At 42.3% G+C, this 132,118-nt stretch overlaps 3 protein-coding genes across 10 annotated transcripts; all 3 read left to right on the forward strand.

The window, feature by feature from the left end:
• Positions 1–29,183: 29,183 nt before the first annotated feature.
• On the forward strand, positions 29,184–86,710 carry septin6 (septin 6). 4 transcript variants are annotated; one of them, XR_009655226.1, is made up of 11 exons: positions 29,184–29,258; positions 36,235–36,349; positions 47,641–47,836; positions 53,282–53,468; positions 60,115–60,276; positions 62,184–62,280; positions 70,528–70,696; positions 70,810–70,942; positions 72,281–72,471; positions 76,989–77,045; positions 82,026–82,930. XR_009655226.1 is itself a non-coding variant. In XM_060927722.1 (11 exons), the coding sequence occupies exons 1-10, from the start codon at positions 29,229–29,231 to the stop codon at positions 77,335–77,337; spliced, it is 1,284 nt and encodes a 427-aa protein (XP_060783705.1). In that variant the 5' UTR covers positions 29,184–29,228; the 3' UTR covers positions 77,338–77,381; positions 82,026–82,930. The 4 variants fall into 4 exon arrangements, 3 of the variants coding, with proteins under 3 accessions (XP_060783705.1, XP_060783703.1, XP_060783704.1); XM_060927722.1 differs by lacking the exon at positions 76,989–77,045 and adding an exon at positions 77,334–77,381; XM_060927720.1 differs by lacking the exons at positions 76,989–77,045; positions 82,026–82,930 and adding an exon at positions 84,898–86,710.
• Positions 86,711–98,346: 11,636 nt separating this feature from the next.
• Positions 98,347–116,108, forward strand: rab41 (RAB41, member RAS oncogene family). Of its 5 annotated transcripts, none has more exons than XM_060927728.1 (8): positions 98,347–98,542; positions 99,570–99,628; positions 106,344–106,397; positions 107,571–107,676; positions 108,025–108,136; positions 108,963–109,056; positions 113,792–113,858; positions 114,164–116,108. In XM_060927728.1, the coding sequence occupies exons 1-8, from the start codon at positions 98,464–98,466 to the stop codon at positions 114,226–114,228; spliced, it is 636 nt and encodes a 211-aa protein (XP_060783711.1). In that variant the 5' UTR covers positions 98,347–98,463; the 3' UTR covers positions 114,229–116,108. The 5 variants fall into 5 exon arrangements, 4 of the variants coding, with proteins under 4 accessions (XP_060783711.1, XP_060783710.1, XP_060783709.1 ...); XM_060927727.1 differs by lacking the exon at positions 107,571–107,676 and adding an exon at positions 106,845–106,950 and having other exon boundaries at positions 98,354–98,542; XR_009655227.1 differs by lacking the exons at positions 107,571–107,676; positions 114,164–116,108 and adding exons at positions 106,845–106,950; positions 108,520–108,613 and having other exon boundaries at positions 98,356–98,542.
• Positions 116,109–118,971: 2,863 nt separating this feature from the next.
• Positions 118,972–125,658, forward strand: stard14 (START domain containing 14). Its single transcript, XM_060927729.1, has 6 exons — positions 118,972–119,501; positions 121,600–121,747; positions 122,400–122,503; positions 122,685–122,802; positions 123,227–123,279; positions 124,331–125,658. Exons 1-6 carry the CDS (start codon positions 119,319–119,321, stop codon positions 124,535–124,537), a joined length of 813 nt encoding a protein of 270 aa, XP_060783712.1. The 5' UTR covers positions 118,972–119,318; the 3' UTR covers positions 124,538–125,658.
• The last annotated feature ends 6,460 nt before the right edge of the window (positions 125,659–132,118 follow it).

A 132,118-nucleotide genomic window follows, 5' to 3' on the forward strand; every position in this document is an offset into this window, starting at 1 on the left:
CAAATTGGAAATAAAAACGGAATGCAATAATTTACAAATCTCAAAAACTGATATTGTATTCACAATAGAACATAGACAACATATCAAATGTCGAAAGTGAGACATTTTGAAATTTCATGCCAAATATTGGCTCATTTGAAATTTCATGACAGCAACACATCTCAAAAAAGTTGGGACAGGGGCAATAAGAGGCTGGAAAAGTTAAAGGGACAAAAAAGGAACAGCTGGAGGACCAAATTGCAACTCATTAGGTCAATTGGCAATAGGTCATTAACATGACTGGGTATAAAAAGAGCATCTTGGAGTGGCAGCGGCTCTCAGAAGTAAAGATGGGAAGAGGATCACTAATCCCCCTAATTCTGCCCCGACAAATAGTGGAGCAATATCAGAAAGGAGTTCGACAGTGTAAAATTGCAAAGAGTTTGAACATATCATCATCATCTACAGTGCATAATATCATCAAAAGATTCAGAGAATCTGGAAGAATCTCTGTGCGTAAGGGTCAAGGCTGGAAAACCATACTGGGTGCCCATGATCTTCGGGCCCTTAGACGGCACTGCACCACATACAGGCATGCTTCTGTATTGGAAATCACAAAATGGGCTCAGGAATATTTCCAGAGAACATTATCTGTGAACACAATTCACCGTGCCATCTGCTGTTGCCAGCTAAAACTCGATAGTTCAAAGAAGAAGCCGTATCTAAACATGATCCAGAAGCGCAGCCGTCTTCTCTGGGCCAAGGCTCATTTAAAATGGACTGTGGCAAAGTGGAAAACTGTTCTGTGGTCAGACGAATCAAAATTTGAAGTTCTTTATGGAAATCAGGGACGCCGTGTCATTCGGACTAAAGAGGAGAAGGACGACCCAAGTTATCAGCGCTCAGTTCAGAAGCCTGCATCTCTGATGGTATGGGGTTGCATTAGTGCGTGTGGCACGGGCAGCTTACACATCTGGAAAGACACCATCAATGCTGAAAGGTATATCCAGGTTCTAGAGCAACATATGCTCCCATCCAGACGACCTCTCTTTCAGGGAAGACCTTGCATTTTCCAACATGACAATGCCAAACCACATACTACATCAATTACAGCATCATGGCTGCGTAGAAGAAGGGTCCGGGTACTGAACTGGCCAGCCTGCAGTCCAGCTCTTTCACCCATAGAAAACATTTGGCACATCATAAAATGGAAGATACGACAAAAAAGACCTAAGACAGTTGAACAACTAGAATCCTACATTAGACAAGAATGGGTTAACATTCCTATCCCTAAACTTGAGCAACTTGTCTCCTCAGTCCCCAGACGTTTACAGACTGTTGTAAAGAGAAAAGGGGATGTCTCACAGTGGTAAACATGGCCTTGTCCCAACTTTTTTGAGATGTGTTGTTGTCATGAAATTTAAAATCACCTAATTTTTCTCTTGAAATGATACATTTTCTCAGTTTAAACATTTGATATGCTATCTATGTTCTATTCTGAATAAAATATGGAATTTTGAAACTTCCACATCATTGCATTCCGTTTTTATTTACAATTTGTACTTTGTCCCAACTTTTTTGGAATCGGGGTTGTATATGCATAATCAATTACCATTTCAAGTTAGCTGAATAAAAATGCACGTTAACAAATTTTGGTAGAGGTTAAACCATGGATATGTTTGCTGTTATCCTGTGTGGTGTGGTATCAGGTAACTTAGCTAGCATTAGTTAATATTCGCATTAGTCAGACATGTAATTACACATGAAGTTAATGTGTAATTAATTTAATTACACAGCAATTATTGCTGTTAATAGAAAATATCACCTGCGGAAAAGCAGCTGTGAGTAATGAAACCATAGCTAACAAATGTAAATAAGCATTTCAGTTGGTTAACTTACTGAAAGATTCAAAATTCAGCTTCAGCTCTTTTGTGTGGAAGCATGCACACACACACACACACACACACACACACACACACACACACACACACACACACACACACACACACATTAAGAATGGTTATCATGAAAAACTAAATTGACTGTAAGTGTTCAAGACATTAGAGTGTTTGTGGTAACAGAAGCGCAACATTAAAAAAAAAATGCAAACCAAATTACCAGGCATTGCTCCTCTGCACATGCACAGTGCAGAGGTCTGTCAGTTTACTTGGGTCTAAATTGTGTGGTTTACTCAGATGTGTTAAGTATTGGATCTCTTTAATGTAAAACAAGTACATTACTAAAATGATATGAGTGTCAGTAAATCCGCTGAAGACACACAAACTACAAACATGGACACTCATAACTACAAGCCCCATGAACCACAGAGCCCTCTGTCACCTGAGTATTAATTACAGCTGTCACGCATTCCCCTAATCAGCACCCCACCTACTTAAGCTACTCTCACACTACACTCCAGTGCAAAGTATCGTCCTGTTTGCCCAGTACATACCGAGCCTTGCATTCTCCTATTTGTCTCTCTGTTTTCTGACCTTTGCTTACTTATTTCTACTACAACTTGTCTCACCTATTCCATGTTGTTTGCCGATCACCCGACCCTCGCTTGTTCCCTGACCTCGCTTCAGTTTACCGTTTTGGCTTTCTCGACTGTCTACTTCCCTGCTCTCCTCTGTGCATACATCCATAAGTGCCTGCACTCTGACAGGCTACTTTGCCACTATGGATGTAGCAGAGAATGCTAAGCAGATGGCTTTGAATGCTCAGGGACGCCTATTGGGAGAACATCACCAGATGCTAGCGGATCTCAACACCCATATGTCGCAGCTAGCAACCGTGATGTCGCAGGCCCTCCTACCACGCCCCAAGTCCCTTCCCAGCTCCATGCTACAACTTCCGCCTCCGGAGAGGCTCGCCGGAGACGCTGCCGATTGCAAAGGTTTCTTGCTTCAGTGCTCCATGTATTTCGCTACCACACCTACCCTTTCTGACAAACACAAGATTGCTAAGTTTATTTCTTTTCTCACGGGCAAAGCGTTGCACTGGGCTGGCACGATTTGGAAAAGGAACAGGAACAGATAACTTCCTATGAGCAGTTCCTCTCCATGTTTAAAAGGGTTTTCAACCACGAACCAGAAGGAATTGAAATTGGAAAGAGTCTGCTAACCATTTGATAAGGTTCCCGCAGTGTGGCGGAATATGCGCTTGACTTCAGAACAATAGCGGCGGCTAGTGGATGGAATGAATCTGCCTTGAAGGCTGTTTTTCGCCAAGGTCTACGCCCCACAATTCTGAGTGAATTTGCCTGCCGTGATGAACAGCTCACTTTGGACTCACTTATCAATCTAGCTATTCGACTGGATCATCTATTGGCTCACAGACCCTCCATTCAGGAAAGCGCGAAACCTGACTCTACTTCCAATGACAGCGCGCCTATGGAAGTTTCACATACCAGTACCAGGCTCTCTCGTTCTGAGTGCGAGAGGAAGAGAAGGGAGATATTATGTATCTACTGTGGAAATTCGGAACATCAACTGAATAACTGTCCCGTTCGTCCTCCCCGTAAGGCTTCAGCAGAAGAGTCTACACACACAGCGAGTCCGGTGAGAAAACTGAATTCTAAATCCTTTCAGGTTCCTGTATTATTAAAGCTCACAGACGCCACACACGTCCTCTGTGCTTTCATTGATTCAGGAGCAGAAGGAAACTTTATCAGCCGCGTGGTTGTACAGAAATTCAACCTGCCCACAACCCTTCTGTAAAGTGCGCTTAACATCAGGATCATCGATGGAGGACCCATAGGAGATGGCCTCATCACCACATGGACTGCACCTATTCATATTCAGGTGGGAATTTGGCACTCAGAGCACATCTCCCTTTATGTCACCACCACGGATAATCACGATCTCATTCTTGGCTATCCGTGGCTTCAGCTTCACGATCCACTGATATCATGGCAGAACAAAGAAATCCTCCAATGGCCTCCTGCCTGCTTTCAAAATTGTATTTCACGCCTGCAAGTCAACCTCGCCTCCACTTCTATAGAAAGCCCTCAACCAGACTCCTTGGACAAGGTTCCAGAGTATTACATGGACCTTCAGAAGGTCTTCAGCAAGGGTAAGGCATGCGGATCACCACCACATTGACCCTATGACTGTGCTATAGATCTACCGCCGGGCATGTCACCACCTCGGGCATGCATATATCCCTTGTCCCAGAAAGAGCATGCCTCCATGGAGGAATACATTCAGGAGGCGCTTAAGCAGGGTTACATCCAACCATCCAAGTCTCCAGCTTCTGCGGGCTTCTTCTTCATCGAGAAGAGAGGAGGCTGACTTTGGCCCTGCATAGATTATCGTGGTCTGAACCAAGTTTCTGTTAAGTACCCATACCCTCTTCCTCTTGTTCCTGCGGCCCTTGAACAGTTGAGATCTGCCAAAATCTTCTCTAAACTTGATTTGCGAAGTGCTTACAACCTGATCAGGATCAAAGAAGGCGATGAGTGGAAAACCTCGTTTAGCATTACCGCCGGTCATTTTGAATACTGGGTAATGCCATATGGTCTTTCTTCAGTGCCCAGTGTGTTCCAATGTCTCATCAATGACATTTTATAGGACATGCTGGGTAGGTACACCATCACATACATAGATGACATCTTGATCTACTCCCCTGATGAGGAGAGCCACCAAAAGCACGTCAGAGCAGTTCTCTAATGTCTTCTTGAAAATCACCTCTACGTTAAGACCAAGAAATGCAAGTTCCATCAGAATCGCATCTCCTTCCTGGGTTACATCATTAGCGCCAAAGGACTCAGCATGGACTCCTCTAAGGTATCCACAGTAACCTCCTGGCCCACTCCTACTTCGATTAGGGAACTTCAGCGCTTCCTCAGTTTTGCCAATTTCTACCATCGGTTCATTATGGCCTTCAGTACCATCGCAACCCCCCCAACCATATTACTTAAGAAAGAACCCAGACACCTCCAGTGGAATCCCCAAGCCAAGGAGGCATTCCAGTGTCTCAAGAAGTCCTTCACCACTGCTCTAGTCCTACAGCATCCAGACCCTACAAAATCCTTCACTGTAGAAGTGGATGCATCTGACACTGGAGTAGGGGCGATCCTATCACAACGCTTTGGTGAGAAACAAAAGCTCCACCCCATAGCCTTCTTCTCCAAGAAGCTCTCCTCTGCTGAGAAGAATTATGACATTGGCAACAGAGAACTGCTTGCCATAAAACTAGCCCTAGAAGAATGGAGACACTGGCTAGAGGGAGCTACTCACCCTTTCATTATCCTCACCGATCACAAAAATCTCAAATACCTTAAGTCAGCCAAGAGGCTGAACCCTCGCCAGGCCAGGTGGGCACTATTTTTCACCAGATTTAACCTCACCATTTCATTTCACCCTAGTTCCGAGAACACAAAGGCTGATGCACTCTCTCGAAGTTTTGGTTCCACACACCAAGAGCCCGTCAGTCATCCCATTCTTCCATCCCAATGCTTTGTACAATCCATCACATGGGACCTAGACAGAGGGATAAGACATTCCCAACCATTTACTCTGCCTGACAATCTACCACCTGATCTACAGTGGTGCTTGAAAGTTTGTGAACCCTTTAGAATTTTCTATATTTCTGCATAAATATGACCTAAAACATCATCAGATTTTCCACACAAGTCCTAAAAGTAGATAAAGAGAACCCAGTTAAACAAACGAGACAAAAATATTATACTTGGTCATTTATTTATCGAGGAAAATGATCCAATATTACATATCTGTGAGTGGCAAAAGTATGTGAATCTCTAGGATTAGCAGTTAATTTGAAGGTGAAATTAGAGTCAGGTGTTTTCAATCAATGGCATGACAATCAGGTGTGAGTGGGCACCCTGTTTTATTTAAAGAACAGGGATCTATCAAAGTCTGATCTTCACAACACACGTTTGTGGAAGTGTATCATGGCATGAACAAAGGAGATTTCTGAGGACCTCAGAAAAAACATTGATGATGCTCATCAGGCTGGAAAAGGTTACAAAACCATCTCTAAAGAGTTTGGACTCCAGCAATCCACAGTCAGATAGATTGTGTACAAATGAAGGAAATTCAGGACCATTCTTACACTCCCCAGGAGTGGTCAACCAACAAAGATCACTCCAAGAGCAAGGCGTGTAATAGTCAGCAAGGTCACAAAGGACCCCAGGGTAACTTCTAAGCAACTGAAGGCCTCTCTCAAATTGGTTAAGGTTAATGTTCATGAGTCTACCATCAGGAGAACACTGAACAAAAATGGTGTGCATGGCAGGGTTGCAAGGATAAAGCCACTGCTCTCCAAAAAGAACATTGCTGCTCATCTGCAGTTTGCTAAAGATCACGTGGACAAGCCAGAAGGCTATTGGAAAAATCTTTTGTGGATGGATGAGACCAAAATAGAACTTTTTGGTTTAAATGAGAAGCGTTATGTTTGGAGAAAGGAAACCACTGCATTCCAGCATAAGAACCTTATCCCATCTGTGAAACATGGTGGTGGTAGTATCATGGTTTGGGTCTGTTTTGCTGCATCTGGGCCAGGACAGTTTGCCATCATTGATGGAACAATGAATTCTGAATTATACCAGCAAATTCTAAAGGAAAATGTCAGGACATCTGTCCGTGAACTGAATCTCAAGAGAAGGTGGGTCATGCAGCAAGACAACGACCCTAAGCACACAAGTCGTTTTACCAGAGAATGGTTAAAGAAGAATAAAGTTAATGTTTTGGAATGGCCAAGTCAAAGTCCTGACCTTAATTCAATTGAAATGCTGTGCAAGGACCTGAAGCGAGCAGTTCATGTGAGGAAACCCACCAACATCCCAGAGTTGAAGCTGTTCTGTATGGAGGAATGGGCTAAAATTCCTCCAAGCCAGTGTGCAGGACTGATCAACAGTTACCGGAAATGTTTAGTTGCAGTTATTGCTGCACAAGGGGGTCACACCAGATACTGAAAGCAAAGGTTCACATACTTTTGCCACTCACAGATATGTAATATTGGATCACTTTCCTCAATAAATAAATAACCAAGTATAATATTTTTGTCTGAGTTATTTAACTGGGTTCTCTTTATCTACTTTTAGGACTTGTGTGAAAATCTGATGATGTTTTAGGTTATATTTATGCAGAAATGTAGAAAATTCTAAAGGGTTCACAAACTTTCAAGCACCACTGTACTCTATGTGCCAAAGCCATTGCAAGGTCGTCTCATCACATGGGTTCACTCAGCTCCCACCACAGGTCATCCCAGCAGCCAATGTACACACCAAATGCTGAGAAACAAGCACTGGTGGAAGAATATGCTGACCAAGATTAACCAATACATTGCCTCTTGTTCCACATGTGTGCAGGCCAAAGTTCCTAGAACTCCTCCTGTTGGGAAGTTATGTCCTCTTCCTACACCTCAAAGACCATGGTCCCATATCGCCATTGACTTCATCACAGACCTCCCCTTATCTGAGGGAAATACAACCATCATGGTAACCATTGACCGTTTCTTGAAAGGCCACAAGCTCATCCCTCTACCAGGCATCCCCACTGCATCACAAACAGCTGAGCTCCTTTTCCAGCACGTGTTTAGATATTATGGTATCCCAGAAGACATTGTCAGTGACCGGGGCTCTCAATTAATGAATTTCTGGACAAGTTTCATGGATAGGCTGGGGGTATCAGTGAGCCTTACCTCCAGTTACCACCTCCAGTCCAATGGGCAAGTTGAGAGAGCCAACCAAGAAATCGTCTGCTTTCCCAGAATTTTTTGCATGCACAACCAGAGGGATTGGGCACGTTATCTCCCATGGGCCAAGTATGTACAAAACTCCCTGAAACACTCTACTACACAGCTAATGCCGTTTCAGTGCATTCTCAGCTACCAGTCACCCTTATTCCCCTGGGATGACACTCCTAGCCAGGTCCAGTCAGTGGAGGATTGGTTCACATGCAGCCAAGATATATAATTATTACTCTCTGAGTGGCAGTCAGACAAGTAAACAGACATATATATTTTGCATGCAAAGAAGCGTGTATTCATCTGACAAGTGAGGATGGAAAGGAAGTGCAACACGTCCAAGAACAAGATCTGTGTTCTTCACATGAAGAAGCTGATACAAGAATAATTCTGCACTGTGTACATGTTGCCAAGTCAAATGAAGACAAAGTGATCCTTGTACGTTCTCCAGGCATGTATGTGTTTATTCTGTTGCTGATGTTTTGCCAAGATCTTCAGAACCCTGTATTTTTTGACACTGGTGTGGGAAACAAGAGGAGACTGACTGACGTGAAAGCTGTTGTTGCAAAACAAGGGCCAGATTTCTGTAATATCATGCCATCTCTTCACTCATTCATGGGTTGTGATACCACAAGTGCTTTTGTGCGCCATGATAAGTTGACACCACACAAGACACTTCAGTCATTCCCTCATTTCAAGTCTACACTGGCAGGGGCGCCGCCAGAAATTTTGGGCCCCATGAAAGATTAGAATTTTGGGCCCCCCAACTTTGCCCACCCTCGTCACAATTGCACTATTGTCATTATTTGACTTTTGATAGCCCATGGACCTTGAGTTTGTGACTTTGTTATTACATTTTATGTATTAACCTACCAGGGACTAGATGAAAACTGGTCAGTGACTAATTCTGGTGCATTTACAATCACAAATGAAAATTCAAGATTTTGCCACATGCCTTCTTGTGCTAGGACAATTGGTAGTGAAATGTGTGATGTGACTGCTAAGCAACACTTTAATCTAGCAAACTATTAGCAACACTTTAATCTAGCAAACTGTATATGGCGCTCGCTCATTAAAAACTTCAATCCTAAAGCATTTATGGGTTGTATTGCTGCTTACCTCCTTCTCCAAAGGGGGGTTCAGTGGTTTGGTAGGGCAGAGGTCCCCCTGAGGCTGAATCTGTGCATATTTAGGGCACCCCATTAGTTATGAAACTGGTTATTAGCACTAGTTATTAGCACCAGCATAACGTAATATTTCATCTTGTTTATCACACAAGTCAGTTCAGTTATTAAAATGGAAAAAATGTCACTGTACAAACTGTAAAAGTGTTCTCTTGATAGGCTAATCCAACCACGTTCATACTGTTCATTTACCATTCGCTAATATTTTGAACACACATGTGAGCGATAGCTACCTTTCTTTGGGAAAAACTGAGTGACCAGTTGCCTGCCTCTCCGGTCCCTCTCAGCTTTCAGCTGCCTTTCTTTACGTTTTTGACAGCCACTCTTCATATTTAGCGATCATAGACTGTACGCACTCCACTGCTGCTGGCTGGCTGCTGCACCGCGACACAGCAGCAAGTAGCGTTGCACTGATCAGCACACAGATTTAACGCATCACGCTTCTACCAGAACTGGACCGTACCATTTTGCAAAAGGGGGAGGGTTAAATGACAATATGTTGAAGAACTCAAGAAATAGACAACTTTGTTCAATTAGCTCATTTTACCAGATGGAATATTGCATTGTTGTTATTTCAAAAGTCTTATTAAAATCATTAAAAGCATATTATCAGCTCCTTAAAGGGCCCCATGGCAGTGCTGGGCCCCTAGAATTGTTCTAACCTTTCCCCCCCTGGCGGCGCCCATGGTCACTGGCAAGCACTACTGATATTTCTGAAGCAACACTTGATGAGCTTGAACACTTTGTCTGCTGCATGTATGGGAAAAGTGATTACACTGATGTTAACAAGCTTCGGTATGACATGTTTAAATAAAGGTTTAAAACCAGAAAAAGCCAGCCACTCTCAGATACAGATGGTGTTGATCTTAGTCTGTTACCACCATGCAAATCACCCTTTCACATATCCTCAGATGCAACTACCAAGCTTATATCTGGAATGTGTCAAATGTTGCCTTTCCTGATATCCCAAGTCCTGTGGGCAAAGGATGGAAAATTGATGAGCATGGCAAACTGCAGATTGACTGGGTGAAAGGTAACATCCTGCCACAAGAACTTATTGACATCATGCCAGACGAACAGGTTGACAATGATGATGATTTAGATGACACAGAATTTGGCAGTATCATAGACATTATATATGACGATGATTCATAAATGAACCAAGAATGGAAATGGCACTCTTTACCCAATATAAGTATTGTGACCAGAATGACCTGTTTCTATTTGTGGATAGAATGTTTTTGAATTGTTAAATCATTGAAAGTATCCATATATCTGTTGAACTCAGTTCAGTGATTGTAATGTTCTAGTTTATATTTGCTCTGTTAAGAATAATGTTAGAAATTTGTGTTAGCTGTTAGTTGTCTAAGATTCAGATATCTTTTGCATTAAAACATGAATAAGCACTGCAAGAATGTATTTAATACAAATAGTGTTCACATAGTTATAAATATGTTAAAAATATGCAAGTCGGCAAGGATAATAATGAAACGAAGCACACTCAGAAAGGGTAAAAACAGACTCCCACGTGTTAGATACAAATTTTTCTGAACAAAACAACATTTCATAATGTGGATAATGTATTTCTGATTCATTTGGTACAAAAATGATGTCATTCTGATGAAAACTAAGGAAGTTATAAGACATTATGTGATGGAAAGTCAATAACGCCAAAAATGTCGAAAAATAAGCATGCTGTTTGTAGAAAAAGTGATTTTTCAGGGTTTTCGCTGCACTTAGATTTGCGGAAACAACCTGAAATGGGTTGAAGACATCTCAAGGAAGAAAACTAGCAGTGGTGTGCACAGACATTTTGGGGGGCAAGTGCTCTGGGGGGAAAAAGGGCACTTTTTTGCGCATGTGGAACACCTTATTATAAAAGTCTGAGATTTAACCCTCCTCTTGTGTTCGGGTCGCCACTGACCCGTTTTAGTTTTTAAAGGTGTAAAACAACTACTTAATGTTAATTTATTACATCAAGGCTTTTTGACTTTGCCAGGAATCTCTAGTTGAACAAAATAGAAAAAGAAATTTTTGTTTTCCTAAATCTGAAAATGGTCTAGCAAAAAATATAATACTTATGTGCAGTTGTTTCTGTATGCGACGGGCTACTTCACGACAAAATAATTACAGCTTGGGCTTAGAGGGCAAACAATACATTTTCACTCGATTCATGTGTTACCTGGCTGGTGGGGCAGGGGAAGAGCTGACTGACTGCCCGATGCGTTGTCTGCACTACGACAAGGCCGTGGCTTCCAGGACGCTATGTTGCTGCAACCTCACATTGAATGCACTGCACGCTTGTTCACGTGACAGAGCAAGAGAGACAGAGGTCCGGTGTGTGTGCGGAGGGGGCACACATCGGGACATTATTTTCACACACGCTTTTAATGCCGCGGCTTTTCTAAAAGATCATGTCGACATTGGCCTCAGTAAACTGTTAAAAAAAAAATTCAAAAGGGCACTTTTTTGGACAGAGGGCAGAGGAGCAGGTGCTTGAGCACCACCTCGTGTCTATCTGTGCATGCCACTGAAAACTAGGGGGGTCTTGAAAATTTGCTGGGGGGGGGGGGGTTCGCTTTCGGGCCCATGGACTATAAGGTACTCTCACACTACACTTCAGTGCGAAGTATCGTCCTGTTTGCCCAGTACATACCGAGCCTTGCATTCTCCTATTTGTCTCTCTGTTTTCTGACCTTTGCTTGCTTATTTCTACTATGACTTCTGTCTCGCCTATTCCACGTTGCTTGCCGATCGCCCGACCCTCGCTTGTTTCCTGACCTTGCTTCAGTCTACCATTTTGGCTTTGTCTACCATCTACTTCCCTGCTCTCCTCTGTACATACATCCGTAAGTGCCTGCACTCTGACAATGAGTTAAAACACTAGGTCAGAATGAAATAAGTAAAGTTTACTAATGTGATTTAAGAAAATAATGGTGTTACCTTTTACAGTGTTGAAATTTGATTTTTTTTTTTTTTAAATCATGGACACTGCATCCTCTGAGCTAAAGAGGGAAAGGACCATCCAGCTTGTTATCAGAGTACAGTTCAAAAGCCAGCATCTGTGATGTTATGGGGGTGCATTAGTGCACATGGCATGAGTAGCTTGCACATCTAGGTAGGGATCAATAATGCTAAATAATATATACAGGTTTTGTAGCAACATACTGCCATCCAAATGACATCTTTTTCAGGGAAGCGGAGTGGGTGGATAGCGATTTCCTCTAAGAGTGTTATGCTTCCCCTAACACTGCATAAGCAGCAGTTCAAAAAGATGCAGTTGGCTGATGTCCTCCCTGGTTGGTAGTAGTCTGATAGGGGAGAACTATCTGGGGGGTGGCAATTGGCTACATCTAAATTAGGGGAAAAAAGGTTTGGACACACTATTACTGATGAATGACTGGTACTGTACACATTTACTTTGGACTGGTACTGTACACGGACATGAATATTATGACAACCAGTGGAGATCCTAGAGTGATTTACTCCCCGGGCGAAACCCCCTGCTGGCACCCCCCCCCCCCCCCCCCGGCCCAACCCGACAACCACCTCCCACCCACCACCTAAGAAAACACTAACTTCGTCCAGAACACACACGACCCCATACACAAACTCACAACAGCTATTTTCAAGAACAAATTTCCAGTTTTAATGACTAGTGCAATACAAAATACAAAGATAAACAATAAAAGATAAACAATAAACAAAAAGACTCAATGACTTCGCATTACAGCTATCCACAGCTATTTAAGAAAGCACAACTGCACTACAGCACCACCCGATGGTCAAAATATTGCACAAGTCAGTCAGTTTTACCAACAGAGTGCACAATGAATTATCGTAGAGTACCATTCACCATTATTATTAACAAGAAGACTTAAACCTCCATTAAAGTCGCACCATATAAATAACAAAAGAAGCTAAACAGTTAAACAATCACAATTACAGAATAACATGAAGTGACAAAAGATCTAAAAATACTATACATTAAAGTGGCAAAAATGGTAAAACGCAATCATGTAGCATAAATAAATGAACTAACGACAGAGAAGAGGTAAATCCTATACATATTACTGTACACATAAGAAGAAATAACAAACACTATTGTGTATCATAAATAACAAGAAGTAACAAATGAAGAAGTTAACACTCTTTAAAGTGGCAAAAATGGCAAACCACTATAATTTGTCATAAATAACAAGACATGCAGAAGAAGTAAGAGGAAAACAGTCTATATACATTTAAATGGCAATTATATTCAGTATGCAAAAGTGAAAGCACAACCTAAAAGTTGGCTTTTCTGGCCTTCCTGGATGCAAATTCTTCCACAATGTCTTCATATGAGATTTGTTCCCCTAAGGCGTGGTTTATGCTGATCACAGCAAGGCCACTGAACCATTCCTGTGACATTGTTGACCTTAGGTAAGTCTTGATCAGTTTTAGCTTCGAGAAGCTCCTCTCTGCCTGAGCCACAGTGACAGGCAGAGTGGCAGCAATTCTGAGTCCAGTCCAGAAATTGGGGTAGATCTCTGATAGCTCCTTCTCGTGCATGAATGTGATCAGCTCAAGGGGGGGTCACAGTTGCTGACGGCAAGTCAGGAAAGCTCCTGATCTCCTGCACGAGCTATTTTTTTTTTTTTGGGGACCGTTTTTTTTTCGCGCCCGTGACCGTGACCGTGACCCCCCCCCCGCGATGCCGCCCCGGGCGGCTGCCCGGTCGGACCGCCCCCAGGACCACCCCTGATGACAACATTGAACTTTCAGTGTTTTCTTTGATCTGTTCTTTTTCTGTAGCAGAATGATAATACAACATACATCTTTAATAGAGGCGGCACGGTGGTGTAGTGGTTAGCGCTGTCGCCTCACAGCAAGAAGGTCCTGGGTTCGAGCCCCGGGGCCGGCGAGGGCCTTTCTGTGTGGAGTTTGCATGTTCTCCCCGTGTCCGCGTGGGTTTCCTCCAGGTGCTCCGGTTTCCCCCACAGTCCAAAGACATGCAGGTTAGGTTAACTGGTGACTCTAAATTGACCGTAGGTGTGAATGTGAGTGTGAATGGTTGTCTGTGTCTATGTGTCAGCCCTGTGATGACCTGGCGACTTGTCCAGGGTGTACCCCGCCTTTCGCCCATAGTCAGCTGGGATAGGCTCCAGCTTGCCTGCGACCCTGTAGAAGGATAAAGTGGCTAGAGCTAATGAGATGAGATGAGATGAGATCTTTAATAGAAAAAAGTGATGAAAAGTGATGAGTATGTGGCACAGGGGCATTGTCATGTGAGAACAGGTTTGGGCCCCATAGTTCCATCCATCCATCCATTATCTGTAACCACTTATCCTGTGCAGGGTCGTGGGCAAACTGGAGCCTATCCCAGCTGACTATGGACAAGAGGCGGGGTACACCCTGGACAAGTCACTAGGTGATCGCAGGGCTAACACATAGAGACAAACAACCATACTCACATGTACAGTCAATTTAGAGCCACAAATTAGCTTAACCTTCATGTCTTTGGACTGTGGGGGAAACCAGAGCACCTGGAGGAAACCCACACAGACATGGGGAGAACATGAAAACTCCACACAGAAAGATATGTGTAAAAAACATAAATTTTATAAATTTTAATTTTCAAAAAAACATAAATTTTAATTCTACAGCATACAAAGACATTCAAGATAATTGTATGCTTCCAACTTTGGGCCAACAGTTTTGAGAAGACCCTTATATGGGGGTTGCTAATAAGGCCTAACCCCTACACCCTGGCCTGACCCAGGAGCACCCTGGTGTTTATTTGGGCCTTTGGTGCATGATTTTAATATGTGTATGGCTCTGATGAGGCCTGTGTTTCATGTTTATGGCTCTGAGGTTGTAGTGCTGATATTTGCTTTGGTAACCTATTGGTGCTGTGTAGCTGGTTTAAGGTTAAAAAACCATCTCTAAAGAGTTTGGACTCCACCAATCCACAGTCAGACAGACTGTGTGCAAATGGAGGAAATTCAAGACCATTGTTATCCTCCCCAGGAGTGGTCGACCAACAAAGATCACTCCAAGAGCAAGGCGTGTAATAGTCAGCGAGGTCACAAAGGACCCCAGGGTAACTTCTAAGCAACTGAAGGCCTCTCTCACATTGGCTAATGTTAATGTTCATGAGTCCACCATCAGGAGAACACTGAACAACAATGGTGTGCATGGCAGGGTGGCAAGGAGAAAGCCACTGCTCTCCATAAAGAACATTGCTGCTCATCTGCAGCCTGCTAAAGATCACATGGACAAGCCAGAAGGCTATTGGAAAAATATTTTGTGGATGGATGAGACCAAAATAGAATTGTTGGTTTAAATGAGAAGCGTTATGTTTGGAGAAAGGAAAACACTGCATTCCAGCATAAGAACCTTATCCCATCTGTGAAACATGGTGGTGGTAGTATCATGGCTTGGGCCTGTTTTGCTGCATCTGGGCCAGGACGGCTTGCCATTATTGATGGAACAATGAATTCTGAATTATACCAGCAAATTCTAAAGGAAAATGTCAGGACATCTGTCCATGAACTGAATCTCAAGAGAAGGTGGGTCATACAGCAAGTCATTCTACCAAAGAATGGTTAAAGAAGAATAAAGTTAATGTTTTGGAATGGCCAAGTCAAAGTCCTGACCTTAATCCAATCGAAATGTTGTGGAAGGACCTGAAGCGAGCAGTTTATGTGAGGAAACCCACCAACATCCCAGAGTTGAAGCTGTTCTGTACGGAGGAATGGGCTAAAATTCCTCCAAGCCGGTGTTCAGGACTGATCAACAGTTACCAGAAACATTTAGTTGCAGTTATTGCTGCACAAGGGGGTCACACCAGATACTGAAAGCAAAGGTTCACATACTTTTGCCACTCACAGATATTTAATATTGGATCATTTTCCTCAATAAATAAATGACCAAGTATAATATTTTTGTCTAATTTGTTTAACTGGGTTCTCTTTATCTACTTTTAGGACGTGTGAAAATCTGATGATGTTTTTGGTCATATTTATGCAGAAATATAGAAAATTCTAAAGGGTTCATAAACTTTCAAGCACCACTGTATGCATTGACGTATTTCAAATTTGGTGATGATAAGTAAGCAGAACAGCACATTCAGTGTTAGAGGTTAAGCTACAAATGGTCCCATTTGAGTCTTCTGCCATTTTAAGAGTGGATGTCACAGATGATCCAGAACTTATCAGTTATGTCTGTGTCTTGCCTAGAGTCTTTTCCTTACCCATCCCTGGTAATGTTCGACAGCAGAGTCGAGCATGTTGGCTGGTGGTGAGCCTGAAAGCAGCCTGATTAATTTGATACTGAGGCAGCAGTCACCCAACTGGTAGTCCTCAGACTTCAAAAGATTCTGGCGCTGCCTATATGAGTGTAAGTCCATGACAGTTCAGACTGAATGCAGTACAGTCCACTGGAATCAGTAGCTGTAGGTTCATGAGTTGAGGGTGGCCGGCAAGCAGTTTCTGGTGCACCAAGGTTTCAGTGGGATGAGATGAATGTGGGGGGAAACAAATATTCTGTCTCTGTCAGTGTCAACAGCACATTTGTGCAGCAGGCTCCAGTATGCTAGCAGTTGTGCTACAGCAGCTGCTATGAGTGTGCGGGATTCCAGATAGCTATAATCCTGCAAGCTGAGGGCAAGTGGTTTCTGGATCGGTGCACTGAATATTTGGCTGCTGTGAGAGTGAAGGGAGGGACAGACATGCTCTCAGAGCATTTTTTAAGGATTTTCCACTAGGAGACCAACTGGTCTGGGCAATACAATCACAGGCCCCAGAGTCCATGCGGCTGCACCGCTGCGGCATATTCTGTGATGCAAATTGTCGCATTACGCATCCTCGTTTCAGCCAGCATAATATCAACATAGTTAACGCAGTGCCAAGTTACCATAACTTCATCATAAGTATGGTTAAGTTATTGTTTTATCAACTTTCATAATATTATGCATTTTAAGAAACAGTGAAAAATAAGAAATAAGAAAATCTTCAATTTTATTGCTCATTGTGAAACATAGTATCAAATAACTGTATATTTAGTCTATAATTTGGAAATTGGAACAGTCTTGACAACCCAACTTCAATATTTCTTAAACATTCCAATCCAAAGAAAACAGTCTTATGAATTTGGACCAGCAATTCAAGCATCTCCCATAATCCCATTTCAGTTTTACCTTTCAGCATCAATCTAACATAACTTGGTTTAAAATTTGGTATCCCAGTGAAGCTGGTTTGGCATTGACTAGGAGACCAAATCTGGCCACTGGGAGACCATGTTAAAAAATGCTCTGCATGCTCTGCAAACCAGTGAAGGTTTGTGATAAACAGTGGGTGCTGAGTTACAGCTTGGTGCTGATGGTGGCGCAATGGCAATGGAGAGAGCTAATAGCCCCAGTAAGTGGGATGGAAACAAAGGGATATACATCCTCCTTTCCCATAACCAGAGAGAATGAGTGAACAGGTATGTGGTTGGCAGCAGAAGGTTGATAGAGGGACACACTCCTTCCCTGTTAATACCCATAACTCTAGGGATGAGAGAGTAACAGAGAAACACACCTGCTCATTTTCCATGTGTACAGAGGTGAGGAGATAAAAAGTAAATAAGTGACAAGGCATTAGGTTATTCATTGCAACTCCTCCGTCACTGTCACTTTGTGACTTTGTTGAAGGTCTCGATGAGAGGATATCCAGGTGTTAGACACTGGCCCTGGCAGTTTGAAGAATGAAACAGAACCCAATACAATAAAGTAACTATATTCAAGCAAGATTAAGAGTATAGGGATTAAATAAAATGCATACATATTTGTATTTGCATTAGTTTTGTGAGGGGAATCTTTGACTGCAGAGAATTGTGTGAGATGGGATTTTTAAACCTAATATATGACTGTTTCAGATTACCTGAGCCAGTGTTGTAGTCGAGTCACTAACCCTCGAGTCCAAGTCCAGTCTGAGTCAAGTCCAAGTCATTAAAAAAAAAATTCAAGTTGAGTCCAGTTGAGTCCATTACTGATCCGAGTTGAGTCCGAGAACAAGACTCCAACCGCACCATTTGACAGTGGCTGTTTTAGCCCCATTAACATTAGTTTGTTCCTGAACATGACATATGATCAGGTGAATGTGCATTCTCTTAGTCAGGGAGTGCGAAGTATTCTGTCAGAGATGATTGGGAGACGGATGTAAGTGCAGAAGGTGTGTGTTTAATACAAGTGAAGACAGGTGAACAATCCAGAACGGCAGGCAAAATCTTAAAACAGTGAAACAGGCAATCGGTCGAGCGAGGCACAAACAGGCTATCGTAGACTCAGCAGAATCAAAGACAAGAAACAGGAAATCAGGGATCAGGAAACCAAACAAGGAAATTAGGCTTGGTAATGTGTCAGCAGCGCAACTTAATACTTTGCAAAGTAAGTGTGTTTTCACATTTTTTATATAGGCGCGTTGATTGCGCCTTAGACCTGTGCAAGTGTGAATCATTTACGGCGCACACGTGAGAGTCCGCTTGGTGCACGCGCTGTCCGGAGCACACCCGAGAGTCTATCTGATGCAAGCACCAAGGCGCGCAGGTGTTACACTCTTGCACGAAATTAGTACAAAAATTAATGTAGATAAAAAAATCTTATGCCAAATTATTATGGCATGTTACAAAAAATAAAGAAAAAATCAGAGTCTTCAACTCCAATTTACGAGTCCTAATGCAGTTAATGCATGAGTCCAAGTCTGAGTCATCAGTGCTCAAGTCCAAGTCAAGTCACGAGTCCTTAAAATTAGGGCATGAGTCGGACTCGAGTCCGAGTCCTGGACTCGAGTACTACAAGCCTGACCTGAGCTTGTTTTAATATTATATTTATTATGGCTACATTAAAGGGGTGGCATGGTGGTGTCATGGTTAGCACTGTCGTCTCACAGCAAGAAATTCCTGGGTTTGGGCCCAGCGGCTGGCGAGGGCCTTTCTGTGTGTAGTTTGCATGTTCTCCCCGCGTCTGCGTGGGTTTGCTCCGGTTTCCCACCACAGTCCAAAGGCATGCAGGTTAGGCTAATTGGTGCCTCTAAATTGACCGTAGGTGTAAATGTGAGTGTAAATGGTTGTTTGTCTCCCTTTTCAGCCCTGCAATAACCTGGCGACTTGTCCAGGGTGTACCCCGCCTCTCACCCATAGTCAGCTGGGATAGGCTCCAGTTTGCCTGCGACCCTGTAGAACAGGATAAGCGGCTACAGATAATGGATGGATGGATAGATGGAGGGCTACATTAAAGGGGTGGCACAGTGTTGTAGTGGTTAGCACTGTCGCCTAACAGCAAGAAGGTCCTGGGTTCGAGCCCAGCGGCTGGCAAGGGCCTTTCTGTGTGGAGTTTGCATGTTCTCCCCGTGTCTGCGTGGGTTTCCTCCAGGTGCTCCGGTTTCCCTGACAGTCCAAAGACATGCAGGTGAGGTGGCTCTAAATTGACCTTGAGCGTGAATGGTTGTTTGTCCCTGCGATAACCTGGCGACTTGTCCAGGGTGTACCCCACCTCTCGCCCATAGCCAGCTGGGATAGGCTTGAGCTTGCCTGCGACCCTGTAGAACAGGATAAGCGGCTACAGATAATGGATGGATGGATGGCTACATTAAAGGGGTGGCACAGTGTTGTAGTGGTTAGCACTGTTGCCTAACAGCAAGAAGGTCCTGGGTTCGAGCCCAGTGGCTGGCAAGGGCCTTTCTGTGTGGAGTTTGCATGTTCTCCCCGTGTCTGTGTGGGTTTCCCCTGGGTGCTCTGGTTTCCCCGACAGTCCAAAGACATGCAGGTTAGGTGGCTCTAAATTGACCTTGAGCGTGAATGGTTGTTTGTCCCTGCGATAACCTGGTGACTTGTCCAGGGTGTACCCCGCCTCTCACCCATAGCCAGCTGGGATAGGCTCCAGTTTGCCTGCAACACTGTAGAACAGGATAAGTGGCTACAGATAATGGATGGATGGATGGATGGATGGATGGCTACATTAAAGGGGTGTTAGGGTTTTGCTGGGATTCGAACCTGGTTTGTTGGTGTGATGATCCAGCAAACCCCCACTAGGCCCCCAGGGGAATGACTCAAATGCAGAGGCGTGAGGCGGAAGTAGAAAAAGTAACAAAAGGTTTATTTATACTATGTACACTATATACAATCCAGGGCAAAACAAAAAACAAAAACAAAGAGTATAATTCAAAAAGAAAAAGGCAAAAATGCAAAAGCTCAGAAGATCCACAAAACACAATACAAAGGAAACTGGAGATAAACATAACAGCACAAAGACTCCGTGACAAGAGGACTGAACTCAGGGGTATAAATACACAAACTAATTAAGGACACAGGTGAAGATAATTAGGACTAACAGGCAATTAACAAAAACACAAAACACAGGAACAGTGGCGGCCTCTAGAGGCCAAAATAAACAAGACACGAAAAGGAAATAACAGCGGCCTCTAGAGGCCAAAACAGTCCAAGTCCTAACAGGACCCCCCCCTCTAGGAGCGTCTCCTGACGTTCCCAGGGCGATCCGGATGGGCCGAATGGAAGTCCCGACACAGTTCTTTATCTAGGACATCCCGAGCAGGAACCCAGCAGCGCTCCTCAGGAATATAGCCCTCCCAGTCCACCAGATATTGCAACCCGCCGCGGACCCGGCGGGAGTCAAGCAGGCGATGCACAGTGAACACAGTCTGCCCCTGGAAGATGCGGGGGGGGGTGGGGGGTTCCTAGGGGCAGGGGCATACGTAGACGTCAGTACAGGCCGCAACAGGGAAACATGGAAAGTGGGGTTGATCCTCAGAGTCCGGGGCAACTGGAGCCGGTAGGAGACAGGGTTCACCCTGCGCACCACCTTGAAGGGGCCAATGCAGCGAGGAGCAAGCTTGCGGTTCTCCACCCGCAGCGGAAGGTCCTTAGTGGACAGCCAAACCCGCTGCCCAGGGCGGAAAGTGTGTGCAGGTCTTCTGTGGCGGTTGGCCTGAGTCTGGTTGGTTCTGGAGGTCTGTATGAGGGTCTTCCTGACCTTGCTCCAGGTCTTGCGACACCGTCTCACATATTGGTTGACCGAGGGCACCCCCGCGTCCTCCTCCTGGTCCGGGAACAGAGGTGGCTGGAACCCGAATTGGCACTGGAATGGCGACAGCTTGGTGGCCGATGACTGCAGGGTGTTGTGGGCATACTCTGCCCATGGCAGCCAGGTGCTCCATGATGTCGGGTTATCCATAGCCAGGCCTCGCAGGGTGGTTTCCAGGTCCTGGTTGAGCCTCTCCGTCTGACCATTGGACTGTGGGTGAAACCCAGAGGAGAGGCTGGCAGTGGCTCCGATGACCTTGCAGAACCCGTGCCACACTCGGGAGGAGAACTGGGGCCCTCGGTCTGAGACGATGTCCTGTGGAAGACCAAAGACTCGGAAGACATGATTAAATATAAGTTTCACTGTTTCAAGAGCAGAGGGGAGTTTGCACAGAGGTATGAAGCGGCAGGCCTTGGAGAATCTGTCAACAATGACCAAAATGACCATGTTACCTTGTGACTCAGGGAGACCCGTGATGAAGTCGACTGCCACGTGGGACCAGGGACGCCGGGGAATGGTCAGAGGATGCAGGAGACGCTGGGGACGCTGTCGTGGGTTCTTGGTTCTGGTGCAAACCTCACAGGACAGGACAAATGACCTTACTTCCTGCTCCATGTTAGGCCACCAGAAGCGTCTTTTCAGGAAGTCCAGGGTCCTCCGAGCTCCCGGGTGGGCGGTGAGAGGGGAAGAGTGACCCCACTGGAGAACCTTGGCCCGGGCTTGATGTGGGACGTACAAGAGGCCCGGTGGCCCCGTCCCAGGACCGGGGTCCTGGCGTTGGGCTCGTCGAACAGCCTCCTCAATACCCCAGCGGACAGGGGCCACAATCCGGGACACCGGGATAATAGGCCCGACTTCATTCTCCCTGTTAGTGGCAGAGAACAGCCTGGACAGTGCGTCAGGTTTGGTGTTCTTGGAGCCGGGACGGTACGAGAGGGTGAAGTCAAACCGACTGAAAAACAGGGCCCACCTAGCCTGTCGAGGGTTCAGTCTCTTGGCTTGCTGGAGGTACTCCAGGTTCTTGTGGTCAGTCCAACCCAGGAATGGATGTTGTGCTCCCTCCAGCCAGTGCCTCCACTCCTCAAGGGCCAGTTTGACCGCTAACAGTTCTCGATCCCCCACATCGTACCGGGACTCCGCAGGACTCAGGTGGTGGGAGAAGTAAGCGCAGGGGTGCAGCTTTCCTTCCGAACGTTGAGAGAGTACCGCGCCGACACCACTGTCCGAGGCGTCCACCTCCACGATGCATGGTTGGGAGGTGTCCGGGAGGACCAGAATGGGTGCCGTGCAGAAGCGGGCCTTGAGGTCTTTGAACGCCTTTTCTGCCTGAGGAGACCAGCCATAAGATCCACCTGTCCCTTTGGTGAGGTCAGACATGGGTGCTGCCACAGAACTGAAGTTCCTGATGAACTTGCGGTAGAAGTTAGCGAATCCTAAGAACCGCTGAACCTCCTTAACGGACTTGGGAGTAGGCCAGTCCCGGACGGCCAGGGTCTTGGCAGGGTCCATTTGGAGTTGGCCTGTCCGTACAATAAATCCCAGAAAGGAGACCTCGGGAACATGAAATTCGCATTTCTGGGCCTTGGCGAACAGATTGTTCTGTAGCAGCCTCTGGAGAACCTGGCGGACATGGTGGCGGTGCTCCTGCATGGTCTTGGAAAAGATAAGGATGTCATCGAGGTAGACAAAGACGTACAGGTTAATCATGTCCCTTAAGACGTCGTTGATTAGGGCCTGAAAAACAGCTGGTGCATTGGTGAGTCCGAAGGGCATCACCTGGTATTCGTAGTGCCCAGACGGGGTGTTAAAGGCAGTCTTCCACTCGTCTCCCTGTCGGATACGGATGAGGTGGTATGCGTTCCGTAGGTCCAACTTGGTGAAGATGGTGGCGCCTTGGAGCAGGTCGAAAGCAGTGGACATCAGCGGAAGGGGATATCGGTTGCGCACAGTGATCTTGTTCAGGCCCCTGTAGTCAATACATGGTCGAAGCCCCCCATCCTTCTTGCCGACAAAGAAGAAGCCGGCACCAGCAGGTGAGGTGGAGGGTCGAATGAACCCAGAGACCAGGGCGTCTTTGAGGTATTCCTCCATAGCCTTGCGTTCTGGCTGAGAGAGGGAAAACAGTCTGCCACGAGGAGGGGTAGTCCCAGGGAGCAAGTCGATGGCACAGTCGTAGGCCCGGTGCGGAGGAAGAACGGCGGCCCTGCTCTTGCTGAATACTTCCTTGAGATCCCAGTACTCTGTGGGAACTTGAGATAACTCGGTGAGATCAGGGGGCTCGGCAGGAGACACAGGAGAGCTAGAGAGCAGACAAGAGGCATGGCATGCAGGGCCCCATTCCACAACCTGGCTTGTTACCCAGTCTATGCGAGGGTTGTGGCGAATAAGCCAAGGAAGGCCTAGAATAACTGGGAACTCAGGTGAAGGAATCAGGTGCAGGGATATTTCTTCCTTGTGACCTTGAGACTGGAGGAAGACTGGAGAAGTAACTTGGGTGACTCTTCCATCACCTAACGCTTGGCCATCGAGGGCAGACACAGACAGAGGGACTTCAAGAGGTGCAGTAGGTATATTGATGCTTTGGGCGAAGTGAATATCCATAAAGTTCCCAGCCGCCCCTGAGTCTATCAAAGCTTGACAAGAGTGGACAGACTCACCCCAGGAGATGGAGACCGGGATGTAGATTCCTTGACCAGGGAGTCCGGGAGAGAGGGTAGGCCCCGTCACAACCCTCCCTCGGCTGGACGGGGTGGTCCTTTTCCCAAGAGTTCGGGACATGATGCTCGGAAGTGACCAGGCTTGCCACAGTAGATGCAGCACTTGTCCCTCCTTCTGTGCTCCCTCTCAGATGCGGAGAGGCGAGTACGACCCACTTGCATGGGTTCTGGACAGTCACTGAAGGCGGTAGATGGTCTCCAGGTAGAGGTAGGGAGGCTGGGGGGGCTCAAGGCTTGGTGGCGTTCTCTCATCCTGTTGTCCAGTCGAATAGCATGTGAGATGAGGGTTTCGAGGTCACTTGGGCATCCAATAGAGGCCAGACCGTCCTTGATGGGGTCAGACAGACCATGGTGGAAGGCTGACACCAGGGCAGTCTCGTTCCATCCACTTACTGCTGCGAGCGTTCGGAACGAGATGGCGTAATCTGCGACGCTTCCTCCTTGCCGGATGGACATGAGCTTTCGGGCTGCGTTGGTACTGATGTCTGCCTGATCGAAGACCCGAAGCATCTCTTCAGAAAACAGCTGGAAATCAAAGCACTCAGGTCCCTGTCTTTGCCAGACAGCAGTAGCCCAGGCTCGCGCCTTACCAGCTAATAAGGTGATCACAAAGACAATCTTGCGGCGATCCGTAGTGTAGGTGGTAGGCTGAAGCTCAAAGGTGAGTTGACACTGGGTAAGGAACTCTCGGCACTCACTGTGCTTGCCGTCATACCTCTGTGGTGCAGGAAGGTTGGGTTCGCGAGGTGAAGAAGGCAGCATGGCAGGAGGCACTGGAGCAGGAGTGGGAGCTGGATCAGGAGCAGGAACTGGATCAGGAGCAGGAGATGCAGGCAGAGATGTCAGCTGTGCCAGGGTTTTCCCAATTTGCTGAAGCAGTTCCTCGTGGCGAGCAAGGGCCTCACATTGGCTGGTGAGCGTACGTCCATGAGCGTCCATGGTCGCTCCGAAGCGTGTCAAAGCTGCCATAATTCCCTGAAGGTTGGCCGGGTAGACAGTTGAAGCAGCCTCTGCTGAGTCGGTCATGACGGAGTCTTTCTGTTAGGGTTTTGCTGGGATTCGAACCTGGTTCGTTGGTGTGATGATCCAGCAAACCCCCACTAGGCCCCCAGGGGAATGAATCAAATGCAGAGGCGTGAGGCGGAAGTAGAAAAAGTAACAAAAGGTTTATTTATACTATGTACACTATATACAATCCAGGGCAAAACAAAAAACAAAAACAAAAACAAAGAGTATAATTCAAAAAGAAAAAGGCAAAAATGCAAAAGCTCAGAAGATCCACAAAACACAGTACAAAGGAAACTGGAAATAAACATAACAGCACAAAGACTCCGTGACAAGAGGACTGAACTCAGGGGTATAAATACACAAACTAATTAAGGACACAGGTGAAGATAATTAGGACTAACAGGCAATTAACAAAAACACAAAACACAGGAACAGTGGCGGCCTCTAGAGGCCAAAATAAACAAGACACGAAAAGGAAATAACAGCGGCCTCTAGAGGCCAAAACAGTCCAACTCCTAACAAGGGGTGGCACAGTGTTGTAGTGGTTAGCACTGTTGCCTAACAGCAAGAAGGTCCTGGGTTCAAGCCCAGTGGCTGGCAAGGGCCTTTCTGTGTGGAGTTTGCATGTTCTCCCCGTGTCTGTGTGGGTTTTCCCTGGGTGCTCTGGTTTCCCCAACAGTCCAAAGACATGCAGGTTAGGTGGCTCTAAATTGACCTTAAGCGTGAATGGTTGTTTGTCCCTGCGATAACCTGGCGACTTGTCCAGGGTGTACCCCACCTCTCGCCCATAGCCAGCTGGGATAGGCTTGAGCTTGCCTGCGACCCTGTAGAACAGGATAAGCGGCTACAGATAATGGATGGATGGATGGATGGCTACATTAAAGGGGTGGCACAGTGTTGTAGTGGTTAGCACTGTTGCCTAACAGCAAGAAGGTCCTGGGTTCGAGCCCAGTGGCTGGCAAGGGCCTTTCTGTGTGGAGTTTGCATGTTCTCCCCGTGTCTATGTGGGTTTTCCCTGGGTGCTCTGGTTTCCCCGACAGTCTAAAGACATGCAGGTTAGGTGGCTCTAAATTGACCTTGAGCGTGAATGGTTGTTTGTCCCTGCGATAACCTGGCGACTTGTCCAGGGTGTACCCCGCCTCTCGCCCATAGCCAGCTGGGATAGGCTCCAGTTTGCCTGCGACACTGTAGAACAGGATAAGCGGCTACAGATAATGGATGGATGGAGGGCTACATTAAAGGGGCGGCACAGTGTTGTAGTGGTTAGCACTGTTGCCTAACAGAACCCAGCGGCCAGTGAGGGCCTTTCTGTGTGGAGTTTGCATGTTCTCTCCGTGTCTGCATGGGTTTCCTCCGGGTGCTCCAGTTTCCCAGACAGTCCAAAGACATGCAGGTTAGGTGGCTCTAAATTGACCTTGAGTGTGAATGGTTGTTTGTCCCTGCGATAACCTGGCGACTTGTCCAGGGTGTACCCTGCCTCTCACCCATAGTCAGCTGGAATAGGCTCCAGCTTGCCTGCGACCCTGTAGAACAGGATAAGCAGCTACAGATAATGGATGGATGGAGGGCTACATTAAAGGGGTGGCACAGTGTTGTAGTGGTTAGCACTATTGCCTAACAGCAAGAAGGTCCTGGGTTCGAGCCCAGCGGTCGGCGAGGGCCTTTCTGTGTGGAGTTTGCATGTTCTCCCCGTGTCTGTGTGGGTTTCCTCTGAGTGCTCTGGTTTCCCCGACAGTCCAAAGACATGCAGGTTAGGTGGCTCTAAAATTTAAATTGACCTTGAGCGTGAATGGTTGTTTGTCCTGCGATAACCTGGCGACTTGTCCAGGGCACGGGCGATTGCTCTAAGACAACAAGGGAGGCTCAGCCTCCTCTAAAAATGACGAACATTGTGTAGGATGACTTGCGCTAGGCTTATGTTATAGCCGACCTTATAACATTGCTATTTCAGATCCAGAATCATAGAAATATATGTGCTCAACCCAACTACAGTGCGAAATCATTCCGTTATAACTTTCCCCAGTTCGCCTAATGTGTGCGTGAGTTTTTCCCCCTCGTGACAGCGCGATGCAGCCCAGCCTCAATGGACTTCAATGGCATTTGGGAGCTATGCGCTTGTCAATCTCAAAATGCAAGACGGTTATTGGACAAATACTGCAAAAATGCCCACCCACAGACTCCCAGCCTCAGTGGACTTCAATGGCATTTGGGAGCTATGCGCTTGTCAATCTCAAAATGCAAGACGGTTATTGGACAAATACTGCGAAAATGCCCGCACCACGGACTCCCAGCCTCACAGTGGGAGGGACATGGCAGTTTCCGCGAGGAGACTGGTGATTGGTGAAAGCGGCCGGATATTTTCTTTGATTGACAGCTCGTTTCAACTATAGACAGGCAGCGGTGAATTTCAGTTCAGTCCCATATGGATTCGCAAGTACTGTGGTGTATTGTAAGAGATCAGCTTACATTTCGATTTCATTCATTACATACGGTTTCTACCAGCTTTTTTAGTTTGTATATATTTTCATTGTAAATAAAGTGTAAATATAGTGTTGTCAAGTTTGCTATCTTAGTTCCAGAAATTTCGTATATTTGAGTGACTGAACTTGAACTTGAGGGGGCTAGTCAGCTAGCAAGAAAGCTGCGCACGGATGCCAAGCATTGCTGATTTAATTTTGGCAAAGCCATTTGCCAGTCTTCCTTTCGAGGAAAAAATTAAAATTAAAGAGCAGGGTAGACCAATGCCTCAAATTGACTTGGTGAAAAAGGTAGGGAATAATACTCATTCCTTTCAGCTCTCCAGGTACAAGAAAGTGAATTGGCTAACAGCAAGTGACCCACATCAACAACAGTAAATAGGCTACTTTAGTAATATGTCATGGATGGACCAAAAATATAGAATCTATTTAAAATGTTTATGCTGAGTATATTATATTGGAATAAATATTTCTCTGGATATGAATTAAACACAGCTACAATTTGGAAAACATTTTTAAACAAAAACACAGCCGAGAACATTTCACACTACAGACCTGGATTAAAAGTGAAGGGTTATCAAATTGTCAATAAAACATTTCTCAGTCAAAATAAGTAAAATATACGGAAAGTGTCATTGAATGAAATGTGTGGCACCCAGCTCTATGTTTGGCTCCCCAAGGTCAGTGCTTGTGCCTATTCCAGAACACTCTGCTGTCACTGCTGAGGTTCCTGACAAAGAGCTGCTTTCAATAATGATCAATTTTTAAACAACATGCCACAATTTTAAAATATAAAATGTTAAAATATACCCCCCCCAACACCACCATCATGTATATTGGACAGTAGGCTAATGGGCCAAAAGAACCTGTTATTTCACAGTTTGTGACCCTGCCAACAATCAGCCAGATCAGAGGCAAGAGTATGGGAAAAATTGATGTGTTTTTTTCTTTTAAAATCTGGAAATATCGTAACCGACCAACCTCCTCTGCTTGAAAGACTACCAGCCGCCACTGGTCCAGGGTGTACCCTGCCTCTCACCCATAGCTGGGATAGGCTCCAGCTTGCCTGCGACCCTGTAGAACAGGATAAGCCGCTACAGATAATGGATGGATGGATGGCTACATTAAACGGGTGGCACAGTGGTGTAGTGGTTAGCACTGTCGCCTAACAGCAAGAAGGTCCTGGGTTCGAGCCCAGCGGTCGGTAAGGGCCTTTCTGTGTGGAGTTTGCATGTTCTCCCCATGTCTGCATGGGTTTCCCCGACAGTCCAAAGACATGCAGGTTAGGTGGCTCTAAATTGACCTTGAGCGTGAATGGTTGTTTGTCCCTGCGATATCTTGCGACTTGTCCAGGGTGTACCCCGTCTTTCACCCATAGTCAGCTGGGATACACTCTAAAAAATAATGGGGCCAGTACCGGTTCTTCAGGGCGATGCCATAGAAGAACCTTTTTCAGGGCTTCAAAGAACCGTTCATGCAACAGTTCTTTAAAGAACCATTTAAACCATTTGTTTGAGCAGTGAAGACAGATTTGTGTAAACATAGCCTATGTGCATTGACCAGCAAATGGTAAGAGAATGCCAGGATCTGAAGAACCATTTCCAATGTGAAGAACCTTTCGTATAATGTAATGGTTCATCACAGAGTTTTGACTCTCCATGGAACCATCCAGAGATTTGAAGAACCACGGAAGCACCTTTATTTTTTAGAGTGTAGGGTCCAGCTTGCCTGCGACCCTGTAGAACAGGATAAAGCGGCTAGAGATGATGAGATGAGACTACTTTTTATAGAGAATGAACCATTGTCAGAGTGGGGGTGGGGCATTTTACACAGGACCAACTTTTTATAGAAATAAGTCATTTTCTGGGTTTATTCGACTATAAAGCTTTGAAACACGCTCTCGGTCTTGTGTCTATGTGTGATTTTAGATGCGAATATGAGCGCACACACGTGTGCGTCCGGGACATCACAGTCCGTTGTTCCCTCTTGTGGAAAGTGGCCCACAGGTTTCGCTTTGCGCGCGTGCGTGATTGCGAGAGCGCGCGCTGTAGCGTTTCCTGTGCAGACTCTGTATCCGCAGGAGGAGTGCAGCATGGCGGCCACGGAGATCGCGCGGCAAGCGGTGAGTGAGCTTTCAGCTTCGGGACGATGCTTTAGTTTATTTAAGCAAACATTTCACGCCAGGATAAATGAACGAAGGGTTAAATAATTCATTTGGCGTTCGGGTTTATTTACACGGAGCTGTTCAGTTGTTTTGAGGGACAATAAACAGCGCGCGGGTTCGGAAACGCAGCGGTTGAAAATGTACCGGATGCTGAGAATTATTATAGAATCCGACACCGGTTTCGTCTGTGTTGAGTTTTATTTGTTTGAGTTCTGTGTTCGGGTTGGCCTCATGTTCACATGTTGATGGTTTTATATGTCGGTGTAGCTGCACCTCGGCTCGAATCCACTAATGCAGCGCCTGATGTGGTAAATCTCAAGAGCTCCTGGTGTGTATGGGTTCTCACACACACACATTATATATATACAGCATATCATCGACTCTTTAATGGCGTCCACCGGCCACTGTAAGGGAAGAACAGCCGGCCATGTCTTGCGCCCCTGGTACCGTTATTTTATTTTCTCATCCTCATCCTGTCCTGTTGGTTCAGTGGGCGTTGTCTCCTGCTTTGCAGACGATGTGACGAGGGGAAAAAAAAAAAGATCATTTATTTCACGAGTCATATTCCATACATGGCTTTGGCTACGATGAGCTTTCGTCCTCTGACTGATCCCTGCTTTCACCACAGGCAGCAGGGTTGTTTTACAATCAGGGTACGCAAGCTAAAAATCACATTCAACACTTATTATCTTCAATATCAAAAGGCTTGACTAAATAAACTCGGTTGTTTATTGTAGCCCTGTGATCGCTCTATTTACCATGCAAAAAAAAATTTGGTGATAACGTTATTTTTGGTGAATGTATGGCAATACGTGTCATATTTAGCAAAATTACTCGTGTCATTTAGAAAAAGTGCTTTTTTTTTGTTTTTACCACAGGTACACTACCGTTCAAAAGTTTGGGGTCACCCAGACAATTTTGTGTTTTCCATGAAAAGTCACACTTTCATTTCCCACCATAAGTTGTAAAATGGGCGGCACGGTGGTGTAGTGGTTAGCGCTGTCGCCTCACAGCAAGAAGGTCCTGGGTTCGAGCCCCGGGGCCGGCGAGGGCCTTTCTGTGCAGAGTTTGCATGTTCTCCCCGTGTCCGCGTGGGTTTCCTCCGGGTGCTCCGGTTTCCCCCACAGTCCAAAGACATGCAGGTTAGGTTAACTGGTGACTCTAAATTGACCGTAGGTGTGAATGTGAGTGTGAATGGTTATCTGTGTCAGCCCTGTGATGACCTGGCGACTTGTCCAGGGTGTACCCCGCCTTTCACCCGTAGTCAGCTGGGATAGGCTCCAGCTTGCCTGCGACCCTGTAGAACAGGATAAAGCGGCTACAGATAATGAGATGAGTTGTAAAATGAATAGAAAATATAGTCAAGACATTTTTCTGGCCATTTTGAGCATTTAATCGACCCCACAAATGTGATGCTCCAGAAACTCAGGCTACGTTTACACTAGACCGTATCTGTCTCATTTTCTTCGCGGATGCACTGTCCGTTTACATTAAAACGCCTGGAAACGGGAATCCGCCAGCGTCCACGTATTCAATCCAGATCGTGTCAGCTCCGGTGCTGTGTAAACATTCAGAATACGCGGATACGCTGTGCTGAGCTCTAGCTGGCGTCTCATTGGACAACGTCAATGTGACATCCACCTTCCTGATTCGCTGGCGTTGGTCATGTGACGCGACTGCTGAAAAACGGCGCGGACTTCCGCCTTGTATCACCTTTCATTAAAGAGTATAAAAGTATGAAAATACTGCAAATACTGATGCAAATACTGCCCATTATGTAGTTATGATTGTCTTTAGGCTTGCCATCCTTCCACTTGTAAGTGATATGCGCTGGGATCACACACACAGCGGCTCAGTCCCGAATCACAGCTTGTGCACTTCACTCGCGCGCTGTGTGAGCTGCGCAGGGCCGGAGTGCGCACCCTCCAGAGGGCACTCGCTGTTTAGGGCGGAGTGATTTGGAGCGCAGGATGCCTGCAGAGCCGAGCATATCCGCGTATTGGCGTTGCTGTGTGCACGGCTAACGGTTTTAGTGTAAACGCGAATCGTTTTAAGAACGTTAATCTGATGATCCGCTGATTCGACGTAATGTAAACGTAGCCTCAATCTGCTCAAAGGAAGGTCAGTTTTATAGCTTCTCTAAAGAGCTCAACTGTTTTCAGCTGTGCTAACATGATTGTACAAGGGTTTTCTAATCATCCATTAGCCTTCTGAGGCAATGAGCAAACACATTGTACCATTAGAACACTGGAGTGAGAGTTGCTGGAAATGGGCCTCTATACACCTATGGAGATATTGCACCAAAAACCAGACATTTGCAGCTAGAATAGTCATTTACCACATTAGCAATGTATAGAGTGGATTTCTGATTAGTTAAAAGTGATCTTCATTGAAAAGAACAGTGCTTTTCTTTCAAAAATAAGGAAATTTCAAAGTGACCCCAGACTTTTGAACGGTAGTGTAGCTCCAAAAGGGATGCACTTAAATCATTCTTTATACCATAAAACACATATTTGGTTCCATAGCATTGGAAACATAGTTAAGTTTTAATGATGAATGCCAGTAAGTTTTCAGACTATTTTGATCAAATTAGTATGTAATTGTGTCAAAAAAAAGTCCTCTCCGAGACAGCTAATTTTTCAATATAAAATAACATATCTAAAATGATTATTTTCATCCTAAAATGTGGTTAAGATATTGGGACATAAATATTAGAGACAACTAACACAAAGCTTACAGCCTTATATTTAAAAGCACTGTGGAAGGAGTGGATTCTGAATTGTCTCCCAGAATCACTTCATTTGTTTCTCCCAGCCCTGCTTAAAGCTACACTTAATCTTGTTGTAATACAAACTATTCCACATGCCCATGTTCATATGTGTGTTAATTTCCAAAAGTGCAGATTTGATAGTTTTTTTTAAAAATTTGAATTTTGGACCCCTGTGACACAAACTTTGTACCCTGATTGTAAAACAACCCTGCACTAGTTTCCCATTTATAAATATCTCAGATCCGAGCGTTATAAAGAGACACAGAAAACATTTTGTTTGTTTGTTTTAAATTCTAATAGCTAGTATGACTTGGTGTACATTTTTCCTCAATTTCATTAAAAAAAAATTCTAATAGCTCAGGTTCTCATACTAGCTATTTTAAAGAGCATATCACGGGTAAATTCAGGAGCAAGATCAATGTAATTCTCCTATTTTATTTTAAACTTTGGTCAAATATCTGTATCCATACCATGTCTTGTCAGAATCAGAAATATAATCAACTTGACTGGCCAAGTGTGCTTAGCATATACATGTGTATGAAGAAAGTTGACTTTGCTTTTCAGTCAGTTCTAATAGTTATATATTCAAAAATGAAAGGCAACCTCTCATCTCATTATCTGTAGCCGCTTTATCTTGTCTACAGGGTCGCAGGCAAGCTGGAGCCTATCCCAGCTGACTACGGGCGAAAGGCGGGGTACACCCTGGACAAGTCGCCAGGTCATCACAGGGCTGACACATAGACACAGACAACCATTCACACTCACATTCACACCTACGGTCAATTTAGAGTCACCAGTTAACCTAACCTGCATGTCTTTGGACTGTGGGGGAAACCGGAGCACCCGGAGGAAACCCACACGGACACGGGGAGAACATGCAAACTCCGCACAGAAAGGCCCTCGCCGGCCCCGGGGCTCGAACCAGGACCTTCTTGCTGTGAGGCGACAGCGCTAACCACTACACCACCGTGCCACCCGAAAGGCAACCTAAAACAAAAAATACATGGGAATAAAAAAAAAAAAATTAATTTAGAGACTGAGGGTAAGCTTAAGTATGTGTGCACAAAAAGGTATGTCACAACTACAGTGTTTTATTGCTGAATAACACAGCAACTGTATAAAATGGGTAGCTTACATAATAGGCCATCAATCCCAGGCTTTAAAGTGCATATCACGGGTAAATTCAGGCGCAAGATCAATGTAATTCTCTTATTTTATATTAAACTTTGGTCAAATATCTGTAACATTCTGCATTTTGTGCAATTTTTTTTTTACCTTGCGCAATACCAGAAAAATTCAGTTGAAATCAAGCCATTTGAGGCCAATTGGCCCGCCTCTGAAAAAAGTTGGCATTTGGATTTCCTGGGAAACATTGATTTTCGTGACGTCGCATGCGGGACGCCTCCTGAATCCTACGTCAGAGCTGGTTTGTTTATGAGAAAATGACCTGGTGGTTTTCTGCAAATTTCTTCAACGTTATCACATAATTATTAAAATGGTGAACAGATGTATCGTAGGAGGGTGTAGCAACACCAATCTTGATGGGATTAGTACTCATCGTTTCCCAAAAGACCGGACAATGAGAGAGAAATGGGAGCGCTTGGTCTACACAGGCTGTGCACTGAAACCGTGCAAAGCTCTCTCAGCCTGCTGGCGCTTCCGCAGGTAACGTCACGAATCTGGCTCCAGACTCTCTTGGGATTTCTCCAGACGCGTTTTGTTATTTTATTTTTTTCTGCTGTAGACAGATGGCCTTGTGCAAAATTACCCTTCTGGATGAGTGTGTAAAGGGACGTACTTTCATATTAAAAAAAAAACAAAATTGGTCCATGATATGCACTTTAAATTCTAATAGCTAGTATGACTTGGTGTACATTTTTCTTCAATTGCATTTAAAAAAAAAAGTATTGCACTAATTCATAATTGTAACTACCTATATATAACATTAACAAATTGGCTACAATATTCTCAGGTTCCTCAGCTAGAACATGTAACATTCATGGTTGCTATTTTGTCAGACATCATGTCTGTCTGTGTAGTGAGCACAAGTGCAGCATTTCCTGTTAGAGTTTGTGTAGACCAGGTGCAGAGCTGTTGAAATCATGACCGTGAAAATGCAATGTCAAACAATAGTGTTGAGCAGATGGATCCATAGATCTATTAATTGTAGTTGCGTGTGTATATACACACACATATAGCAAGTTTAATTTACAGCGTCTTTATTCATAGGTATCAGGATTGCTAGTTCAGTGACATTATTAACTCTGCTTAGTAGACTGTGATCTTTTAGATGTGGTTTTAAACCGTTGCTGTTAGACAGGAAAAAGGAAGTGAGATGTTCCTTACCTGAAAGCGTAATCTAGAGCCCAGTGAGGTTTTTTTTTTTTCTTTTTTTTTCCCCCTGTTGTGGAGAACTTCTGCCATTAGACATGAGATGCAAATGCACAACATACAGCCTTGGACTTTTTTAAATTAGATGAATGGGTTTTCTTTTTATATTTGATCAATGGGATTTGAAGACGGGGCTAGGCGATATATCAGTAAGTTATTGTGATATGACCGTTCATTTTTTTTTTTTTTTTGAGTGTTTTTATTGTGAGTATTGCGATTTAGCAGAAATACCAACTTTCCTTGAGAAATGAACAGGTAGCTGAAGTGTTTTTACACCGTGAATGTCAGTGAAGAGTGTATAGTGTAGCAAGATGTGTATAACTAGCTTAATAAATATTAGTATAGGTAATCGTATGGGGTCGAGTAAAATTAAGGATTAATTTCACGAAAATTTCAAAACTTTGAAATCACGAGTGAAATTGATCCTGAATTTTACGAGGAGCCATACGATTACTTGTTTATAATATTTAGGGCAAAATTCATACTTCAGAAGCCATTCAAGTTCACAACATTTGTCATTCACATTTTCTGAACCAATCAGGGCGCAAGACTATCTTGCACGTTTGAATCAGTTTCTAAAGCGTCTTTCATCATGACACGACACAAGGGTTTTGAAAGTGGTTTACAAAATGTTATTGGAACTTCTTTACAAAAGCCATTTTGTTGACAAAATTTGCTAATTTTTGTCACCGTAACCAAGCAACGAACTAGCCAATAGCATTTCAGAAATACGGCCCCGTGTTAAGGAAAAAAAGCCCTCCTTGATTGACCAATCAGAATTGAGTAATTTGGCCCTATGTATTATAAGGCCTATTATATTACAATCTTACTGTCAGCAGTAGCAAGAGATGGAAGAGCAGACACTGGATGGACAAAACAGGATTTTATTAATCTCAAACTGGAGTTAGCAGTAGAAACAAAACATGGAAACCAAGGCCAAAACACCAGGAGCAAAAGCAAAGCAAATGGGGGTAAAGTTCTGGAGCAAAGAGCAAAAACGCAGCACTGGCGCTCATGAACGAGTGCCCTGTGTTGGGAGTGGCGTACGTTTATGACCGATGTCCTATGAGCTTAAACTGGCTGCAGGTGTGCACAAGAACGTGTAAGCGCCCCCTGGACTTACACACAGTCTGCATATGCTGTCATGTTCTTTCATCTCTGAACATTATTTTGTCACATGATATCTATCGTGATAAATATTGTCATCATGAAAACGTCCGATAATATAAATTTTAGGTCATATTGCCCAGCCCAGGCGGCACGGTGGTGTAGTGGTTAGCGCTGTCGCCTCACAGCAAGAAGGTCCGGGTTCGAGCCCTGTGGCCGGCGAGGGCCTTTCTGTGTGGAGTTTGCATGTTCTCCCCGTGTCCGCGTGGGTTTCCTCCGGGTGCTCCGGTTTCCCCCACAGTCCAAAGACATGCAGGTTAGGTTAACTGGTGACTCTAAATTGACCGTAGGTGTGAATGTGAGTGTGAATGGTTGTCTGTGTCTATGTGTCAGCCCTGTGATGACCTGGCGACTTGTCCAGGGTGTACCCCGCCTTTCGCCCGTAGTCAGCTGGGATAGGCTCCAGCTTGCCTGCGACCCTGTAGAACAGGATAAAGCGGCTAGAGATGAGATGAGAATGAGATTGCCCAGCTGTGTTTGGGGAATGATCACAGTCTTTGGTTTCATTTGATTGCTTATGCACATTTGAGTGAGTGTTAGCAGTAAAAAGCTAATATAGTGTATTCTGCACATTTGTAATGAACATTGATCTGGTTTTGTTTTTAGGGAGAGGGAGCACGTGCAGTGCCACTTTCTGGCCATGTTGGCTTTGACAGCATGCCGGACCAGCTGGTCAACAAGTCTGTTAACCATGGCTTCTGTTTCAACATCCTCTGTGTTGGTAAGTGTATAATGGTGAATTCTTCCTGTTTAGCCATCAATCACCTTTTTTTGACACAGTTGTTGTACTTCCTGCTGTGTGGTCGTTTACGTTTCAACTAAGTGTGTCAAAAACGGTCCTCTTATTACTTCTGCCTACTGCAGTGCTGCTGTTATGCATTGGATACTGACTACTTCTTGACAGCTGATGAATGACATTGTGTCTACTTACGAGAGATACATGATAGTCTAAACTTGTATGATATGAACAAAATAATTTAGATTATATTGCTATATATTATAAAAGCAGTAGACTTTGCAATGGCGGCACGGTGGTGTAGTGGTTAGCGCTGTCACCTCACAGCAAGAAGGTCCGGGTTCGAGCCCCGTGGCCGGCGAGGGCCTTTCTGTACGGAGTTTGCATGTTCTCCCCGTGTCCGCGTGGGTTTCCTCCGGGTGCTCCAGTTTCCCCCCCAGTCCAAAGACATGCAGGTTAGGTTAACTGGTGACTCTAAATTGACCGTAGGTGTGAATGTGAGTGTGAATGGTTGTCTGTGTCTATGTGTCAGCCCTGTGATGACCTGGCGACTTGTCCAGGGTGTACCCCGCCTTTCACCCGTAGTCAGCTGGGATAGGCTCCAGCTTGCCTGCGACCCTGTAGAACAGGATAAAGCGGCTAGAGATGATGAGATGAGACTTTGCAATACCATTAGAAACACACTGGTGAACCCTTGATGTGATGTTGAATTGTTATTGGGCAGTGGTTGAGGCATTGGGCTACTGATTGGAAGGTGGTGAGTTCAAATCCAAGCCCCACCAAGCTGCCACTGAGTCCTTAGTAGGGTTGGTTTGGTACCAGAATTTTGGGTTTGGTACAGGGCATGGTAATGGTACTAGTTCTATACTAAAGCAATAAATAAATACACTTATACAAACTGATGAAATTACAACGTCAAAAGTTGTATTGTTTAAACACCGCATTAAATGAGTGAAAACATTGACTTCCTGTTTCTGTCTGGCTGTGAGTGACCGGTGTAGAAAGAAGGATTTATTAGTAGGTTAATTTTACAAACGGGCGGCACGGTGGTGTAGTGGTTGGCGCTGTCGCCTCACAGCAAGAAGGTCCGGGTTCGAGCCCCGTGGCCGACGAGGGCCTTTCTGTGCGGAGTCTGCATGTTCTCCCCGTGTCCGCGTGGGTTTCCTCCGGGTGCTCCGGTTTCCCCCACAGTCCAAAGACATGCAGGTTAGGTTAACTGGTGACTCTAAATTGACCGTAGGTGTGAATGTGAGTGTGAATGGTTGTCTGTGTCTATGTGTCAGCCCTGTGATGACCTGGCGACTTGTCCAGGGTGTACCCCGCCTTTTGCCCGTAGTCAGCTGGGATAGGCTCCAGCTTGCCTGCGACCCTGTAGAACAGGATAAAGCGGCTACAGATAATGAGATGAGATGAATTTTACAAACATCTGACTCAGGTTATTTCTATAGCCTCATTATTCTTTCATTCATGTCTTCATTAAGGAGAATACTAATACACATATAATACTAACACGTGTGAAAACACACATCACATGACCAATCATGTACACTGGGCATGCGCATGCTGGCATAAAAAGCTGATGCCATTTGTTTTCCTCTGGGAAAGGGTCACGTGATAATTGGGACGACTCGTATGTCGTGACTGATGAGACCCAATCAGGAAGCGAACGTGGGAGTCTACATTATCGTTTACAAACATCTGTTTTCGCTCATCTACACTAAAATGTTACCCCAGAGTTTTCAACTGAAATGAGGCCAGCAGTGTTTCCAACAGTCTCTGTTTTGGGAGCTCAAAAACTGCATAGTAGTGCGGACACCAGACGTAAACATAGCATAAGTGATGCCTTTTAAAGCTAAAATGTGTTAATGTGGATGTAGCCTAAGAAGACGAACAGCAGCGTTAGTGCCGTCATCGCAGTGGCTGGCTGCCAGTTAGCTCCGTGTAACGTTAGCTCGGCTAAACTTTCGTTACAAGCGAGCTCATCTGTTAGCTGGATTCAGGATGGGAAATATCGTGAATAAGCTAACCATGGAGGAAGTTAGGTGCCTATCAGTTAGACAATCTTATTTTCAGTTTACTTATATGATCATCATGCACACTTTCTATTCCTGGAATTCTTTGTACAAATTGGGTCTGTGCATCAAATGTTTCATCAGGTTAGAAGTATTGCCTCCTCCCAACAGACCTGAGGCTCCCTTTCAGCAAAGGTGTAGAAAGGGACCCCACCTCTCCATTATCACTTCCCCTAAAAGCAAACTATCACCGTGTCTTGCCCAGTGAGTCTTGTTTCTCAACAAGTTTCAGCAATCTAATGTCACTAGTTCATTCAGCAGTTACCAAATCCATAGCGTCTTCCCAGACTTATCTGGATAACTCGGTGGTGTGGCAGGTCACTGGTCAGAAGGAGAGCTCTTCCACTGCTTGTGTTAGACTTGCATCACACCCACGGGCTGCTCTTAAAGTGCATGTTCTGGACCAATTTCGTTTTTTTTTTAATATGAAAGTATGTCCCTTTACACACTCATCCAGAAGGGTAATTTTGCACAAGGCCATCTGTCTACAGCAGAAAAAAATAAAATAACAAAACGCATCTGGAAATCTCCCAAGCGAGTATGGAGCCAGATTCGTGACGTCACCTGCGGAAGCGCCAGCAGGCTGCGCGAGCTTTGCACGGTTTCAGTGCACAGCCTGTGTAGACCAAGCGCTCCCATTTCTCTCTCACTGTCCGGTCTTTTGGGAAACAATGAGTACTAATCCCATCAAGATTGGTGTTGCTGCACCCTCCTATGATACATCTGTTAACCATTTTAATAATTACGCGATAACGTTGAAGAAATTTGCAGAAAACCACCAGGTCGTTTTCTCATAAACAAACCAGCGCTGACGTAGGATTCAGAAGGAGGCGTCCCGCACGCGACGTCACGAAAATCAATGTTTCCCAGGAAATCCAAATGCCAAGTTTTTTAAGAGGCGGACCAATTCGCCTCAAATGGCTTGATTTCAACTGAATTTTTCTGGTATTGCGCAAGGTAAAAAAATTGCAGAGAATGCAGAATGTTGCAGATATTTGACCAAAGTTTAATATAAAATAGGAGAATTACATTGATCTTGCTCCTGAATTTACTCGTGATATGCACTTTAAAGGTGCATTTCAAAGTATAGTGGGGGGAAAGTGGCGAAATGCAGTAAAGTTAATTAGTGAATGATGATACTGTACCATTTCAAATGTCAAACTTCCCATTAATGGTAAATTACAGGCCAGAGCCTGTAAAACTTTCTGCGGGTTGGTTTAATTGGTCTTCTGACCAGAGTGTATGAACATTCCAGCTGTGCAATGGGTAGATGGTAGTCTGGTTAACACCAGACCATATCACAAGTGAAATATGGTCTGGAATCCGCCTATTGAATTTCTCGTAGGGGAGGTGTGGTTTACGATTGTCAACGGCCGTTTATTGGACGTTGCGAATGTCTATCATTTGGCGTATACGTAGCCCATGGCCAATCATGGCAGTTGTACCCGGTGACGTAGTTAGAGCGATGAAGAGGCGAAGAAGAGAAGGAAAGAGAAGGCAAAGGCATCTGTCTTCGTGTCAACGAAAGACTGTAACGCCAAACGCTGTTCTTTTTTTAAAACAAACTTTCGCTCTAAACTATTCAGAACAGTGTCTAAAGCTTGATCGAAAGTTTGGTTCGTATCGCTCTCTGCCATGTTAAATGTGATCCGTAAACAGTCCCAAATAAACTACAAGCTTCCGTTTGTCGAGTAGTACGCGTCACCGTATTTCCACCCCTCCCCACTCTCTGATTGGCTCCCTAACTCAGGCGAGCCTTTAGACCATAGTTTCCATGCTGTCTTTTCAGATCGGAAAGATTGTGCAAAGCAGCATGGGATTTCCCAGGCTAGGTAGATGGAGTGTATTTTTAAAATGATATTCTTAAAAACTGCATATTTTGTTTCTTACAGTGTAAAAGATTATTGAATACTGCACTGAAATTAGTTTCAGTATTATGGGTCAACTATAGTATAATAATGGTGCTTGTAAGGCCAAACAAAAAAAATTTTCCTATTACATGCCTTGAAAAATTAGGGTAGGTCGGTAGGGATTTTTTTTTTTGTAAGAAATGTTTCCATGGCTATCACCACTCTTTTTTTTTTTTTTTTCCCCCCCCCATATTCACAATAAAATATCCACCCACCCACCCAGGACTCTGTTTGAATGCATGTTTGCAGGTATTGTGTTTTCAGAAATAAACACTAAAGAACACTTTTCAAAGATTTATTTCGAAACATACACAAACTTCTCACACTGAACATGTGCGTTGAACTGTAAAGATCAGCTGCTCAATGTCTACTTCCCATACGGCCTGTAGCAAACGTCTTTTATGCCTTTTTGAAGGCACTCGTCACATACTTCAATAACTGTGTGGCAGCGGGGGCGTGGCCAAGCAGCAGTCTGTGAATGGAGGGCGGGGTCAGGGAAGGTAAGTGGCGAAGTCATTCCACCTGCTGTCGGACTGTAACAGTTCCTGATGTGGGTGGAGCACAGAAGCACGGCAGGCAAGAGTTGATGTTTACACACAAACACTTTATTGAGCTTTTCTTTCTTTCACTCACTCACTCACATGCGTTGTGGTCGGGGAGAGAGTCCCTTTTCTCTGCTCTCTCTCTCTCCTTTTATGCTCCATCCCTGTAACAAAACACACACATTAATTGACAGCAGGTGGAATGACTTAGGCACTTACCTTCCCTGACCCCGCCCTCCATTCACAGACTGCTGCTTGGCCACGCCCCCACTGCCACAAACTGTTTAAAATCTTTTTCTCAGATCTGGTTCAACACAGACAGAGTCTTTAAAACAACATGGACAAATGTCTGTTTTCCCGAATCCACTGCTATAGTAGGCTATTTCAACAGAATCTGCACAGTTGAGAGGCATTCTGACACCACAAACTGAGGCAACAAAATGTTCGGGGGGTATTACTGGCACCCCGCAAGAGTACTCGAACTCTGACAGCAACACAGTGAGTGCTGTTTGTTGTCGGTGTGTCAACCGATGCTTCACGCAGATTATTTCTATATTTTACTCTAGAACTACTGGTACAAGCTAACAAATCTTCAACGTCTTTATAGGGGTGTTCACACGGCAACTTTTACCCCGGTGTAGCACCGGGGCTGCCCTGGTAGAGCGTTCACACAGTACAAAGTTATACCGGTGTAGCCCCTGAAAGCTGCTTAAACCGGTGCAAATCTAACCCTGCTCGGGAGGTGGTTTAAGAAATTTACTCCGGAGTAAATGCTAGTTTGCGGGGCAGCACCGATATAAAATGGGACGTCTGAATGCTACAGGGGTAGACTCGCTACGCGTGAGGAGAGTTGATTACATACGGGCATTGCATAATTTGCATCCTGGTATTTTGCGCTTCCAAAATGGCGAATATCAACAACAACAGAACTGCGTGTCTTCCAGTGTTGCCAGATTGGGCGGTTTTAAGTGCATTTTGGCGGATTTGAACATATTTTGGGCTGGAAAACGTCAGCAGTATCTGGCGACACTGGTGTCTTCATCCACGTTGTTTTCCTGGCGCTTGGTGATGCCATGACAACCGGGAAAAGGAAGTACATTTTCACGCATGCGCATATTTCATTTCCGTATTATTACTATCGTATAGCACGGTCGCAAAAACTGCCGTGTGAACGCAAGTGGGGCTGCACCGGTGCTAACACGCTTCTCTCTAGTAAGCAGGTTTGTGACGTGTGAACGCTCCACAAAATTTACACCGGTGTAAGATATATCGCAGCAAAATACATCGGTGCAGCATTGATGCAAATATGTGCCGTGTGAACACCCCTTAAATGTCTCTTTTTCTAGCGACTTAGTTTGTCTAAGACTGGGCTTGCGATGTGCAAGACGCGCGTCTTTCAGCACACAAACCACCGCTATTTTCGTTGCTTCCTGTTAGAGGTAGTCACGCGCATGCGTACAATCAGCCGTTTATGATGCGAGAGACACTCACGCTATGCATAACGTACGGACGTTGGTCTATGATCAGGGACAACCACGCTGTGTGCATCGCATGAACGTTTTGTAGACTGAGAGGGGGTCGGAGTCACGGTGGGTCGGAAAGCCGGGGGGGGGGGTGTCAGTCGGGTAACCGGAAACAAAATATTTTTTGTTTGGCCTAAAGTTAAGATTGGCGATTAGGCATAGCTAGTGTTAAATTTTCAGATTCTCATGACCATTGCCTACACTGAACATTTACTCTCCTTGCCCTTGCGCAAAAGGGTAAAAAGAAACAAAGGAAGAATAAAACATTTATTTTAAACAGAATAACTTTACTGGGTTTTCCAATGAAGTCTTTTGTTAATATGTAATACAGTTCAGGGTTTCCCTGAAAGCATCATAGCGTAGCAGCCCCGCTACGCTTAATTTATTGACCGATATACTTAGGGACATGTCGCTACCCATTAAACCGCCGCCACGATGCTTACAATTTAGGCCTACAGTATAAAGCTAGAATCAACATGCATGCGTTTTGTAGCCCTTGAGCAGGTAATCAATATGTTCCATGCAAGCCCACGGCCCTGAACTTGACCTAAGTTCACAGCTGATGTCAGAGAAGGGTATTCTGTGCTGATTAGCCGAGTGTGTGCAGTATCCCGCGTTGATTGGATGAGCGATGCGTAATTAATATTCATAGGTAACTTATGCAAAAATGGCAGAGCCTTCAAGCTGGGTACGAGTGAGCAAATCACCGACCGGTTGCAGCTTAATTACCGAGTTTTTCACAAAGTAAACTGTGGAAAACAACTCTGCAAGAGTGGCAGACCATAGTTATGAGACTGCAACGGCCAGCTCGTTGCATGTTGTTGACCAGCTCGAGTCTGACAGTGAGCGTGTTTAGTCATCCATGCGATTGACAAAATGTAATGATCCGTATTTTGAACAACTCGTGCCATGTTGCATCACCATTCACTTTGTGAAATAAACTGCAATCTCCTTTGGATCGGTACACTGCTTGTTAGATGCAAGTAGGTATTGTATTGACTTTGGGTTTTTTTTCTTCTCTTTTTAGGGTAGGAATTCAGGAAAATATAGCCTTTTCCCCCCCAACATGTCGAACTGGTAAAAATCAGCTCGAGATGTCACCAGAAGCCACGAAATTGAACCCTTATATTTAAAAATTTTCTGGGGGAGCATGCTCCTGGACTCCCCTAGCTAACACACTGCCTATGGTGGTGTGCTCTTTGTACCTTGGTCCACTACTCTTTCCAGTTTTTCTAGGGGAAACCCTGCTAAACTCCATCCATCCATCCATCCATCCATTATCTGTAGCTGCTTATCCTGTTCTACAGGGTCGCAGGCAAGCTGGAGCCTATCCCAGCTGACTACGGGCAAGAGGCGGGGTACAGCCTGGACAAGTCACCAGGTTATCGCAGGGCCGACGCATAGACACCGACAACCATTCACACTCACACCTATGGTCAATTTAGAGCCACCAGTTAACCTAACCTGCATGCCTTTGGACTGTAGGGGAAACCAGAGCACCCGTAGGAAACCCACGCGGACAGGGGGAGAACATGCAAACTCCTCACAGAAAGGCCCTTGTCGGCCACGGGGCTCGAACCCAGGACCTTCTTGCCGTGAGGCGACAGCGCTAACCACTACACCACCGTGCCGCCCCCTGCTAAACACATTGCATACAAATTTTTACGTAAAATCTTGGAATGCCAACTTCAGAGAGAGAGTGGGAGATTTTTATTTTATTTTTTTAAAGAGTTTGAGGAATCTTCAGAGAACTCTTAGATGTTAGTTGCAGACTTTACTGAACTCCTTATAAGCTCAATAAATTAAAGGTGAGGGATTCTTCCTTGTGCTGGTGTTGCAGCTGGAGCAAAGGCATGAGAAATATTTGGATTCACCATATAACATTTCTAATTCAGCCATTTGAAACCTTTCGGTTCTCTGTAATTTATTTGGTGGCCTGATGCTGAATAGGTTGGGCAACAAAGCTGTAATTAGAACTGTGTAATTAGAAGACAATCTTAAAATATTTATCATGTTTTTATTAAATGTTGTCCCACCTGTCAATTGTTATGTTTAGGGTTTTTTTGTTTGTTTGTTTCCTTATCTAACATTAGCTAATGTGATTTTATGAGCTTAATTTCTCATACAATATATTCCAATTAAGTGCAGGGTTTTTTCTAGAAAAATTTAGTGCGAGGGAGCGAAGTGGGGGGGGGGGGGGGGGGGGGGGGGGGGGGATGATGGTGCCCCCCCCCCCCCCCCCCCCCCCCCGCGCAAAGCCTTTGAAAAATGCTCCAATGGGACATTCTGAGGCTATCTGAGAGGGGAAATTGTAACAAATTGTCTGTCAACATTGAAAAAGAAGTAATCTTCTTCTGCCCTGGACAGTCTTTGGCTTTCTTCCGTTTCGTGCCGCGGGATGACATCTTTAAATGCCCAAGTGTCAACAAAAACAACTCGCGAACTACTTCTGTCAAAAGCTCCCTCGCCGGTGGGTGAAAGGTCATTCAGTCTCGAGAAATCTCTCTCTACAAGTCAGCTGACCTTGTATGTAACCCATGTCAAATCTTGCGAGAGCAGCCGCGACAAGTAAACAACTAAACAACATGGCGCCTCAGTCTGGAAAACGCCAGTTCGGATTGTTTTTGCACCGTCTGGCGGTGTATCTACTATGATTGGAATATTTTTGGAGCAATTATAACGTATTTGATGATCAGACACATTGTCACGTAGTGTTGCTGGGATGTTTTCACGGAGTCGGTAAAGGAGCGCACGCCGAGAGTAAGAGGGCGCAGCGCCCCTGTTCCCCCGTTTAGACGAAAGCCTGAAGTGATCATAAAACATAGTATGGTCATTTTTAATGTTCTCCACAGTATAAACAAATATAAGGAAGATTAGCAAAGAAAATATAGCCGTGTTTGGGTTCCAGATAACCAGGCCACCCTCAAGCATTTTCTCCATTAGTTTAGTTTTATTTTAGTTTGTTTCATTCATTCATTCATTCATTCATTACAGGACCCTGAAGGCACTCAGAACAGAAGCCATCCAAGCCTGACTTTGCACATTTGTGTTTTCCCTGATCTAACGCACCCAAGAGGACATGTTAATTAACTAATTAATTGGATCAGAAGTGTTCTAGCAGTTGGGGGGGTAACCTTATTCAAGACAGGGCTAGTCCAGGTCCTGGGCTATATCTGAAATGGTACCCTACTCCCTGCTTCACTATATGTGACATGAAATAATCGCTTTTATGTGTGCCATTTTGGATTAACCACAGGTTGGAGAACCATGAATTCCACATCTTTAACCCAAAGCCATGATGGCAATTTGTTAATAATGATGTTGAAGAAGCTGAACAGCTTATGGCAGGTTAATTTAGTAAGCAGAGCTTATAAAAATGTGCACGGCAAAAGTGGAAAAAGCTGGAAATCTAATAGTTTGAATGAAAGTCTGGTCATATTACCATAGTTAATCATGGCCGACATGGAATCTGTAATTTCAGTTTTGTGACATGTAATTTTGGATAATGTGTAATGGTGATTTAATCCTCACTGTAACCTTTTTTAAAAATTTATTTTTATTATTTTTTTTAATTGAAGGTTCATGTGTCATATACACTCTATTCTGTGTGACCAGAAATACATATATAATAGAGAAAAGAGGAAATGCTTGTGACTCAGAGAACAGTCAGATCCTGCTTCATGGATTAGTCAGAATGGGTCACATTATCAATGAGTCAGGCCTCTGCTGCCATTTTCTAACTGCTCATCTGGTGTTTTAATCCCATCACTGAGTATTTAGGCTGTGGTTAATCTTTGCTCTGCATCAGTAAGATATTTCCTATGATGTGATCGCTGGGAAAGTACTTTGCAGGGTAAATGTAAGAAGTGGCCAATGAGCACTATCCATAGAACATTCTGGTGATTAGGGATCGACCGATATGTTTTTTTCAGGGCTGATACTGATTATTATGGAATTGGGATGCCGATAACCGATATGTGCAACCGATAAATGTAAACATTATAATTCACATGAAATTAAACATGGCACACACTGACACAGACCTTCATATCCATGAAATGTATGTTTAATTGTAAAATTGAACATGAAATTTTGTGCAGGGAGATGCCAGCAGCATTTGTACAATAAAGTCAAACATTAGTTAGAATAAAATGAGAAATAAAATAAATATTCACCAATAAAAAAATAAATCACTCCCTATTATATTACAGCTCACCATTTTCAGTGGAAAATAAATGAAAATACACTCTGGATTCTTTTACACTAAGAACTAAGTAAGACTTACCAACTTCAAGTAGTTTTTAAATAACAAATCAAGTGTAGGGAGCTGCCTGCAGCATTTTTTAAAAAGTAAAATCAAACATAAAGTAGGCTATCACTCCCTATTATGTAACAGCTTAACAAGTAACCATCTACATTCTAATGCTTTTAATGCCCAAGCCTAATATTCCCAATTTAGGATTATATTGTAGTGAAGGAAGCATTACATGTAGTTTCAGCGAGACTAGTTGGTTGTAGGCTAATTCAAGTGCTTCCTTCCGTAAGCTAAGTTTGCCTGGCTACACAGATGCAAATGGACAATTTTAATGAGTAGTAGATGAAGAATGTAAACATGATGTTGTGCTTTTGCAACTTGTGTGTTTGTGACTTATTGCGGCAAAAGCAGTGTGTCCTTACCTTGAAGTGGGATCTGCTTCTGCCCGAGTGCCCATATGGCCGCCTTGAAACAGTTCACAGCGTTTAGCTACGCGTGTTGATTGGCTGTATCCCTTGTGCCGCTTCTGTCCAAGTGCCCGTGCGGCCACCGTGAAACAGTTCACAGCGTTTAGCTACACATGTCGATTGGCTATATCTCTTGTGCCAAACAAATCAGATGTTGTAGTGGGCGGGACCGTGTTCTTGAACTCAGAGAGGCGAGTGCAGGAAAGGATGTGCAGTGACAGTCGCGTTAGGAACGAAATGGCTGCAAAAATGCATGTTATCGGCATATCGGTGGAAATTATGGCCGATACCGATAACCCTAAAAATGCAGAATATCTGCCTGATATATCGGCCAGGACGGTTATCGGTCGACCCCTACTGGTGATTGTAGGATGATTTATTAGAGCCTTTTATTACTTTTATTAAGGTATACGTAAAGGTTGAATGTATTTTACTGCTTGGACTCCAATGCACACATCCAAGAGCTAAAGATTCCATGCATGTAATGCAACTGTTTTCTGATTTTAGGGGAGACAGGTTTGGGAAAGTCCACTCTCATGGACACCCTGTTCAACACCAAGTTTGAGGGTGAGCCGACTCAGCACAACCAGCCGGGAGTGCAGCTCAAGTCCAACACGTACGAGCTGCAGGAGAGCAACGTGCGCCTTAAGCTCACCATCGTTAACACGGTTGGCTTCGGAGACCAGATCAACAAAGAGGACAGGTGTGAATGGGTTTGGCTCAGTAATGAGAATATTCAGGATTGATCGATTGAAAATTGATATGTACAGAACCATATGGGTTGTTTATTTCCTAAATTACACTTTTAATTTCTTAACTTTTACATATTTTTCATTCTGTAGGTCTGATTTTCGTTCAGGTTGTGTGTCCAGTCTAAAGTATTTACAGGCATTACACAGCAGCTGTGTGTTATAATCAGGGCTTTGAACCAGAATTTTTTTCCTATTGGTTCGTTCCGAACAGAAACGGAATTTTAACGTTTCTGGTTTTGGGTTCCACCATTAAATAGACGTTCCCGAACCGGTTAGAACAAAAAAATTTCGTTCCCGGAACGGTTAATTACGTTCCCTGTCAGCGGTTTAACAAATGGCTATAAAGTTATGTCTCTGTCTCATCCGGCTTAAGCCAAATGTAGGCTAATTCTATTACAACCTTCATTAAATAAGACAAGAAATAATTCAAAACAATTATTATTTCAAATGTTGGCGATTTGGATTCTCAGTATGTCTTCCCATCTACACAAACAGAAAAAGTGCCAAAAATGAAAGAGAATTCGTTTAGTGTGTTACCAAAGGCTAGTCAGGCCCTATAGAGGGCTACCGCATGACGTCACCGCACCGCGAGATTTTGTTAGGCGCCATATTGGAAGGCCAAGTACACATCTATGCAAGTACATACATACATAAAACAAACTACACCTGAAATGTAGCCAGGGCCGGTTCTGCCCTAATCTGGACCCGGGTGCAACATCGCGCAAATCCCCCCCCCCAAAAAAAAACAGTCTAAATCAGGACAACCATCACATAACTATAACTATAAACACTTTATATCAACTATTTTAACTAAATGGGCTATAATAAATAAGCCTGCAGGCAGCCACGGCGGGCTGCCTCAGAAAACTAACCATTCAATGACACAACTGAAAGCCTGCAGCCACGGCGGGCTGCCTCAGAAAAGTAACCATTTGTCCTACCTTAAAACTCGTTTTGCATTTTCTGCCTCCTTTTTTGTATTTTCGACCCTCCGTTTATTTTCTTTCCTTTTCTGAAAACCCGATTTGTGTCCAGACATTTTGTTCTGCTACCAACGAACTAACTCGTCAGGTCTCGTCTCTCGAGCCCGCGATGATTCCCGTGGGAAGGGCAACAATTGATACATTTTTACAAACAGCCAATAGGGAGGTTGCAACGTTCAGGCTCTTCTTTGCTCAGACACTCAGTAATGGAGACGTGATAGCAGTCCACCTTCCCGCTCTCTCTATTCAGTCAGCGAACGTCACACAGGAAGTGAACCCCAGCGGGTCATAGAAACTTGCGCAGGAGAAGAATGGCTTTTTTATTTGTAGGCTACGGAAACTTTGAGGAACGAAATAAAAACCGGTATTAACCGGTTACCATTATTTTTAATAAGCATTTCTGTTCCGGAACATAAAAAATAATAAAGTTTCTGGTTTCGTTTCTGTTCCATGTGAAATAGAAAAAGTTCCCGGTTTTCGTTCCTTGAGCCGGTTCAAAGCCCTGATTATAATGATGCTATTCTGATCTGATGGGTTTATGTTTGGTCCTGAACTGGACAGAAAGTGATGTATTTTATGTGAATACAAGTTCGCTGTACTTGGTTCTAAGTTAAAGTCTGTTTGGTATGACATTTCCAGTGAACGTCATGTTGCCTATGAAGTATTTGAGAGGCTTTGACCAAGAATTATGGCAAAAATTCAAGAGACCTTGATTATAGCATAATGATGATGATTTTATTATTGTTATAGCCGCAAGCAGTGATTTGCTGGGTCCAATCAGTATTGGAAGATATCGCCCCCATGGCCAGTCCTTGAACAATAAAGAGAACATACATGAATGTCCATTACCCGTAGCCGCTTATCGCTTATCCTGTGCAGGGTCGCGGGCAAGCTGGAGCCTATCCTAGCTGACTATGGGCGAGAGGCGGGGTACATCCTAGACAAGTCGCCAGATTATCGCAGGGCTGACACATAGAGACAAACAATCATTCACACTTGCACCTACGGTCAATTTAGAGCTTCCAGTTAGCCTAACCTGCATGTCTTTGGACTGTGGAGGAAACCAGAGCAAACCCACACAGACACGGGGGAGAACATGCGAACTCTACACAGAAGAGCCCCCGTCGGCCACTGGGCTCAAACCTAGAACCTTCTTACTGTGAGGCACTACACCACTGTGCTGCCATACAGGAACATACTTATGGATTTTTGTGACAGTAGCGCTACACTAGTTGTGTGAAATGTCTGAAAACTGATTGACTGAAGGTGGCCATGTCTTGAAGTAATTCAGTAGTGATCAAAAATCCCATTACAGATTAACACGATGCTTAATTTCAGCTTGTTCAGACTTTCGGTTTTTGAGAAAAAGCTGTTTCAACTTAACTCTGCCACTTTTTTCTAATATTATGCTCCAAACATTGCATATCATCGCAGAATCCTTTGCCGTGCATGCATTTCAGTTTTGTAATTTTCATGGAGGCTTTCATGAAGTACAGCTGTTTGAGTAAACGAACACCACCCCACTTGGGTTGATTGGCATGTTGGTGGCCATATTGTTCTCAAATTTCAAGCTTTTGATAATTATTAAGGTTCACACACTCAGTATTTTGACTAGGGATGGTGAAAACTAAAAAAAATCTTGACCGACCACCGAGCCTCATTAGCCGGTTAAAGTCGGTTAACCTATGAGTTTAAACAGGGATGCAAACGGCGCGCCTTTTTCACGCCTGAATCGTGCAGATCCGATTTTTTTTTTTTTACGGGGGGCGTTGGAGTGTCTGAATAATTTCATCAGAGTAAATTCTGTATTAAAATTACTAAATAAGCAAATGCCGTTACAGTCCATGAAACATAGGAAGTATGAGAAGAAAACAGTAAATCAGAAAGCTGTGCACATTTGCGCAGAAGCTGCGCAAATGTGCGCAGCTTTCTGATTTACTGTTTTCTTCTCTTACTTCCTATGTTTCAACTGGGGCAGGAGGGCGGGACATGACTGAAATGGGTGTTTCTGATTTGTCAGCTGTCTTCAACTGGGGCAGGAGGGCGGGACATGACTGAAATGGGTGTTTCTGATTTGTCAGCTGTCGTCCTTACACCGCATGGCATGCCCCAAGCGTTTACAACACATAATTCCAGGTTCTCCGCTCCAAAATCGGCAGCTTCAAAACGATTGTTTTTTTTTTTTTAACCGACAACCAAAAAAAAATTAACCGGTTGACGTTGATTCGGTCAACCAGCGGTCAAACGGTCATCGGTTAACATCCCTAATTTTGACACCAAATTTGTGACGATCCACCGAAAATCCTCGGATTGGTTTGCAAGTTTGTAAATTTTGCATGTTATTCAAACTATTGTAAACTGGACTGGGTGGGGCTAAAGGCAGATTTACATGGGTTGAGCCAAGGAATCAGCACTAACAAGAAACTTCAATGGGGCGCTTAGTTTTCAGGAGATAGGCTTGTTTTTGTGAGCAGTGGCCAGTTTTGATTTGGATTGCTTCAGATTATAGTGGGTTCATACTTTTGTGGTGATAGCTCAACGTTAATTCTGTCAAATGCCTGCTGAAATTTGATGCATGGCTGATGCTAGCCATGATGCTTAAGTAATTACCGATAGGTCATCATCAAAATTCCAATTACAGATTTCCTTAATGATGCACCATGCCATATTTCAACTTGGTAAGACTGTTCCTGAGAAACAGTTATCTGCCCTTGGCTCATAGGTCGCGTTAACCGACAATTGTCCGTCATTGACGGATTTTTTTTAGCTATGACGGAAAAATCTGAAGGCCGTCGGTCATTTTGATGGATGTTTACCGTTACCATTACCAATAACAATAATAGCCTAATAATAACAATAATAAAACATAATGAAACACACAATTGAAATGATTGGCAAGTTGTGGCAGAGTTTTCTTACATACAGTATACATAGTCTTCACTGCCGTCACTTTCAGTCTGAGCCGACGTTGCGGCGAGTCTTGATGTTCAGTGCATAGGCTACTCACATTGTAGCCACTGCGCAAGGCTGTTCCCCCCATCGCGCTCCTGACCGCGCTCTGACTTTTCTAACCACTAGCACAGTGAGATGTATTAATGTTTCCCTTCTCTGCAGAAGACACGTCATTTTTGCTATTAAAAAAGGAGATGCATTGGATTGTTTGTGTCGTTTCCCTGCCTGTACGTCTTAATGCAATAGTATTCATTTAGGCTAGTTGTTTTCTTGTTTTTAAAATGAAACAAATGTCGATTTATTGTATTCTTCCCCAGCAAGCTTAGGAACATCACTGCTCGAATATCTGCTAAACTGTCATTTTAATGAGAGCACGGGTAGACAAACTAACATTTAAACATAACTTGGTTTTATTTAAGACCTTCCGTGTCAGGTTCCAGGCTCCGCGGGGTGCAGCTGCACCACTGGTGCTTCTGATCACTTCCCTGGGAGAAATGTTTCCCGACTTCAGAACTTTGGCTGAAGTGGTGCTGGTTATTCCAGTCTCCAGTGTCGCAGCAGAGCGCGGGTTCAGCCTTCAGAATAAAATTAAAACGTCAATGAGAAGTCGTCTGTCCGAGGCAAAGACGCAAAATTTAATGACAATTGCCTCGGCGGCAGTCTCCGTTGACGACTTTGATTATGCACAAGCGAGCTCCCAATTTAAATCCATGCGGGCCAGAAGGAAGGTTTGAGCTCATGCAAACAGGTCAAATTAGATTGTCACTTAAATCGTCGTAGTGGACTGTTCATATTTTAACTGCAATTGTCTTGCTACGTTGTAAAATAACATTGTTCATATGCCCGTTAAGGCACAACAGCCGCAATGTTTTTAGCGGAGGGAAAATGGGTTCACAAGTGACCGAACGTCAGAATCTCTGTTCATCTTTTTGCATCGTAAATACATAAATAAATGATTAAATAATACAAGCTTGTTCTGTGAATTAATTTTTAAATGAAAATGAGTCCATGAAAACACAAGTTATTAAATATATAGCATTTATAGCCTATATACATTGTCATTTAAAAGTTAAAATAAAATGACAGATAATAATGGACAATGACGGAATTTTTACGACCCTGTCCGTCAAAATGACGGACAATGAAAAAGTCTAATGCAACCACTGCCTTGGCTCCACCCCTGTGCATGACTACGCGCCATAGATTGCACACCGGTTTGCAAAAGTAGGTTTTGCAAATTGGCCAGAAAAAACCCCATCATGGTGGAAATGTAATGGATGGGGTCTAGCTGAATTAATTCTGAATAGAATCTGAATTGGTTCTGTTCAAATATAAAGTCATTTGTTGTCTCGCTGGGGTCAACAAACAATCCCTTACATTCGTTTGCTTTTTTAGATTTATTACTTTTTTATTCTGCTTTTAGATTTAATTTCATTGCTCTCCATTCGTTTCTGTGTGCAGCTACAAACCGATTGTGGAGTTCATCGACACTCAGTTTGAGGCCTACCTTCAAGAAGAGCTGAAGATCAAGCGCACCCTGCACAGTTATCATGACTCGCGCATCCATGTCTGTCTGTATTTCATTGCACCTACTGGACACTCCTTAAAATCTCTGGATCTGGTGACCATGAAGAAGCTGGACAGTAAGGTCAGTGCTGTTTAAAGCCTTTCTAATGGCACTGTTTGGACTTTAAGGTTATCGGTCATTAAATTGTATTTCGTCCATTTTGTTTTGTTAATGGATTGTGTTGTGAACATGAGCATATATACAAGCATGAATTAAGACATTCATTAGGACAAGGACATATTTTGTGGATATTAGATTCAACTGTGTGTGTGTAAAAAAAAAAATATATAGATAGATAGATAGATAGATAGATTAGAGCTAGGCGATAAATCGATTTTATCCATTAATTCGAATTTACAGTTAAGGACAATGTGTTTTTATGAAAATCGGTTTTCTCTCAGTTTTAACTTCCGCCACCGACGCTCCCCTCTGCGCATGTGCAGAACGGATCGGGCAGCAGGGACAGATCGGGCACTGACACTGTAGCCCTCCTCCCGCGTGCTTGCTATACACACACAAACATGGCAGCGATTGGGGGAGAGCCGCAACTTGTGCCCAAGAAAGGAGTAACTTCCTCCGTGATCTGGAATCGGTTCGGTTTTGCGGCGTCAGACGCAGACCAAACAAATCCTCGTTGTGTTTGAAAACAGTTGCTTCCAAAGGAAGCAGCACGACAAATTTATTCCAACACCTTAAACAGAAGCACGCAGCGGAGCGGGAGAAGTGCTGCTCCCAGCGGAATGAAAACAGCCGCAGCACGAGCACACCATCCAAAGTAAAGCAAGCAACCGTCCTGGACACGTTTTCGAACTCTGTGCCTTATGATAAGATTGTGGCGCAGTGGAAGGCAATCACAGATGCTATCGCGATGTTCTCTCATCTACAAGCTTGTTTTTTGGCTTCTTTTTGGTTTCTGATTGCACTTTAACCCCAAAGGGGAAATTTAAGTGAAAACAAAATAAAGGTAAAACTTGTTTTGAACCATTTCTTTGTCATCTGTAGTTTGATTTTTAGTAGGGGGGAAAAATCGATTAAAATCGGATTTTTTGTGAAAAAAATCGAAGATTTTTTTTTTAGGCCATATCGCCCAGCTCTAATATAGATAGATTTTTTTTTTTTTAAACATTACTCTAAGTGAGCAAAGTGGGAAGTATATGTAAATAGGAATAGTAAAAACACCAAACACTGCAAGAATAGGGGGAAAAAAAAGATGACTAGGAGCTACAAAAATACGTTCTTGAGATACTGTACATTATTGGACTACTTGAGAGAAACCTTGCAGATATTTGGCCGTTTTTAAACAGTACCACAACTGATTAGTTTTTGTATTATGTTACTAAGTGGGATAAAAACTGTCCATTTATTATTGTAATGGAAATAGTGGTTGTACACACACACACACACACACACACACACACACACACGTATCTTTGTGGGGATACTCATTGGCATAACGTGTTCCCTAGCCCCTTACTCTAACCTAAAACTAATTCTAACCTGAGCCCTAAAACTAATGCCGCTTTTCCACTACAAACGCGGCTGAGTCGGGCTGAGCCGTGCCGTACTGAGTCGGGCTGAGCGGGGCTGTTGGAGTTGCATTTCGACTACAACCGCGCTGAACCGTGCTGGCTGGAAGTGGGTGGACACATTGGGTGGAGTTAGCAAAAGTAGGTGGACGTCAGGTGATGTCGTTAAGCAGCGCAAACAGTGACATCAGTGAGCTTTTAAGCGGTAGTCTCACGGCCCGGATAGTAAACAATAAACATGGAGGACATGGAGTCGTTAGTGTTGCTGGTCTTGGTGCTGTGGCTTGTTGTCACCGACAACGCGGACAGATACTGGCAAGAGCGTATAGATGAGGCGAGGCGCATAAGGCTTCAGAAATTCTTGTAATTCGTAATTATTCTTCTTCCGGGTTTGCGGTGTTTACAGATCCCAGCGCGCTCGCGGGGCGTGTGTGGGCATGTGAGGACACTCCTCCTCACCAATCAGTGCACAGGGGAGTGTCTGCTCACGCCCCCAACCTCACTCGGCTCGCTTTGGCTCGCTTCAGCCCCACTCCAAAACCGTGCGAGTTTTAGGGGCTAAGCAGGGCTGAAGTGAGCTGAGTCGTGCTGGTTTTTGGTAGTCGAAACGCGAGCCGTGTCGGGCTGAAGCGAGCTGAAGTGAGCTGAAAAAGGGTAGTGGAAAAGGGCCATAAGTCTTGACCCTCAAAACAGGCCTTTGAAGAAGTGAGGACCAGCCAGAATATTCTCACTTCCCAAAAATGTCCTAACTCTGTTGGTTAAAAAAAACCAAACGTATTCTGGTCCTCAATATGTAGCAAGTACATACACGCGTGTGTGTGCCCGCCCCGAATGTGATTACCATTGTGTATACACTATAACTCCTATGTGTATTATGCTCACAATAAAAGCTTTACTGGCAGGAAGTGCTGCAAGCCGATGTGCATGGGATAACGCCACTGAGCAGTGTAGATGATCGATTATTGTGAATGTGCTCAGTGTGTGAGCCAAGAATGGAGGCTGAATCTTCAGTTAACCCTCATTAATCCTGCTGTATACGATCTTCGATATTTTAAAGGAAACCCTTATGCTATTAATCTGCTATGCAGTTACAATTCTTCTGTGTAACTGATTTAATCTTGGTCTTGTGGCAAAAGACAAATTACCACTAGTTTTCTTGAACAAGTATGACTGTTACCCAGTTCTGTGTTATACCTCCCTTAATGACCCTCCACTGGCTACCTCTTGGAGATGAGATGCACAAACATCTCTCTCTTTCTCTCTCCTTCTTGATGCCAGCAACACATTTAAAAAAAAATGGGACATGGGTATGTTTACTACTGTATTGCATCGCCACTTCCTTTAAGAACACTCTGTAGTTGTTGACTGCAGGAAGACCAGTTTAGCACCTGCTAGGGCTGGGCGGTATTTTGGTGTTACAAGTTATACCGATATATTGTAGGAGATATGTAGATGGGGGCGGCACGGTGGTGTAGCGGTTAGCGCTGTTGCCTCACAGCAAGAAGGTCCGGGTTCGAGCCCCGTGGCTGACGAGGGCCTTTCTGTGCGGAGTTTGCATGTTGTCCGCGTGGGTTTCCTCCGGGTGCTCCGGTTTCCCCCACAGTCCAAAGACATGCAGGTTAGGTTAACTGGTGACTCTAAATTGACCGTAGGCGTGAATGTGAGTGTGAATGGTTGTCTGCGTCTATGTGTCAGCCCTGTGATGACCTGGCGACTTGTCCAGGGTGTACCCCGCCTTTCGCCCGTAGTCAGCTGGGATAGGCTCCAGCTTGCCTGCGACCCTGTAGGACAGGATAAAGCGGCTACAGATAATGAGATGAGATGAGATATGTAGATGGGACAATACCTTAATACCGATATATCTTTGTTGCGTTCTGACCTTTAATGGCCTATTATGTAAGCTACCTATTTTATACGGTTGCTGTGTTATTCAGCCATAAAAACACTGTAGTTGTGACATACCTTGTTGTGCACACGTACTTAAGCTTATCCTCAGTTTCTAAATTTAATTTATTTTTTTTATTCCCATGTATTTTTTTGTTTTAGGTTGCCTTTTGTTTTTGTATTTGAATATATATCTACTAGAACTGACTGAAAAGCAAAGTCAGCTTTCTTCATACGTACACACACACACACACATGTATGTGCTAAGCACACTTGGCCAGTAAAGTTGATTTATATTTCTGATTCTGACAAGACATGGTATGGATGACCGCCGCATCACCTGGGCCATTTCTCTGTGTAAGGGAATCATCAGCAGCTACTCCTACAGCTGGAGGAGAAGAAGGAAGCTGGCTGAAGTCCAGATGCGGTTGGGTCTGTCAGCTCATTACAGAGTCAGCCACACGCTGGGGATCGAGTCAACAAACGATAGAGCGGATCCTGGAGCAGGAGGGAGCGATCATTAAAATCCTGTCCTCTGACAAGAAGTCCAGGCACCCAAGTCCTTACCTGGCAGGACATTGAGGTCCAGAAGGTTCTGAAACCCCTCCAGGACTTTACAGATGCTCTGTCCATATGCCAGACTTGTGCTACACCTTTTCAATACAAGTCTCCTGGCACACGAAGAGGGCGACATTGAGGTGTGCAGATCAGTCAAGACCTGCATTGTGGATTACCTCAATGCTAAGTACTCTGATCCAGCCACTCGTGACCTGTTAGACATGGCCTCACTTGTGGATCCACGGTTCAAGGCCACATGTATCCCAAGTGAAAAGATTGATGCTTGGAAATACAAAGTTGTCATGGAGGTGGAGTCTCTTTTGGCTGATCAGGACAGCTGTCAGCCTGACCCAGCTGTGCTCACTGTGCCTGAGCCTGCAGAACAAGAAGCAGCAATGCCACCAGCAACAAAGAAGAGGAAGTCACTGGCAAGCTTCTTCAAGCAGAGCACAGCAACCAGCACCACGCTGACACAGAGGGAGGCAGTTGAAAACGAACTTTCAAGTTACTTGCTGTAGGTTAGGGTAGAGAGTGACACAGATCCTCTGAAATGGTGGAAGAAACATGAAATGGTCTATCCAGCACTTAGCCACCTGACAAAGAAGTATCGGTCAGTACCAGCTACCAGTTTCCCTCTTGAGCGAGTTTTCAGTTGCAGTGGTAACACTGTAAGCTGTTCTAGGGCATCCCTGAAGCCTGACGCAGTTGATAAGCTAGTTTTCCTTTCACAGGAGGAAATACTTTGTCTGCCTCAGTATTGTCAGTGCAAGAAGGCATGTTATTTTTGCTCCATTTCCACGTTCTATATTTTCACATGTTGACATATTGTGCAGCTGTATATTTTCAAACAGCTCAGGCCTGTTCTGTTTACACTTTTGAACTCATACTCCTGCACCAGTCGAAGGGAACTCAGTTGAAGTTCCCTTCGACTGGTGCGGGAGTATGAGAGGACTTCCAGAAAACTGGCAGACATCTTAGCCAGAGAGGATCGTTCATTTTTGTCAACCTGGAACGACCATCACTGAACAGAGGTGGGTGTCTATGACCTCTATCAGCCACCTACAATGTAGCCATCAGCATTCTGATTCGGATTCTATTATGATCCATGAGAGGATAAATACTTGATACTCCCTATTAGACAGACAGAACTGAGGATGCCTTTCGGACGAGAGGCGAAACGTCTTCAAGACTTTTCAAGCAAGTCCAGTTGCTCTCTTCTACCAACCACAGATCACAGGCATCGAATGTTGGTTTTCAGCCTCGTCTCTTGCATACAGAGATTTCTCCAGATTCTCTGAATCTTTTAATGATATGCACTGTAGATGACGTGACCTCTAAATTCTTTGCAATTTTACATTTGAGGAACGTTATTCTTAAAATGTTGCACTGTTTGCACGCGCAGGCCTTCACAGAGCAGTGAACCCCTCTCCATCTTTACTTCTGAGAGACTTAACCTCTCTGGGATGCTCTTTTTATACCCAGTCATGTTACTGACCTGTTGCCAGTTAACCTAATGTGTGTGGGTTTATTTTTTATTTTATTTATTTATTTTTTAATATACATAGCCTTTGCTGTTTCTGTCCCAACTTTTTTGAAACCTGTTGCTGGCACTAAATTCAAATTGAGCATATATTTTTCAATCAATAAAATTTCTCAGTTTCATATAGTATGTTTTCTTTGTACTATTTTTAATGAAATACCGGGGTTCCTTGATTTTGCAAATCATCACATTCTGTTTCACTGACATTTTACAGCGTCGCTCGCTCACTCACTATCCGTTTTGAGTCAGTTGACCCGTCAGACGTGTGCATGACTAGCAGTCTTCAGCAGAGCTCTCCATTCAGCACGGTCTTTATTCCATAGCTTCAAATCAGCACGGACAGATTCTTTCCAGCTTTTTCGAGGTCGGTCACAGTTGTTCGATCCTTCAACTTCCAGGGTAGTACATCTGTTGATCCAAGAATTACTGTGTTGGATGTGTTCAAACCAACGAAGACGATTGCATCTGAGGACAGTGTCAAGGCGACAGAGGTTCAGCATCCACAGGAGAGAAGACATGCTAATTCGTATTCCTCTTGACATTGCACATCCATAAAAGCATGGCTCTTTCATTACGCTCAAGCTGTTTTTGGTCCCAACTTTTTTTCAAATTAGGGTTGTACTATGTTAAATTTTTATGGTGATTGATAACCCGTGCTCAACAATCAACTCAAGATCACACAATATACTGCACTATATTTAAGTACTGTATATTGTAAATTAACGTTCTGCAATTTAGTTTGACCTGCTGCTTTGAAACCTTCTCCAACCCTCATATTGCTAAACATTTACACCAGTTAAACAATCGTTAACCATTTTATTACTTTTTTTTTGTCATGAAAAGGTTGGGGCATTGTATTTGGGACACTTATGTTTCCTTTGGGATGATTAAAATAGTTTCCTGGGATGATTCTAGGACAGTCATGAAAATGCTAATTTTGAACCCTGTCTGTGTGGTGTCAACCTTGACTGAGCTTTTTTTCATGAGCAGTTTTCACCCAATGGTTGCTGATGGATAGCTTATAGAAATTACATTTATATTTGACTGCAGCATTATAAGCATCACTGTAAAGGCTTGTGTACTAATACTTTCCCCATGTAGTTAGTAATTTGTCTGCTTCTGTTAGCCCTGTTGTCGAACGAAACAGGAAAAAGCTACAGGAATGACTTTATTTTTTATGCTTCTAATGAATGTGTGTTGTTTATCACCAACAATGCAGGTGAATATCATCCCCATCATTGCTAAGTCAGATGCCATCTCAAAGAGTGAACTGGCCAAGTTCAAGATTAAGATTACCAGTGAGCTCGTCAGCAATGGAGTGCAGATTTACCAGTTCCCCACTGATGATGAAACTGTGGCAGAGATCAACTCCACCATGAACGTAAGTCATTCCAGCAGTGAGAACACAGCAGTCACGCTCGGGAGCAAAAGAACAGTCTGAGACCGTTTGATCAAGGTGGTCTTTCATTCGAACTCTAGTGTGCGCTGATTGTCGAGGGAGAGAAATTGATTCAGTCCTGAACTGACCAAAATACAGGAAGTGAACCAAATATGTTGTTTATTTTGTATTGATGGAAGCATTTTTCTTTAGATGTGAGCTGCTAAGCAAATGGAGCCAAAAGATCGAGCTGTGTGATCTGGAGATTTGGACTGCTGAACAAAAAGAGAAAATGCATGATGGATGCTAGACACACAAACTAGTCATTTCTATAATTAACTTCTAATACACGATATACTTTTGGTCATATGTGGGTAGTCTTCAAATTGTCACAAAAGTGTAAGCTCACAGTTGCCTAAAATGTGCTTAAAGTTTCCCTTCACTGGATTTAACAGGCCTGAACCTGTTTCATCATGACAATGTCCATGTGCACAAAGAAAGATTAATAAAGACATGGTTTGCCAAGGCTGATGTGGAAGATCTGAGGGGTCCTGCACGGAGTCTTGACTTTTACCCCTTTTCCACCAAATCAGTTCCAGGGCTGGTTCGGGGCTAGGGCTGGTTCGGGGCTGGTGCTGGTTCACAACTCGTTCAACTTGCAAGCCAGCTGAGAGCCAGTTTGCTTTTCCATAGCTCAGGGTGCTAAGGGGAGCCACGTCATTACGTCGCTGTATACGTCAGTTATGTTGCTGCGTTTGCATAAACCTTGGCACGAACATCGAAGCAACAACACCACGGAGAAGAAGCAGCAGCAACAACAATAATAATGGATGACTTCGTGTTTGTACAGCTGCTGCTTTTCGTCGCTTAAAAATGGCAACCTTTCGCGGTCTTGCGATTTGTTGTCGGTCTTAACAACTCCGCCCCCCCGCTGACGTAAGCAGTTCTTTCCTCTGGCCCAGCAGAGAGCTGGTGCTAGCCTGGAACCGGTTTTTCTGGCCCCAGAGCCAGTTCTTTGTCAGTGGAAACAGAAAACCCGGTTCCAAACTAAGCACTGGCCCCGAACCAGCCCTGGAACTGCTTTGGTGGAAAAGGGGCATTTGACCTCAGCGGACACCTTTGGGAAGAACTGGAATGTGAACTGTGCACCAGTTCCAGACCCAGTACTATTAATGTTTCTATGCTGATTATTTCACTTTGCATTTTATACGACTGGAGAAGCAGCCAATCTGGTGTACAGCTTGCCATCCTTGTCTTTCTGTCAGGAAATGGCACATAAGGACAGGAATGTATAATCAGTGTGCTGTCACTAAAGGAAGTGTGGGAAAGGCCCACCCACCCACTCGCAGAACAAAGACTTTCTGTGTGAGACAGTAAATAAATGTAGATACTGAGTGTAGTTCATCAGACGCTTGTCAGTTAGGGTGTAGTGATCTCACTGCATTCATTTTCAAACAGGGAAAAAAAACAACCCACCCCCAGTACAGAGAATGTATGTTAGGTGCTATCACTGCTTCAGATTTGATATCTAACTTTACTGCTGTGGATGGCTTTCCTGAGAGTGAATATTGCCAATAATGAGGCGGTGGCAGTTTGTTTGCTTTATAGACTGCTGGTGTTTCTCAGCATGAGAACATGGTGACCTTCCTGCCCCAGCTAGTTTGCTCTGGTTTTCAGTGTGATTTTGATAATAGTTCATGAATATCAAGCATACCATATTTGGCTGATTAAGCGTTTAGTGTATATTGCATCTGCATCTACCCATTTGTTTCCTGATTGTACCTTCCTCTATGTCAAATAAAGCATCTCTATGTAAATAATGCTGTAGAAATGAGAAGAATGAATGCAAAAAATTTGGTTGCAAGAACACCACTGACTTCTGATTTGCATGTCCTTTTTGGGCCGTGTAGGGCCATTTGCCATTTGCTGTAGTGGGAAGTACTGAGGAAGTGAAGATCGGGAACAAGATGGTGAAAGCACGTCAGTACCCTTGGGGAACTGTTCAGGGTAAGCTCTAGTCTTGTCTTATAAAGGAAATAAAACTCAGATCCTCTCTCAGAACTGGGGCTGTTGGCGCAGACCCAGGCTCTTACCCACATAGCTGCATAACATTAACCACAGGTGTTTTTTTTTTTTTTTTAAATTATTATTTTTTTAAATTTTATTTATTTTGCTGTTTTCTGTAGAGAGCAGTAGCATTTCATGTGATTCATGAGTCACATATTCACTTGCAAAACGTACATTATTTGACACTCCCCATGGCACAGTAAACTACAAACCAGCATGCTGTTTCTGGAATTGTGCTTCTGTTGTTCTCCCCTCCGCCCCTCCCGCACTCTGTGCAACGTGTATGCAGATTCCTTGCAAGTAGGCTATTGCTTAATTTAGCTTGACCTAGCAAACAAAATGCGTGGTAATTCTTGGGGGGGGGGGTGTACATGTGTTTTATAATGTTTATAAAATGATATACATACACACAAATATAAACAAAGTTAGAATTGGATGCCTGCAACACACTCAAAGTTGGGATAGAGGCAAAATAAGACTGTAAAGTTTACAGAATATTCAAGTAACACCATTTTGGATGATTTCACAATAATCCTCTTACCAATTAACTGCTTGGGTATAAAAAGTTAATGTAGCAAAGCCTCAGTCTTTGTAAGCAAGGCTGGGTCATGGCTCACTCCTTTTGTGCCAAAATTTGAGAGAGGAATTGTTCTTCAACTCAAAAAGAACATTTTCTCAACACAAGATTTTAGGTCTTTCAAAATCTACAGTACATAATATTGTGCCAAGATTCAGGGACTTTGGAGATATCTTGGTGCATAAAGGGTAAGGTCGGAAACCACTGTCGAATGTGCATGACCTTCGAGCCCTCAGGCAGCAATGCCTGGGAAATCATCATGCTAATGTGACACACACAACCACATGGGCTGCATCCAGAAATGCAACCTGAAACTGTATGCAAGGAGAAAGCCATTCATGAGTTCTATGCAGAAACGCTGCCAATTTCTCTGGGCCCGAACTCCTCTCAGATGGACAAAGACAGTCGAAATGTGTGCTGGGGTCAGAGGAGTTCACATTTCGGCTTGTTTTCGGGAAAACTGGACGTCGAGTTCTCCATACCAAAGGTGAACATGTAGTTTATCAGAGAAAGGTGCAAAAGCCAGCATCTGTGATGGTATGGGGGGCATCAGTGCCCACAGCATGGGTAAGTTGAATGTGTGTGAAGGTAACATTTGATTATATTGGGATTTTAGAGAGATCTATTCATCAAAGCAGTGTCTCTTCCTGAGAAGTCCATGTTTATTTGAGCAGGACAATGCCAAGCCTCATTCTGCACGGGCTACAACAGTGTGGCTTCGTAGACAGAGTGCGTGCGCTTGACTGGCCTGCTGCCAGTCCAGATCTGTCTCCTGTTGAGAATGTACGGCTCATCATGAAGAGGGGAATCAGACAACAGTGACCATGGACTGTTGAGCAGCTGAAGTCTTGTATCAAACAAGAATGGACAAAAATTCCAATTGCAAAACTAACAATTAGTATCCTCAGATCCCGTATGATTTAAAAAGCGTTATTAAAAGGAAATGTGATGTAATACAATGGTAATAATGCTTCTGTCCCACTTTTTTTTTTGTGTATGTGTGTTGCAGGCATCAAATTCCAACTTTGTTTATATTTACAAAATACAATTAAATTGGTCAGTAAAACTATTGAAAATCTCTTCTTTGTACTTTTATCAGTTTAAAGGGTCACGTGAATTAACAAATCAGATTTTTGTTTTATTGCATTTCGGAAAATATCTTAACTTTTGTGGACATTGGGGAGGGTTCTTTTTCTTGTTAAATATATATGTACATGATTAAGAGAGATGAGCTAAAATATTTTAAAGCTAATTCTAAAAGTATGAATATCTGGCTCACTGTATACTGTGAGTAAGTAATGTAATATATTAATACTCCTTAGTAAGGATATCCAAGAATGTAATATGATCACTGTCTATTGTCCTTGCATCATTGAGTGAGACATGAGCATTGTCTGAATGTGAATAAAGGCAGTGTATAAAAAAATTTTTGACCTCAGGTCACCTAAGAGGAAAAAAAAAAAAAAAGTGTACAGGTGTATTGTGATTTTGAAAATGGCTGGTGTTTTGAAGCTGTCCAGAAGAATACATTTTATAGAGAGATTTTTAGAGGTGTCATATATCTGAACATTGTGCATATGTTTTATAATATGCATTTAATTTGTTGTGTAATTGGAAAGCATTTTTATATTAACTTGCCACTTTTCATGCCTTCAGCATGGCTTCTGGAGCACCATCTGCTGGACACCATTTATTCGTATCTTTGAAAACTGGCATAAAACTTAAGCCTGGATAACATTAGCATTTTTGCGAGCCCTTCAAGGGGCATAAACTAAGGCTATATTAATACAACCCCAAATCAGAAAGTTGGGATGGTATGGAAAATGCAAATAAAAAAAAGAAAGCAGTGATTTCTAAATTTACTTTGACTTGTATTTCTTTGCAGACCATATGAACCCCAGATATTTCGTGTTTTCTGGTCAACTTAATTTCATTTGTTAATATACATCCATTCCTGTGTTTCAGGCCTGCAACACACTCCAAAAAAAGTTGGTACAGGGCTAATATAGAGCTTGTAATGAAATGAAACATTTAAATAATAACACTATGTCGACAGATGATTGTAAACATGATTTGGTACAAAATCAGTATCCAGGAAAAGCCTAGTCGAGGTACACAGATCTCCAGTTTGTCAACAAATGCATTAGAAAATTATTGAAATGTTTTAAAAACAATGTTCCTTAGTGAAGGATATGAAGGGATTTTGATATTTTACCCTCTGTGGTCCATAACATCATTAAATGATTCAACGAATCTGGAGGAATTTCGGTGCATTAAAAGGCAGGGGCGTAAGCCTAAGCTGAACACCTGTACTCTCCGATCCCTTAGGCACCACTGCATCAAGAACAGTCATTCATCTACAGTGGTGCTTGAAAGTTTGTGAACCCTTTAGAATTTTCTATATTTCTGCATAAATATGACCTAAAACATCAACAGATTTTCACACAAGTCCTAAAAGTAGATAAAGAGAACCCAGTTAAACAAATGAGACAAAAATATTATACTTGGCCACTTATTTATTGAGGAAAATGATCCAATATTACATATCTGTGAGTGGCAAAAGTATGTGAACCTCTAATATTAGCAGTTAATTTGAAGGTGAAATTAGAGTCAGGTGTTTTCAATCAACGGGATGACAATCAGGTGTGAGTGGGCACCCTGTTTTATTTAAAGAACAGGGATCTATCAAAGTCTGATCTTCACAACACATGGTTGTGGAAGTGTATCATGGGACGAACAAAGGATATTTCTGAGGACCTCAGAAAAAGCATTGTTGATGCTCATCAGGCTGGAAAAGGTGAAAAAAACTATCTCTAAAGAGTTTGGACTCCACCAATCCACAGTCAGACAGATTGTGTACAAATGGAGGAAATTCAAGACCATTGTTACCCTCCCCAGGAGTGGTCGACCAACAAAGATCACTCCAAGAGCAAGGCATCTAATAGTCGCCGAGTTCATAAAGGACCCCAGGGTAACTTCTAAGCAACTGAAGGCCCCTCTCACATTGGCTAATGTTAATGTTCATGAGTCCACCATCAGGAGAACACTGAACAACAATGGTGTGCATGGCAGGGTTGCAAGGAGAAAGCCACTGCTCTCCAAAAAGAATATTGCTGCTCGTCTGCAGTTTGCTAAAGATCACGTGGACAATCCAGAAGGCTATTGGAAAAATGTTTTGTGGATGGATGAGACGAAAATAGAATATTTGGTTTAAATGAGAAGCGTTATGTTTGGAGAAAGGAAAACACTGCATTCCAGCATAAGAACCTTATCCCATCTGTGAAACATGGTGGTGGTAGTATCACGGTTTGGACTTGTTTTGCTGCATCTGGTCCAGGACGACTTGCCATCATTGATGGAACAATGAATTCTGAATTATACCAGCGAATTCTCAAGGAAAATGTCAGGACATCTGTCCATGAACTGAATCTCAAAAAAAGATGGTTCATGCAGCAAGACAACAACCCTAAGCACACAAGTCGTTCTACCAAAGAATGGTTAAAGAAGAATAAAGTTAATGTTTTGGAATGGCCAAGTCAAAGCCCTGACCTTAATCCATTCGAAATGTTGTGGAAGGACCTGAAGCAAGCAGTTTATGTGAGGAAACCCACCAAGATTCCAGAGTTGAAGCTGTTCTGTATGGAGGAATGGGCTAAAATTCCTCCAAGCCGGTGTGCAGGACTGATCAACAGTTACCGGAAACGTTTAGTTGCAGTTATTGCTGCACAAGGGGCTCACACCAGATACTGAAAGCAAAGGTTCACATACTTTTGCCACTCACAGATCTGCAATATTGGATCATTTTCTTCAATAAATAAATGACCAAGTACAATATTTTTTGTCTCATTTGTTTAACTGGGTTTTCTTTATCTACTTTTAGGACTCGTGTGAAAATCTGATGATGTTTTAGGTCATATTTATGCAGAAATATAGAAAATTCTAAAGGGTTCACAAACTTTCAAGCACCACTGTATAGCTGATATAACCACATGGGCTCTGGATTACTTTAGTAAACCTTTTTGTCTCATCTCATTATCTCTAGCCGCTTTATCCTGTTCTACAGGGTCGCAGGCAAGCTGGAGCCTATCCCAGCTGACTACGGGCGAAAGGCGGGGTACACCCTGGACAAGTCGCCAGGTCATCACAGGGCCGACACATAGACACAGACAACCATTCACACTCACACCTACGGTCAATTTAGAGTCACCAATTAACCTAACCTGCATGTCTTTGGACTGTGGGGGAAAACAGAGCACCCGGAGGAAACCCACACGGACAACATGCAAACTCCACACAGAAAGGCCCTCGCCGGCCACGGGGCTCGACCCCGGACCTTCTTGCTGTGAGGCGACAGCGCTAACCACTACACCACCGTGCCGCCCAGTTTAAACTTTGTTGTGCAAAAAGGAAGCCTTATATTAACTGTGTCCAGAAGGACTATCCACTTCTCTGGGCTTGGAGGCATCTGAAATGGACCATCACACAGTGGAAATGTGTGTGGTCAGAAGAATCAGTATTCCAGGTCTGTTTTGGAAGAAATGGACACCATGTGCTCCAGACCAAAGATGAAAAGGACCATCCAGACTGTTACAAACAAGAAGTCCAAAAGCCAGGGTTTGTCATGGTATGGGGTTGTGTCAGTGTCCTTGGCAAAAGTACCTTACACTTCTGTGATGGCAGCATTAATGCAGAAAAGTACATTTGAGGTTTTGGAGCAACATATGCTGCCATGAAGACATCTTTTCCAGGGATATTTCAACAAGACAATGTAAAACCACTTTCTGCACACATTACAAAGGCATGGCTGTCAAAGAAGAGGGCTTCTGTCCCCAATAGGGAACATGTGGCGAATTTTGAAATTAAAAATGACGATGACCCCATACTGTTGCACACCTTAAAGTGCATGTTCTGGACCAATTTTGTGGCTTTTTTTTTTTTTTTTAATATGAAAGTATGTCCCTTTACACACTCATTCAGAAGGGTAATTTTGCACAAGGCCATCTGTCTACAGCAGAAAAAAATAAAATAACAAAACACGTCTGGAAAAATCCCAAGCGAGTCTGGAGCCGGATTCGTGACGTTACCTGCGGAAGCGCCAGCAGGCTGCGCGAGCTTTGCACGGTTTCAGTGCACAGCCTGTGTAGACCAAGCGCTCCCATTTCTCTCTCATTGTCCGGTCTTTTGGAAAAACGATGAGTACTAATCCCATCAAGATTGGTGTTGCTACACCCTCCTACGATACATCTGTTAACCATTTTAATAATTACGCGATAACGTTGAAGAAATTTGCAGAAAGCCACCAGGTCATTTTCTCATAAACAAACCAGCGCTGATGTAGGATTCAGAAGGAGGCGTCCCGCACGCGACGCCACGAAAATCAGTGTTTGCCGGGAAATCCAAATGCCAAGTCTTTTCAGAGGCGGACCAATTCGCCTCAAATGGCTTGATTTCAACTGAATTTTTCTGGTATTGCGCAAAGTAAAAAAATTGCAGAGAATGCAGAATGTTACAGATATTTGACCAAAGTTTAATATAAAATAGGAGAATTACATTGATCTCGCTCCTGAATTTACCCGTGATATGCACTTTAAAGACCTGTTCGCAGGAAGAATGGGACAAAATAACACTTGGATCGCTTCATCACTTAGTGTCTTTGGTCCTTAAACATCTTTTTAAGCATTGTGAGAAGGAATGGCAACATTTGTAAAAGCGGTAAATATTTTATTTTTTTTTATTTATTATTTTTTTAAAGTGTATTCCAAGAATCAAAATTGAAATAAATGTTTATTTTGGAAAAGCAATACAATTCATGAGGTAAAACATCAAGCAGTGTATTGTTCTGAGTGCAGTACAGGTCAAAGATTATTTACAAATCATTATTTTCAGTTTTAATTTCAACGTACCACCTCCCAACTTATTCTGAATTGGGGTTGTATTTTAATCAGGGCTTTGAACCGGTTCAAGGAACGAAAACCGGGAACTTTTTCTATTTCACATGGAACAGAAACGAAACCAGAAACTTTATTATTTTTTATGTTCCGGAACAGAAACGCTTATTAAAAATAATGGTAACCGGTTAATACCAGTTTTTATTTCGTTCCTCCAAGTTTCCGTAGCCTACAAATTAAAAAGCCATTCTTCTCCTGCGCAAGTTTCTATGACCCGCTGGGGTTCACTTCCTGTGTGACGTTCGCTGACTGAATGGAGAGAGCAGGAGGGTGGACTACTATCACATCTCCATTACTGAGTGTCTGAGCAAAGAAGAGCCTGAACGATGCAACCTCCCTATTGGCTGTTTGTAAAAATGTATCAATTGTTGCCCTTCCCACGGGAATCATCGCGGGCTCGAGAGACGAGACCTGACGAGTTAGTTCGTTGGTAGCAGAACAAAATGTCTGGACACAAATCGGGTTTTCAGAAAAGGAAAGAAAATAAACGGAGGGTTGAAAATACAAAAAAGGAGGCAGAAAATGCAAAACGAGTTTTAAGGTAGGACAAATGGTTACTTTTCTGAGGCAGCCCGCTGTGGCTGCAGGCTTTCAGTTGCGTCATTGAATGGTTACTTTTCTGAGGCAGCCCGCCGTGGCTGCCTGCAGGCTTATTTATTATAGCCCATTTAGTTAAAATAGTTGATATAAAGTGTTTATAGTTATAGTTATGTGATGGTTGTCCTGATTTAGACTGGTGTTTTTTTTTGGGGGGGGGGTTTGCGCGATGTTGCACCCGGGTCCAGATTAGGGCAGAACCGGCCCTGGCTACATTTCAGGTGTAGTTTGTTTTATGTATGTATGTACTTGCATAGATGTGTACTTGGCCTTCCAATATGGCGCCTAACAAAATCTCGCGGCGCGGTGACGTCATGCGGTAGCCCTCTATAGGGCCTGACTAGCCTTTGGTAACACACTAAACGAATTAGCTTTCATTTTTGGCACTTTTTCTGTTTGTGTAGATGGGAAGACATACTGAGAATCCAAATCGCCAACATTTGAAATAATAATTGTTTTGAATTATTTCTTGTCTTATTTAATGAAGGATGTAATAGAATTAGCCTACATTTGGCTTAAGCTGGATGAGACAGAGACATAACTTTATAGCCATTTGTTAAACCGCTGACAGGGAACGTAATTAACCATTCCGGGAACGAAATTTTTTTGTTCTAACCGGTTCGGGAACGTCTATTTAATGGTGGAACCCAAAACCGGAAACGTTAAAATTCCGTTTCTGTTCGGAACGAACCAATAGGAAAAAAATTCTGGTTCAAAGCCCTGATTTTAATGCATTATCTCTGTCAGTTAACACGAGTAACCTAGGCTCTGAAAGTAGAATAGGATGTTTCCATTAAAAACAAAGGTTAAGAAACAAATTGACTGTACGTACTATTACCTAATAGTTAGCTGTTGTTAAACTGCTGTTAGATATTATTTTTTGCAAGTTCATGAGGGTTAAATTAAGTAAGTCAGTAGGTGTATGTTGAGTTTGACACCTGTTAAATAAAATTAAATCGTTCACGAAAAGGATTTTTTTTTTAAACCTGATGTTCAAATGACAGTTGGAATCATCAGATGGCAAGGCTTCGTTTCCCTGCAGTTCATAAAGAATTCACTTTTCAGTGGAAAACGAGAACCACTGTGACTTTGTGAAGCTGAGAGAGATGCTGATCCGAGTGAACATGGAGGATCTGCGGGAACAGACCCACACACGCCACTATGAACTCTACCGCCGCTGCAAACTGGAGGAGATGGGTTTTAAAGACACAGATCCTGACAGCAAACCTTTCAGGTGAGGAGAGATAATGGAAAACTTTGGTCTAACCTTATGTTGGTTATCTTGGAATATAAAAGAATAATTATGAATTGTGTTGTAAATCATGACTATATTCACTTTCCTTACAGTCTGCAGGAGACTTATGAGGCCAAGAGAAATGAGTTCATGGGTGAGCTGCAGAAGAAGGAAGAGGAGATGAGGCAGATGTTTGTTCAGAGAGTGAAGGAGAAAGAGGCTGAGCTGAAGGAGGCAGAGAAGGAGGTTTGCTTACTTTTAACTCGTTTGTACAAAATATACCTGGAGCAGGGGTATTTAAAGTGAAAAGGAATTGCAGAGAGTATGGGTGAAGGGCGAGATGGAATATACCAAAAATGAAATATTTAGAAAACTGTACCAGAACTTTTACATATTTTGAATAGCAGTGTTGTATCTTAACAGTGGAGTGTGTTGTTACTCAAAAATACTCCAAAAGAGCAGTCGTCTTTTTCGCTCACCGGCTGTAGGATGATGAGCTATTGCCGTCACGTGGCGTCTGTCTGTCCGTCCACGATTCACAAAAATCGCTGCTACTCTGAGTTTTCAGTGGATTTTGATTGACTGTTTTTGTTTGGAAGCGCTAATCCAGTTTGCACAAAAGTTACTCCCTGATTTTGTGATTTCTCGTTAACAAGTTGCTAATTAGGCCGGTTAACGAACTTTGAGGAAAATCGCTACTCCTTCCTGAGTTTTCAATGGATTTTGATTCTGATTGTTTTGTTTGGGGGGCGGCACGGTGGTGTAGTGGTTAGCACTGTTGCCTCACAGCAAGAAGGTCCTGGGTTTGAGCCCCGTGGCCGGTGAGGGCCTTTCTGTGCGGAGTTTGCATGTTCTCCCCGTGTCCGCGTGGGTTTCCTCCGGGTGCTCCGGTTTCCCCCACAGTCCAAAGACATGCAGGTTAGGTTAACTGGTGGCTCTAAATTGACCGTAGGTGTGAATGTGAGTGTGAATGGTTGTCTGTGTCTACGTGTCAGCCCTGTGATGACCTGGTGACTTGTCCAGGGTGTACCCCGCCTCTCGCCCGTAGTCAGCTGGGATAGGCTCCAGCTTGCCTGCGACCCTGTAGGACAGGATAAAGCGGCTACAGATGATGGATGGATGGATGTTTTGTTTGGAAGATCAAATTGTTCTCATGAAGAACAACTGAGCTCATTATAAACGAGTCTGGTTTCTCATGATACGGCCGTGTTGGCTACTGCGTCGCTGATGCTCTGGTTTCATTATAACAACGACAGATGAGTGAATCTGGAATGATTGACAGCCCTTCCCCCTGCCAGTCAGCACAGACCTGTTCAGACAGTTTGCACATAGGACATTAGACAAGTCTTTTTAAAATATCATATAAAAAATGGACCATTATTCCCACACCCTTCAAGTGCCCTCGAGTATTTTGTGTCCACTCATCTGATACATACGCCTTGAAGTTGTTAGAAACAAAATTGCGTCAGTGAAATAACCGTTTTAACTAGGGTGATTGAAAGGTGTAATAAAATGGTGCCATGTCGTTCCTTCAGCTCACGAAGGAAACCATTTGACCATTGACCATGTGCTCCTCATATTTAGCTGCATGAAAAATTTGACCGTCTGAAGAAGCTGCACCAGGATGAGAAGAAGAAGCTAGAAGATAAAAAGAAGGCTCTTGATGACGAGCTGAACATCTTCAAGCAGAAGAAAACGGCAGCTGAACTCCTGCAGTCCCAGGCCCAGCAAGCAGGCAGCTCCACCACACTCAAAAGGGACAAAGAGAGGAAAAAGTAAGTATCGACCTCTATCCATCTTGAACATTTTCACTCAAAACATCGACCTAATGACCTTAGAACAGCTGATATTCCTTGTGTTCTCTTGATGAACTGGTTAACTCTCATTGTCTAATGGAAAAAAAATTGCAGAGGAGAACCTTTATAAAGATACAAGCCCATGCTTTTCATCCGATGCGAGTTGGTGCATGTAAAGACAGTTTACGTTAGAAATGTAGTGCTTTTTATTGTCCTGATTGCCTGTTGTTAAATGTATGATTAGTCACATTTTTACCCCTGGCTACTTTTGATCCAAATCATGGAGAAAATATTTTTTACTTAAAGGATATACGCAGAACCTTTATTTTTTTTAAAGAAATTTCCGAGTGGATAGTATCTCCATCCTTGACTCTTGGATGTTGCATAAATGGGAATTTTTAAAAAATATATTTGAGAGTTAAAATCGACTGCAAAGTTGGCATTCGAGTTGCCCTGCTGAGCCAGCCAGCCCTGAGTGCGTGACATCACAGCGGGAACCGGTTTTAAGGCCGAGGCCTTTGACAGCTATAGACCAAAGTCATATAAATAAAAAATTCTGGTGAAAGTAAGAAATACTGTTACCAACTTGCTCAACTAAGACTGATTTGACTTAATTGATTGTGGGTTGACTCTCATTAAAACAGGATCGGTGTTATAACTTATGCAACATACATGTACATGCATGCATGCATTTTCACTGATGAAACGTAAAAGGCTAATTAAATAATCAGATAAACTGAGACAATCATATTCTGAAGCAAATTAAATAATCTTATACCGGTAACTTAAACACAATACAAGTTATATGTATTAACCTAAATGCAGGTAAACAGCGTGTTGTTTTTTTTGTTTTTTATCCAAATGAGAGTCGGAGCTTACCCATCTGTGTTCTCGCTTCTTGAAGGCTGATCTTGCGGCAGATTGTTTTGAAACAATCTGACTTTCAGTTGTTTGTTCAGTTCTCCGTTCATTCGCTTCTTCCACGTAAGGGAGAGATGGCAGCAATATCCAGTTTAGAAATAAGACGGCTGCTACACTCTTTCTCCATACTGAGTACTCCGCCATTACTGCTCGGCTCAGGCAATTACTAAAACCTGGGACGGAACGGAACGTCACCGGTTTTAGCAACAACCGCGGGGAGGTAGCCTGGGCCCGCCCATCCTATGTGCGATGCAACACGGGGGGCTGTTGCAAACTTAGTCTGGCAAGGCAAGCTATCTCCAGCTCTTCCAAGCTCCCGAAAAATTGGGAGCCAGTCAGCTTTTAGCATCTCCAACGGCCCTGGGTAGAGGCGTGTTCAAGGCAGTGACGTAGTAGAACTGCGACCGGAAGCCATAGATTGTTTACAGAATCTATGCCGGAAGCGCTTCATTCACTAGAAACATTACGAACATGGAGCAGTGGCAAGCCTTTGACACAGCGGTAGATGCTGTATTGAAAGCATTCAACGGGAAGTTCTCATTGAAAACGGAGCAAAGAGCAGCCCTGGAGGTATTTATCATCTTCCTGTTACTCAAGCAGTTTCCATCACGTCACATACATCAGAGGAAAGAGTGATGTGATTGGTTTAAGCTTCGTCACAGCCTTTTCTGGCTTCGACCAGTAGCAAACTGAGGCATTTCAGGGAGGCGGGTCAACCACGCGCTTTGGGAAACGGTTGGGCTTAATATCTATGCCAGACCAATGCTCGCAGAGCTTTGAAGTTGCTTTAGCCAGACTAGCGGGGAGGTCACTGCCCAAACGATATGTCCCGTCCCGTTCTGTCCCGGATTTTACCAACAACCCTCGGTTCACTCCAGGAAAACTGGTGCAACTAAACTCACTTTCCTTTAAAAAAAAAAAAATTTAAATAATTTCCTTTTCTTGTAGTTTCCTTTAATTGTTGGTACTGCACCCTCTTTCAATACAGGCTTATAGCCAACGCTCCTCAACAGATCAGAGGTTTCGTACGAGTCTTCAGTAAAATGTGCAGAGCAGAGCGGAGGAGAGACCACTTCATAGGTGCCCAATGTGCCCGTGAACTTCTCGTAAAACGCGTCCAAATCTTTGCAGTTTGAACATTCTTGGGCCACGAATGCAACATAAATCCACCTTCTGTCATGTTGCTGCACCGCCATCAACACATCTACGTGGCATGGCGATAAATTAGCTCAAAATGGAGGATCGGAGTTGCGGTCAGCTCTGTGTTTTAGTATAGACCCCTTTCACATGACATCACCACGCCGCGAGATTTTGTTAGGCGCCATATTGGAAGACCAAGTACATGCACTCACAATATAAAACAAAGTACGAGCGAGAGTAAAGTGACACGATGGCTGATAATTCTGGTTATGTGAGTACATTACCAGCTGCAGAAAGAGCACGGTATGTGGAAAAACTGGCTGTGATTGATGGGTTTGACCCATATGATAAGACTCGGGGCAAGGGAGAATGGAAACATAAGGAGGACCGGACACCAATTCTGCCATCTGTTTGCTACCCAGACATTGTAAACTATTTGTTGTTTACACCCAGTGCCTACACTCAGTGTTCGAACTATGCCGATATTTTCGGGGGGGTCCCTTTTTTTCCCTTGGGGGTGTGTGTGCTTGCGCTTGTCTCGGAGCGCGGATCTCCAAACACACGAGAAGCCTATCTTACGCACATATCACGCGGACTCCACACACGCATCGCGTCTGAAGTCATAACTCATCAGGGGAAATCGTGTCCGCATTGGCATGTTCAAAAAACAGCCTCGCGTCAACAATGATACCACACGCAAGAAAAAAAAAACAGTCAGGCTACTCAACAACCAACCTGGCAGCAGCGAGCAAGCCCCAAACCATCCTAAATTATTATTATTATTATTAAATTGTAGAAGTCTGGGAGGCTTGCTCCTCATACAGTTATCAACTTGGGGCCACTTTAGCATGTTTTAAATCTGAATTTCTTGCGTTTGCTTACCTCAAAGTGTCCGCAGATCATGCACAGACTTATCCATTATATCCACAGTTTTTTGCCAAGTCTCACACAGGTTTCTTTCAAGTCTACTGTTGGGCCAATAAATCATAAATAAAACAGCTCAGATTTGTTTGTTTAAGTCGTTTGCCACTCCACTTTATTCTCGTGGGTTCACATACCGCTGCTGTTATTTCCCCCTTATCACGAGTTTGTTGGTCTTCCAAAATGGCGCAGGGTCTGTTTACTTCCGGTTTCGGGTGACGTCAGTGAAAGGGGTCTATAGTGGAAATGACTATGAGACCGATAGACTTCCTGCTGTGACGTTATGAACGTCAAAGTCATTCGGTCAGACCGCTACCTATATGAATCAATTTAATCATAATGACTATATTAGATTTATTGTTCACACTTAAAACTATTTCTGTGCCATTCTTGAGGTCTCAAGGCATTTATAAACTAAAGTGAGGCCATGGTGCTGCGTATATGCTTTAATTATAATAAATCTGAGCTGTTAACAATATTCTTTATACTTATAAAAGTATAAGTAAATACACAGAGAAATATTGATTGTGCGACTTTAGAGTTTTCTTTGTGTCCCTGCAGATTATTTATACTTTTCCATATTTTAGAATAACTATGAATTTTCATATTTCACAATGAACAATCTTTTTTTTAATAATTCTGTTATTGAATGCTCAGTTGCTTTTTGGGTTAGCACTGGTTCATAGGACTACAGTGTATATACACTAAAGTTTAAAAGAAAAATCCACCCTGCCTGACTTTTTTTTATAATCAATGTGCCCTTCAGTAGTGCAAAAGATGTATTTTAAAATTAAATTCTGGGTTTACTTCTTGGAAGTTACCGTATTTCATCAGCAAGCTGGCCTGTTCACTTTGGTTAACGGTTTCCTACATTACCCACACTGCAGTTTAACCATCCGTTCAAAGTGGCACCAGTAGGAATTGGCCCTCGCGTCGTCTCTCGCTCGTCTCTCTCACCACTAACAAACCCAGCCGAGTCTCTGCCGTAATTCAGAGCAGCTGCATTGCGTTCTGGAGCTATGAGTTCAGTATTTGGTGACTACACTACGTCTGTGTTTCTCATTAATATGACCTCGAGAAAAGAAATTTTGTTTTTAGTAGCTAACCAGGAAGCTGAACCATGATCCTTATGTTTGGGATCATTTGAAACGTATTTTTCTGAATGAACACCATTGTAACTGCTTTAGCAGTGTCCTCCAGTGACGTTAGTGTGCCACATGACTGCTAATTTCTCATGGGAATAATAAACTACAGCATCACCTGAATAAGTTGCACCCGAATCATTAAGCATGTCATAGATATTTTCGTACATATTTAATGTCCTTCAGGGTGGAGTTTTCCTTTAAATCACACCATTATAGTGTACACATGACCTCCAGTATTCTTATTGCATGGATACTGACTAGATATATTTGTTAAGCCACTCCTCCCCCAGTAAGAATTATAAAAACATAAACTGCAAAGTGACCACTGCTCCTAACATGTTGGTAATCACTCATGGTTATGTATTCAAGCTGATTTAGCCATCTCACCAGACCATTATAAAGGAGGAAGACATTTGCACTGAGAAGGTTTACATTTTTTTCCCCCCTTTGTCAATTTTCTCATTGGCTTTTTTTTTTTTTTTCCCCACTCCTTGAGCGAATCCACAGGTTCCCTCAAAGGCTGCCCACTATTCTTATGCATTTCAGTTCATTTCATATTCACATATTACTGAGGAAACACTGTTTAAGCTGCAGTGTGTGTGAGACAGTTCTCCTCAGTAACCAAGCAGGGCATGGCATGTATGATGGAATATTGTTTTGCTGTCCATCTTGTGTGGTCAGTTTTCTGCATGTTAAATCCATGCTTTCTTCCAGTTAATTCCTCACCTGCTTGCTGCATGCTGCATGAGACACCTTCAGCTGGTAAGGCTTTGAAACATTTAAGGCTTAATAGGAAAACCTTTGTAGCAAAGTCACTGTGGTTCGTAAAAGTGAATTGGAGATTCCGTATACATTGGCGGGTCTAGAGAAATACTCTCAGGAATGCACTGAGCAAGTATAATAGTGTGTAGGCAATGCAACATTTTCCACTTACTTTTTAGCTAGCGTTCATGCTAGCAGCTCTGGTAGTATTTAGCGGGTGATTGACGAAATATAGGCATGTAAATGAACATGGGTGCACCTTGCCTGTTTTAACATATGGCTGGTGCAACAAGAAAAACATCCCTGTTTTGCATATGACTCCTGTCACCAAACAAACTGGCAAACCTGGGTTATATTACAACCCCGATTCCAGAAAAGTTGGGACAAAGTACAAATTGTAAACAAAAACAGAATGCAATAATTTATGAATCTCAAAAACTGATATTGTATTCACAATAGAACATAGACAACATATCAAATGTTGAAAGTGAGACATTTTGAAATTTCATGCCAAATATTGGCTCATTTGAAATTTCATGACAGCAACACATCTCAAAAAAGTTGGGACAGGGGCAATAAGAGGCTGGAAAAGTTAAAGGTACAAAAAAGGAACAGCTGGAGGACCAAATTGCAACTCATTAGGTCAATTGGCAATAGGTCATTAACATGACTGGGTATAAAAAGAGCATCTTGGAGTGGCAGCGGCTCTCAGAAGTAAAGATGGGAAGAGGATCACCAATCCCCCTAATTCTGCGCCGACAAATAGTGGAGCAATATCAGAAAGGAGTTCGACAGTGTAAAATTGCAAAGAGTTTGAACATGTCATCATCTACAGTGCATAATATCATCAAAAGATTCAGAGAATCTGGAAGAATCTCTGTGCGTAAGGGCCAAGGCCGGAAAACCATACTGGGTGCCCGTGATCTTCGGGCCCTTAGACGGCACTGCATCACATACAGGCATGCTTCTGTATTGGAATTCACAGAATGGGCTCAGGAATATTTCCAGAGAACATTATCTGTGAACACAATTCACCGTGCCATCCGCTGTTGCCAGCTAAAACTCTATAGTTCAAAGAAGAAGCCGTATCTAAACATGATCCAGAAGCGCAGACGTCTTCTCTGGGCCAAGGCTCATTTAAAATGGACTGTGGCAAAGTGGAAAACTGTTCTGTGGTCAGACGAATCAAAATTTGAAGTTCTTTATGGAAATCAGGGACGCCGTGTCATTCGGACTAAAGAGGAGAAGGATGACCCAAGTTGTCATCAGCGCTCAGTTCAGAAGCCTGCATCTCTGATGGTATGGGGTTGCATTAGTGCGTGTGGCATGGGCAGCTTACACATCTGGAAAGACACCATCAATGCTGAAAGGTATATCCAGGTTCTAGAGCAACATGTGCTCCCATCCAGACGACGTCTCTTTCAGGGAAGACCTTGCATTTTCCAACATGACAATGCCAAACCACATACTGCATCAATTACAGCATCATGGCTGCGTAGAAGAAGGGTCCGGGTACTGAACTGGCCAGCCTGCAGTCCAGATCTTTCACCCATAGAAAACATTTGGCGCATCATAAAACGGAAGATACGACAAAAAAGACCTAAGACAGTTGAGCAACTAGAATCCTACATTAGACAAGAATGGGTTAACATTCCTATCCCTAAACTTGAGCAACTTGTCTCCTCAGTCCCCAGACGTTTACAGACTGTTGTAAAGAGAAAAGGGGATGTCTCACAGTGGGAAACATGGCCTTGTCCCAACTTTTTTGAGATGTGTTGTCATGAAATTTAAAATCACCTAATTTTTCTCTTTAAATGAAACATTTTCTCAGTTTAAACATTTGATATGTCATCTATGTTCTATTCTGAATAAAATATGGAATTTTGAAACTTCCACATCATTGCATTCCGTTTTTATTTACAATTTGTACTTTGTCCCAACTTTTTTGGAATCGGGGTTGAACTTTAATTAGGGTTTTAGAATCTTGCACATGCTGAAAGTTACTGGGGAGTGCTTGCCGTGTTTGAACACACGGTCATTTTTGGCTAGTATAATTAACCGAATGCGAATCGAGTCAATCACACGTTTGGAAACTAAAATGTTGCAAAGTTCATGTTTAATTTCATTTCCCCTTCCTTGGCCGTTCAGATACCGTACGTGATTCCGAACTTGTTGCAAAAGTCACCTCAAAAATCCAGCTAGTGCATTCGATAAGGCTGATTAATGTTCCAGCAACAGAATACGCTGAAAAGAATCTGACGACAGAAAGCAAAAGCGTTTGCAGTGCAGTCATTCCATGGCTATTTTTGACATCTATCTTCTACTTCTTCCAGTTAGTTAATAATAATAACTTGGCTGGTAAAATGCGTCTTTTGTCATCAAAAGTGAATTAATATCCACATCTCTGTGGCCATTGATATCTTCTCTGAGCCATAACTGCTGTAGCCATGTTGAATCTGTTTTCCGTGAGCATGATGGTGTACTGTACACAGTCGGCAATTAGGCAGCGTAGGCGCTTCATTACAGTAATTACCACCTAATATTTTGTGCTTTGATGGGAAATCTCCTCTAATGCAGTAATCCCATTATAAGCTCGGAAGGTGCCTGTAGTAAATTGTGACAGGAAAAGAGGGCTTACAGAAACACTAACTCTTCCCCGCCCCCTTGATTCTTAACAAAATCAACTATAATTATCTTTAGTATAAACTGTGGTAGAGGTAGTGGTTACTTTGGCACTAAACTCGCTTGGTTTATTACTGACTTTATTTGATGCGTTGCCCCGTATGCTTCTGTTGTGACACTCCTTGTCTTGAGTTCACACAAGCAACTGTTCCTCTGCTGGATCACACAGGTACAGCACTTGTCCCTAAAATGACACTGTTCTTGGGCAAGCTGTGAAGTTAAAGGATATGGGACATGGATTTTTTTCTGGGTATAATTATGTATAAAGGACATAAGAAATGCCATCTAAATCACTGCAGGGCGTCAAAAATGTGAAAATCATCACATTATTCAACTTTTTTTTATACATCAGCGTAAAACAATGATTCGTTAATTAGCTAGGTGGTCACGTGACCCGTGACGTCACAAAAACTTTCCAAGGAGCCAGCGCTTGGGAATCTAATGTAAACAGGTTACCGAAATGGACACCATCGACAGTGACATTCCCGATGTTTCACAGAGATGTGAAGTTAGACCCTATCAATTCGAACCGATAGCTGGAAATTCACATGAACATAGATCTTGTCTTTACTCTGACGGGTCAGATGATTCTGAGAGTGAGAGTTCATTCAGTCCCCATGAAACTGAAAGCGGTCGGCTCGATAACACATCCTAGTAAGTTAAAAACAATTCTGCTCAAAGGCTAATGATCTGTTGAAAGAAGTATTATTTTTGTATCATACATTGAAAGTTCATCATAGATCTAGCTAAAGTCCGTTGCAAGCTAGTGTTTTTTTTTTTTGCTGATATTTTTTGAGATTGATTGATTGAGATACAATGCTTCCAGAGTCTGAGATGAAAACATTCAAAATGGCGAAACGAGTCAGAATTATGATAATCAATAATTGATACACCCAAAATTATAATACTAATCCTTACCTCGGCTTTCAGTCGCTTAGCGAATGCACCTAGTGGTAGCCGTAGCACTTCGGGTTTCACTCCGCCGTCTTGTTCCTGAATTGGGACGTTGGGAACGGCTCCATCTTTAAGTAGCCTCTTAAATTTGTCTTGGCAATTAATATCGCTCAGTACCTGAGTATTAATGTTGAAAGAATCCTCAGTGAAATGGTCCGAACACAGTTTGTGGGAAACAGTAGGTGCAAAGTTTTTTCAACAGGTGTTCTGTAAAGTTATCCTACCTCTTGGATTTGTCCTACCAAGCCTACTGCGCATGCGCGAAGCCTACTGCGCATGCGCAGGTGAGCCCACACTTTCCTCAGCTTCGGGTCCTTGGGGAATGCAAAAAAACTTACTCCAGGGCATTTCCCATTGGAATTATTGCAACCATAAGCAGCACAATACACCATGATGTCCAATGTACGTTAAAGACTATAAAAACATTTTTCTTGTCATCCACTTCTCCATTCATTTACCCGCTTGTGCCGTGCCCAAAAGTTTTTGTGACGTATGATCACGTGACAGCGGCTCTTCCGGTTGTAAAATATGCATGTCGGAGCTCGAGCAGAAATGCCATATAATCATCACGAATATAACGATTTTACTGAATTTAATAGATGATTTTGTATTTGTTGATGCAATTAATTCATATTTTTAATGGAAAGAAACTGATATAGCATGCTTTTATGTTTCATGTCCCATATCCTTTAAGTCATGTGCTGTGTCACGCAATTACATGAGGCAGCACTGATTCTGAGTCAGGGAGCTCTTTTAGTCGTTCGGAGTTCTGACCACTGGACTTCAGTTACCTGTCGTGTAGAAGTTCAAGTTTGCACAATGAAAACATCCTGTTAAACATGAAGCAGCAAAAGTTAGGTTTCATTTTCAAGAACGTTCCACCTTTTCCCATAACCCCTTTCAACATCTCTAATGCATTGCATTAACCTTTTAAGATTTGTGTATAAGTGAACATAGTATGAATGTAACCGATTAGAGAAAATAATCCTCATTCTCTCTCATTTGCAGTTCAGGGTTCCTGTAGAAAGTGCTCTCCCAACCAGCTGTGAATGAGTTCTTCCCCCTCAGTGCTCCTGAGCCGTGCTGCTCCGCTCCCCCTCCCCCTCTTTTCCTTCCTCTCCCAAGCCACACACATAACTACGCTGAAGAGGGATCATTAATGTGAATGGCATCGTTGACTTAAATGCATTGTTTCCTTTTTTTTTTTTTTATTTCATTTTAAGAGCCAGTGTTTCTCTTCTTTATAATAACTTGTTTTGGTTGATCTGTAATGCATGACCAGGTTTGCTATTAACGTTAATGAGCGTGACGACTGTTGTGTTAATAGCAGACTAAATTGAGACATCAGTTGGGCATGGTTTGCTGTTCATCAACAGTTACAAATGTAATGGTTTTGTTTTTGGTTGGGCGCCAGCGCTTCAACCAAGAAGACCCTCCCTGTACTACTTGTACTAAAGGTGTTCGTTACTTGGGTATATTTACTCATCCAGTTCAAACATGAAATAGGTGGAAATTATTTTAACTTATTTCATTAAATCATTACAGTAATGTACACCTTTAGGATTTCAGCAGTACGGAGTTTGGCATGTGGTGTTTTTCATTTTATCCTGATGCATGTTATCAGAATGTTTGCTAGTCATCTTTGGTCATACCTCACTGTTTTTTGTTTTTTTTTATACATGCCATGAACACGCTTGTAGGAGGTGTATTAAGGCAAGCTTTTGCTGTACAATATTTTAAGTATCAGCACCTGCTTTTATACTTGCTTCTTTAACTATTTTGTGACCCATTATTACAATAAGAACATTTTGTACTTAGAGATTATGAACAAGTATTTCCAAGGGATCAATATTGCACTTGTCAGTGTACAAAATAGTCTTCTAAAACAAATAATAAAGGGCTGTTTGACCAAACGTTGAAACTGTGGGCAAACTCCTTGTGTACGACCATCACGCCATAAATTCTGTTCTGAAAACACAATACCACATACACTACCGTTCAAAAGTTTGTGGTCACTTTGAAATTTCCTTATTTTTGAAAGAAAAGCACTGTTCTTTTCAATGAAGATCACTTTAAACTAATCAGAAATCCACTCTATACATTGCTAATGTGGTAAATGACTATTCTAGCTGCAAATGTCTGGTTTTTGGTGCAATATCTCCATAGGTGTATAGAGACCCATTTCCAGCAACTCTCACTCCAGTGTTCTAATGGTACAATGTGTTTGCTCATTGCCTCAGAAGGCTAATGGATGATTAGAAAACCCTTGTACAATCATGTTAGCACAGCTGAAAACAGTTGAGCTCTTTAGAGAAGCTATAAAACTGACCTTCCTTTGAGCAGATTGAGTTTCTGGAGCATCACATTTGTGGGGTCGATTAAATGCTCAAAATGGCCAGAAAAATGTCTTGACTATATTTTCTATTCATTTTACAACTTATGGTGGTAAATAAGTGTGACTTTTCATGGAAAACACAAAATTGTCTGGGTGACCCCAAACTTTTGAACGGTAGTGTATGAATATATTATTTTGATTATAGTTAAATTCTTAATTTGAATATTTTGGGAAGATATGTCTTTCTGTGCTGGGTGTTTGTAAACACCAAATAAACCTTCTCAGGATTTTGGATAAAAGTGGATCTTCAGTTCATCACTGGTTTTCAGGCAACACACTCGGCTTCACAAGAGGAAAAAAATTGTTTTACAGAAATTTTCCACTAACGCTACATGTATAGTCCGTGGTCACTTTATTCCTTATACTTATCTTGATTAGTTTATCAAGCACACTTATATAGGTCACTTTGTAATTGGTTACTGACTTCAGCCCATGTGCTTCTGCTAGTGAGTCCAATTTGTCAGCCTGCTACACCATAATTCAGTGGAAATTGACCACTGTTGAACAAATAATTTGGGTGGTATTTCATTCACTGGACCACTAGCATGTTAGAGGGTGTGGTTCTGGAACAAGCGGATCATGAAGAACTGGTAAACCAGCTTAGTGATCCCGTGGTCAGAACCTGACACCGATTTAGAAGTTAGAGGATGATTAACAAACTGCACATGGAAGATTGAGCTGCAGTCTCTAACTGTAAAATTGACAAAACAAGGTAGGTGTATAATGCAGTGATATCAATGTACAGCTTGCACAATAAGCACCAAGTTACTGCTGTGCTGAGAAACGCCACCCAAATAATGACTTTCCACTGTTGTAGGGGGTCAATGAGGCTGACAAATGGTTTACGGCAGCAGATGGGCTACAGTCAGTAATTATACAGTGTACATTGTACATGCTCATAAAAAAATGTAGGTAGACGAAACCTATATTACAGCACAGTGAAATTTTCTTTACACATCACAGCTTGTTAGGAAGTCGGGGTCAGAGCCATGATACAGCACCCCTGAGGTAGAGAGGGTTAAGGGCCTTGCTCAAGGGCCTAACGGTGGCAGCTTGAACCCCTGACCGGGTGTACGTATTAAACAGACAATTAAATGTACATTGTGTGTAAAATGGATGATTTTCTGCACAAACTGTTCTTTCCAATTTTAACTGGATCCAGTATTGTTCAAATGTGATGCTTCAGATTCCTTTATACTACTTTCTATCCTGTCTCTCATATATATAATTTTTTTTAAGTCTATTAATTTTTTTTTTAAATCAAGACCATTAAAAGGGATGAGAGTCCTGGTGGAAACAGGATGGTTTGTTGTATTTTGATGAATGGCACTCAGCAGGTGTGTCCTCTTGAATCCTAGGTGGGATGGGTGTGAGCAGACTTGACGTATCGTTCTTTAATTTGAGGCATCGTGTGTTCTCTGGTGGGTCGTATGTTGAAGCTGACTACACTCTCCCTGCTTTGTGTGTATTTACTTTCCTTTGCAGTAATCCCTGGCTCTGCACTGAGTAGTATCTTCGCCTGCACAGCTTTGCTAATGGACCTGACCATGAGTTTTTGGTTATTTGCTACTCTAAGGCCATAGGAAGACATTGTGGATGCCAGCTCTTGGGGGGTTTCTAATAGAACGGCTTCCTTGTGTATTAAAGGCCTTTTTATTTTTGGTTACAGCAACTTTTGCAAAGAATGCTTTGTGTGCTACTAAATCTAAATCACTCGCCTAAGGCTGTGCTTACTTTGCTTGACGTGTATTTTTTTGCAATGCTGTGTGACTAGTGTGCTTACTATGTTTAGTCCCTTTCGGGAGATCCTGAAAATGCACTTAGAATATATTTCAGGTTAATTCGTACATTACAGTTCTATCATAAACTCTACTTTATGATGTTTATGAAATTATAAACAATAATTCAAGTGTGAATTTGAAATTTTTTAAACAGCCCACACCCATCCATGAGGATCACTCTGATTTTAACAGGCTTTAACATTTGTTATTCTGCAGCTTAAAGACGTTAACAAGTGGGACTACATTTGAATTCATGTTTGGAACACGATACTGAATATGGAATATGTTCGTACAATCAGAATATTTACTGCTTTTGGCTGTTAAATATTGTGAAAGAATTTCAGATTAATTTATGTAAACCTTGTCGTCCCATGGTTGCTATTTCTCTTTCCAGCTGCTTGACTCTTTCTCTAACCTGCATTTCTGTCCGTTTCTCCTAGCTTCTTTTAAACCTCTCGTGGCCACCTGTCAGAAGAGGGGATCGCAGCTTCCTCAAGAACTAGGCACCCATTTCCTCTTCCTGCCTTTCACTCTTTCAGCCCTTTTTTGTTTTTTGGAAACTTTGTTGTCTGCTCAGTTAAACATGTGGGCTTTACATGGTATTTTTCCGCAAGAAGTATTCTCTCTTTTCTATTTAGGCACACCAAACAGTCCCACACTAATATTTTTATAGACTTTGTGAAGATACTAGAACCAAAGTTCTGGTATTAAAATATAGCATGAAAGGAAAAAAAATATTTATTGTAAAAACATCAGTTTTTATAAATTAAAATATATATTGCTTTTACATACATAACATTCATTTATGCCCCAATCTTTTCCATTTACACATCTGGGTTTCTCCTGTGAAGATGTGTTTTGTGTTGACTCTGACTGTGAGACAGAAAGACCCAAAGACAAATTGCATGTTATCTGAAGTCAGGCTGATTTTAAGTTTGATGAGTTTCAGTGGTGCAACACCGGGTTTCGTTTCTAATTGCCCTCTAATTTGTTGAATTCTCAAGGTCGTGATTTAAAGAATCCCTTCTGAATACCATGTAGGTCACATTCAGAGCCCCTTATTTCATTTCATGCTTTGCCTTATCTAATCAGCCTTTGCATGTTTTATATGCTTCTACAGCGTAAATGCTTTCTCAGTTGGCCTTTTTTTCTCGTAGGGAGTTATTACAGGTCCATGGGCAGTTACACGTTTCTGCAAATTTCTATCAAAAACCATGTCCTGTTAAATAGTACCTATTTAGATATATTGTTTTGGCAGTTTAAAATATGCAATGGCAGGCACAGCGATCAGTCCATATTTATATAATTTATAAGGATATATTTTGTGTATTGAAGTAGAAAAGTGTTGATCAATCACACTGTTGGTAGGTGGACATTCTGGTTGTCAAACTGCATCATTATTCTAGCATCTTTCATCAGTTACCCTCGGTACCTATCCTAACACAAAGTTGTGAAATATTTCATCGTGGTAAAATTTCATCGGTGTACATTTTAAATAAAAAATCTGTCAAAACCTGTTGTTTAGTTATTCACGTATCTGTTTTTTTTTTTTTTTTTTAATAAAAAGCCACTGGGTGTAAAATAAGTATATACATACATGCACACATACTGTAAGGGGTCTTAAAATGCATTGGACTTTGTCTTGCATGTGTTTAAGTCCAGTTATAAAAAATAATAGTTGAAAAGTGTCAGTTTTCTGATGTTTACAATCGCACAATAAAACCAAAAATGCTGAAATCTTTTGATCATTAAGGCTATAAGTATATACACAAGTTTGGATTAAAAATTTAATCAACAAAGGCCTGATAATTATTTATTATATATTACACAATACCAGTCAAACGTTCAGACACACTCTTTCATACTAAAGAGTGTGTCCAAACTTTAGACTGGTACTATATATCCTCTGGAGCTTACTGTCTCTTGGATGCTACGGAGGATAGAATTTGATGATAAAAATGTGATATTGGCGTTTAGGAAATCCTATGCACACGAATAAGCATAGCTCTATGGGTTAAAAAAAAAAAAAGGTTAAGCAGCTCTAACATTTTAAAGACATTTGCTGCGAAAACCTTCAAACTGCTGCCATATGACTTGAGATTATTTGATTGATTTGCAGTTGCTAAGGCGAGCATGCTGTTGTCTTTTCTAGAAGAACGTCATACTTCCTGCCATGCTAAATTAATGATAAGGTTGATGCATTAATAGCAAACAAAAGTAATATTCCATAAACAGCAGTGATTTTCTAAATTTACTTTGACTTGTATTTCATTGCAGACATTGTGAACCTAAGACATTTCTTGTTTTGTCTGGTCCACTTAATTTCATTTGTTAATGTACATCCATTCCAGCATTTCAGGCTTACATGATATTCTAAAAAAAAAAAAGTTGATACAGGAAAAAATTAGGACTAGTAAAGAGGTAAAACAAATAATGATGTGATTTGATTTGACTTTGAGATTTGGTACAAAATCAGTATCCAGGAGAGGCTTGGAATTTGAGGAGCAAAGATGGGCCAAGGATCTCAGTTTGTCAACAGATCTCATCTCATCTCATCTCATTATCTCTAGCCGCTTTATCCTTCTACAGGGTCGCAGGCAAGCTGGAGCCTATCCCAGCTGACTACGGGCGAAAGGCGGGGTACACCCTGGACAAGTCGCCGGGTCATCACAGGGCTGACACATAGACACAGACAACCATTCACACTCACATTCACACCTATGGTCAATTTAGAGTCACCAGTTAACCTAACCTGCATGTCTTTGGACTGTGGGGGAAACCGGAGCACCCGGAGGAAACCCACACGGACACGGGGAGAACATGCAAACTCCACACAGAAAGGCCCTCGCCGGCCCCAGGGCTCGAACCCAGGACCTTCTTGCTGTGAGGCGACAGCGCTAACCACTACACCACCGTGCCGCCCTTGTCAACAGATATGTGAGAAAATTATTGAAATGTTTAAAATCAATGTTCCTCAAAGGAAGATAAAAATGGATTTGGATATGCTACCCTCAATGTTGCATTAGATCATTAAATTATTCAAAAAATCTGGAGGAGGCGGCACGGTGGTGTAGTGGTTAGCGCTGTCGCCTCACAGCAAGAAGGTCCTGGGTTCGAGCCCCGGGGCCGGCGAGGGCCTTTCTGTGTGGAGTTTGCATGTTCTCCCCGTGTCTGCGTGGGTTTCCTCCGGGTGCTCCGGTTTCCCCCACAGTCCAAAGACATGCAGGTTAGGTTAACTGGTGACTCTAAACTGACCGTAGGTGTGAATGTGAGTGTGAATGGTTGTCTGTGTCTATGTGTCAGCCCTGTGATGACCTGGCGACTTGTCCAGGGTGTACCCCGCCTTTTGCCCGTAGTCAGCTGGGATAGGCTCCAGCTTGCCTGCGACCCTGTAGAAGGATAAAGCGGCTAGAGATAATGAATGAATGAATGATGAAAAAAATCTGGAGGAATTTCAGTATGTAAAGGGCAAGGGCACAAGCCTAAGCTGAACACCGTGCTCTCCGATCCCTCAGATAAATCATCAAGAAATAAATGCATCAAGAACGGTCATTCATCTAAAGCTGATATAACCACATGGGCTCAGGATTACTTTGGCAACCCTTTGTCAAGCATTAAAATACCGAGTTACATCCACAAATATGCCAGTTAAAACTTTACTGTGCAAAAAGGAAGCCTTATGTTAACTATGTCCAGAAGCACTGTCAACTTCTCTGGTCTCAGAGGCATCTGAGATGGACCATCACACAGTGGAAATTAGTTTCGTGGTCAGATGAATCAGTATTCCAGGTCTTTTTCAGAAGAAATTGACACCCATGTGCTCTGGACCAAAGATGAAAAGGACCATCCAGACTGTTACCAGCAACAAATCCAAAAGCCAAGGCCTGTCATTGTATGGGGTTGTGTCAGTGCCCTTGGCAAAGCTAAGGGCACTTCTGTGATGGCAGCATTAACTCAAAAACGTATATTGAAATTTTGGAGCAACATATGCTGCCTTCAGGACGACATCTTTTCCAGGGATATTTCAACAAGACAATGCAAAACCATATTCTGCATAACATTACAAAAGCATGGCTGTGGAAGAAGAGGGTGCCTGTCCCCTCTGACCCCAAGAAAGACTGTGTGGTGAATTTTGAAGCGAAAAATACGACAATGACGACCCCGTACTGTTGCACACCTTAAGACCTGTTTGCAGGAAGAATGTGGTAAAATAACACCTGAAACACTTCAGCACTTGGTGTCTTCAGTCTCTAAACGTCTTTTAAGTGTTGTGAGAAAGGATGGCAACATTGCAAAGTGGTAATTGCTTTATCACCCCAATGTTTTTTTTAAAATGTGTTGCAAGAATCAAAATTGAAATGTGTTTATTTTAAAAAAAAAAATGAAGTAAAACATCAAATAATGTGTTGTTGTATTGTTTTGAGTGCAATACAGTTCAATGATTGTTCTTAGTTTTAATTTCAATTTCAACGTACCGTCTCCCAACTTTTTCTGATTTGGGGTTGTGTATGGTGGACCTTATGGTATGTAGAATAATATCATAAAAATGACTTCCTTGTAGTTGATAAATGAAACGTTCATTTCAGCTACAATGGGCTGCCTCAGTTATACACTCACTGAACAAATAGGACCACCTGTACACCTACACTTTCATGCAATTGTCTCATCAGCCAATCATGTGGCAGCAGTGTAATGTATAAAATCAGGCAGATATGAGCCAGCAGTTTGAGTAATATTCACGTCAATCATCAGAATGGGGAAAAAATGTGATCTCAGTTATTTTCACTGTGACATGAATGCTAGATGGGCTGGTTTGTGTATTTCTAGAACTGCTGACCTCCTGGAATTTTCACACACAACAGTCACGAGAGTTTACTCAGAATGTTGCAATATGGAGAAAAAAATCTAATGAGTGGCAGTTCTGCAGACAGAAGCACCTTGTTGATGCGAGAGGTCGGTGGAGAATGGCCAGACTGGTTCGAGCTGACAGAAGGGCTACAGTGACTCAGATAACCACTCTGTACAATTGTGGTGAGCAGAAAAGCAGTTCAGAATGCACATGTTGAACCTTGAGGTGGATGGGCTACAACAGCAAAAGAAGACATCAAGTTTCACTTCTGTCAGCCAAGAACAGAAAGCTGAGGCTGCAGAGGGCACAGGTTCACCAAAACTGGACAGTTGACTGGTAAAATGTAGCCTGGTCTGAAGAATCTCAATTTCTCCTGAGGCACACAGATAGTAGGGTCAGAATTTGGCACCAATAGCATGACTCCATGGACCGAACCTGCCTTTGGTCAAGAGTCCAGGCTGGTGGAGATAATGTAATGGTGTAGGGAAAGTTTTCTTGACACATTTTCAACCTTTTAATACCAATTGATCATCTCTTGAATGCCAAAGTCTATTTGAGTATTGCTGCTGACCATGTGCATCCATTCATGGTCACAATTTACCCATCTTCTAATGGCTACTTCTGGCATGATAATGCACCATGTCACAAAGCAAGTCATCTCAAACTGGTTTCAGTGAGTTCAGTGTTCTTCAGTGGGCTTCCCAGTCACCAGCTCTAAATCCAATAGAACACCTTCGGGATGTGGTAGAATGAGAGAAAATATACCCGCAAAAACCGCAGGAATTACATGATACAATCATGTCAACATGGAAGAAATGTTTCCAACATCTTGTGAAATCCATGCCATGAAGAACTGAGGTTGTTTTGAGAGCAAAGGGAGGCCCTGCCCAATATAGTGTTCCTAATAAAGTGCTCAGTAACTAATTATTTGTTACAATTATAGTGGCGGGTGGCACGGTGGTGTAGTGGTTAGCGCTGTCGCCCCACAGCGAGAAGGTCCTGGTTCGAGCCCCGTGGCCGGCGAGGGCCTTTCTGTGCGGAGTTTGCATGTTCTCCCCATGTCCGCGTGGGTTTCCTCCGGGTGCTCCGGTTTCCCCCACAGTCCAAAGACATGCAGGTTAGGTTAACTGGTGACTCTAAATTGACCGTAGGTATGAATGTGAGTGTGAATGGTTGTCTGTGTCTATGTGTCAGCCCTGTGATGACCTGGCGACTTGTCCAGGGTGTACCCCGCCTTTCGCCCGTAGTCAGCTGGGATAGGCTCCAGCTTGCCTGCGACCTTGTAGAACAGGATAAAGCGGCTAGAGAGAGAGAGATGAATTATAGTAGCATGTTAGTGGGTATTGCTTTGTTACAAATGCATCAACACATAGCAGTGCTGCTGGGTTGTTGTTGCTTTTTTAAACAGTGTCACTGCTGACTAAATACTGAAGGTCTGGAGGTTAACACACAATGAATGAAACACCACCCGAATATCTGCCAGAGCTGGCCATATGGTGGTCCCTCCAATGATGCACAGTTTCCCTGTACAATCGAATGTTTTCACTGCTCTAACATACTTTATTCAACTAATCAGCTAATTAACAGCCTTTCTTGAGAGAATGTTTTTGTGTTAGAGCAGGGAAAAGTAGTAGTCTAGGATGGAGTAGTAGGCTGACATTGTACCCTATAGACCAGTGTTTCTCAACCACTGGGCCATGGCCCATTAATGAGTTGTGAACCGCCATCTAGTAGGCCGTGAATTTTTTAAAAGTCGAAGCTAGGTTTTAGTAGGGTACTGGGTTGCATCCGACATCACATCCGCCTCATTATATATGCAAGACATGAAGTGGTGGTCGGCTGAGCTCACTGTTCACAAAGCACGACTATCGCTGGGGTGCCTTGCGAACCATTAAAATGCCCTATGCTTGCATTGTTTTGGGCTGCTTGAATCAAACAAACCGTGAAACTGACAAACATTTCTTCTGGGTTCCCTGGGAAGTGATAAAGGGTGAAAGGGCAAAGGGTTTTACTAAAAGACGATGAGAAAGGTGGCTCTTGAAACTTTCGCTGCGATGGAAGGGAGCGGAGTCAAAGAACGCTCAAGTTTGCAGTGATCACTTCGTGAAAGGTTTGTAAATTCCTCTGATTTATTTCGTTTGGATTCGCAAATCACTTCTCATCATTTTCCGTTATTTTGTGGTGTTTTGAAGTTCAGGAGGTGCTTAAGTCCTCAGATGTGTTTTTGTTTATTGTTTGATCGTGGTTGCCATATTGTAAACTAACGTGTATATAATACATGTAATGCCTAGGTATTTAAAGGAGTTTCTGTGGACCTTTGTGAATGATTTACCTGGAAGAGAAGAGCAGTGAGGATTGAGAATCGAGCGGCTGTGGTTTGTTTACACCTGATACTAAAACTTGTAGCGTCTTAGCAATCATCGTGAAGACACGTACAAAAAGCCCAAAAATTCCTACTTGCCCAGGCATAAATGACAGAGGATCCATCTTGTAGTGTTTTCATCCCCAGATCTTTAGCCCAGCCACGTATAAAAAGTCGTACACCTCCATGCTCTTCCAGGTTTTCATCTGTTTGTCCATGTAGAATAATGTCTGCAGCACCAGGTAGTTTGAAATGTCAGGGAACTCAATGGATGGACAATTTTCCAACTCATAGGAAAAATCCTTCTTTGTTAGCATGTAAGGATCTAATCCCATTGAGTGGTTTCTGTATCGAGTTATTTTGAGTGTACGTCTTGGTATTAATAACTTGCTTGTTTGCTGTACACAAACATGGCAATAAGTTCTTGTGTTAATAAACCAGACTCCACTTTTGGATCATTAATCCTTTCTGACTGAGAATGCCCTGCATGCATGGTTTTATGTTGGCTTCTGGCACATCCATACAGTTTTAAAAACAATACCTACAAATAAAAACAGTTTGTTTTTATTGCATTAATTTAATTCTCATCTGTAACAGGGAGTGATGTTGCATTCCATCAATACACTTTACAATAGATTATTAGATTCTAATAGAATAGATGAGCCAAAATAATTGGGGATCTTTTTGAACGGGCCCCAACTCGTTACAAGTATGCATAGGTGGGCCTCAAAGCAGAAAAGGTTGAGAACCCCTGTTCCAGACTACAGTAAGTAATTACATATATATCAGCAAAATACACCAGTATGGCAAGATTACAGTGTAGATGCACTCAATATGCACTATATGGCCAAAAGTTTGTGAACATCTAACCATTGTAACTATATGTGCTTTTTGAACATCCCATTCCAGATTTAGCCCACCTTTGCTGTGATAATAACTTCAACTCTTCTGTGAATGCTTTCCACTAGATTTTGGAGCTTGGCTGTGTGGATTTATTCTGCTACAAGAGCATTAGTGAGGTCAGCACTCCAATTAATCCCGAAGGTGTTCAGTGGGGTTGAGGTCAGGGATCTGTGCAGGACACTCAAATTCTTCTACTTCAGCCTTTGCAAACCATGGAGCTCAGTTTGCGCACAGGGGTACCTTAGTATTACTGTAGTGTATATAGACATTCTAGCTTGGCCACAGCTTAGGGAAGGCCCCCATATAGGTGTGATCCCCAGTATACAGTGGTGCTTGAAAGTTTGTGAACCCTTTAGAATTTTCTATATTTCTGCATAAATATGACCTAAAACATGATCAGATTTTCACACAAGTCCTAAAAGTAGATAAAGAGAACCCAGTTAAACAAATGAGGCAAAAATATTATACTTGGTCATTTATTTATTGAGGAAAATGACCCAATATTACATATCTGTGAGTGGCAAAAGTATGTGAACCTCTAGGATTAGCAGTTAATTTGAAGGTGAAAGTAGAGTCAGGTGTTTTTAATCAATGGGATGACAATCAGGTGTAAGTGGGCACCCTGTTTTATTTAAAGAACAGGGATCTATCAAAGTCTGATCTTCACAACACATGTTTGTGGAAGTGTATCATGGCACGAACAAAGGAGATTTCTGAGGACCTCAGAAAAAGCATTGTTGTTGCTCATCAGGCTGGAAAAGGTTACAAAACCATCTCTAAAGAGTTTGGACTCCACCAATCCGCAGTCAGATAGACTGTGTACAAATGGAGGAAATTCAAGACCATTGTTACCCTCCCCATGAGTGGTCGACCAACAAAGATCACTCCAAGAGCAAGGCGTGTAATAGTCAGCGAGGTCCCAAAGGACGCCAGGGTAACTTCTAAGCAACTGAAGGCCTCTCTCACATTGGCTAATGTTAATGTTCATGAGTCCACCATCAGGAGAACACTGAACAACAATGGATGGCAGGGCTGCAAGGAGAAAGCCACTGCTCTCCAAAAAGAACATTGCTGCTTGTCTGCAGTTTGCTAAAGATCATGTGGACAAGCCAGAAGGCTGTTGGAAAAATGTTTTGTGGAAGGATGAGACCAAAATAGAACTTTTTGGTTTAAATGAGAAGCGTTATGTTTGGAGAAAGGAAAACACTGCATTCCAGCATAAGAACCTTATCCCATCTGTGAAACATGGTGGTGGTAGTATCGTGGTTTGGGCCTGTTTTGCTGCATCTGGTACAGGACGGCTTGCCTTCGTTGATGCAACAATGAATTCTGAATTATACCAGCGAATTCTAAAGGAAAATGTCAGGACATCTGTCCATGAACTGAATCTCAAGAGAAGGTGGGTCATGCAGCAAGACAACGACCCTAAGCACACAAGTTGTTCTACCAAAGAATGGTTAAAGAAGAATAAAGTTAATGTTTTGGAATGGCCAAGTCAAAGTCCTGACCTTAATCCAATCGAAATGTTGTGGAAGGACCTGAAGCGAGCAGTTCATGTGAGGAAACCCACCAACATCCCAGAGTTGAAGCTGTTCTGTACAGAGGAATGGAGCGGAGAGAATGGAACGGAGAAATTCCTCCAAGCCGGTGTGCAGGACTGATCAACAGTTACCGGAAATGTACTTTTGCCACTCACAGACGTGCAATATTGGATCATTTTCATCATTAGATACAATCCCGATTCCAAAAAAGTTGGGACAAAGTACAAATTGTAAATAAAAACGGAATGCAATAATTTAATTTACAAATCTCAAAAACTGATATTGTATTCACAATAGAACATAAACAACATATCAAATGTCGAAAGTGAGACATTTTGAAATTTCATGCCAAATATTGGCTCATTTGAAATTTCATGACAGCAACACATCTAAAAAAAAAGTTGGGACAGGGGCAATAAGAGGCTGGAAAAGTTAAAGGTACAAAAAAGGAACAGCTGGAGGACCAAATTGCAACTCATTAGGTCAATTGGCAATAGGTCATTAACATGACTGGGTATAAAAAGAGCATCTTGGAGTGGCAGCGGCTCTCAGAAGTAAAGATGGGAAGAGGATCACCAATCCCCCCAATTCTGCGCCGACAAATAGTGGAGCAATATCAGAAAGGAGTTCGACAGTGTAAAATTGCAAAGAGTTTGAACGTATCATCATCTACAGTGCATAATATCATCAAAAGATTCAGAGAATCTGGAAGAATCTCTGTGCGTAAGGGTCAAGGCCAGAAAATCATACTGGGTGCCCGTGATCTTTGGGCCCTTAGACGGCACTGCATCACATACAGGCATGCTTCTGTATTGGAAATCACAAAATGGGCTCAGGAATATTTCCAGAGAACATTATCTGTGAACACAATTCACCGTGCCATCCGCTGTTGCCAGCTAAAACTCTATAGTTCAAAGAAGAAGCCGTATCTAAACATGATCCAGAAGCGCAGACGTCTTCTCTGGGCCAAGGCTCATTTAAAATGGACTGTGGCAAAGTGGAAAACTGTTCTGTGGTCAGACAAATCAAAATTTGAAGTTCTTTATGGAAATCGGGGACGTCGTGTCATTCGGACTAAAGAGGAGAAGGATGACCCAAGTTGTTATCAGCGCTCAGTTCAGAAGCCTGCATCTCTGATGGTATGGGGTTGCATTAGTGCGTGTGGCATGGGCAGCTTACACATCTGGAAAGACACCATCAATGCTGAAAGGTATATCCAGGCTCTAGAGCAACATATGCTCCCATCCAGACGACGTCTCTTTCAGGGAAGACTTTTTGCATTTTCCAACATGACAATGCCAAACCACATACTGCATCAATTACAGCATCATGGCTGCATAGAAGAAGGGTCCGGGTACTGAACTGGCCAGCCTGCAGTCCAGATCTTTCACCCATAGAAAACATTTGGCGCATCATAAAATGGAAGATACGACAAAAAAGACCTAAGACAGTTGAGCAACTAGAATCCTACATTAGACAAGAATGGGTTAACATTCCTATCCCTAAACTTGAGCAACTTGTCTCCTCAGTCCCCAGACGTTTACAGACTGTTGTAAAGAGAAAAGGGGATGTCTCACAGTGGTAAACATGGCCTTGTCCCAACTTTTTTGAGATGTGGTGTTGTCATGAAATTTAAAATCACCTAATTTTTCTCAGTTTAAACATTTGATATGCCATCTATGTTCTATTCTGAATAAAATGTGGAACTTTGAAACTTCCACATCATTGCATTCTGTTTTTATTTACAATTTGTACTTTGTCCCAACTTTTTTGGAATCGGGGTTGTAAATGACCAAGTAGTATAATTTGTGTCTCGTTTGTTTAACCCTTTGATGCAAAACATGGGTCAAAAGTGACCCGGCTGAGTTTTTATCTTCTATATCTTTGCAATAAATTAATTCCATCATTCAGTATTCAAGATATTCCTCAATTAACTTGTTTTTGATCATCATACATCCTTATTTTATTTTTTCCTTTCTTACTTTTTGAATAAAAACCCTTTTTGTATCACTACCCTTCTAATGCACAACATGGGTCAAAAACGACCTGCATTCATCTCATCTCATTATCTCTAGCTGCTTTATCCTGTTCTACAGGGTCGCAGGCAAGCTGGAGCCTATCCCAGCTGACTACGGGCGAAAGGCAGGGTACACCCTGGACAAGTCGCCAGGTCATCACAGGGCTGACACAGACAACCATTCACACTCACATTCACACCTACGGTCAATTTAGAGTCACCAGTTAACCTAACCTGCATGTCTTTGGACTGTGGGGGAAACCGGAGCACCCGGAGGAAACCCACGCGGACACGGGGAGAACATGCAAACTCCACACAGAAAGGCCCTCGCCGGCCCCGGGGCTCGAACCCAGGACCTTCTTGCTGTGAGGCGACAGCGCTAACCACTACACCACCGTGCCGCCCCACCTGCATTCATTTTCCAGGTTATTTCATGTATGGCTGAGTGTTTCTATGATGTACTTTTGAAATAAATTCATTTTGTCATTTACTTTTCCAAATACGCAGTAAATATCTTGTTTTTGTTTAGCACAAATCATCATTTTTATTTTTCCTTTCTTAAGTTATGAACAAGCACAGCTTTTGTAATTCTACATCAAGTTTACACACATGGGTCAGAACCGACCCGCATGCATTTACTCCAGCGTTTGGTGGGAACTGTGAATTGTGCTTGTGCCAGACATTTCACAGCTCAGCACAGCGCCCTTTGCCCATCTAATACATGCAAGGAATGTTTTTCAATTGTTCGAACATTACCTTAGAAAAAAATTGATTATGTTTAGGTTACGTTGAGAGTGAGTAGATTACTTGTCAGAAAGTTACAAGTAATTACTATTAGCTACCGAGCTGTTGACATATTCTACTTTAGTTAGCTAATTTTATTGGAGTTGGCTTAGCTAACTACATAGTTAATAAATAAATAAATAACTGGCCCCATTCACTGCTAAAGTAATTACTTGAAACAAATTATTATTATAGTATTAAGACATTTAATTTTAAATCACACTTGGATGACCCATGTGTAGAAATATAAAAAGTATTTTTGTTCATGAAGTAGGAAAGAAAAAATTAAATTAATGATTTGTGGTAATTAAAAACAAGATATTTAAAGAATACTTGGAATATTCAATCATAAAATAAATTGATTTCAAAAGATAGAGCAAAGAAAAACTCAGTCAGCATGAAATAACCTGGAAAATGAATGCGGGTCATTTTTGACCCATGTTGTGCATTAGAAGGGGTGCGCATATGTTTTGCATCAAAGAGTTAACTGGGTTCTCTTTATCTACTTAGGACTTGTGTGGAAATCTGATGCTGTTTTAGGTCATATTTATGCAGAAATCTCGAACATTCTAAAGGCCTCACAAGCTTCCAAGCACCACTGCGTGTTCATTTCAGTCCTAGGAAACGCACGGAGCAGCTTCTGCGTTCAAATATTGAAAAGTGCACATGTATTTTAATGTTTTGTCACGATGCGGCGCTAAAGCACAGAGAATATCAGCTGGCTAACAGGCTCCTGCTGCTGGAGTGGACAGTGTCCTTCGCCTGCACACTGAATCACGTCTTGAATAGCCGCTCTGTTGGTTTATTTGATAAATATGTCTACTACTACCGGTGGCGGAGAGTTCGGCAATCCTCTGCGAAAGTTCAAGCTCGTCTTTTTAGGCGAGCAAAGCGGTGAGTGGCTTCCGAGACCAAATATTCCCTGATGAAATGCAGAGACGGTGGTGATCAGACAGGCCGAGTGAGAGGAGGATGCTCCTCCAGCTGACAGCCCGGTCTAAATTAGCAAGTTAGCTAAGCTAGAGGCCTCGGAGTGCTAAAATATGGAGAAATATTTGGTTAGAAACACCCACAGTGACTACAGAGAGTTCTTATTCCTTAAACAACAACAATAATAAGTTCGACTGTGCGGTGCATTTAGTAATTCTGTAATCACTGCTTGTTGTGTTGGATTTAGATTAGCTTCAACCCTGCCCATACGGTATAAGCTCGACGTTTTCTCGAGCTAAAACGTTAACGTGGATATATTAACTGGTTTACATAACCTGGCACTATATTTGATAGCATATAGCAATGCTCGGTTCCATCTTTGCATTTCTAAGGCGAAGTCTTATTTCAGTTAGCTAAGAGGTGATGTGGCTGTTTAGCTAAACGCCAGCGCTAGCTTGCTACATTCCTAGACAACGCAGCTAGCTAATGCTAGTTAGCTAATGACTGGTAATCACAATGTAGCTAGCTGCCTTTCTGTCCAACATGACGTTAATTTAAGCAAAAATAACGTCTAAATACGTGTATTTGATAAAATTGGTGGTAATTCAGACTTAGCTGGGTACAGGCGATTGCTAAGTCCGTGTTTATCAACGATTAGCATTAGCATGATTAGCTGTCTGGTTTAATCGTCGATGGATGATTCATTTCACGTTACACACCATCTCCATTTTGCTTTCATGATTTCGAAGCAACGTGTCGGTATTAAAATCGCTTACAAGTAGCTGGCATTTAAAAATAAATATAGATTATATATATAAATTGATTCGTAGCTAGGCACTGACACCACCCATGTTGCCAACTCAGCGACTAGAGTTCACACAATGTCCCACTGATCAGTGACTACATGCTTTTGTGGTATATGATGTGTACACGGATATATGAAGAACGTTTGATAGAAATAAATATGTATATATTTTTCTTGTTTCTGCAGTTGGGAAGACTTCTCTGATCACCAGGTTTATGTATGACAGCTTTGATAACACCTACCAGGTACAACAGAAAACTACATCAGTCACTGTACAACACAACACAATCTTGATTAGGGTCCCAAAATGGGGCCTTCATACCTAATTTACAAGGGTTTTATAAAAATATAAATTAAAATTACAAATAATGTAGAAGTAGATGAAAATATTCCATGGAAGTATATAGAAATGAGTTAAAGTGCATATCACGGGTAAATTCAGGAGCAAGACCAATGTAGTTCTCCTATTTTATATTAAACTTTGGTCAAATATCTGTCACGTTTTGCATTTTGTGCAATTTTTTTTTTTACCTTGCGCAATACCAGAAAAATTCAGTTGAAATCAAGCCATTTGAGGCGAATTGGTCCGCCTCTGAAAAAACTTGGCATTTGGATTTCCTGGGAAACACTGATTTTCGTAGCGTCGTGTGCGGGACGCCTCCTTCTGAATCCTATGCCAGCGCTGGTTTGTTTATGAGAAAATGACCTGGTGGTTTTCTGCAAATTTCTTCAACGTTATCCCGTAATTATTAAAATGGTTAACAGATGTATCGTAGGAGGGTGTAGCAACACCAATCATGATGGGATTAGTACTCATCGTTTTCCAAAAGACCGGACAATGAGAGAGAAATGGGAGCGCTTGGTCTACACAGGCTGTGCACTTAAACCGTGCAAGCTTGCACAGCCCGGTGGTGCTTCCGCAGGTGACGTCACGAATCTGGCTCCAGACTCGCTTGGGATTTTTCCAGACGTGTTTTGTTATTTTATTTTTTTCTGCTGTAGACAGATGGTCTTGTGCAAAATTACCCTTCTGGATGAGTGTGTAAAGGGACATACTTTCATATAAAAAAAAACGAAATTGGTTCAGAATATGCCCTTTAAAACCTAATAAGAGTATTAGAGCGGCGGCTACAATTATCGACACCATAATCTTTTGGCCGTTGCAAAAGTAGAAAAGACTTTCAGTATGTAAATTGTGCATGAATAATTACTCAAACTTCCACTGGGGAAAAAAATGAATTGATTCCTGATTACTTAGCGTATCGGATCACGTGACACCGTTCCACAATTATCGACACCTTTGTCCACAGTTATCGACATCCAGATGATTATTTATATATGGAAAAAAATCGGTATGTGGGGCGGCATGGTGGTGTAGTGGTTAGCGCTGTCGCCTCACAGCAAGAAGGTCCGGGTTCGAGCCCCGTGGCCGGCGAGGGCCTTTCTGTGTGGAGTTTGCATGTTCTCCCCGTGTCCGCGTGGGTTTCCTCCGGGTGCTCCGGTTTCCCCCACAGTCCAAAGACATGCAGGTTAGGTTAACTGGTGACTCTAAATTGACCGTAGGTGTGAATGTGAGTGTGAATGGTTGTCTGTGTCTATGTGTCAGCCCTGTGATGACCTGGCGACTTGTCCAGGGTGTCCCCCGCCTTTCGCCCGTAGTCAGCTGGGATAGGCTCCAGCTTGCCTGTGACCCTGTAGAACAGGATAAAGCGGCTACAGATAATGAGATGAGATCGGTATGTGGTATTAAGTTAAAGTTTTTTTTTTTTTAAATTTAAAATTTGTTTTATATAGACTTATGTTTAGTACAGAATATCTTTTATGTAAATAAGGAAGTAATTCTAATGTTTGCAAACAAATTACCTCATAATGTTTAACCTGTGACAGAAAATCTTTTTGTTCCACTTTCTGCCCACTAAGGACCGGCGAGTGGCCTAGTGGTAGCGTGTCCGCCTCTCGATCGGGAGATCGCGAGTTCTACTCACGGTCGGGTCATACCAAAGACCATCATAAAAATGGTGCCTACTGCCATCTGGCAAGGCACGCTGCAATACAGATGCGAGTGGGGAGTCAAACTCTTGCGGTTACCAGAGAGCTAGCCCCCCACTGTAACCCTAGCTATGTGAGAGGCCGAGGGCTATGGAAACGGAGATCGGCGCCACCCTATGCGCCACGTGGCTTGGGAAGGACTTTGATTGATATTTGATTCTGCCCACTAAGTATTTTCATAGATCACATTTTGTTAATCATTCGTTGTTGTTTGTATTAATTTCTAGTTTTGTAGTTTGCCAATAATTCAAACAATGCTCTTTGTTGCAATTATATTATATTCAGATTGGTGAGGCTTCAGTATTTTCAAACAAGTGTTTGTTTTTTTTTAAATTGAGATTTTAAATTTACATCTAAAAATATAAAATGTCCACTGATTTTGTAATATGTGGTAGATATTTACAACAAGCTGCAAAAAACCCATATTTTCTGAATGGAATAGAAAAATCTGAATATTTCAAGCATGTCATTATTTATATGCCTGGAATTTAATTCTGATCCAATTCTGTTTATTGCAATACGATTCCAAATACTCTATAAACACTTATAAATCAGGAAAAAAATATTATAAATCACAGCACTTATTTTTTTTTAAAGTACTTCATCTACTTCACTGATGTTCCACAAAGATCAACACAGAACGGTTGTAAATGTCACTTAATTCCACAGGGTGTCGATAATGGTGGACACCGGTGAAAGTGATCACTATTATCGACACCTCATGTGATTCTCAAACACGCGTTTAGATGCAAAACGGCGACTATCAAATGAAAGAGTAAGAAACAAAGTAGGTTTCAACGAGGAGATCATGAAATATCGGTGAATTTGAGAAGTAAAAACATGTCCATGATCTTTCCACCATGCTTACCTGCTATGATAACGTCCAGGTTTTCCTCAAATTGCTGATCGTGCTGAAAAAAATTCTATCTTGGGTAACGAGCTGTGTCATCAGACGACAAGATCAAAGGCTGAGGGGGAGGGTCTTCCGGTTGATTAATTAAACAGTAATAACTGTTGTAACTGAAACTCAGCTTTGTAAAATAGTTTTTTATTGGTATATCTGAAAAGGTGCCGATAATTATGGACTGTCGATAATTGTAGCTGCCGCTCTATTTACAGTGTTATCATAAAACTTGGCAGAACTAGGTGTGCAGCCACCTCTTGAGATAATGCAGCTTTAAGTTACGTTTAAAAGTGGATACTGATAGAGAATTGGAAGTTGCCTCTGGGAGTGTGTTCCAGAACGAGACCCTTCTCTAAAGAAATGAGTTCTGTGCCTTGGCACTACGACACTTGGGGATATTTAGATTATTTTGATGTATACTGGAGCGTTTCCTGAACAAGCTAGTAGGATAATTAGGGGCAAGATTATTCAGGCAGGCGGCACGGTGGTGTAGTGGGTAGCGCTGTCACCTCACAGCAAGAAGGTCCGGGTTCGAGCCCCGTGGCCGGCGAGGGCCTTTCTGTGTGGAGTTTGCATGTTCTCCCCGTGTCCGTGTGGGTTTCCTCCGGGTGCTCCGGTTTCCCCCACAGTCCAAAGACATGCAGGTTAGGTTAACTGGTGACTCTAAATTGACCGTAGGTGTGAATGGTTGTCTGTGTGTATGTGTCAGCCCTGTGATGACCTGGCGACTTGTCCAGGGTGTACCCCGCCTTTCGCCCGTAGTCAGCTGGGATAGGCTCCAGCTTGCCTGCGACCCTGTAGAACAGGATAAAGCGGCTAGAGATAATGAGATGAGATTATTCAGGCATTAATGCATTAGTACGGTTTCTATTATGGTTAATAAATCAGACACAGGCAAAAGCTTCAGTTCCTTGAGAGTCGGTGTTACGTGATCATATTTGCGTTGCCCAATTTGAAAATTCTGGACTAGCTGTAACTTGGGAATATTTGAATTGCTGTTACTTGACCAGGTAGAAGAAGAAGAAGCCTTTATTTGTCACATGCACACAGTGAAATTCCTCCTCTGCATTTAACCCATCTGAAGCAGTGATCACACGCATGCACACACAAGTGAGCAATGAGCGCGCATACGTACCCCGAGCAGTGGGCCTGGTGAGCAGTTGGGGGTTAGGCGCCTTGCTCAAGGGCACTTCAGCCCAAGGCCGCACCATGTTAACCAAACCGCATGTTTTTGAACTGCGGGGGAAACTGGAGCACCCGGAGGAAACCCACACAGACATGCAAACTCCACACAGAAAGGCCCCCGTCGGCTGCTGGGCTCAAACCCAGAACCTTCTTGCTGTGAGGCAACAGTGCTAACCACTACACCACCGTGCCGCCCTTAAAAAAAAAAAAAAAGTTAAAAAAAAGCTTAGCAAAAATTAGAGTTAATGATTGTAAAGAGTGTCTGACAGTCAAAAAGGTGACAGATCCTACTTATGAGTTTGCTTATTAGACCTGTGGCTAGAGTCCCTGATATAGAACTCCTGTCAATAGGACATGAATATACATCAGCATCCTCAGTTTTGTTTTGTTTTTTTTTTGGTTTGTTTGAAGCATGATTTTGTGAAAAGTATAGCTTGAATATTAACACAGTACAGTGGGGCAAAAAACTATTTAGTCAGTCACCAATTGTGCAAGTTCTCCCACTTAAAAAGATGAGAGAGGCCTGTAATTTTCATTTATAGGTATACCTCAACTATGAGAGACAAAATGAGGAAAAAAAAATCCAGAAAATCACATTGTCTGATTTTGAAATAATTAATTTGCAAATTATGGTGGAAAATAAGTATTTGGTCAATAACAAAAGTTCATCTCAATACTTTGTTATATACCCTTTGTTGGCAATGACAGAGGTCAAACGTTTTCTGCAAGTCTTCACAAGGTTTTCACACACTGTTGCTGGTATTTTGGCCCATTCCTCCATGCAGATCTCCTCTAGAGCAGTGATGTTTTGGGGCTGTCGCTGGGCAACACGGACTTTCAACTCCCTCCAAAGATTTTCTATGGGGTTGAGATCTGGAGACTGGCTAGGCCACTCCAGGACCTTGAAATGCTTCTTACGAAGCCACTCCTTCGTTGCCCGGGCGGTGTGTTTGGGATCATTGTCATGCTGAAAGACCCAGCCATGTTTCATCTTCAATGCCCTTGCTGATGGAAGGAGGTTTTCACTCAAAATCTCACGATACATGGCCCCATTCATTCTTTCCTTTACATGGATCAGTCGTCCTGGTCCCTTTGCAGAAAAACAGCCCCAAAGCATGATGTTTCCACCCCCATGCTTCACAGTAGGTATGGTGTTCTCTGGATGCAACTCAGCATTCTTTCTCCTCCAAACACGACAAGTTGAGTTTTTACCAAAAAGTTCTATTTTGGTTTCATCTGACCATATGACATTCTCACAATCCTCTTCTGGATCATCCAAATGCTCTCTAGCAAACTTCAGACGGGCCTGGACATGTACTGGCTTAAGCAGGGGGACACGGCTGGCACTGCAGGATTTGAGTCCCTGGCGGCATAGTGTGTTACTGATGGTAGCCTTTGTTACTTTGGTCCCAGCTCTCTGCAGGTCATTCACTAGGTCCCCCCGTGTGGTTCTGGGATTTTTGCTCACTGTTCTTGTGATCATTTTGACCCCACGGGGTGAGATCTTGCGTGGAGCCCCAGATCGAGGGAGATTCAGTGGTCTTGTATGTCTTCCATTATCTAATAATTGCTCCCACAGGTGATTTCTTCACACCAAGCTGCTTACCTATTGCAGATTCAGTCTTCCCAGCCTGGTGCAGGTCTACAATTTTGTTTCTGGTGTCCTTTGACAGCTCTTTGGTCTTGGCCATAGTGGAGTTTGGAGTGTGACTGTTTGAGGTTGTGGATAGGTGTCTTTTATACTGATAACGAGTTCAAACAGGGCGGCACGGTGGTGTAGTGGTTAGCGCTGTCGCCTCACAGCAAGAAGGTCCTGGGTTCGAGCCCCGGGGCCGGCGAGGGCCTTTCTGTGTGGAGTTTGCATGTTCTCCCCGTGTCCGCGTGGGTTTCCTCTGGGTGCTCCGGTTTCCCCCACAGTCCAAAGACATGCAGGTTAGGTTAACTGGTGACTCTAAATTGACTGTAGGTGTGAATGTGAGTGTGAATGGTTGTCTGTGTCTATGTGTCAGCCCTGTGATGACCTGGCGACTTGTCCAGGGTGTACCCCGCCTTTCGCCCGTAGTCAGCTGGGATAGGCTCCAGCTTGCCTGCGACCCTGTAGAAGGATAAAGCAGCTACAGATAATGTGATGTGTGTGTGTGTGAGTTCAAACAGGTGCCATTAATACAGGTAACGAGTGGAGGACAGAGGAGCCTCTTAAAGAAGTTGTTACAGGTCTGTGAGAGCCAGAAATCTTGCTTGTTTGTAGGTGACCAAATACTTATTTTACTGAGGAATTTACCAATTAATTCATTAAAAATCCTACAATGTGATTTCCTGGATTCTTTCCCCCCATTCTGTCTCTCATAGTTGAAGTGTACCTATGATGAAAATTACAGGCGCCTCTCATCTTTTTAAGTGGGAGAACTTGCACAGTTGGTGGCTGACTAAATACTTTTTTGCCCCACTGTATATGAATAGGCATGTACTGATTAAATGATTATACAGTCAAGTGCATACACAGTAATCAGGATTAACATTATTCTTATGATATTATATTTAAAGTGTTGATCAAATGTCATCAGGCAGGGTTTTTTTTTCCCCTTCTGTCATTTTTTTTTTTTTCCCCCCATCTGGTGAAAAGGAAAAAAAAATTCTGAAGACAGCAGTCTGTATGATGCCTTTTAAATGGGACAGATTTATGTCGCCTGTAGTAACAGTATTTTGATGCGTCCATGATAACAGTACTGTGTGTTTTGAATAATGCAGTACACAAGAGCATTGCAATATTAAACACAGCTCTATAAGTAACTTTACTAAGTTTATCAATTTTCTTTCCTTAGGCAACAATTGGCATTGACTTTCTATCAAAAACCATGTACCTAGAAGATCGTACGGTAAGCAGCTTTTATCCTTCATAACGTTCAAAATGCTTTCACGACTGTCACCGTGTAGTTTTTGTTTGTTTGTTTGTTTGTATTGTTTTGGATGACGGATGTTGATTTCATTTTCCTACCCTGAAACCCACTCTGATTTTTTTTTTTTTTTTAAAGCATTGGCCACCCTGTAATATTTTAATGTTTTTTTTTTGCACATAGCATGGTGCAGCTTAATTTTTTTTTTTTAATATCCACCAAACTACCCTATTAATTTAATCCTTTGCAACAACACAGCAGAGGTGTTTGTTTTAATTTCTTTTAGATGTGCACGCATGTACCTTACTACAGCCATTGTGTCATGCCTTTTTGGTTTAGTCTTTCATTTTGGTTTGGTTGTGTCTTTGTCCACTCATGGCTCTTTGCCCAATGGGGTTCTTGTGACTCATGTTGCACGGATGCTGGTAGATTCGGCTACAGTTGTGGGACACGGCAGGGCAGGAGCGCTTCCGTAGCCTCATCCCCAGCTACATTCGTGACTCAGCAGCTGCTGTGGTGGTCTATGATATAGCAAGTAGGTAGCTGGGTCTCCTGCTTCACCCCATCATGATGCCTGTAGCACATGGTGGAGTAGATTTGGGAGCTAGTTGGGGTCAATGGCACTCGCAGAGCTTTGAGTATGTTGGACAACTCAGAATGGCTCCGTGAGCCATACTGGATAAATGTTTGGATGTTTAATGTAAACTAATTGAATTCAGCGTCCAACAGAGTAGTTACAGGAAAAAAAAGGCATTTATTTAGGAAAAGGGGAGGAAAAAAACTGTTAAGTGCATTTCACAGCAAAAACCACACAAAGATGGTGTTCATGCATGACGGAGCAGAGTGTCCAACATTACTTCAGCACAGAGTGCCATTTCTAAATTGCCTTGTCAGGAGCAGAAATGAAGAAATTCATCGCTGAAATCATAACTGCTTGTTTGCATGGAATGATCCCTTTTAACATCTTGAAATCTAGATTCACTGAACTGTGCGTCTGTCTGTCTGTCTGTCTCAATTGTAAAGATTTATTTTCTCTGGTTTCTGATTCCTCCCCCCCCTTTTAAACAAGCTTTCTTTCAATCTGATCTGTTTACTGAATTTTCATTTATTTCGCTGCTACTATTCTCTGTTGCATGCTGTTGACTGGGTCCTCAGGTTCGGCTGCAGCTGTGGGACACTGCAGGGCAGGAGCGCTTTCGTAGCCTCATACCCAGCTACATCCGTGACTCCACTATTGCTGTAGTGGTGTATGACATCACCAGTGAGTCAGAGCCACTCATTTGCTTAGCAGAGCTCTGTATTCCTAAGCTAGCATAGCCTAGCACCTAGTGTGGTCATAATATTAAAGCATCACGTGATAGTGGTAGTGATATTAAAGCATAATATGCAAGACACTCCATAAACTACAAATTTCAGCTTGTCAAGATTTCATGCTTCGACTAAACTGCTTTTCACCGTTTGACCAACTTTTCTACTAATAGTCTACGTTCTCCGTTTCCTCTCAGAGCTTGCTTTAGCGCGTCCTCTCTTTCATGCAGTGATTAATCAAAGCTGAAATGAACGGCACGTTCACCACAGCTGAATTGAAACTATTATTTCTCTCCTTTAGATCTTAACTCATTCCAGCAAACTTCAAAATGGATAGATGACGTCCGAACAGAGAGGGGAAGTGATGTCATTATCATGCTGGTTGGCAACAAAACAGACTTGGCTGATAAAAGGTATAACATCGATAGATTAAAAAAATAATTTAACTGTTCAGACAGATGTACTATTTTATAACAGACCTTCTCATTCTTGAGAAAATCCTCTCTCAACCTCCAGCGACAAAGACTTCTTTCCTTAATCAAGTTGGATGATGCATGTATTCAGCATCTCATTTCATTTTAATTGCTCCTTTTGCTCTTTATGATTTTGATGCGGCTCCTTTTCACCACCAGCTTTGAAGTCATGTTAATCTTTGTTTTAATCATTATTCGTTTTTGTTTAATATGACATTTTGATTTGATTTATTTTGATTATCACTTTTTTTTTTTGTCTTTCCATTCTCCATTATGATTTGAACCATTTCCTCACCCTCTCCCTTTACATTGGACTATGGCAGGCAAGTTTCAGTAGAAGCTGCAGAGAAAAAAGCACGGGAGCTCAGTGTGATGTACATAGAGACCAGCGCCAAGGCTGGTTATAACGTCAAGCAGGTGGGTCTTCTAGCACAGGTGTGTAGACAGGAGCTGGTCGTACCCGTCACCTTCCCAGATCTTAATTTCCGTTGTGGATTTGACCACACTTCATGAATATTTTTCCGTCTGAATGTTCTAATGATCATTGTTTTACTCATTATTGACCTTTTGATATTGTTTCTTGCCTGCACTGCTGTTTCTTTTTATTCTGAGCTTTTAAAACATATTATAGGAAAACTAATCTTTCCTTTTTTTCCTCTTACTAATCTAAAGTTGAGTTGTTTTTTTTCTCTTTTTCTCTCTTCTTCTTGTTGGCATCTTCCCCAATTCTGTTTATGTTCCACCCTCCCTGCTCGGACTTGAGCAGACAGATCACCACGGAGGAGGGCGAGCAGAGGGCTAAGGAACTGAATGTCATGTTCATTGAAACCAGTGCAAAAACTGGCTACAATGTCAAACAGGTATAGACTTAATGAACTGAAAACAGCCCAGCCCGTCAGCCAACCTTTTCTACTACTATCTTCCACTTGCTTTTGTTTTGCTGTCCCTTTCAGCCTCACCCAGTGCTTTTAGCACTTTCTCCACAGTTCATATGCAAAAGGATTGTGCTAAGGGCAACACCTGGGTCTGCTTTGCTCTTGCTTGTAGGTTTTGGTGCGTTTGCTTGTCATGAGGGTCTTTTGCATGTTGGTACAGCATGTTTTCATTTATATGACTTGATTTACCTGGTAAAACTGCGAGTATTTCTTTGTAATCAGGATCTTTAGCTCATGCACGCATTATTTCATTCCATTCGGGATGTGCCTTCTTTCTAATTTTACTATTCAAATATCTATAAGAGTTAAGGAAAGGAAGGATATTTGAGTTAAGAGCGAGGAGAGGGAAAAGCCGTCTTTAACGTGGCGAAATCAAGCATCTTTTTGTGGGGGTGATGCATGTGTGTTATAAAGAAATGACAAATAGAAATCTTAAAGGAACAGTCCACCGTACTTCCATAATGAAATATGCTCTTATCTGAATTGAGACGAGCTGCTCCGTACCTGTCCGAGCTTTGCGCGACCTCCCAGTCAGTCAGACGCGCTGTCACTCCTGTTAGCAATGTAGCTAGGCTCAGTATGGCCAATGGTATTTTTTGGGGCTGTAGTTAGATGCGACCAAACTCTTCCGCGTTTTTCCTGTTTACATAGGTTTATATGACCAGTGATATGAAACAAGTTCAGTTACACAAATTGAAACATAGCGATTTTCTATGCTATGGAAAGTCCGCACTATAATGACAGGCGTACTAACACCTTCTGCGCGCTTCGGCAGCGCATTGATCCGGAGCTCAGATATCAATGCGCTGCCGGTGCGGACTTTCCATAGCATAGAAAATCGCTACGTTTCAATTTGTGTAACTGAACTTGTTTCATATCACTGGTCATATAAACCTATGTAAACAGGAAAAACGCGGAAGAGTTTGGTCGCATCTAACTACAGCCCCAAAAAATACCATTGGCCATACTGAGCCTAGCTACATTGCTAACAGGAGTGACAGCGCGTCTGACTGACTGGGAGGTCGCGCAAAGCTCGGACAGGTACGGAGCAGCTCGTCTCAATTCAGATAAGAGCATATTTCATTATGGAATTACGGTGGACTGTTCCTTTAAACACCGGCAAAAGTGTATTTACTGAATATCGAGCCTGTAGCGAACTCTGGCATTTGTAAAATTCAAACTTATTGAACGTTCTAACCGGCACACGAGTTAGGAGCGAAAATCTTCCTGTCATTTGGTCAGTGGCAATACGTGTTTATAGTGACCTGATGGTCAGTATAGATTTTTAGACACTATACTTACTATAACAGTGAATGAAACCAAAATAAAAGCTTTAAGAATTTTACTGGCGTTGTACTTAACATTATTGGAAATGATACGTTTTGTCCCTCAAGCTTCGTATCTGATCACACACGAGAGTAAAACCGCTCGCTCCTGAGGCATTAGTCCATAATGGCCCCTTGTGCAGCGTGACAGTGCTGCTCTTTGCATTAAAATATTGCCTGAGGAAGAGGGTTTTTTTTAACATTTTGTACCGTGTTAAAATGGACTTGGTGCGCAGTGAATACCCACATTCGTGTACCTATGCACATCCTTAGGTCCCATGTTACAAGTATCTTAAAGGTAGACTGACTTTCAGATGTTTCAAGTTTAGGCCATAAAAAGAATTTTCCCTGACACCCGGTGACTTTTGTTTCATGGACTGAAAGCTACCGAATTTGAGTCACAGACTTCCAATTTTATTATTATTATTTTAAATAGAACAACTCAGGGCTCTACATTAACTTCTGAAACCACTTGTCCTGTCGGGCAAGTTGAAAGGAAATTTACTTGTCCGAATGTGAAGTTGACTTGTCCGAAGAAATATTTGGAGAAAAAACCCCACAAAACTATTTGTAACCCAACAATCTTAATTGCGTTTGTTTCCAAATTCACAACATATGCATAATATCTATGAATCAAAAATAATCAATACTTGGGGGCGTCATGGCTCAGGTGGATAAGGTGCCATACCATAAATCCGGGGACCCGGGTTTGATTCCGACCCGAGGTCATTTCCTGATCCCTCCCCGTCTCTCTCTCCCGCTCATTTCCTGTCTCTACACTGTCCTATCCAATAAAGATGAAAAAAAGCCCAAAAAAAATCTTAAAAATAAAAGAACATCCGGCGAGTCATCAAAACAATATGTCGAGTGAGATGCTTTAGAAATCATGTGAATAAACTGATAAATTTGATACAGTGGCATGCAAAAGTTTGGGCACCCTTGCTGAAAATGTCTGTTACTGTGAATAGTTAAGTGAGCAGAAGATGAACTGATCACCAAAAGGCATAAAGGTAAAGATGAGACATATCTTTTCAGCGTTTTATGCAGGATTTGTGTATTATTTTTGTTTTGTACAATTGGAGAGTGAAAAAAAGAAAAGGAACACCATGCGAAAGTTTGGGCACCCCAATATATTTGAGTTCTCAGGTAACTTTTACCAAGGTTCCAGACCTTAATTAGCTTATTGAGCTGTGGCTTGTTCAAATTCTTCGTTAGGAAAGGTCAGATGATGCAGATTTCAAAGCTGTATAAATTCTCTGACTCCTCAAACTTGTCCCTAAAATCAACAGCTATGGGCTCCCCTAAGCAACTCCCTCACATTCTGAAAAATAAAATAATTGATGCTCACAAAGCAGGAGAAGGCTACAAGAACGTAGTAAAGTGTTTTCAGGTAGCTGTTTCCTCAGATTGTAATGTTCTCAAGAAATGGCAGTTAACAGAAACAGTGGAGATCAAGGTGAGGTCTGGAAGATGAAGAAAACTTTCTGAAAGAACTGCTCGTTGGATTGCTAGAAAGGCAAATAAAAACCCCTGTTTGACTGCAAAAGACCTTCAGAAAGATTTAGCAGACCCTGGAGTGGTGGTGCACTGTTCTACTCTGTAGCGACACCTGAACAAATATGACCTTCGTGCGAGAGTCATCAGAAGAAAACCGTTCCTGTGTCCTAGCCACAAAATTCAGCGTCTGAAGTTTGCAAATGAACATCTAAATAAGCCTGATGCATTTTGGAAACAAGTCCTGTGGACTGATGAAATCAAAATAGAACTTTTTGGCCACAATGTGCAAAGGTATGTTTGGAGAAAAAAGGGTGCCAAATTCCAGGAAAAGAACACCTCTCCCACTCTGAAGCATGGGTGTGGATCGATCATGCTTTGGGGTTGTGTTGCAGCCGGTGGCACAGGGCACATTTCACTGGTCGAGGGAAGCATGGATTCGAATAAATGCTAGCAAATTCTGGAAGCAAACATCACACCATCTGTAAAAAAGTTGAAGTTAAAAAGAGGATGGGTCCTACAATAAGACGATGATCCAAAACACACCTCAAAATCTACAATGGAATACCTCAAGAGGCACAAGCTGAAGGTTTTGCCCTGGCCCTCACAGTCCCCTGACCTAAACATCATTGAAAATCTGTGGATAGATCTCAAAAGAGCAGTGCATGCAAAACAGCCCAAGAAACTTGTAGAACTGGAAGTCTTTTGCAAGGATGAATACACGAAAATCCCCCAGGTAAGAACTGAAAGATTATTAGCTGGCTACAAAAAGTGTTTACAAGCTGTGATACTTGCCAAAGGGAGTGTTACTAAGTACTGACTATGTCAGGTGCCCAAACTTTTGCTTCAGGTCCTTTTCATTTTTTGGTATTTTATGCCTGTAAATGATGGAAATAAAAATGTAATCTTGTGGAAAATATTAAAGAAATGTGTCGTCTTTACCTTTATGCCTTTTGGTGATCAGTTCATCTTCCGCTCACTTAACTATTCACAGTAACAGACATTTTCAGCAAGGGTGCCCAAACTTTTGCATGCCACTGTATGTAACCCGAATACCGGCGTATTTTGGCAATTGTCCGATCGGACAAGTAACTGAGACGATGAACTTGTCTGACATTTAAGGATCACTTGTCCCGGACAAGCGGACAACCGTTAATGTCGAGCCCTGCAACTAATGAATTTAGAGCCACGTGGCCCTAAATTCTCCACTATTTTTTTTTCTTGCTTCACCATGATGCAATACAAGATGCTACATCATGCATCACATGGTGGGCTTTCCCCGTTCACACAAGGCATTGTGGGATACAAATTTGAAACAGGAAAGGGAAGTGGAGGACGTGAGTGTGTGCATGAAACATGGAAGAACGACTACAGTAACAGAAAGCGAGAAGAAAAGATATGTTGCGAAGGAAAGGAAACATGGGACCAAACTAATAAATCTCAGTGGTCAGCGAGCACCTCGGTGTGACCAGCTGTTCGTTTAGCGACCGACTGATGTAACTGTCAGTGCACAGTCAAAAGTATGTGCACACTGGACTTCCTCTGTTTGCTTGACTGCACGAAGCGGGTGATTTCATGCAGATTACTTGCTCAGGAACCCCCTTAAATTAAATAACTTCCCATCACAGAATGGCTTGTTTTATTTAAAGATAGTACAGAAATAAACACATCACAATGACCAAATTTCAGAGGGAGCTAAATTTCACCGATTTTTATGAAATCGAAAGGCCGTCTACTTTTAAATAACCGATGACTTAGTGATATGTATGCGTAACTCATCTTGACTGTGATTTGTTTAATAAATTTGTATACGAAAATGATGACTTTCACTCTTCTTGCAGCTTTTTAGACGTGTTGCTGCAGCCTTGCCTGGGATGGATAGCGCACCAGAGAAAAGCAAGGAGGACAGTATCCTTTAAAATGCTTACGTGTTCATATCGGACACCCTGGGTGTTGTCTGTGCTCATGGTGTACTGAAATGTTTGTGTCCTTTAATCTTTGAGAATCTCATTATAGGCCTTAGCAAACATTTTAAACATCAGACCATGGGTTCAGCATCTCTGATTTTTTTTTTTAAATAAATTTTCTCTACAAATTATGGTTAGTTTTGGTCGGTGTGAAGTTTTTGTTGATCATTTTACTTCCGTTTCTAGGAAAGCTAGAGTTGATCTCTGTGAATTTGTATGATGTCGTCCTTAACTGCGTTCTCTCAGTGATTGATATCAAACTGGAGAAATCTCCAGAACTGCCGGTGACTGAGAGCAGCTGCTCATGCTAGTAACCACTCCAGACTCTCACCAGCTCGGCCTCCTCCCCACCAACAGCTTGTCTCTCAGTGGCCCTGTGCCATTAGTCAGAGCCTTTTATTTCCCCTTGACTCAGTGACTTTTCGGAGTAACCGTGTGGATGTGCTATTACTCTGTATTACAACAGATTATCAAAAATATATATGTTAAAGGAAAAACAGTAAAGAAATTTAAGCATAGGTTATACCCTCATTGGATTCATATCTATTCTGACTGCATGGCATTGTGTATGATTGCGGACTGACACGGCTCAACTGCTCTTCTCTTGCACTTTTATTTTTTGAACATCAGTGCCGTCATGCTCATCATTATCCGTTTGTTTCAGATTACCTAACTCTCTTACGTTGGACCAAGATCCTCATCTCATAACACCTTGCTATTTTATTGGAGTGAACAGAAAGGCAATGGCAAACTAAATAGCATTGTTTTATTGATTAACTGTAAGCATACATCACTGATGATTTTTAACAATTAGTTGTGGTTTTTTTTTTTTGTTGTTGTTTTTGTCTTTCATATGACAGTAGAAGGGCCAGTTCTGACATGGATATTGAGGGATCTCTTCTAGCTTTGGATGATTGTGAGGGTAAAAAGTCTCATGATGTGTTTTTAAAAAAGCCTAAACAAACTTGTAATTGAATGTTAATGAATTTGGTGCTCGGGATCAGTACAATTAGGGTTTTGTTTCAGGGTATAGGTGTTGGCCAAAGAAGACTTGATATCAATAGGATCATTTTAGACATACCTCTGCATTTTGGTCAAATGCTACATCTCTTTCACCCTTTTTACACACATCATGGAGTTTAAATGCCCCTAGCTGGGGGTGAAAAGCTGTGGATATACATTCGGAAGATATTCTAGATACTTGGGTTCTTTAAACACGCACCCTGTATTATAACTACCCATAAACTGTAATTATGAAGCGTAATTAATGAATACTTGGATCGTACCTGGTTGGTTTCTTGGAAGCAAGGAGATGATTACACACTAGTGGGTGTACTGAATTTCAGCAGCTGCATCTGGAGTGTGTGCGTGCGCACGTGCGCTCTCTGCACTCTTCTCGTCTTGTGTTCAGTAAACCATTGCAGGACCAGCATGTTATCTAAGGGCGGTTTAAACAGAAAAGGCACCAAATCACAACATTGTGGTTTAGAGAGGCCTGCTGATTTGCATAAAGTTACAGAGGTTGAGTATGTGGAGTTTTCCCCCTTATGCACAGCTATCGCTTAGCGTAAAGAACCGTCTTGAAGAGTTTAACCATGTGTTGCTAATGCTCGTTTTAAGACTGTTGGTTTTATATGTTAATTTATTTATCTCACTAAGAACAGAAAATGTGTCTGTGTGCTTGGCCTAAATGGCAGTTCTTAAACACTTGGGGAAACAGTCAGTTGATTTATGGCTTGCATTTCTGCTTTGGCTACTGTACCACAGAGACCTGCGCTATGCTCATTTTCTCTCAGTTGTATGCTCTGTGTGTAGTTTTAAGGATCTGGCGAGACTGGATCTATAGTTGTGTACATGCACTTAAATGTACATTCTTTGACAGCACCACTACACAGCAAGCTTGTTTTTTTGAAATCTTAGCATTTGACATTGTTTGGATATGTAAGTATTTAATTACAAGAAACATCTCTCCTGAACAGCTGTACACTTATTGTCACTGATTGAATACTCAGCTGTGTGCTATTCTGAAGTGTGTTTGTCTGTTTGAAATATGCTGTCTTACTAGTGTTTAGCTAAATTTATGTGGGAAAAAAAAATGCATTCTCTGCTGTAAAAAAAAAAAAAGAAAAGTGAAAGCAACACTGAAGTGTATCACATGAAATAAAGAGATTTCACCAAGCATTCATCTTGACCAAGGATTGGATTTATTTGTTCAGGATTGTCATGGAACATGATTTTCGTGTGTGTGTGTGTGTGTGTGTGTGTGTGTGTGTGTGTGTGTGTGTGTGTAGATACAGAAAGAGGAATGTGAGAGGTGCAGTTTCTAGTGAAACTGAGGGTTTTTTAGTGTATCTGGTGAACAAAGTGCACTATTTAGAGTTGTAATATATTCTGGACTGAGTAGTAGAGCTCAAAGATGATATGAGGAAAGGTGTGATGGTCGATAAAGCTGAAAAAGAAACTATTCATCACACACTTGTGAAATTTCCTCTCTGCATTTAACCCATCTGAAGCAGTGAACACACACATGCACGCACACACATGAGCAATGAGCGTGCACACATACCCAGAGCATGGGCAGCCATGTTAACAGCGCCCGGGCAGCAGTTGGGAGTTAGGTGCCTCGCTCAAGGGCACCTCAGCCCAAGGCTGTCCCATACTGTATTAACCTAACCTGCATGTCTTTGGACTGTGGGGGAAACCCACACAGACACGGGGAGAACATGCAAACTCTGCACAGAAAGGCCCTCGCCAACCATGGGGCTCGAACCCAGAACCTTCTTGCTGTAAGGCGACCATGCTAACCACTACAGTTTGGATACCTAAGTATTTAATTACAAGAAACATCTCTCCTGAACAGCTGTGCACTTATTGCCACAGATTGAATACTCAGCTGTGTGCTATTCTGAAGTGTGTTTGTTTGAAATATGCTGTCATACTAGTGTTTAGCTAAATTTATGTGGGAAAAAAATGCATTCCTTGCTGTAAAGAAAAGTGAAAGCAACACTGAAGTGTATCACATGAAATAAAGAGATTTCACCAAGCATTCATCTTGACCAAGGATTGGATTTATTTGTTCAGGATTGTCATGGAACATGATTTTCAGGTGTGTGTGTGTGTGTGTTTAGATACAGAAAGAGGAATGTGAGAGGTGCAGTTTCTAGTGAAACTGAGGGCTTTTTAGTGTATCTGGTGAACAAAGTGCACTATTTAGAGTTGTAATATATTCTGGACTGAGTAGTAGAGCTCAAAGATGATATGAGGAAAGGTGTTATGGTCGATAAAGCTGAAAAAGAAACTATTCATCACACACTTGTGAAATTTCCTCTCTGCATTTAACCCATCTGAAGCAGTGAACACACACACGCACGCATACACATGAGCAATGAGTGCGCACACATACCCAGAGCAGTGGGCAGCCATGCTAACAGCACCCGGGCAGCAGTTGGGAGTTAGGTGCCTCGCTCAAGGGCACCTCAGCCCAAGGCCGTCCCATACTGTATTAACCTAACCTGCATGTCTTTGGACTGTGGGGGAAACCCACACAGACACGGGGAGAACATACAAACTCCGCACAGAAAGGCCCTCGCCAGCCATGGGGCTCGAACCCAGAACCTTCTTGCTGTGAGGCGACCATGCTAACCACTACAGTTTGGATATCTAAGTATTTAATTACAAGAAACAGCTGTACACTTATTGTCACTGATTGAATACTCAGCTGTGTGCTATTCTGAAGTGTGTTTGTTTGAAATATGCTGTCTTACTAGTGTTTAGCTAAATTTATGTGGGAAAAAAATGCATTCCTTGCTGTAAAGAAAAGAAAAGTGAAAGCAACACTGAAGTGTATCACATGAAATAAAGAGATTTCACCAAGCATTCATCTTGACCAAGGATTGGATTTATTTGTTCAGGATTGTCATGGAACATGATTTTCAGGTGTGTGTGTGTTTAGATACAGAAAGTGGAATGTGAGAGGTGCAGTTTCTAGTGAAACTGAGGGCTTTTTAGTGTATCTGGTGAACAAAGTGCACTATTTAGAGTTGTAATATATTCTGGACTGAGTAGTAGAGCTCAAAGATGATATGAGGAAAGGTGTGATGGTCGATAAAGCTGAAAAAGAAACTATTCATCACACACTTGTGAAATTTCCTCTCTGCATTTAACCCATCTGAAGCAGTGAGCACACACATGAGCAATGAGTGCGCACACATACCCAGAGCAGTGGGCAGCCATGCTAACAGCGCCCGGGCAGCAGTTGGGAGTTAGGTGCCTCGCTCAAGGGCACCTCAGCCCAAGGCCGTCCCATACTGTATTAACCTAACCTGCATGTCTTTGGACTGTGGGGGAAACCCACACAGACACGGGGAGGCCCTCGCCAGCCATGGGGCTCGAACCCAGAACCTTCTTGCTGTGAGGCGACCATGCTAACCACTACAGTTTGGATATCTAAGTATTTAATTACAAGAAACAGCTGTACACTTATTGTCACTGATTGAATACTCAGCTGTGTGCTATTCTGAAGTGTGTCTGTTTGAAATATGCTGTCTTACTAGTGTTTAGCTAAATTTATGTGGGAAAAAAATGCATTCCCTGCTGTAAAGAAAAGAAAAGTGAAAGCAACACTGAAGTGTATCACATGAAATAAAGAGATTTCACCAAGCATTCATCTTGACCAAGGATTGGATTTATTTGTTCAGGATTGTCATGGAACATGATTTTCAGGTGTGTGTGTGTGTTTAGATACAGAAAGAGGAATGTGAGAGGTGCAGTTTCTAGTGAAACTGAGGGCTTTTTAGTGTATCTGGTGAACAAAGTGCACTATTTAGAGTTGTAATATATTCTGGACTGAGTAGTAGAGCTCAAAGATGATATGAGGAAAGGTGTGATGGTCGATAAAGCTGTAACAGAGCCATGAACAGCCCGGTTTCGGTTCACGAACACTTCAGGGTCGAGTCTCACACACATCCGGACTGTCAACCCTCGTGGTGATTAATATAAACCAGTATCACTGTGACTACACCCACTGACAGCCAGACACACCTCAAATCAGGAAGAAGTGACAGAAGGCTGCAGTCTGGCTATAAAAGCGGCCGCTTACACCGCGGCCTTTCCCATCGTGAGAGGGTTCACACTTCATTACGTCAGTGTACAAGGTGCGCGTGCTGCGGCTAACACTCCACACCTGTGCTGCTCCCGGAAGTCGGAATCAGTTCTTTCAAAGTTTGTTTGGTGAAGACCGGCGGGGGGGGGACACACACCGAGTCTCAGAGCAGGGATTTTTATTTTTTTTTAGACACACACGCACGCTTTCCCCTGTGTCAGGGGTTTTTCCTTGTTCTGCTTGAAACGGCGTTGAAAAGAGGAATCGCACACAGTTTCCTGTTTCAGGTCACCTTTCAGCATGGGCTCAGAAATCATCCCAGGTGAGGCGCTTTTCTCTGACTTCAGGACGCAGTGTTTGGCGACGGAGAACTGGCTGAACAAGTACAATAAGAACGGGATGGAGGTGTGGGTCGAGGTCCCTCCTTTAACCAGCTCACCCCAAGGGAACAGAACCAACTACACCAAAGTGCACAAAATCAAGGTGAGTGAGTTTCTGAAGAGCTCCCTCAGTGCAGAGAGGGTTGAGGTGAACTCCACACTAACTTCTCGTTTCTGCTTCCACATGGTGATTTATGGGTTGTTTTACAATCAGGATACAAAGTTTGTGTCACAGGGGTCCAAAATAAAATAAAAAAAAAACCCAAAAAACTATCAAATCTGCACTTTTGGAAATTAATACACATATGAACATAGGCATGTGTAATAGTTTGTATTATAAGAAGATTAAGTGTAGCTTTAAGCAGGGCTGGGGGAAACAAATGAAGTGATTCTGGGAGACAATTCAGAATCCACTCCTTCCACAGTGCTTTTAAATATAAGGCTGTAAGCTTTGTTAGTTGTCTCTAATATTTATGTCCCAATATCTTGACCACATTTTAGGATGAAAATCATTTTAGATATGTTATTTTATATTGAAAAATTAGCTGTCTCGGAGAGGACTTTTTTTTTTTTTTGGACACAATTACATACTGATTTGATCAAAATAGTCTGAAAACTTACTGGCATTCAACATTAAAACTTAACTATGTTTCCAATGCTATGGAACCAAATATGTGTGTTATGGTATAAAGAATGATGTAAGTGCATCCCTTTTGGAGCTACCTGTGGTCAAAAAAGCACTTTTTCTAAATGACACGAGTAATTTTGCTAAATATGACACCTTGCTATACATTCACCAAAAATAACGTTATCACCAATTTTTTTTTTTTTTGCATGGTAAATAGAGCGATCACAGGGCTACAATAAACAACCGAGTTTATTTAGTCAAGCCTTTTGATATTGAAGATAAGTGTTAAATGTGATTTTTAGCTTGTGTACCCTGATTGTAAAACAACCCTTATTTATTCGTCAAATCAGATCAAGGTCTTTCCAGAAGTTTCTAGCCAGCACAGACTGCCTGTGGGTGATCTGAGTTTCCCTTCGGTGTGAACAAGACAGTCATTAAAACCAGCACAGTGTCTGGGTTAACTTTTATTCATTTATTTACACAGAACTTGTTTTTGTTCTCATAACAAAAATCAGTTTTAATTAGCATCAGTGGAGGCAGTGAGAGTTATAGATGCTTTGATGATACTTGTGATGTCAACTTATTTCTATAACACTTTAACAAGACATTCTCGCAAAACAGCTTTACAGAAAGTGTATGTGAGATGTACAGTATATACACACAATTTGTGTATATCATTATCTCTAGCCGCTTTATCCTGTTCTACAGGGTCGCAGGCAAGCTGGAGCCTATCCCAGCTGACTACGGGCGAAAGGCGGGGTACACCCTGGACAAGTCGCCAGGTCATCACAGGGCTGACACATAGACACAGACAACCATTCACACTCACACCTACGGCCAATTTAGAGCCACCAGTTAACCTAACCTGCATGTCTTTGGACTGTGGGGGAAACCCACGCGGACACGGGGAGAACATGCAAACTCCAAGCAGAAAGGCCCTCGTCGGTCGCTGGGCTTGAACCCAGGACCTCCTTGCTGTGAGGTGACACTGCTAACCACTACACCACTGTGCTGCTATATCTATCCATCTTGTACTCATAGTTGAGACGACCAGCAACCAACTGAACCTCAGGTTTTATCTACGAGTTTCCCTCTCCTAGAAGAATGTTCTGATGAGAACTAGGGATCCTTCACTCCCAGTGGGCTTACTGCACGGTCGGACACCATCCCAAGTATTTCTACGTCCCCGCACATTCCATATATATGTGCGTGTGTGTGTGTTAAACATTATATGAATTAAGGAATTTATCCCTATTGAGCAGCCTGAGGTCACATGAGGAGGAAACCTTGAGAGGAACCCAATTCAAAATCATGTACATTATGTCCAACCTACTTGCAACACGTGGGCTATAAAATCATCAGAACTTTAGATTAGTACCCCAGTTTGACCTGGCAAAGGCTGCCTTAGATGTGATTTTACATAACTTTAAATATTAATGAGAATTTTTTTTATAATGTATGTTTGTGATTTTTCACAATTTAACCTGCTGTGTTCACTTGTGCTAGTTCTCAAATCTGTGACTGCAATGTAATATATATGCACCATAGATTCAGGATTGTTTCTTTCATACAGTGTAAAATTGCCATAAACGATGTGTCCGCTGCTACAATGTACGATGTTCTTCATGACAACGTTTATCGAAAGACATGGGACCCTGCAATGCTCGAGAGCTTTGAAATCGCCCGCCTTGGTCCCAATTCTGATGTGGGCTACTATTCATGTGAGTCTTTTATCATCTTTTTAGCTAACTTTTTAGGATGTTATGCTTGGGATCTTTCAGGTCATTTATAGTCACTTTTTATCACCATTATCATGCATGTCCCCTTAACTGTTACTACTTTCAATCAATCAATATAAGTGACTTGTATGCTTTTTGTACATGTGCATACTATTCAGGGGTTCACAAAACGTTTTACCCAGTGACCCCATTTCACAAGCTCAAAATTCTCATGCCAATAAACGTCTCTAAAAAGAACTGGATTTATGAGTTGCAGTGCAGCTTGTAAAAGCCAGAAGTCTCAAATAATAGTAATTATATAATTATTTGAGATTTCTGGCTTTTATAAGTTACAGTGCAACACACAAACCCAGTCTTCTGTCTTTTTCGCTGTACATGATCACCAAAGTTTAATACACCCTAGAATTTCACTTCTGTGCTCTGTGGTAGTTTTGAGCTTTCACAAGTTTGCATTTTAACTGACGACAGAGAGTACACAGCTGCAGTAGGCTACAGGATTAAATTTTGCCCAAGTGTCAGGGCATTAAGGGCATACACTGCCCAATATAGCATAAATGTTGCCTTTTGTAGTATTTTTCTACTTGGTACCTTACAAAAATTGCAAAACAAATGGCATTTTACATTTGACCCACAGGGCTCTGTCCTAAACCACTGAAAAACAGAGATGTAGTTACCATCCGCTCTTGGCAAGCTTCAGAAGATGAATATATAATTGTCAACTACTCTGTCAAGCATCCGGTATGTTGGCCAGTCTTTATCCTCTCTGTGCAACTACACATTTTAATTGTGGCATTATATTGGTGCACCATTTTAAAAGCATGGGCTGCACAGTCATTTTCATTAAAGTTCTGTGTACTGAACTTGGTGTTTTTCCAAATGGGTGGTACATGTTTTGTGTTTTATACTTTATAAATTATAGAAATACCCTCCACGTAAAGACTTGGTGAGGGCCGTCTCTATTCTGACGGGTTACCTCGTGAAACCAACTGGGCCGAAAAGCTGCACCTTCATATATCTCTCACAAGCCGATCCTAAAGGTAGGAGAAGATCTCATCCTGTCTAAACATCTCCTGTCCTGCTTGCCAGTATAATGAGGATTATGTAGTGGTGTAAAATGTATATCAGCATGATGGTACGTTGTGATTGATTTTGAAAGTGGTTGTCAGCATATGAAATTAACGCAAAATGTTATTTCCATCAAGGCAAGATTTGCCTTTTAATCAATTGTAAGGGGGGGAAAAAGGTATTTGAAAAATTATAATGAACACATGAATATGCAGTTAAAAAAAAATAAAAGTATTGACACTTGCGATACTTGCATGTCTGCTGCTGTATTATGTTACCTAAATGTTTTCAAGACGTGATGTACTATAAACCATGGTATTGAGTTGTACAGTGATCATACTTGGTGTTTTGTACTGTTTCACCCACAAGTATTGACTTGTTTATGATCAATGATAGGTTCTCTTCCGAAGTGGGCAGTAAATAAGGCAACTCAGGTCCTAGCACCCAAAGTAAGTACATCTTTGTTTTAATTTGATATTTTTAGCCCTGGTTTGACCATTCTGAAAGTCGTGGTGTGATGGTGGTGCTCTGCTTTGCAGTTTCAGTCTAGTGCAGTTGCTGTCAGGTCTTGCCGTCTCAAAAAGAACGGTGTAGAAGGAAAACAATTGTGTGGTTAGACGAGGATCATGAGTAGTCCGATTCTTAATTCTGATCATAACAATCCAATAGTCTTGTTTTTAAGGGCTGTATTTGTAATTCTCACTGAGAAAATCAGCCATTTTCTTATTTCTCTGCTGAGTTTGGGCTCCGAACTCATTACTAAATAATGACATGCCAGTGTGACTAGAGATGGAGCTGACTGTAACCATGCTATAATTTGCAGTGTAGACATTCCATGATCTAGAATGAATGACTTATTTGGGACTCTAGAACGCACAGTCTGACAAACCTGGCATTCCAACATCTCGTCTGAAGACTGCTGTATCCATAGAGACCCATTTCAAGTTTTTGTTCAGTGTTTTTTTTAAAACTTGTGAAGAATCAAGCTGAACCTGCCTATCTGGATTCTAAAATGGCTGCATTGTTACTACCATCCAAAACTAGTTAGACCAAAGTGTTTTTCTTTGTTCTTGTCCAAACTGGGCTAATGAAAATGTTTTGGTTCTTAAACTGAAATTCAGTCTCGGTTTATGATCGTCTTTATTAAATACCAGGCATTAACTTTTTTTTTTTTTTAATATATGGCTGCTGTGGACAACCTATTTTGTATATAGTTTTTCTTTTTAATGCATGTTTTTGCCTGCACCATGACGAGCCTCTAATCATGCCATATATGTATTGAGAATTAAAATATTAGTCAATTAAGTGTTAGTCATCTTGACAAAAAGAGAGAAATTCAGTTGTAATCCACATGCGTCAAGACAAGGCCTGAAAAGCAGGATTCCGATGTCTTAGGTCTTACTCAACCTTGTAAGTAAACAAAGAACTAGTATTCATTTGTTGTATGTGCCAATACTCCTATTATCTTTTCAGTCCCTCCCTTGCTCTGTCACTCTGTAGGTTATGAAAAGTGTGTATAAGGCGGGGCAAAACTACCCAGCCTGGAAGGCCCAGAACTCTCCAGAACATAAGCCATGGCTCTACCCTATCCAGAGTGACCTTCCCATGATGGACCCAGCTGAGCTGAAAATCCAGCATGCAGACTCTCTGGAAAACGTGGACGAGACCTCAACTCGTGAGGCTATGGAGAATGAGGATGGCAGCTGAAGGACATTAAAACAAGATGAAGAAATGGACACTTGCCTTCCAAACTTCCAGTTTCTATCATGTTGGTGCTGTTCATGAGTACTTTGTTCCTTTTTTTTTTTTTTTTTTTTGATCAGAAGTGTTGATGGGCACTGGTCTAAATTTGTGGCACAACGTTAAGCTGTGCTTATCACAAATTTTTACATATTGCCAAAAAGCAAAACAGAATCGCATGAAGGCTGGCCATGGGTTATAAATGTACTCCCTTTTGAAGTTTAAAAAGTGCTCATGTTTCTTGGAAGAGAAGGCTAAGCTAATACTTTTGACATGTTCTTTGCTTAATTTAGCATTACTTCCAATGAAAGCTGGTGAATGTTTGACCTTTTGTAAAAATTATTTCTGAAAAGGTAAATTTTATATAACTGAAGTATTATGATGTTTTTATTTATTTCTTTAGCTGATTTATTAAAACTTGAACACTGCACGATTGTGGGAAGGTTGTGTAAACAGAGTTAGCGAGGCCTTTGTTTTATAAATTTTGTACACTGTGTGAAGGGTGAAGTTAATTTTACATGACTATCTGGGGAAGTTTAATAGTTAGTGTTTTTAATTACTATGATTGCCAGTTATTCTTACAGATATACAAATTTATTACTTTATTGGTAAATTACTTGTGATGTAAATGTTCCTGTTGTAACTTGTATTACTCATCAAAAGCCTGGAAATTGGCAGAGTTGATTTTTGCATGTGTTGTGCAAGTTGAAGGTAAGACTGACAACACTGGTTTATCGAACTGCAAGCAGCTGATGAGGAAAGTAATGCTATTGTGCTTACACCATGATGTCCCGAAGTTTTTTTTTTTTTTTCCCCCCCCTCTCTCTTCCCTTTCCCTCCCTCCCTCCCTCCCTCCCTCCCTCCCAGGAGCTGGTCTTCCCTACCAAACAAATTATAAAATTTGGAGACTAGCAAGGATGGATGTGACTATTACGAGAACTTTTTTTTTTTAAATATAATGCTGCTTCTCATTGTTTAAACAAATTAGTTTTTATGTTTCATCTAACAATGCAAAGTTCTCAGTTCTTATAAATTTTTACAAGGATATTTATTAAGACTGTGTCAATAAATTCTATGAACATCCAGAATCTCTGAAAGATTAAGGCTCTCTGTCTGTCTGGTGATGAACACACTACCCATAAAGCTATTTCTTTGAAAGACTATGCAGGGGGGCACAAATAATTTACTGAAAGGTCCTAACGGTAGCTACAAAAATATTAAATACTGAATTATGATTTAAATATCAATGAGTTACCATCAAGTGCAAATCCTACCAAGGCCTCAAATTCAAATTATAGACAGGAATTTTGGATTTGAGCACAATTTATGAGGAATTACTTATCACGATACCAATGCTATATATGTGCTGTGAGTACTGGATCAGTTGTCCTTAATTAGTTAAGGTGATTTTTTTTTTTTTTTTTTTATCTTTATCTTTCAATAGTATAGTTAGTCAGCAGGCCCCTAAGTTGCAAATTAACTGATAAAATAATTTCAGTATAAAAAGATAATACAGGCAATTTACAGACTGAAAGGTGACCATAAGTGCACATACTAGTGCATCTCAAAAAATTAGAATATTGTGAAAAAGTTCAATATTTTTCATCAGTTATTTAAGAAAGTGCAAGTTATATAATACTCATTACACATAAACTAATGTTTCAAGCATTTTTCTATTTTAATTTTAATCAGTATGGCATACAGTACAAAAACATAAAAAAAAACCCCATCTCAAAATATTAGAATATTTCATTTCGAGTTTGAGTAAAACAGTATGAACACAGTGTATCTCTCGGTCTAGTTCAGTACACACAACCACAATCATGGGGAAGAATGCTGACTTGACTGTTGTCCAGAAGATGATCACTGATGCCCTCCACAAGGAGGGTAAGCCACAAAAGGTCATTGCTGAAAAGGGTGGCTGGAAAAGGTGCACAAGCAACAGGGATGGCCGCAGTCTTGAGAGGATTGTCAAGAAAAGTTGATTAAAGAACTTGGGAGAGCTTCACAAGGAGTGGACTGAGGCTGGGGTCAGTGTATCAAGACCCATCACAAACAGACATCTTCAAGAAAGGGGATACAACTTTCGCATTCCTAATATCAAGCTACTCCTGAGCCAGAGACAATGTCAGAAGTGTCTTATCTGGGCTAAGGAGAGAAAGAAATGGACTGTTGCTCAGTGGTCCAAAGTCCTCTTTTCAGATGAAAGTACATTTTGCATTTAATTTGGAAATCACGGTTCTAGAGTCTGGAGGAAGAGTGGAGAGGCACAGAATCCAAGGTGTTTGAAGCCCAGTGTGAAGTTTCCGCAGTCTGTGATGATTTGCGGTGCCATGTCATCTGCTGGCGTTGGTCCACTGTATTTTATCAAGTCCAAAGTCAACACAGCCATCTACCAGGAGATTTTAGAGCACTTCATGCTTCCATCTGCTGACGAGCTTTTTGGAGATGCTGATTTCCTTTTCGGGCGGCACGGTGGTGTAGTGGTTAGCGCTATCGCCTCACAGCAAGAAGGTCCGGGTTCGAGCCCCGTGGCCGGCAAGGGCCTTTCTGTGCGGAGTTTGCATGTTCTCCCTGTGTCCGCGTGGGTTTCCTCCGGGTGCTCCGGTTTCCCCCACAGTCCAAAGACATGCAGGTTAGGTTAACTGGTGACTCTAAATTGACCGTAGGTGTGAGTGTGAATGGTTGTCTGTGTCTATGTGTCAGCCCTGCGATGACCTGGCGACTTGTCCAGGGTGTACCCCGCCTTTCGCCTGTAGTCAGCTGGGATAGGCTCCAGCTTGCCTGCGACCCTGTAGAACAGGATAAAGCGGCTAGAGATAATGAGATGAGATTTCCTTTTCCAGCAGGACTTAGCACCTACCCACAGTGCCAAAACTACTACTAAATGGTTTGCTGACCATGATATTACTGTGTTTGATTGGCCAGCCAACTTGCCTGACCTGAACCCCATAGAGAATCTATGGGGTATTGTCAAGAGGAAGATGAGAAACACCCGACCCAAAAATACAGATATGCTGAAGGCCACTATCAAAGCAACCTGGGCTTCAATAACACCTCAGCAGTGCCACAGACTGATCACCTCCATGCCACACCGCATTGATACAGTAATTCATGGTAAAGGAGCCCCAACCAAGTATTGAGTGTATAAATGAATATACTTTTCAGAAGTTGGACATTTCTGTATTGTAAATCCTTTTTTGATTGATCTTAGGGAATATTCTAATAATTTGAGATAATGGATTTCTGATTTTCATGAGCTATAAGCTATAATCATCAAAATTAAAACAAAAAAGGCTTTAAATATTTCACTTTACATGGAATGAATATAGAATATATGAAAGTTTACCTTTTTGAATTAAATTATGAAAAAAAGGAACTTTTTCATGGTATTCTAATTTTTTGAGATGCACTAGTACAATGTTCTAATCTATGGTCATTCTCCATTTATCTCAGAACCCATATAACATATAGCCACATAATATATAGTCGTATAAGCATACTATAGTACAAATCACTTATGTCAGGAGTGTCAAAGACTGTCAAGACATTTTGACTTTTAGAAGCCTCTGCTTGGTCAGTAGCATAATTAGGCATTAACTGGGAGTGCACTTGTGGATGTATTTAACCCCTTCGGTGCCCTTGGACGAGTCACGTATGTCATGAAATCTTTTACCGCTGTGCCTTATGACGGAAGAATGTTTTAGGCATTGACTGTAATTCATATGTGCCACTGTGAAGTAAAAGTAATGTGCCATGTAAGGTACATAAAAGGAGGTGTGTATGACGAGTAGCATAAGGCACAGCAGTAAAAGATTTCATGACACATGTGACTTGTCCAAGGGCATTGAAGGGGTTAAGGTTCTACTTTTAGAGACAGTGCCTTGAAAGTCCGGTTCCTCCCGAGGAGCAATTTCCAAACAACTGACGTTACCAAGCATCTGTACAAACAAGTGCATGCAAATATAAAAATCTCTGCCCCATAGACACTGCATTGTTCGGAAGGAGGCACAAATTAACTCCACGGAGGAATGAACTTTGGTTCAACCAAACCCCAAGACAACAACAAAGGAACTGATTGAGTCATCAGGTGCCAGAGAATGTACAGTGCCTTGCAAAAGTATTCATTCCCCCTTGATGTTTGTCCTGTTTTGTTACATTACAAGCTGGAATTAAAATGGATTTTCTGGGGGTTAGCACCATTTGATTTACACAACATGCCTACCACTTTAAAGGTGCACTGTTTTTTTATTGTGACAATAATTGAGATGAAAAAACAGAAATCTGGAGTGTGCATAAGTATTCACCCCCTTCCATATGAAACCCCTAAATAAGAGCTGGTCCAACCAATTCACTTCATAAGTCAATTAGTTGATTAAGATCCACCTGTGTGCAATCAAAGTGTCACATGATCTGTCACATGATATCTGTATAAATCAACCTGTTCTGGAAGGACCCTGACTCTGCAACACTACTAAGCAAGCAACATGAAAACCAAGAAGCCTCCAAACAGGTCAGAGACAAAGTTGTGGAGAAGTATAGATCAGGGTTGGGTCATAAAAAATATCCCAAACTTTGAATATCCCATGGAGCACCATTAAATCCATTACAGCGAAATGGAAAGAATATGGCACCACTGCAAACCTGACAAGAGAAGGCCGCCCACCAAAACTCCCAGGCCGGGCAAGGAGGGCATTAATCAGAGATGCAACAAAGACACCAAAGGTAATGCTGAGGTAGCTGCAAAGATCCACAGTGGAGATGGGAGTATCTGTCCATAGGACCATTTTAAGCCGTACACTCCACAGAGCGGGGCTTTATGGAAGAGTGGCCAGAAAAAAGTCATTATTTAAGAAAAGACGTTTGGAGTTTGCCCAACAGCATGTGGCAGACTCCCCTAACACATGGAAGAAGATTCTCTGGTCAAATGAGAAAAAAATTGAACTTTCTGGCCATCATGGGAAATGCCAGGGGTGGTGCAAACCCAACACCCTGAGAACACCATGAATGTTTCACCACAATGAAGCATAGCGGTGGCAGCATCATGCTGTGGGGATATTTTTCATCTGCAGGGACAGGAAAGCTGGTCAGGACTGAAGGAAAGATGGCTGGCACTAAACACAGAGCAATTCTAGAGGAAAACCTGTTTGAGTCAGCCAGAGGTTTGAGACTGCGATGAAGGTTCATGGTCTATCAGAACAATGACCCTAAAAACATACTGCTAAAGCTATACTGGAATGGTTTAAAGGGAAACATTTAAATGTCTTGGAATGACCAAGTCAAAGCCCAGACCTCAATCCAATTGAGAATTTGTGGCATAATTTGAAGATTGCTGTACACCAGCGTAACCCATCTAACTTGAAGGAGTTGGAGCAGTTTTGCCTTGAGGAACAAGCAAAAATCCCAGAGGCTAAATGTGCTAAGCTAATAGAGACATACCCCAAGAGACTTGCAGCTGTAATTGTAGCAAAAGGCGGCTCTATAAAGTATTGACTTTGGAGGAGTGAAATCTTATGCACACTCCAGATTTCTGTTTTTTCATCTTATTGTTTGTGTCACAATTTAAAAAAAAGTGCACCTTTAAAGTGGTAATGTTGTGTAAATCAAATGGTGCTAACCCACTAAAAATCCATTTTAATTCCAGCTTGTAATGCGACAAAACAGGACAAACACCAAGGGGGATGAATACTTTTGCAAGGCACTGTACATCACTATTATACGAGTATCACAATGGCCTGAAAGGCTGTTGCACAAGGAAGAAGACCCTAATCCAAGTCTGGCATAAAAAATCTGGACTGAAGTCTGCAGATGATCACCATCAGTTTAGAGGATAGTTCTCTGGTCAGAGGAACAAAAATGGAACTGTTTGGCCATAATGATCAGTGTGACGTATGGAGGAGAAAGGTGGAGACTTTCACAATTCAAAGAAAACACTCAACTCTGAAGAATGGAGGTGGAAGTACCATTGTTATATACCTCAAAAGTTCTAATAAAATGGCTTAAAGATAAAATTAAAATTATTAGAGTGGGAATCACAAAACCCTGACTTGAATACCATAACAGTTTGTGGATTGAACAGAGGAATGAGCAAAAATTTGGGAAAAGCGTTGTGAGAAGCTTGTGCAAAGCTACTGCAAACATTTGATTCAAATTAAGCATCAACGTGCAATGACAAAATACTAACAAAGTAAAAATTTTGACTGACTGAAAATCTGATACAGTAAATAAAAGCTGAAACAAATCTGTCTCTTAGTTTTTATTTTGAAATAAAGTATGGAAATAAAACACAGGAAATGTACACTCATAAAATAAAGTACATTATTGTACTTTCAGAGGTACAATGCCTTGTCACTGGGGCAGTACCCTCCAAGGTATTTATTTGTACCCTTTATATACCGTTTAGGAACATACATGTACCTTTTTGGCCCTAAAAATGTACACATAGTTACCTTGTGGTCCAATAATAAGCCCTAAGAGGGTAGTGTAGATTACACAGTGGTGCTTGAAAGTTTGTGAACCATTTAGAATTATCTATATTTCTGTATAAATATGACCTAAAACATCATCAGATTTTCACATAAGTCCTAAAAGTAGATAAAGAGAACCCAGTTAAACATATGAGAAAAAAAAATACTACACTTGGTCATTTATTTATTGAGGAAAATGATCTAATATTACATATCTGTGAGTGGCAAAAGTATGTGAACCTCTAGGATTAGCAGTTAATTTGAAGGTGAAATTAGAGTCAGGTGTTTTCAATCAATGGGATGACAATCAGGTGAGAGTGGGCACCCTGTTTTATTTAAAGAACAGGGATCTATCAAAGTCTGATCTTCACAACACGTTTGTGGAAGTGTATCATGGCACGAACAAAGGAGATTTCTGAGGACCTCAGAAAAAGCGTTGTTGATGCTCATCAGGCTGGAAAAGGTTACAAAACCATCTCTAAAGAGTTTGGACTCCACCAATCCACAGTCAAGAATGGGCTAAAATTCCTCCAAGCCAGTGTGCAGGACTGATCAACAGTTACCAGAAACGTTTAGCTGCAGTTATTGCTGCACAAGGGGGTCACACCAGATACTGAAAGCAAAGGTTCACATACTTCTGCCACTCACAGATATGTAACATTGGACCATTTTCCTCAATAAATAAATGATCAAGTATAATATTTTTGTCTCATTTGTTTAACTGGGTTCTCTTTATCTACTTTTAGGACTTGTGTGAAAATCTGATGATGTTTTAGGTCATATTCATGCAAAAATATAGAAAATTCTAAAGGGTTCACAAACTTTCAAGCACCACTGTACATTGGGGTACAGAAATTGACTCCTGCTGCACACCTATTTCAAACAGCATATGGCAACATGGAATATGTAGAGTTGTGAAAAACTGAGCTTGAATGTCTTTACCCAAGGTGGTCTCAACTGTATGTGTAATTGCCTAGTAATTTATTGAAGGGCAACTCTGTGTTCTCTGTGCTTGGGTGGTTTTTATGCACACTTGGTAAAGCTTTTAAAATTTTCATTCGCTGTATTTCTGACCAATGAA

The sequence above is a fragment of the Neoarius graeffei genome, chromosome 8 (assembly GCF_027579695.1).
Source record: "Neoarius graeffei isolate fNeoGra1 chromosome 8, fNeoGra1.pri, whole genome shotgun sequence".
In the NCBI taxonomy this organism is placed as follows: domain Eukaryota; kingdom Metazoa; phylum Chordata; class Actinopteri; order Siluriformes; family Ariidae; genus Neoarius; species Neoarius graeffei.

Coding starts and splice junctions, on each gene's coding strand:
- septin6 (XM_060927720.1), top strand. CDS start 29,229: ATGGCGGCCACGGAGATCGCGCGGCAAGCG. Junction 70,943..72,280: donor TGAAGGAGGCAGAGAAGGAG/GTTTGCTTACTT, acceptor CCTCATATTTAG/CTGCATGAAAAATTTGACCG. Junction 72,472..84,897: donor AGGGACAAAGAGAGGAAAAA/GTAAGTATCGAC, acceptor TTTCCTTTGCAG/TAATCCCTGGCTCTGCACTG.
- rab41 (XM_060927728.1), top strand. CDS start 98,464: ATGTCTACTACTACCGGTGGCGGAGAGTTCGGCAATCCTCTGCGAAAG. Junction 98,543..99,569: donor CTTTTTAGGCGAGCAAAGCG/GTGAGTGGCTTC, acceptor TTGTTTCTGCAG/TTGGGAAGACTTCTCTGATC. Junction 113,859..114,163: donor AGAGAAAAGCAAGGAGGACA/GTATCCTTTAAA, acceptor GCGTTCTCTCAG/TGATTGATATCAAACTGGAG.
- stard14 (XM_060927729.1), top strand. CDS start 119,319: ATGGGCTCAGAAATCATCCCAGGTGAGGCGCTTTTCTCTGACTTCAGG. Junction 122,504..122,684: donor ACTACTCTGTCAAGCATCCG/GTATGTTGGCCA, acceptor TATAAATTATAG/AAATACCCTCCACGTAAAGA. Junction 123,280..124,330: donor CTCAGGTCCTAGCACCCAAA/GTAAGTACATCT, acceptor GTCACTCTGTAG/GTTATGAAAAGTGTGTATAA.